Source organism: Capricornis sumatraensis, chromosome 1, assembly GCF_032405125.1.
Source record: "Capricornis sumatraensis isolate serow.1 chromosome 1, serow.2, whole genome shotgun sequence".
In the NCBI taxonomy this organism is placed as follows: Eukaryota; Metazoa; Chordata; class Mammalia; order Artiodactyla; family Bovidae; genus Capricornis; species Capricornis sumatraensis.
Window position 1 is genome coordinate 85,245,864 of NC_091069.1, and position 128,231 is coordinate 85,374,094.

Here is a 128,231-nt window from a genome sequence, read left to right on the forward strand (position 1 = left end):
ATGAAGGACAGTAGCAATGAATTCACTAGATGTGGCTCTGAGCAATTAATTGCTTGGAGACCTTTACAGGGGAGGGTTGTATATAGCCTAGAAGATGTTTATGTAATTTTATAGCTGGGAAGATGATGAAGGCATGGTTAAAGTAGAAAGAAATACTGGGGGCTTCGCTGGTGTTGGTGTTAATAACTTGGTTATTTTCTTTCCAGACTTAATGGGGAAAAGATGCTAGATAGAAGGGTAATTCTAGAACACAGAATGTAGTAGCCAAATAACTTCAGCCCTCAAGGCCAGTTGCCAAAGCTAATGGCTTTTCCCATTTGCCACAGGCTGTTAGCCCAATCTATTTTCCATTTCATTTCACTTTTTGATTTGGTGTATATAGCAAGAAAGGCTCTACCCCTGACTCTGAGCCACCCAGTTAGATCCCCAAAAGCAACCATTGTTGTCATTTGTACATAGATACTTTTTTCTTTTTTTGGCTGCACTGTGTGGCTTGTGGAGTCTTTTTTGCCCAATCACGGATTGAACCTGGTACCTGGCCATGAAAGCTCTGAGTCCTAACCACTGGACCGCCAGGGAAGTCCCACTCTCCTTTTTTCTTTTCTTTTTTTTTTTAAATTTTAAAATCTTTAATTCTTACATGCGTTCCCAAACATGAATAAAAAAGATTATTTATTTATGGCTGTGCTAGATCTTGGTTGCTGCAGTCCGGCCTTCTCTGGTTGCAGGAAGTCGGGGCTCCTCTAGTTGCGGTACGTGAACTTCTCATTGTGGTGCCTCAAGAGTGCAGGCTTAATAGTTGTAGCAATGGGCTTAGTTGCCCCGCTACATTTGGGATCTTTCTGGACCAGGGATCAAACCCATGTTCCCTGCATTGGCAGGCGGGTTCTTTACTAATGAGCCATCAAGGAGACCCTCCTTTTTTCTCTTAACACAAATACATAAGCCTTGTTTTTCTCATTAAATATCTTAGAGATCTTTTACATAAGTTAAAATGGCACTTTTTAAAAGTTGCTTACTATTAAGTTGCTTGGATGTTGCATAATTTATGCATTAAACTTGTGCTCCTTCAGTGTGCCAGGTACTGTTAGCTTTGGAATATAGAAGTGAACAGTCTTTGGCTTCATTGAGTAGAAGTTCTGGAAGGGAAAGGAGCAAACACCAGGTGGGTAATAAATGATACAGAGAATAATGATACGGAGGGATAGGGGATTGGTTGTTTTTGTGTAAGGACTGGTCCAAGGAGGCCTCTGGTGGTGATACTGGAGCAAGTGAGAGCCACACCAACTTCTGAGGCACAGTACAGCAAAGGCCTAAAGTAGTTTGAGTTGGAGGCTAGGAGGCCAAGAGGCAGTGAGTAGAGGGAAGAGATGGTTTAGGAAGGAGGATGTAGAATTATAGATCGTGTTGAACTTTGTATGCCTTGGAAGGGACTCCCTGTTTTCCTTGGAGAGTTTTTGAGCTACAAGTAATAGCAGTTTAATCAGTTTTCTATTCATGGATGTGAGAGTTGTTTCTAATTACTATTATAGTGCTGCAGTGAATAACCTTACTCAGTATGTCACATGTGTAACCTTGTGTATGTATCTAGGATAATTCCTAGAAGTTGAATTGCTGGGTCAGAGGGTCTGTGCATTTATATTTTTGCTAGTACTGTTTGTCCTGGTGGAAATGTATAGGAGAGCCTATTTCTCTCTAGCATTGCCCATTTGGTACACATGGTGTAGCAACATGATGGGCTGTCAATGTTGTTGATTTTTACCAATCTTGTGTTGAAACTTGGTATCTCAACATAGTTTAATTTTGTGGTAAAATACATGTTTTTCCCCCAAGGTCTGTAAATTGTCATGTATTCAAGCCTTGTTTAGGTTCCCTTGCTCTCAGCACACCGACCTCTATAGTAGAACACTGGATTTGCCTGTTTACTTCTCTGCAGGTGTGCTATTGCAAGGCACATTGTGATAGCAGGTACCTTGTTCTGTTTCTTCACTGCCTAGTGCTTATTAACACTTACATATCTGATGAATGACTTCATGGATGAGTGAATGAATTCTAATCTGTTAAACCAAACAAAATTAGAACTGTCTTTATAATTAATCACCATTTCAATTAAAAGCCCATATTTTCAGTTTAGTAGCCTATCAGACTTCTGTTTGCATCTGCTTGCAGGGGATGTAGATTCTTAGGCTGCTGTTTACAATGCCCCAGCTCTACTCTGCAATTCTAATGCAAGGTTTGTGCCTCATCTGGGTTAACACTGAGAGGCTGAGAGTTCTGCTCAGAAAGAGTAGAAAATTTCTGTGCAGAAAATTCTTTGCTAGGAAAGGTTCAAACTTACTTCCTCTCCTCTTTAAGAACTGGTGAGCCCAGGTGAGTCAGCCTAACCTACATAAGGAAGCTCAAATCATCCATTTCTTATGACAGTCAGATGCCTAAGTTTATGTCTTATCCACCTCTAGATTCCCTGGGATCCAAGTGACTGAAGCTTGAAGAAGGCTGGATGTGATCCTATTAAAAGACTTTATCTTGGTTAATAACATACCTTCAAGAAATCTGAGTTCTAGAAAATGAATCCTTTTCACTGCCAAGGATCAAAAAGTCTAGCTCTAAAGAAATATAGTCAGTGTGGCAGGGGTAAAGGGAGATAGGTCTGTTTGTCTTGGTCATTGTCCGGAGGACCATCACCAGAGTACCTGGGCCCCTGTAACAAGTTATGAATTCTTTGCCTAAGAATGGGTACCCTGTGACATTTTGTGTTACAATGGCTGAGCTGAGTAATTGCAACAGATTAAGTGCCACAAAGCTTAAAACATTTCATCTCTTGCCCTTTACAGAAAATGTTTGCAAATCCCTGATTTACACTTACCTCTTTTTTTTTTTTTTGCCATGATGCAAGGCCTGCGAGATCTTCCCTGACATTTCTCTAACTATTTAGTCTTCAACATAATGGTGCCAGGATTGTCAGTCTGGTTGCTGGGGTCTTAACAAGACATACTTTTGGTCTGGGAAGATTGTTTCTCTGACTCGGTCTTGAAGTGCTTCCTGAAACTAGAGAGTAAATTCTAGCTAAACACACTAATGCATTTAAAATACTAGTGAATGTGGAGACTCATTACTATGAGGAAAGCTTTTACTTTATGCCAGGGCCAGTGGTTCTCATCCCTAGTTACAAATCAGGATCACCCAGGGAGCTTTAAAAACAATGTAATGAAATCAAAATAGCTGAGGGTAGCTTGAGTATTAATATTCTAAAAAATCTCCCTTGTATGCCACAATTGAAAACTACTGCTGAAGGGGTTAGTTCTAGCCAGCTCCTACTTCACTATAACATTATTAGACAGACTGGCCTGGCTTACTGCTATTATCATAAGAGAGTTAGCAGCACTCACGTGATTCTGAGGAGGATTCTACAATACATCCTCTAGGATCCTTTAACCAACTGACCCTATGGAATGGAACCTTTCAATGAAAAAGGAGTTTATATTAGTACCACTAGAGGTCACTGTGCTCAAGAGAAATACTTATTTTTTAAAAAGGTAACATTCTGTTCCAAGAAATTTGAAGGGCTATTTATCAGAACTGTTTGGGTTTTGTCCAACACTTAAGTGAACTCCAAACATGGCCCCTGGTCACAATAATTGCTTCAAAGCATCTAAGGCTCTAATGCAAATACATTTATAATTGTTATAGCTTCACGATGTGTTAATTGTTTTATTGTCAAATATCTCTAGTATTACTGCTTGTTTAAAAGTCAGATTTTCTGATATTAATGTAGCCACTCTACCTATTTTATGGTTACTGTTTTTATGGTATATCTTTTCATCTATTTACTTTCAGCTTATCGGTGCATATACAGTTGACCCTTAAATAGCACAGGTTTGACCAGCATGGTCTTCCCTGGTGGCTCAGCCGGTAAAGAGTCTGCCTGCAGTGTGGGAGGCCCAGGTTCAATCCCCGGGTCAGGAAGATCCCGGAGACGGAAATGGCAACCCACTCCAGTATTTTTGCCTGGAGAATTCCATGGACGGAGGAGCCTGATGGGCCTACAGTGCATGGAGTCACAAAGAGTCGGACACGACTGAGTGACTAACACTTGACCAGCATGGCCTACTTACACACAGATCTGAGTGACTAACACTTGACCAGCATGGCCTACTTACAGACAGATGTTTTTCAGTAGATGCTGTATACCTACATGATTGGCAGAGGTAGAACCACCGGTGCAGATGGCTGTAGTTGCATGTGGGTTTCTGACTGGGTGGTCATCGTGGTGGGGTACTTCCAAGACAACTGGAATTAGTTGCTAGATCTTGACTTTTAATTCAGTCTTACAGACTGCCTTTTGGTTTGTTTAAGCCATCTACATATAGAATTATTAGTATGGTTGGGTTTATGTTCGAGGTTTATTGTTTTCTGTATGTCTCCTGTCTTTTTACCATTTTGTATTAAATATTTTTTTAGTGTACTATTCAAATTCCTCTTTATTTTTTAAAAACTGTATTTTTTAGTTATCTCCTGAGTGGTTGTATCTAGTTACTGTTCAGTCACAGTTGTGTCCGACTCTTTGTGACCCCATGAACTGCAGCACACCAGGCTTTCCTGTCCTTCACCATCTCCAGGATCTTGCTCAAACTCAGGTACATCGAGTTAATGATGCCATCAACCATCTCATCCTCTGTTGTTCCCTTTTCATTCAAATCAGGTGGTCAAAGTATTGGAGTTTCAGCTTCAGCATCAGTCCTTCCAAGGAATATTCAAGACTCATTTCCTTTAGGATTGACTGGTTGGATCTCCCTGCAGTCCAAGGGACTCTCAAGAGTCTTCTCCAACACCATAGTTCAAAAGCATCAATTCTTCGACGCTCAGCTTTCTTTATGGTCCAACTCACATCCATACATGATTACTGGAAAAACCATAGCTTTGACTATACAGCTGGACTTTAATTTATTACAGTCTCCTTCAGATTAATAGTCTGGTAAAATCCAGAAATTTTGCTCCAGTATATTTTCCCAAACTTCCCTCCCTGTGCTATATTACGTGTTACAAACTCGATGACATGGTGTTTAATTATTGCCTCATACAACCTTCTGTCTTTCAAAGAAAAGATGAGAAAATTTACCATTTCTGGTATTTTTCCTTTTTTTCCATGGGTTTGAGTTACTGTCTTAATTTCCCTTGCAGCATTAAAGGAAGACTTCTCTAGTATTTCTTGTAAGTAATTCTGCTAGCAGTGAGTTTTCTGATTCTTTATCTGAAAATGTTGTTATCCCACTTTTGCATTTGAAGGGTAATTTGGGGGTTTAAGCACATTGATTGTGCCTTTTACTGCCTCCTGCCCTCTGTTGAAGGCAAAAAGTCAGATGTTAATTGTGTTGGTGGTCTCCTGTAGTGATGAGACTTTTTTCCTCTTGCTTTCAAATTTTTTCTGTCTTCAGGTTCATTTATTTCTTTTCCCTGCCATTTTAAATCTGCTTCTGAGCCTCTGTAGTTGGAACTGTCATTGGTTATTGTACCTTTCAACCTCAGAATTTTGCTTGGTTCTTTTTTTTAATAATCTCTGTTCAGTATTTTGGCTGTTTCTAAAAGAACATTCTTGTGTTTATTTTGAAGCTCAGGTTTGTAGGGGTTGCCCTGCATCTGCATAGCTGGCTCAGTGGTCAGCAACTGGGTAGTAGTGCTCACACATTTCAACCCAGATTACTGTCCTCTGCTGATGGATCTGTGTGAAGGTAGGGAGTGGATTCAGTGTTCAGACATTTTCTCAAATCTGTTTTCGTTTTTGCTTTTTGCTAAGTCCTTTTAATTTCCTTTGCGTGTGCCTGCTGCATCAGAGTTGGCCAGGAGTGTGTGTGTGAATAGCTTGACCCCCTCTGGTCTTTGCTGTGCATGTGTAGTCTCTGATCACCCAGAAGTGTGCTTGTTCTAACCACACACAGTTGCAACCTCAGGCTAGTAGAGCCATCAGCCTCCCTGCTTATAGCGCACCAAGATCACTATTTTTATTAACAAAGCAGTTGGGTATGGATATCACCTACTACTCCAAACTGAGAGAACCCTCCCATACCCGCAACCACAGCAGTAGCGGTCTCCTGGTCTTCATGCTCTGTTTCGCCCTGGCAGAAGCTCCACTGCAAGTGAGCTAGGGAAGTAAAGGGAATGGGTGCAGCCCCAGGCAAGGATGCCACAATCTTACAGTTTCTACTCAAAATTCAGCAGTTTTTCAAACAAACATGTCTTGTATGTTTTGGGTTAGTTGCTAGAGTGACAAACCTGTTTTGTCTCAGTTTTTTTCTACATTATAGTTGCTTTTTTGAGGAGAGAGTTTGCTGACCTCACTTAGCCACAGCTGGCAGTGCTACCCAGATCATCTGAGACATTCATTATGATTTGAGTAATTGAATTCGAGAAGCTGGAACTTAAAAAGGAGAAGATAAAAATTCCTTGATTGGAAAAGGATTGCAGTCCTGTCCAAACTCTCCGAATAGCCCAGGGAACTAGATCCCACATGCCACAACTAGGAGTTCACATGCCACAACAAAGATCAAAGATCCCACATGCTGCATGCAACTAAGACCTGGAGCAGCCAAATAAACATTAAAAAAAAAAGCCCATTGCAAACTTCTGATTCCGTTGTTTCGTTTTAAACAGCTATCGGTTATAACTGGTGATGGGACTGGCTAGGGAGCAGGGTATATGCTGTGCTTTCTGTTTTCTGCTGGTAGTTTTTCATGTTCTACTTTTTGCAAATGATCCATTTATTCATTGATGCTAGCTAGTTTCCTTTAGTCTTCAGAGATTGAACTTGTCATTCCTCACCTAACATTCACAACAGTTCAACGCCCGTAGCATGCATCTTAGACTTCATAGCAATGATTGTGCAGATTATTTAATGTTAAATCTTACCTTGTTAGGCAAAATGGGTGGGAACTGGAAAAACGAAAATCTCAGTCAGCAATAAGAACTTGTGTCATGAATTTGAAACAAAGGAATCCATAGATCATTGAACTGAAGTCAACAATATGCTCACCTGTGAAAGACCAGAACTCAGAATAATACAGCACTAGTTTGGTCGTGGGTGGGGGATGTATGGTAAAGAAGGCGTGGACTTCTGGGGACCTGGAGACTTACTCTTGGTGGGGGTTGCATTTGAGTAGATATTTACAACAAGTCTTTAATAATTCTATAATATATGGTGTTTTCCATACCAAATAATACCATGGTTGGTTTTCACGACATTAGTTGTACTCTTGGCCGCTTTAGCTTCTGCCTGCAGACTTATACTCATCCTCCACATAATTAGAGTCTATTCCCTTTGCCTCAGAGGTGAGAAAACAGGCCAAGTGAAACTAGACTGTTTGCACATGTAGTAAAAGCCAGGCGCAAAGTCAGGGGTCAGGGCTCCCAGCTCTGTCATGATGCAGTTCGACATCATCTAGTTGTTCCTGTTGGCCTTGTTTTCCCCAAAGAGATTTGTGATGTTCCTAAGGAACATACTACATCTTGGACATCACCTCTTGAACTGCTTAAAAGACCCTGGAGAGCACGGTTAAGTGCTTAGAAAATTCATGTCAAAGTGAATTAAAAAATAAACAGTATCTTCAAGGGGTGGCAGAGGATGAGATGATTAGATAGCATCACCGACTCAATGGACATGAATCTGAGCAAACTCCAGGAGATAATGGAGGATGCTGTACTCTTATAGAGGATACTGTACCCTGGTGTGCTACAGTCCATGGAACCAGAGAGCCAAACTCGGCTTAGCAACTGAACAACAACAAAGAGAAAGGGAAGTGTATAGCAAGCTCCACAGGCTGGTAGTTAGATAGTATTCCCAGCTAGGGCTGGGACTGCAGAGCATAGTAGAATCCAGAACACACGGTTTATATTTGATCCATTTCCCAAAGGTTCACGCCTGACAGAATGAAGAAACTGGGAATTTTTTTGAAGGTGCAGATTTTGATTTTATTTAAACTGATTATTAGTGTATAATAGTATAAAATACATTTCTTTAAAAGCCACCAACCCAAACCCATCACTAGATGATTCAATTAGGAAAGGTGGGAAGCCCAGGCTGATCTATATAACACGACATGTGCTCTCCAGTGCAATTTGTAGTTCTCTCAGTTAAGGCCCTCTCCTCACACTAACACAGCTCCTGTCTCCAGTGACTTCCTTCCTATGCCTTGGCTGAACTGGCCTTCTCAGTTAACTGTGAAGGCAGAGAATCAAATTTACAGATTCTTTCTGGACATTTTGATCTTGCATCTCAAATCACATCATCTATAAAGCTCAATCAGACTCACACTTCTTTTTATAAAAGTGAATTTGGGAAGAAAGCCTGGCTAACAGGATTAGACTCCTCTAGGGATGCTCCTGAAGACTGGAGTGGAGGCAAAGAAGGGGACTTGAATTTGCACATTTTTCATGCAAATAACCCGACTTAGAGTCTTGGTTAAAATTTTCCCTAGTTCAGTGTCTTTAGGTGAGTCATTTATCCCCTCTAAGCCTTAGCTGACTCTCGTCTCCATCATCTGTTGCCTTATTGAGGCAGACAGGGTCCCTCTGCCACCAGGCTGAATGAGCTTAAGTGACCTGAAAATGCCATAGGATGCACAGGGCAAGGTGATGTGAGCTAGAGAAAGAGGGGGAAAAAAAGGATTGAGTAGGATCAAAGAAAGAAAGGGTGGAAAGTAGAAAAGAAAGAGGCAGAATGGACAGATGGAGCCAATGCATGGAGCCCAGGTGCCACTTCTGGGCTAGGATCAAGGCTGAATGATAGGTGACATGGGTGGTTGGATACCCTTCACTTCACAGAGAGGAGAGCTGGTCATTAGACCTGGCCTGGAGCCAGTCTTGGGGAAGGAAATCAATATTCAGACCTGACTACCCTGACTGCTACCATTTGTATGATTTTAAATCACAGGATCACTTTGAAAGCCTCTAAATCTTCAACTCATTTCTTCATAGGAGAGTCAGGCTGCTAAAGGGGCTCTCAGCCTGGCCTTGGAGCAGGACATATCTTTACATTTCCTTAAGCCACAGAAAACTTGAACCAAGTGGTATGGTCATACTCCTCACCAGGCTTCAGCAACACAGGAGGAAAGTGGGGCTGTGAAGAGGAAAACAATACAGGTTACACCTTGCCAACCCAGGTTGCACCCTTAATCATTCGGGATGGCTTCTGGACTGGTCTCTACACCAGTTCTAATGTGAACCAGTTGCCAGGGTAAGAACTATTTATTATTGGTTTGCAATGAGATAAACTTGAACCAGGATGAAAATCAACCACATCACTAAACACACTTTGTCACAGCAAGACTTTCTTAATGAAAGAAGAGGGGCTGATTTACATTCTGGTGCAGGCTGCAAGTGTCTTATTATGGGCTTGAACTTTGAGGAGCATTACTCTAGGCAATAGCTGGGAAAGAAAGGAGAAAGTGAAAAGATGAAAAGATTTGGAGGATCATCTTAACAGTGTAGTTGTATAAAATAAGTAAATATTCATAAGGAGAAATAAAGGCTTTGAAGGTACAAAATAAAGGTTTTTTTTTATATGTAAATGCCATGTTAGTAACATGGCTAAGAATTTCCTATGTTTATCTTGACTTGGAGAAGAGAACACACATAGACTTTTGAATCATACAGATCTGACTTGAGTGTTGTGATCTCCGTCATCTGGTATGACCTTGGACATACCACCACTCTAACAAGCTGGCTTGTGGACTTACCTGATTGACTGCATCAGGCCAGCTCTGAGTCTCAAGGCAGAATCCGGAGTGCTTGGGGTAGACTGCTCCACTTTTGCCCTTCAGCGTGCCATCCAGGAAGTTGCCCGTGTAGAACTGGACCCCAGGTTGGGTGGTGTACACTTCCAGTACCCGCCCGCTTCCAGCATGATGGACCCTAGAGATAAAGCCAGACCACATATACGTAGATCCAGGGTGAAAAAGCAGACAGGGAGAAGCTGGGAAGCAGCTTTGAGATAGGAGTCAGACCCAGCCACGCAGCGAGACAGGATATGGAAGAGACAAAGATGAGAAGAGCATGGCAGGAGATTCTCGCAGCCTCTCAGGGAGGTGTAAGTAGATGATGCTTTCTTTTTTTTTCTTTTTTTAAGTAGGGGGTTTTGAGGATTCGCAGTAGCACCTTCCCAATCTGAGCTCAGCTTCCCTGGGGAAGGCAAAAGCGACTCACCCTAGTCAGATTTGTTTGTGTGTGTCAGGGGAGCCAGGTTGGACAGAGGCAGTTTTAGGGCTCTGGTGGGAGACTGGAATAATTTCTCATAAGGAGTTGGAGCTCTCTGCTTGGTCTGACAAGACCACGAGTTATGTCGTTTGAAAGAGAAGCAATGCTTTTCTAAGTTAAACTACCTGCCGCCCTGGGGCTAGAGCAGGCAGGGGGCTCCTTAGTCAGCTATCCCCCCAGAATAGGCTGCTAGACTGTTCCCTTTTTCTAAAAAAAGAAAAGCCTCTACAGAGGAGAGAGTACCCACTTGGTCTTATATTTGGGGTCAAAGGGATATACATAAGGCTAGGTCTCTCACAGCCTTATCAAGGTAAAACATCCCACAGTGAGGTTCAGGGAAAGATGTTTAGAAAGAGAAAGGCCAGGGATTGAACAGCCAGAGAAGGCAGGAGTGGCAAGAGGTCTCCTCAGGTGGAGGTCGTCTGGAGAGGGATGTGAATCGGAGGCACAGAGGAGAGCGGGCAGGAGCTAGAGGAACACACCTGGGGTTGGTGCTGGGGCTGTGAGGGAGAGAAGGCTTCTGAAGTTCTTTCTGTTTCTATTAGTGCTTCAGTCATTTTCTCTGCTTTATTTAAGGTCCTTCCATTCTACAAACACGTATTGATTATGTGCTAGTGCCAAGCATGGTGTTAGGTGTCAAGGGATTCACAAAGATGAGATGATGTGAAGTACTCAGACTTTAGTGAGGAGAGTGTGGACACAGATGCTTATCAGACAGGCTGGAGGTGGGGAGCACTATAGGGGAAACGTAACCTCCAGCTTTCCCTGCAAAGAAGCAGAGCATACATCATGAGTCAGGAAAGGACGAAGGACTCCGGAAGTTCGAGGAAAGCAGAGGTGACTTTAGTCAGGAGGAACTGGCACTTCTAGTGGAAGAAAAACAGGCCTGAGAGGTGGGGCAGAGATGGGGAGAGAGGAGACAAAGAGACAGAGTGCCAGGCAGGGATAAAGGCAGATGGGGGGCAGGGATGAAGTCACCCGTGGAACAGGAGCTTTGAAAAGACACTTGAGTTGTGGGAGACAGTCCCCTGCAGCATAGTAACTGGCATTAATAGGGCCAGAGGAAAAGCTCCTCGAATAGGAGTTGGGATCTCTTCCCAACAGAGACAGCAAATGAAAAGTACCTACCGTGCACAGAAATGCTTTTCTTTAGATCCCTTCAGACAGAAATTGTGGTCAAAGCCATTCACGTGGAACTCCTGCAGGTGTTTTCCAAGCTCCACTGGCTTCCTCAGGTCAAATGCCGTTCCTTGCACTGAAGCAATTTCTCCTGGTGGGAAGAAGCAGAAAAAAAGAGTGATAAATGCCTGAATAAAATCTTTATACCCTAAAGACCCTACTGGTTCTACCCTCCCAGCCTTAATTTCAATTTGTAAAGGAGGTAATTTCAATTTGTCAGATCTTAAGAAGAATAAATTATTAGATTTCCTTAATTGTAAGGTGTTACTGACAGCAAGATGATAAAGTTCAGAATCATTCAAGTGTGGAAAAAAGTACAAAAATCAAGGAAGCACTTAATTTTCATTAAAGGATAAGGTGGATAAGGGTTGTCCTAACTGTTGAGTCAGTTACCTTGCTGACATTTCTTGCATTAATTCTGAGATACCCCAGGGCTCATATCCAAGCATCAGCACCTGGTACTGGCTAACTAGATGCTAACAGTGGCCCTGAGATTAGTGATTTTCAAACCATTCGGTGCCATTATTAGCCAAAGTGACACTGGTAACCACTCTTCCTCAGTCACTTCCCTGAGTGGTCTTTATACTTGAACTGTAGGGGGAACTGTTAATAACAACCCTGGGACAAATGAGTTAACCAGGACAGTCTGGGGCAAACCAGGATGTATGGTCGCTCCACTATTAGCCAGTTTTAGAGTCAAAGCTTTGTGTCTCTAGGAGTGATTCTTGAAGGTGTTATAGTTGGCAAGCACTGCTCCCTTCCAAAGTGTAAGCCAGATTCTTCAACCTCTAATAGGTACATTTGTTCTTATCAAGGTGAGACATTCTGAAGCCTCTTTACGATGATGTGGATGGGAGGGACCAGTTCTAGGGAGGACACTGCAGTATGAAGACCCTCAACCTTTCAAGAGAAAAGTACAGAAGGAATCTGGATGGAAGCCCCATCTTGGTGGTTATTACACAACAAATGATGCCCAGTCAAGAACATCCCTTCGTGACATCACAGAAGTCAAGGATGTTGGGACCAGAAGGGTTTTCAGAGCTCGTCGTTTCCAAACTACTCATGTAACAGATGAGACTAAGATCCACAAAACTTTTGATATTGTCAAAAAAACAACCTGTGATGTTAATATACACATTTCATCAATTTATTATAAGATACTCATAATTTAAAATCTCTGAAATCACATCATATCATGTTTTAACTGGCAGAGATTTTGTTTGTTTATTTCATGGTATGTAAAATAAGGGCTTCCCCAGTGGTTCAACAGTAAAGAATCCACCCACAATGATCCCCTGGAGACAGAAACAGCAACCCACTCCAGTATTCTTGTCTGGGAAATCCCATGGACAGGGGAGCCTGGCTACAGTCCATGGGGTTGCAAAAGAGTCGGACACAACTGAGGAACTAAATAACAACAATCATGTAAAATAATGGTGAAGTTTACAATCAGTGGCATTTTAGAGTCGATAAAATATGTGAAAATAGTTTACCGCATCTTCTGCTCTGCTAAAACCACTAAGGAGAAGTCTGGCCTTCAAGGGTAGAAAAGAGGCATCAGAATTATCTTGTGAGTGAATTTTCTAGAGATACAAGGGAAAGAGTGAATTTCTCAATAGACAATCCTCTAGACAGGGTTTGCCAAAAGACTGTAACATGGATTTTACGTTCTTCTGAATATTGTGCCGTTTTGCTTTATTACCTTTCATTCTTTTCCCAACCTTCAGGTCTGTTCTTTAGATGTTAGGCCGAGCCATCAAACAAGGTACACAAATATTTTGAATTGAGCTCCATTAAGAAAGCTCAAGGAATGTGGGGGAAGCTCTCCCCCATAGGCATGTTCCTGGAATGTGTAAAAGCCAAAGCGATGGACTCGGTGCCATTCACTCAGTCACTCTTTTGATTGATCAACACTTATTCAACACCTACTGTATGCCAGGCACTCTGATGGGCAGAGATGCCACATAGATGAGACATGGAACATATCTTTTTAAGCTGCTTGCAGCCTTAAGGAGGAAATGGACATATAAGCAATTCATAACCACAGTGTGTAGAGTGCTCCAGCAGAGACAGCTATAGGAGGAAGACAAGCAGTGTGAATGGGCTGGCTTAGATGTGGCAGACTGGGGAGATTTCATGGATAAAAGTTTAGCAGTTGAGCTGAGACTTGAGGTGAGGTCATAGTAGGCTGAATGGGTGAAGAAGTTTGAAGAATAACTGAGATGGAGAAAAATGGCTTAAGTACAAGGTGATTTGTGTGTTTATCATATCAGTAATAGCAGCAAAGGCAGTAGTAGTAGTAGTGATAGTAGTAGGGTAGAACCTGCCTCAGATAAGGAAAGAGGTTAAGCTAAATTAGATGACATCACTTCTCTGGGCCTGGGGTTTTTCATCAGTGCAATGAATAAATTGGACTAAATCACTGACTTTCAACCCCTACCCCATTCCTGCAGAATTTATTGGTAATGTTCAGAGGGGAGCTCAATAAACACACACACACATAAAATAAATATACATATATAGTTGACCCCTGAAAAACATGGGTTTGAAATGTGTGGTCCACTTATGTGTGGAATTTTTTCAATAATATTACAGTACCACACTGTCCTTGACTGGTCGAATACTTGGATTTGGAGGGCCAACTGTCAAGTTATAGGTGGATTTTCGACTGCATGGAGGGTTAGTGCCCCTACCCTCTGCATTGTTCAAAGGTCAACTGTACACAACATAAAATACATACATATATATATATATATATATGGACTTCCCTGGTGGTCCAGTGGTTAAGAATCTACCTGCCAATGCAGGGCCACAACTAGAGAAAGCCTGTGTGCAGCAATGAAGACCCAGCACAACCAAAAATATGGAAATAAAAACTTACAAATACAAATATATATAAGCTAGAGTGAAGCCAGTACAGGCTCTGAGCAGCTCAGCTAGAAAACCCCAGGAACAGATAATAGCAGAGGTCTTTGCCATCTTACCCTAGAAGTATGACTCAGCAGTGAGAAGCCCCTGGTCCTAGGCTCTTTCCCCAAATACAAGGAATCCTAGGTTCCTCTGCAGCAGGCCCACCAATCTGGCCAATCTTGAGAGGGAAAGCGGAAAGGGATAGAGCCTCACACACGATACAGTTTAGTCCTTTTAAAAGTTTTGTATTGTCCCAGAACTTTATATTTTAGAGGCAAGTACAGACATTAGATCTTTAACATATTCTTTCAGGATGTGAGTCATTTTTCCTTTCATGTGGTCAGATGGAGATGTTTTAGGAACTTGGTTTCATCTGTTTTTTGAGAAACAGTGGAGCTAGAATCTTAGAGGCTAAGAAAAATTAGGAACTTGTATCTTACCATTAAAAAAAATTAAATAGGTAAAAAGAGAACTGACTTTTAGCCATTTAAAGCATTTGGTTCTGCTTCTGTGAGTTCCTAAATTCTATGTAACAGGGATGTCCTGCCTTTGGGTGAAAAGAGGGTATTCTTTTTTTAACTCAGAGCTTCTGCTCAGAAATGTATTCTTCCTGATGTATGAGGAATGGGGTCTTTGAGTTCACATAGAGCTGCAAGGGGGCCTGGAGTCCAAAGCACCTGAGAGAGACAGGGAGACCTGGCCAAGACCATTCCAGAGTCTCGTGTCCATGTTCAACCAAGAGAATCTTTCTCTTACCAGAGTCAGCTTTAGGAAAAGTTAAGTAGTATTCTTGAAAACATCCTTTAAAAGCATTTATTTCCTTTGTCTTGGTTCTACTTTTCCAAAAAAAATTGTTGAGTAGGTAATATTTACACATGTAAACAGTTTAAAAGGTGACAAATGTGAAATGTACAAAGTAATGCTCTGTAGTGTAAAGAAGTTCTCTCTTTTCCGTTCCCCACAGACCCAGCTTCTTTCAACAGAAGTAACCACTGCCACTTGTTTCTCACGCAACTTCCAGAGATGTTAGGAGAATACCCAAGCATCTAGGTGCATATCCACGAAACACAGCCTGTTTCCACCTTGACCTTTTCACTCAATTTATCTCGGAGATTGTTGCTAAATGTATGCCCGTATTTCATTGGACAACTCCACTGCACTCGTATTTTTCTCTGATAATCTATTTAAAATTTCTTTTGGGGCTCACAATTGAAAATTTATATATTTTCCTAGAAAATTATCCATTTCATCTATATTACTCTCACGTTTATTTGCAGAGAGTTGAGGAAAGAAATAATTTATGATCCTTTCAGTTCCATCTGTCTGTGGTTATTTGCCTCTGCTCATATCTAATTCTGTGGACTGAATAGGTTATCTACTGTTATATTTATTTTATTGGGTTATTTTCCTCCTCAGTGAAGTGGCTCTTGGATTTATGCACTACCTTTTCTGATTCTTTTCAAAATTATAGTTTCTTTTATTTTTGTTAATTTTTCTTTTGTTCTCTTGGATTTATTTTTTAATTCTTTTTCAAATATCTTGTATTAGATGCCTAATTCATTTAATTTCACAAGTTGTAATTAACATATAAGTAGTGCTAAAATTTTCTGAGTATTACTTTAATTATAGCACATGTAGGCAGTTTCATTACAGATAATTATAATATTATATTATTTATTTACTATATAGTCCTATATATTATGTATACATTTCCATTATACATAATTATTTTTCTGATATCCCTAATTCTGGGGTTTGGCTTCCTTTAAAAAAAGTTTGTTTTGTTTTTGCTTCCTTTTTTTTTTTTTGGCCATACCACTCAGCATGTGGGCCAAGAGTGAAGTCCCTTGACTTCTCTTTTGATCCAAGAATTATTAAGAGTTCAAACATTTCTAAGTCAATATTGGCTGCATTGTATTTTGTGAAAGTGCTAGAGGTTTTCTTCATGGTCTTAGATACAGTCATTTTGGGGTGAACTTTCATTGTGAACTGCACCCTTTATCATTTCCAAGTGTCTTCCTTTGTGTAACCGAATGCTTTCTGTCCTGAAATCAGTCTTTTCTGATATTCAGATTGAGACCCTCTGCTCCTTGGGCTTTCACTTGCTTGGTTTGCTTTCGAGTGCTCATATTTTGAACCTTTCAAACCAAGTTAATCACTTGGTTTGTACATGGCATTCTGTTGGGTTTTTTTGTGTGAGACTGTTTAATAGCGGCTATTAAGATGACATGGACTTCCTGGATGGCACTGGTGGTAGAGAACCTGTCTGACAATGCAGGAGACGTAAGAGACATAAGCGACTTGGATTGGACATAAGATCCCCTGGAGGAGGGCATGGCAACTCACTCCAATATCCTTGCCTGGAGAAATCTGTGGACTGAGGAGCCTGGTAGGGCTATAGTCCATAGAGTCACAAAGAGTTGGACATGACTGAAGCAACTTAGCACGCATGCATTAAGAAGACATACGTATATTCTAAGTGTTCTTTGTTTGTCACTGTGTTTATGAACTCTAGTTGCTTTAAAAAAAAAACAAAACTTTTACAATATGGTCTGTGTTTGTGAGATTAAAAGACGCTTACTCCTTGGAAGAAAAGTTAGGAGCAACCTAGATAGCATATTCAAAAGCAGATACATTACTTTGCCGTCTAAGGTCCGTCTAGTCAAGGCTATGGTTTTTCCAGTAGTCATGTATGGATGTGAGAGTTGGACTGTGAAGAAGGCTGAGCGCCAAAGAATTGATGCTTTTGAACTGTGGTGTTGGAGAAGACTCTTGAGAGTCCCTTGGACTGCAAGGAGATCCAACCAGTCCATTCTGAAGGAGATTAACCCTGGGATTTCTTTGGAAGGAATGATGCTAAAGCTGAAACTCCAGTACTTTGGCCACCTCATGCGAAGAGTTGACTCATTGGAAAAGACTGATGCTGGGAGGGATTGGGGGCAGGAGAAGAAGGGGGCGACTGAGGATGAGATGGCTGGATGGCATCACTGACTCGATGGATACGAATCTGAGTGAACTCCGGGAGTTGGTGATGGACAGGGAGGCCTGGCGTGCTGCAATTCATGGGGTCGCAAAGAGTAGGACACGACTGAGCGACTGAACTGAACTGAACTGAATAATTTAGAAACTTTTATTTTTGTTTTAGTGGTTACATCTATACACAAGAAACTTCAATATAATATACTCAAATCTCTGTTTCTTAGAATCTTCTGAACTCCTCCCTCCCCTTTTCTCTGCTTCCTGAGTTGGGTTTCTGACACTTTCTAATGTAAATCTAATAATGGCACTTCTTTTCCCAGTAGATGGTGCTAGAGATACAATATAAAGAGCTTACTTTACAAATATCCACACAGTTCAGTCAAGTCCTCTAAACCCTGAGCAGTTCTAAGGGCTGAACTTATCGGATCTCTAATGTCAAATCCTGGGTGGTAGTGACCCCAACGGGGTGTAACTACTGTCCTCTGAAGTCTGGGTGACCAACCACCTCCTGTACCAATTTTAAAAAAGACAACCGTTAGAATGGGAAAAAGCAGCTGTTTTCATGGGTTCAACAAGATTTCAATCTTACCAACACATATTCCAAGTGATCATTTATGTTTTGCTTTCTTTCCTAACTTTAAATGGTGCTCACAATATTTAGTGCTTTCTTAAAGCCATATTTGACTCAAAATCTAACCCTTTTAAGATAGTCCTAATGTGATTGCCTGGGTCAACCAAGATTATTTACTTTTCTTGAGTTTAAAGAAAAAAGAAAGTCATGGAATTTTCATGAAGGAAGCACCCCAGGTCACCTTTCATGTCTATTAACCTGATATTGTGCAATCTACAAATCAGTGTTTACTTTAGCTTTTCTCTCTGTAAAACAAAGCTGCTGTTATTTGCTGCCCTCCACGTTACATGGAAATATTTGATAAATGATATCCCTGAACATTTTCAGAAAGATGGCATAAATAAATGGGCCAAATTTCAGGAAATATATATATATTAAGGGTAAGAAATCAAGAACAGCAGAGAAGTCCTGACTCAAAAATTAGACAATGGGGATAATCCTAAAATGAGATTTTTGCTAAATGGGAAGAAAAAGGGAAGGTTCCAATGGAATCTTTCCCAGCCTTATGCCCTGACACACTCCCTCATGTGCTTAGTGGTAAGGCATATGAAAACTTTTAGTATTTGTCTCCCAGATTCACTGTGTCTTTGGACTCTTTCTTATAACTGGAATGAGCTTTCTGGCCCCCCACACCATCCTGGCAAAGTCCACTAGGGTATTTAAGCATGCTTATTCTCCAGTGCTCTTTCCTCTGTGAGGGCGTATATCATCCGCAGCTAGAACTAACCCGCTTTTTTACTTTGTTCATCCTATGTTGAACATACTTTCCCCCAAACATTCATCACATTAAGGCATAACTCTAGGATTATATCAAGCTATATATCTCTAGGGAATGTGAGCCCCTAAAGAGCAGGGACTGTATGTGTCCTACTGATTTTTGTGTTTCTGAGCATTAAGCAGAGCCTTTACTTGATTGAAAACCTGATGAATGGATCAAGTAAACAGACAAAAAAACAGGGGCAACTGTGAATGTTGTAGCATCCTGTGACAAAGTCAGAATGAAAGGTTTAGAAAGAACCTTAGGAATTACCTCATCTAGTCCCCTCGCTTTGCAGATGAGGTTGGGACCCAGACAGCTAAAGGGACTTGCCCAAGGTGACACGTCTCCATTGTGTCAGAGTCTCCAGGCCCCCTATACAGGCACTTTTCACCTCCCCTTGGATGGACTTGGCTGCAGCACCCCCCACCCTTAACCCTAAATACTCTTGCTTTTTCTAAGAATTTGGAAAATGAATGTGCAGTTCTTTTAATTTGTGTTTATCCACATATGTGAGTTCCTGCTCTGGTGCTAAGAGTAGAAGGAGATGTCAAAATAGCTCTCTCAGCAACGCTGAGTGTACAGAAAATGAAGCGGAAATGAAAAGGGTGCCTTCAGAGAGGATGTCACATCACCAGACTTCGGTTTTGAAGCCACCAGAAAGCTATGGTGTCAGCAGAGAGAAGCTGTTTTCTTTTTCTTTGGGCCACACGCCAAAGGCATGTGGGATCTTAGTGCCCCAACCAGGGATTGAACCTGCATCCCCTGCATTTGAAGCATGAAATCTTAACCACTGGACCACCAGGAAAGTCCCCAAGAAGCTGTTTTCTGATGAGGATTTCTTACTATCCTGAATAAGGTTGGATGTGTGCTAAGGTCTGAGCAGCAATGCCTGGCAGCTGCTGGGCCCTGACCCAAAGATATGGCATTATAGCTCTGGGACAGGGGAGTGGCCTGAGGCAGTACTTCTGTTTCCCCATTTCAGGGAAAGTCTGATTGCAAGCCCAACTAAGGACCCACTTGAGGTTGCTGTCATGAATTCTGAGTGAGACAACAGCTTTATGGTGGCAGCTACAGAGAGTATGGAGGGGTAGGACTAGTCAGGGCTGGGCTTTGTTAGGAGGACACAAGTGCACAAAGAGAGGGGATGGGCGTTGAGAGCATAGGAAAAGGGCTGACCCTAATAATGGACTTTTGATCTCAGTAGGGAAGGAGGTGAGGAACAGTGAAAGGGTGGTAGGCTCAAGTGACTACAGGCTCTTGTAGCACTGAAGAATTATTGAAGCTGAAACAGACATCTCACATTATGATAATAGAAGGCAGCGATAAGAGGTGGTGACAAAGTCGGGGGTATGACCCACAGACCATAGGAGTGAGTAGCTGCAAAGCTTGGAGGACAAGATCATTGCAAGAGGATGTCAAGAAGCTGAAAGGTCATGGTATCATCAATACGGATAATAAAATAATTAAGAATTATGACAAGAGTGTTGTTGGAGTGACAGTGAGCCAGGAATAAGGTCGAGTCTATAGAGCAGCTCAACAAAGAGAGCTCATGGGGGTGTCACTGTAGCAGCTACAGCTGCCTCATTCTTGCAAGAAGAGAATGTGGACCTGAGCAGTGGAAACAGGACTCTCTAACATTCCAGATCTCTGTCACAAGGTCTGAAATCTTCTTCTATCTGCATTCCTGATAGAGTTATAACTGCCTGCTCTCTGGAAGTAAAGGAAAAAGTCACCCTTTATGAAACTCATCTGTCTTGATTCATACCTCTTCTCTCAAATGAGGGATTCTTATAGGAACTTGGCCTTTTCCCCATGACTGCTTGTGGCATACTGCATTTTTCAAAGATGGCCACTCCAGGATAGAGCCATCCCACAGGCTCTACTTACAGTGTGATGCTGACACTCCTTCACCGAGAGGTGGAGTCTTGTTTCCTCCCTTAAGCCTGGATGGACCTTTGTAACTGCCTTAACCAATAGAACGTGGCACAAGTGATGCTGTGTGATTTCTGAGGCCAGGGAACAAATACAGAGTGGCTTTGGCTTGGTCCTCTCTGCCTCAGAACATCTGCTCTTGAGCCTGGCTGCCAAGTTTTAAGGAAACTCAAGTTGCATCAAAAAGCCATGTCAAAAGGGGTATTTTGGCTGACAGCCTCCAACCAACAGTCAGTATCAACTGCTAGACAGGCCAGTGAATGAGCTTTCTGATGATCCCCATCCTGGCTCTCTCATTTTCCAACAGAGGTCCTAGACATCAATATGCAGAGACAAGATATGCCCTGTCTAAATTCCTGACCACAGTAGAGATAATAAAGTGTTATATAGCAATAGATAACTAGTATACTGCCTCAGGATGTTTTCACCTCTTGGCACTTGACAAGTCCTGACAGGAGGTGAATTTATCCCTCCCTGCCATTTTTACATAGTCAGAAGTCCCTTTAGATGATTCTGCCTTAAGAACACTAACCCTTGCAATTACTTTTGGATAGGGAAGAAACAAATATGAATTTGTTAGCTCACTCTTTTTTGAGTATCTTTTATGTACCAGGCATTAATCTGACCTCAGGGGGTCTTCCCTGGTGGTCCAGTGGTTAAGAATCTACCTCGTAATGTGTGGGTTCAATCCCTGGTCAGGGAGCTAAGGTCCCAGATGCTGCGGAGCAACTAAGCCTGGACGCTGAAACCACTGAGCCCACGTGCCACAGCTAGAGAGTCTGAGAACCACAAGAGAAGATCTTGCATGAGCCACTGAAGATCTCGAGTGCTTCAACTAAGACCCAAGGCAGCCAAATTAATGGATTAATTAAACTAAAACAAAACCACAACTGACCTCATGGGACTTAGACTCTGATGAAAGAGACAGACGAAAAAATGAAAACTTACAGGAGAGTCTGACAGAGGCAGTGAGTATGGTGTTCAGAGGACCCTGATGGAGCAGGGAGCGGCGCACCTAGTGCAGCCAGTGAGGTCGGGAAAGGTTTTCCAAAGGTGTGTCACAGGGCTAATCTTGAAAGGCAAGTCAGAACTGGCTAACTTGACAAAGGTGCAGGACTACCGTCACCTGTGAATGACAAGAGTGGTCACATGAGTGTCACTCTGGCAACTACAGCTCCTCATTCTTGCGAAGATGATGTATATCTGATTGCTGAAAACAAGATTCTTTACCATTGCAGCTCTCTGTCACAAGGCATTAAATCTGTCACAGGAATGGACTCTTGTCCATATTTGGGGTGAAGGCAAGACAGTTATGTTACACATATCCTATGGGCTCCTAGCTCTGACAATTTTTTGGGCAAAAGACTTAAGAAAAAGAGCAGAAGGTAAATTAGTCCTTATGAACTCCTGACTAAACACTGACTACTGAAATGATGTTCTGTGTAACATCTGGACATGAACACTGTTCTCAGTAACTGACTGAGAAAATTCACCTGGGGTGAATTTTAATTCAATGCTTTTAATTTCCCATCATCTGAAATAACTCTTTTTGCTACCTGCTGGCCCTAGTGCCTGACTCTGAGAAGATAAACAGATGGTCCCTGCAGGAGTCACTGGCTCTTCATGTTTATTCATTTTTTAGCCCTCTCCTTTTTGGCAGGTCCCCTTTCTAGCTCATCTCACACAACCCAGTAACGTAAGTGCAGAAAGAAAACCAGAATCCCTCCAGACAGTCCTCAGCACAAGTAACTCCTGTTTATGATAACAATTAAAAACCATTTTGAGAAAACAGAAAAGAAAAGAAAATCTGGCATAGACATTCTAGAAAAATTTTGTGGGGGAGGGTAGGTGGGAAGAAATTTTCTCTAATAATTTTTTTCTCCTTTGAAAAATAAATAGTAAAAAATAATTAAGTATGTTATTCAAAAATTATTTTCTATGATTTATCCTATACATTGACTTATGAATCTATGTAAGATATCTTAGGATTTAGACAGACTTACCAACTGACCTTCATAAATTTCTTTGCCTCTGTAAAATTCAATTTTCCCACTTATAAAATGGAGCTAATAGTGTTATCTACCAAATACAGATACTATGATTTTTTTGTTCTTTTTTTGTCTGTTTGTTTTTGTCTGAACCATGCAGATTGCAGGATCTTAGCTCCCCAATCAGGGATCAAACCCACGGCCTCGGCAATGAGCGCACAGAGACCTAGCACTGGACTGGCCGGGAAGTCCCCAGGCACTGTGATGTTTAGGTGAGAGAATGCTATGAAGGGGGTTGTATCTCTCGGCTAGCACCTGGCATATAGTTAGTGCTCTCTCTGTCTGTCACACACACACACTCCAGAAACTCAGAGAACAGAACAATTATTCATTATGATCTTTAAGTTATTAATACTAAAGGAAAGTACACTACTTCCTCCAGAGAGCACTGACATTTTCATTTAAAAAGATTTCTCTTTTTTGAAACTTTCTCTCTTAGTGATTTTTTAATCTAAAACAATGGTTTTTTAAGTGTCTCTGAATCATGGGCTCCTTTGAGAATATTCTAAAAGTTACAGGCTCTCTCTGCAAGAAAATGCACGCACACACACACACACACACAATGTTCTTAGAACCTCCAAAGTCCAGTGATAGTCCAGTGATACATGCCTGGTTAAGAATTTCTGATCTATATAGCCTGGTGAGTATTTTCTGCCTATCCTACTTCTGGTCACAAACAAGCTGCCCTCTGACGCTAAAATGCACCTTTGGAATGTTGCACTCCCATAACCTGAGGTGTTTAGTCAAGAAACGCAGACTGAGCGTCTCCTGGCAGATTCCTCCTGTAGCAATGTCGTAAAGGCCTTGTGCAATACATCAGGGCCTCCTTCCAGACTGTTTATGACTCCTCCATATTCTTGCAGCATGGACAACTAGTATGTGAAAGGACACAGAAGCTAGTCTTAATCTTAGCGAGTTAACAGCCCAAAGAAACTGCAGGAAAATAATGTATCTGAGAAAGTGGAAATTGCCCCCATGACAGCTGATTAAGCAAATTGTCCTCATGGTCACAGGATATATCAGAAGTCTTCATCACCAATTATTATTACCGGCTTCAGGAGGATCCTGTTCACTTGTTGGGAAAACTCAATAGATGTTAGAATGGATTTTAGAGTCAGAAAGGCCTGGATTTAAATCCCGGCTTTCTTTGCTATAAAAAATGGTGGAGTAGTAATATAGTTGCTATTAGGGACCGTAGCCAAGGGTAATAACAGCATAGACTTTGGAGTTAGGGAAACTTGGCTAGAAATGTTGACTCCACCAATGACTTACCCATTTAACTTTGTGCAGGTTACCTGACCTCTCCAAACACCCATTTTTTCCAAACGAGGCTTAATTGAAGCATAACGCCTATTTCAAAGGGTAACTCAATGAGCTAAGGCATGTATATATGCTTATCTCAGTGTCTGGTACGTATTAAACACACAGTAAATGGTGGCAATGATGATGATGGTGATGGTCATGCTGCTGCTCCTGCTAAGTCATGTCAGTCGTGTTCGACTCTGTGCAACCCCATGGACGGCAGCCCACCAGGCTCCTCCATCCCTGGGATTCTCCAGGCAAGAATACTGGAGTGGGTTGCCATTTCCTTCTCCAGGGCATGAAAGTGAAAAGTGAAAGGGAAAAGTGAAAGTGAAGTCGCTCAGTCATGTCCAACTCTTCACGACCCCATGGATTGCAGCCTACCAGGCTCCTCTGTCCATGGGATTTCCCAGGCAAGAGTACTGGAGTGGGGTGCCATTGCCTTCTCTGGATGGTGGTCATAATAATAGCTAATACTTAATAAGCTCTTAACTAAATTTCAGGAACTGTTCTATGCACTTTATACATATTACCTCATTAAATCTTCACAACCAGTGAGGTAGGTCCAGTTATTACCTCCCCTTTACACATAAGGCCCGCAGAGGTAAAATACATTGTTCAGCATCACAGAGCTGGTGAGAACTGAAGCCTAAGCAGTTGAGGTCTGAGTTTGTGTTAACTACTAGTCAAGGTTTGAGTCTGTGTTAACTACTGTGTTTTTCTGATTGTGATGAGTCAAAATCAGCCCTCTTAAATAGCCATTCATGGTCGTACCAAGAACTCAATTCACTAAGGCCAGTGAATTGAGTCCATTTCTCTGGCTGGGGCTCCCTTGCCTGCCCCGTAAGTTTCAGCCCCATGGTGGGGGACCTACTGCCCAGGAGCAGATGCATTTCCAGGGTCAGAAGACATTGATCCAGGAGGGTTTGGGAAGGTGGTCTTGAAAGGAAAGTCAAGACTACCTTCCCAAGCCCTCCTGCATCCACTGGACTTCAGCCCTTAACTGCTCTGGCGTGAGAGGGACAGCCCTTCTACCTGACCACACAGAGATAGAGTGTTTGGGGTTTGCTTGAGGATTTCAAAAGGTGAACACACTGGGTCAGAAGCATTTTCCCACATGCTTGTTTTGCTGCTTCAGAGGCTCCAACTACAAAGTGGGACCAGGAAGCCCAGGCTCACAGGAAAACCCTGGCCTTCTGCTCTCCCCCAAGAGTCACAAGGCTTCCACGGTCATGGTCACAGGAAGCCACAAAGAGCGGCAGGGAGAGGTGGGCTGACGTCCTTACACCATGGAAAACACAGTCACTGAATACAGAGAGCCAACTTATGTTAACAGCCTAGGTCAGAGAATGGAACCTGTAAAGGAGAGGGGAGGAACCAGTCCAGTCTTTCTGGTCAGGTGACCCAGTGGCTGTGACAGGAAATGGCTTTATGTGGGGGATTTAGCCCCTCTGATCTCCATCAGTGCTTCACCTTCTCACAAATCACCCCACACAAACATACCAGCTAAGCCTCAAGGCACACGCCTATCTCCCTCATCCTGAATCTGCTGCCCCAAGCTCCTCTGACAGAAATGCTGGTTCCATTATAGCTGCGCCGCCTCCTTTGGCTTAGTCTGAACACAGAAGTTCTGTGTTTGTACTAGTGGAGTTGGAGGCAGGCAGCCTTGAAACACAGGGCCAGCCGCTCCGGTCTCACTACCTGTAAGAGGTGGTCATTATCTTCTCTGTGACAGTGTGCTCTACATACCCGGAGTTCTATTTTGTCTTTGCACCTGTCCCTGCCCACAAGGATAACCTCACAGGCTACAAATCTGGGAGCTTCTCTGTCCTGGGAAGAATTCTGGAATGGAGACAAAAAGCAAAGAGGAAGCACACTCCCCGGGAACCAAACGCAGTTGCATTCAAACGTAAACCACTGGCTTCTCAGATTGGGTCACATGGCCTGTGGCTCAGGGAGCTTGGAGGGATGAAGCATCCGGGCTTCAGTGAGCAGAGTCTGCAGGGAGTCGTCAAACGGCCTCTGATCTGTGGCTAATCTAGATGAAGATACAGGACGTATTTTTCTCAAATGATGACAGAGAGCATGAAGCTGGAAGGCAGATATGCTTGGGATAACAGAACCAGGAATCCAAAAGAAAGTATAAAGTGGGGTGGGGGGGCGGTAAAGCACTGATGACAAGATGGAATGTATGGACAACAAGAACAGATAGAGTCCTGCACGTGTCTGAAAAATAAAAACCCAAACCAAAGGATACCACCTAGGTTTAGATTATAACTCTTAATCCTAGGTACAAAACAATCTGAAGTTCTATTTCCTCAGTAGTGAAAATGGGACACTGTAGCCCCTCCCTCATGAAGTTGTCATGAGGATTAAGACCAGTTAATACAGGGAAAGTGCTCAGCACAGTGATGTGATGATGGTTGTGATGGTGACAGGTAACATGTGGACGGTTCTTTGTACAGTGCTTCATACCCAGGCAGTATGGTTTCAGAGCAGGTGGTTCTTAACCATCATATTATACTAACTCTCATAAAGGTTAAATCTAGTTAGTACAATTATTACCAATTAAGGGAGAGATGTGGGCTTCCCTGCTGGCTCAGCAGTAAAGAATCTGCTTGTGATGCAGGAGACATGGGTTTGATCCCTGGGTCAGGAAGATCCCCTAGAGAAGGAAACAGCAACCCACTCCATTATTCTTGCCTGGGGAATCCCATGGACAGCAGAGCCTGGCGGGCTACAGTCCATGGGGTTGCACAGTCGGACACGACTTGGCGACTGAACCACTAACCAAGAAGAGATATAGCTAAGCCACAGTAGGTGTGAAAACGACTTTAAGGATGTGGTTGGCAGTCAGTTCGATGGAAGTTATGTAAAGACTGTAATGGGGTGTTGACAGTTCTTGTTACTGTTTGCAGCAGAGGCATCACAGGATGACCTGAGGATGTTCCACCTCAAGAAGAAATGACTTTGAGGTGACAGGACAGCTGCTTGCTAAAGTTATGAGCCTGCTCTTTAGGGTCCCAAGGCCCAGAACTAAGCCAGGTGGGGGTCAGCGCTAGGTAGACAGATTTCAGCTCAATATCAGGAAGGCCTTTCTGACATGCTGGCCCAAGCTGGGCAGTGAGCATCCTGTCCAGTGTCAGCAAAGCCTATGGTTCTGAGATTCAAATACTCAACAGGTCAGCAGTGGTTGGAGAAGACAGGGTCCTGTCCAGCTGGGACATTCCAGGGCTATAGGTACAATGGCCCATGTGACAAACACAGTGCAGAAAGTTGTTCCCTTCGGGGGCACCCTGTGATATCTGGTTAACTATTTCCTCTTTTTTAAATAAAAATCTCAGCTTGTCTTACCTAAGGAAGCCATTGACAGAGAGCAGTTCTTTCCAGAATGAGCTACAAAGAAAAGATTTTTGTAAGAGAGGCCCAGGGTCTTCCGGGGTGGTCCAGTGGCTGAGAATTCACCCTGCAATGCAGGATCCCTGGTCCAGGGAGACTGCACATGCTGCAGGGCGGCAAAGCCCATACACCGCAACTACTGAAGCCTGAGTGCTCTAGAGCCCATGCCCCACAACAGAAGAAGGCACCGCGCATCGCAACTAGACAGTAGCCCCCACTCACCACAACTGGAGAGAGCCTGCAGGCAGCAATGAAGACCCAGCGCAGCCAAAAATAGATTAAAAAAAAAAAAAAGCATTGACGTGTGAAGTGCTAGAGCAGAGTGGAGTACAAGAGGTAGCTAAGGTGTAGCAGGAGGACTCAGGATTCTTAAGGAGAGGAGTCAATGGGCAGAAATAGGTGCCCAAAGTGGGGAAAGCAATAAAAGTTACAGGAGGTTACACAGAGTGATGTAGAGCCTTTTCAACAGCTACTCAAACCAGGGAGCATCAGTGCAGGCATCACCTGGTGCTAGTTAGAAACAGGCTCCACCCACACCAAGTCAGAGTCATTGACAAGTCCACCAGGTGACTCGTGTGCACTTTAAAGGTGAAAGACAGTGATGTGGAAACATCTAAGACAGACCCGGCCTCACGTGCGCTGTGCTTTCGTCTCCAAAAGAAAAAGAAAAACAAGGTGGGGCCGGAGGAAGACCTGGAGTCTGGTCTCCATGGGGATGGCCCAGCTGTGCCTTCCAGCCCAAGCTGCTCCAGTGATGTCTGCGTCTTCAGTCGGATTCAGAACAGTCAGCCAAATCTGCATAAGGAAGCCAGCGGTAATGGGGCCTGTGGGCACAGCTACTCATCTGACACCTAATTAAGCCATCTTGACAAATCATCTCTAGAATGCCCGTTATTATTTTAGGAAATGACATAAAGAGAATGATAATTAAAAGTAACTGCCTCAGAGTGAATTTGGACTTCATTCCAGTGGTTGGCAAGTCAAGCACCTTGGGATTTTTTTTTTAAGGTAACATTTCTATAAATTTTCATAGATCACACAACCTCAAAGCTTGTCTCTGCTGCAGGTTTTTTTCTCTTTCCTTTGCCATTGCTTTGAGTTTGCAGCTTTATTCGACTGCTGTTTTTTGTCTTTTTTCCCCACTGAGAACTTTTTGATCTTGACTTACAGTGGGGGAGGGCACTGCTTCTGGATATTCCATGCCATCTGAAGCAGAAAACGCCGAACACCATCACATGACGTTTTTCAGGTGAGAAGGCACTTTTACACTTCACAGATGGGCCCGTGTGAGGCCTGTTCATGCAGAGGATTTTTCCACCCCGGACTTCCATCCGGATGGTATCGGGGATTTGAGCTGAAGTTCACCCACTGCGTTCCTGCTAGACCCGCTCTCCTCCTGAGCATCGCCGTGTTCCCCTGGTCTTCGAGGTGTCCGTCAGGGCACTCACATCCTTTGCCACCTGCCCGGGCCCACTTGGTCAGTAACACCCTCGCCGTCCGGCCTTACGTCCTGTCCCCTCCTGCTGCTCCTCCTTCCTGACAAAATGCAACGAGGGATCATCCCACAATCCACCTTCTCTGCTTCTGACTCCAGCTACTGAGAGAAATGGAGAGAACCCCGAACCAACTGCGGCCACCACCATTTCACAGTCTCTGTCCTCCCCTGGATTCTCAGCAGCACTTGCAAACATTTCACTCCTCTTCAGGCAGCTCTGCTCCTCTCCCACCAAAACCTTCCTCTTCCTTGATCCTGCATTCCCATCTTAGGGAGGCACCCGCTTCCCTCTTCTCAAGTTGTTTGAATGCAGATTCAACAGCAGGGGCTTCCTGAGCTCACTTAGGCAGCTTTTACAAGTTCAGATTCCCTGGCTCTACATTCGAGCAAATGAATGAGAATCGCTAGGGCAGTGCCGAGATGCCGCATCTAGACATCGCCTTAGCTGGGAACCACTCGTTGGGCTACATTCCCTGACCCTCTCGCCTCACTTCCAGTTACTCACCAGTTGTCAGTCTGGCTTCTCTCCTCACACGCTGAGAAAGGGGCAGCAGTGACAGCCACTATGGCCCAGGCATGCTGCCCAGGCTTCCCAGGACCTCTCTGGGAACTGACGTGGCTGGCCACTCCAAGACAGCTGGATACCTTTGCTCTTTTTCGCCTTCTTCCTCTGACCGTCTTCCTCAGTGTCATTAGTGTGAGTCTTTCTTGCACTTGAAATAAGTTTGGTGGTGGCCGCCAGTTCCCCTGGGTTCAGCCCTCAGACCCCTTGACCATCTCAGTCTATGGTTCCTCCCTGGGAAATCGATATGGCTTAATCTACAAAACACATGCTGAATTGCACTCCTGCTCCCACTTCTCTCCTAACGTAGCCATTCATCCAGTTCCTTGCTGGACATCCCCACCTGGTTGCCCCCCAGGCATCTTAACCTCAAATATCCCTGAGACCAAATCCACACTTCCCCCAGCCTCTCCCCTTCTTCATTCCAGCCCTGTGCCAGCTCCTCCTCCTCTATCCTGCACTACTTAATATCTCTTAATATCTCCACTTCTGCTGCCCGGGAGCTGTCCTAGAAACCCAGACACCATCCTATAGCCTTCCTGCTTCCTCATTTACTACATGTCATTCAGGCTTCCTAACTTTTACCTCTTAAATATTCTAAGACTACACTTCTTCCATCTGACTTCTTGTTCTGGTCAACCTTATTTCTTGCTTGGTCTACTGAAGTAGACTCTTCATCAGACTCTGTCTCTAGTCAAGCCCCACCCCCGACAGTGGCTGGGGTGATATTTGTAAAATGCCAGTCTTGCTAGCTCCATCCCCTGACTTAAACGCTTCAAAGTCTTCCAGGATTGAAAGATAAAATCCTAGCTCCTCAGGACGGCACAGAACACCCATGGTGACTATATTCAACTACCAGGCTGCAACCAAGGTGAGGCAATCAAGGACCCAGGGTTCAAAATTTAAGGAGACACTCATTCTTAGGTTCTGACCCTGCACCTTCATGGCCCTGCGAATGAGTGCTGCCTTACATTTTGCACCATAACATTGCCTCACCCTAGCCTCCACCCTGCCCAAGTGTCTCTGTAGCTTTTGACTTAACAGTCCACCCCCTACTCCCACCTTTTGTGCTTAGTACTCTTACTCGCCTTGTTGCTAGACCCTCACAGACACACTTCTCAAAGCTCAGAGTGATATCAAGAACGCCTCTTCCAATCCTACCTCTACGATCCCTTAGTTCCACGGGCATCACCGCTACCACTGCCCTGACTACATCAGTCTCCACTCCCTGTGAGCTTCTCAAGAGCACAGATAGTGTTTCTCTGGCTAGCACCCCAGGCAGCACGTAGCAATCAGCAGGTGTTCTACCAGTGTTAGCTGAACTGAATACAAGCCTGCTCTGAGAACTCACGTGAGTTAGCCTCAGACTCACAGCTACCTCTCATCCCCTTCAGAATGATCTCTAAGGACTGCTATGCGCCAGGTATAAACTTGAGCCAGACCTCCAAGGGCAGAGGGGTGGCTGTTAAACCATCAGCTTAACCATCAGCTTAAAGGGTGGTAGTCAGAGTTCTAGCAAACAACTCCCCTTCTGACAAATTAACTTGATGTTGGTCTGAACTTTCCAGAGGAGTTATATAATGTCTGGCCAAGCGCTATTTCTGAGCTTTCTTCCTGCCAAATTTTCACCATGCTGGCTCATGCTTGACAATCTTGTAGCAGTGATATTTTCTAGCAGGGAACACGAGTAACTTTGGGAGTTATTCTGGATCTCATAAAGTTGTTCCCGAGGCCATTTTATAGAGTGGGTTTCAGTAATGCATCCCCCTGGGGGGTATTGTTGCTGCCAGGAGAGGTCCTTGGAGTTTCTGTTGTTGAACTTCCTTGAGTACCATCTAGGAGGGATCTGTCATAGACAAAACAGCTCTAGGGTAAATAAAACTGTAGCCTTATTTAGGGGCTTCCCTGGTGACTCTGACAGTAAAGCGTCTGCCTGAAATGCGGGAGACCCGGGTTCGATCCCTGGGTCGGGAAGATACCCTGGAGGAAGAAATGGCAACCCACTCCAGTACTCTTGCCTGGAAAATTCCATGGACAGAGGAGCCTGGTGGGCTACAGTCCATGGGGTCACAAAGAACTGACCATGACTGAGCGACTTCACTTTCACTTTATTTCTGTGGGGATGCGCCCTGTGCTATGCGCTGTGTTCTCCATACAGCCTGGGTATACCTAATTTGCTCAGCCTTTTACCTTCCCCAGGGCTGTATTGTACCTGGCACCTAGTACGTGATATCATCTAGTGACAGGGCATGGGAGGAGAAACTCGGGGGCCAGACTTGGACCTGGAGGGGCTAGTCTCCAGAATTACATAGCTGGGGGTAACAAACAGAACACCATGCTCTGGCTTTCTGCTAACAGGGAGGTCCAAGAATAATGGGGTGGATAGTCTATCCCTTCTCCAGGCGATCTTTCTGACCCAGGGATCGAACCCAGCTCTACCGCATTGCAGGCAGATTCTTTACCATCTGAGCCACAGGGATGGGGAAAGGAAGGAGTAATTGATAGCATGTGCAGGGAGGCTACTTCTTGGTTTCACTTTTCTGTTTAGCATAGATAAGTTTTCTAGCTTCAAGCCAAAGAAACCCAGCCTGAAACTCCCTTCTAGCTCCCTACTTTGGATCTATAACTACTAAAGAGCATCTGAGGTAGACGTAGGCTTAATGGAGAGGAAGATAAGGGAGCCTGGGCACATAAACTCTGAAACAGATTATGTCATTACAAACCCCCCAGAGCAACAAAGAAGCCACTGTTTCCAGGAAGGAGGGGAAATATTTCTAAGGAGGAAGTGTGGGGCTTGGAGAGAGCGGGGGTCTGTGCAGCCAGGAAGGGTTATAAGGTGGCCCCTGTGGTTGGGAGGGAGGTTCTCCAACAGGGTGAGGCGTGAGTGAGGCACAGTGGGTGATGCCCCGGGGAAGCAGCTGGTGTCTGGCCTGGGAGCCACGTAAAACTTTTTTTTTTTTAACTGAAAAGTATTAGAAAGTAAGATTTGCATTTTGGTTAGGTAACTTTAGCAACTAGATGGAGGACAAATCTAGAGAGATTTTTCACCCCCGGTTAGAGAACTGTTGCCCGCATTCATCTGCTCTTTTGCTGATCCCAATTTATGAAGTTTGTAATACAAGCCAGGCACTGATCTAGAGAAGAAAAGAGAGCCTACACCAGGACTCAATAATACATATTGAGGAGATGGATTCAAGAAATACTTTGTTGTTGAAAATCATCAAGACCTTGGAGCTTCCCTGGCAGGCCAATGCAGGAGAAACGGGTTCGATCCCTGGTCCAGGAAGACCCCACATGCAGCAAGGTGACTAAGCCCGTGTCCTGCAAATACTGAGCCCATGAACCACAGCTACCGCAGCCCTCATGCCCGAGAGCTCATGCTCCACAGCAAGAGGAGCCACTGTAACAAGAAGGCTGCGCACTGCGACGGGAGAGCAGCCCCCTCTCGGCAGCTAGAGAAAGCCTGTGTGGAGCAATGAAGACTCAGGACAGCCATAAATGAATAACATTTTTAAAAAATCATCAGGACCTAGTGACTAACAATATGGGGATAGGTGGGAGGAGGGACTGAAAAGGAAAGAGGAAGCATACTGATGGATGGTTGGAACTAATACTATGTCCAGAGGATTTTTAGAGAATACTCTGTATGACACCATCATGATGGATACATGTCATTATACCTTTGTCCAAACCCACTGAATACACCACATGAATAGTGAACCTTAGGGAATTCCCTGGTGGTTCAGTGGTTAGGACTCTGCTTCCACTGCAGGAACTAAGGTCCTGCAAGACGCATGGCACAGCCGAAAAAAAAAAGCAAACCGTAAAAAAAAGCAAACTGTAAATTGTGACCGTTGGGTGATAAAGATGTGTCAGTGTAGGTTTGTCAGTTATAATAAATGCACCGTCCTGGTGGAGGGTGTTGATAACGGGGAGGCTATGCCTATGTGGGGCTTCTCTGGTGGCTCAGGGGTAAAGAATCCACCTGCCAATGCAGGAGACACAGGTTTGATCCCTGGGTCAGGAAGACTCCCTGGAGAAGGAAATGGCAACCCGCTCTAGTATTCTTGCCTGGGAAATCCCATGGACAGGGGAACCCGGCAGATTACAGTCCATGGGGTCGCAAGAGAGTTTTACATAGTTCAGTTGCTCAGTCGTGTCTGACTCTTTGTGACCCCACGGACTGCAGCATTCCAGGCTTCCCTGTCCATCACCAACTCCCAGAGCTTGCTCAAACTCATGTCCATCGAGTCAGTGATGCCATCCAACCATCTCATCCTCCGTCATCCCCTTCTCCTCCTGCCTTCAATCTTTCCCAGCATCAGGGTCTTTTCCAAGGAGTCAGTTCTTCGCATCAGGTGGCCAAAGTATTGGAGTTTCTGCTTCAGCATCAATCCTTCCAGTGAATATTTAGGACTGAATAAGTTGGACACAACTTAGCAACTAAACAACAGCAACATGCATATGTGGGAGTAGAGGGTATGGAAAATATCTGTACTTTCTGTTCAATTTTGCTGTGAACATAAAACTTCTTTAAAAAAGATTAAGCCTTATAAAAAAAAAATCAGTAGGACCTGATGATGATATTGAGTGGGGTGGGGAGGTGGGATGAAAAGGTAAGAGGCAACCTATTGATGGAGGGATGAAACTAATACTATACCCATTACTTTAGAATTAAATAAAGTCCAAAGGAGTTTTCTGTAAGAAGCTGTGCAAAGATTAAAACACGTAGATCAAAACAGTCTTCATTTGCACTATCTTTGAACCAGGAGACTACTTTGGGATTTGTTATTTCTCCAGGTCAGAGACTTAGACCTGCCCTAGGGAAGTAATTATAAAATCAACTGAATCGTAGGTTGAACCCAGAGAGGTTGAAATAAAATACAAACGTCTTGCTGAGCTTCTCTCCGCAGCCTCGTGGTAAGCCTTTCCTACCAGTTCTAATTTTGTCAAAATGGGGTTGCTTTCATGTAATTTTAGAAGGAGCTTTCAAAAATGGAGAGCAGCGAGAACTGCAAGTGAACACAGATGGGCTGGGGGACAGGGTGGATTTCATTTTATAAAAATGAAAAGTATCCATCTCAAGGAAGAGAATAAGATGAGACTTTACTAATGTTACTTTAAGAGGCAAATCAAATCATTCACTTTGTTAACTTAATTCCTTATCTACAACTAGGAGTAAAGAATAGCAAAACTAGAAGAAGAAAAAAAAAAAGTTGTGTGCTCTAAATGCCTATAAAGACACATGCTTAGTTCTGCACTGTGCTGTGTGCATCATAAAGTCTTGCTGGGCAGGCGGCCCAGATCGCCTCCAAGTCTCACAGTTCTGTAAGGCAAAAGGATGAAATATAATATTTACAACCCTGGGAATGAATTAATCCCTGGAGAAAAGAAGGGCTGAATTTTCTCACCTGCTCACATTCAGCTGGCTCAGAACCTAAGCAGGGCACCAAGGATCGGTTTCTTCCTGTTGCCACAGGACAGGATACCAGATTCAAGCCTTGAAGCTAAATATCTGACCTGTCAGAGCTGGGTCTTTGGAGACTTCCACCTGTTCTTCCTGGTAAATAGCTTCTAGGAGTTTCACCTCTGGGAAACTGCAGGGACAGCCCTGACAACAACATCAAAAACATTCTCAAGAAGAGCTGAAGATGCCTCAGGTAACAGAGTATGCGCCCATCCTAAGCAGTAGCAAATGCTATATGGGCTGCACATTTTTTTTTTTAAGTGGAGAAAAACAGCTGCTCAGAAGAAGCTAAGCTCCACTAACTGCTGACATGCAAACCCAGCTTTGACAGCTGAGCTGCTGCTCTGCTCCTGGTCTACAGGTGAAATGAGCTCTCAGCCTTGCAGAGACCTATTGGTGCAGGAGAGAGGTGCCTGTGAGCAAGGACCAGGCCTCACACTTGCTGGGGCATTTCTGGTGGGCTTTGAGGAAAAGGACAGCCTTCTACCAGAGCAGAGAAAGGGGAAGAATGAAGAGGCCACATAGTGCAGGCTCTTGTCTTCCACGCTTTATTGACAGAAAGGGCTGAAGACATTTTATATGTCCTCCCAAAACTGTCAACAGGAAGAAAGGCAGGAGGAAAACAGGTGCCCAAGGCTGCTGGAGGTCCTTGCGCCCTGCCTGTAGAAGAGGTCTAAAGGCAGCTATAGGACTTCCCTGGTGGTCCAGTGGTTAAGAATCCGCCTGCCAATGCAAGCGACACGGGTTTGATCTCTGGTCTAGGAAGAGTCCACATGCCGTGGGGCAACTAAGCCTGTGCACCACAGCTACTGAAACCCTCGTGCCCTAGAGCTCTTGCTCTGCAACAAGAGAAGCCATTGCAAGGAGAAGCACACACGCTGCAGCGGGAATAAAGCCCTCACGCAGCAATGAAAGCCCAGTGGAGCCAAAAATAAAATTAGAAAAAAACAATAAACGTGGCTGTAAGTTTAAGATGAGGGGATCTCATCATATTATGCTTGCTTTGGTTCCCTGAAACTCTCTGTCAGGGTATTCCTTTCCTCTCTCTGAAATAACACCCAATTAGTAAGACTGAGAAGAACAAAATGGAGGACAGGACTTTACTTCTACCCCAAACATACTTGAGGGGAAGGTTCCTTTTTACTGAGTAGCTCAGCCATAGTATTACAACTACTGTACAGTAAGAGGTGTTACTTTCTCATACAATGGGTTTTCCTATTACCTGAAAAGTTACTTACTGAGGGTCTATAACCAAGGTCAAACACCTCCAAAGTTTAAATCTGCATAAGCATGTCCCTTAAGAGCTCAGCTTACAGCTTTTATGAAGGAGTTGAAAAACAAATATAAATTAACAGCCACAAAAGATGGAGACTTGGCCTCTACCTTTCTCTCTCTCTTTTTTTTCTTTGTAAATATTTTGAACAAACTTGTCATCTCTTTTCTTTGCAGAAAAGCAGATATAGAGTGACAAAAAGGAGAAACGGGAAGGAAAATGGTGAGAGAAGTGGGGAGGCCACCTGTATAAAAGGTGGCAGAAGAATGAGAACTGACAACTATCCAAAGCTTTATTTATTTAATTCCTAGCTTTCTGTTTCTTGGTTATATGGTGATCCTGGCTATCTATATAGTCAAGAAACTAATTGACTTTTCTTTTTTTCCCTCTCTTTTCTTCCTTTCCCGTCTCCCAGAACGTTCTTTGACATCTAACCATTCGTAGGCTACAGGTCGAGTTAAGAGCCTCAGGTTTAATACCAGACTGCCTGGGTTCGAGCCCCAGCTTTCCACTGCTCTTTAACTGAGTGCTCCTCAGTACATGACTCAGATTCCTTGTTACAGTTCCCACTTCCATTAAATAAGAACAATGAGCAGAACCTGGTTATAGGGTTGTGGTATGGATTCTTTATTTATAAAGTGCTCTCTGAAATGCCAGCCATGATTATTATAAACCCTCACTTCATCTCTCAGGGAAACAGTATCTTCCTTTGCTTCAACACGACTGCAGTCTCTGCTGCTGCTGCTAAGTCGCTTCAGTCGTGTCCGACTCTGTGTGACCCCATAGACGGCAGCCCACCAGGCTCCCCTGTCTCTGGGATTCTCCAGGCAAGAACACTGGAGTGGGTTGCCATTTCCTTCTCCAACGCATGAAAGTGAAAAGTGAAAGTGAAAAGTGAAAGTGAAGTCGCTCAGTCATGTCCGACTTTTCAAGACCCCATGGACTGCAGCCTACCAGGCTCCTCCATCCATGGGATTTTCCAGGCAAGAGTACTGGAGTGGGGTGCCATTTACTGTATATCAGTTCCCAGAGCTCTTAATGAGTGCAGCTGGTCTAACAGGTTTCTTGTAGCATGTCTCAAGGAAGTGGGCTTGGGGTTCAGTGCAGCCCAGTTCTGGCTGAATACCTGGTACACCTGTGACTCTGTCCTAGGTGAATTGCCCTTGAACCCCAGGCAAGCTTAGGGTCATCCATGGTCAACCCAGGATTGCAGCCATACCAGAGCCTGGTGCAGATGTGACCTGGCCCCCACAAACCTCTACTGATCCATCCACAATTTTCTGCCACCAAAAGCATGCCCTGAATGCTTCAGAAGCTCAGCACTTCCCTGGGGACAGCCTTGCTGTTTCCTGCACTGCCCATTCTTGTCCATCTCCATCCAAAACATCTTTCTCCTTCTCATTACCTGGCAAAATTCTACTTGCCCTTCCAAGATTTATTTCATTCTCATCTCTTCTTTCTAGGAATTACATCTATCTTGACATTATTTTCCAGGTTAGTGGATAATATTCTGGCTTGACTCCTCCACCAGTCAATTTCTGGTGAGCCCAGCTACACCGGGGAGGCTTTTTTCTTTTTTTCTCATGTTGCAATAAAAGCACATATTGGGCAAGAAAAATTTATTTCTAAGAAGAAGCATATTTCAGTGAATATTTAAACCATATAACACTCCCAGAACAGAAACAAAAACTATCATGAAATTTTTAATCTTCATCCCTAGAAGTCCATCATCTTCAGAGCCAGGTAAACAGAGCCTCAAAACCCACCATCATTACCAAAATTGGGGCGGCATTTCGGAATGACCAAATGACTTTGGACTGGCCTCAGTTAAGCCACTTGCCTGTGGGCTTTTGGTCAATGTTAAGAGTCAGATGAGGGAGAATGGATACATTTATATGTATTCCAAGGTACTTTGCTGTCCACCTGAAACTATCACAACATTGTTAATTGGCTCTACTCTAATATAAAATAAAAAGTTTGAAAAAGAAATGTAATCTGAGCTCCTACAGATTTCTTCTTGGCTGAAAGTGGGCCAGACATGTAAAATCTTATATCACTGAAGGGGAGAATAGAAGTTACCGCCCTTTTTGGAGGAAGTTCCAAAGTAACAATAGTTGTTTCTTAAGCATTTCTGAGAAAGAAGGAAGAAAATATCCCTTAATTTCAGTTTAAGTGCCACTGGGCAAACAGATATAATCTATGAGGGACCGGCTGAAAGTATGATTATGCAAAAGAAAATTATAAATTTTTCATGAGCTCTGAAGTTGCAACTTATTTACATAACAGAGTTCTAATGAATTTGAAGGATGGTGAAGATGGTAGTAAAATGATATACTAAGAGCCTTATAGAATTACAGACTGTAAGAGTTCTAAGTGACTTTATAGACTAATTGTTCGTTCTTAATCACGAGTATGGGGCTTCCTTGGTGGCTCAGCGGTAAAGAATCTGCCTGCCAATGCAGGAGATACATGTTTGATCCCTGGGTAGGGAAGATCCCCTGGAGGAAGGCATGGCAACCCTCTCCAGTATTCTTGCTAGGGAATTCCCATGGACAGAGGAGTCTGGTGGGCTACAGTCCATGGGGTCACAAAGAATTAGACACACTGAAGCAACTGAGTACACAGTGGCTTCACAAATACATCACAATCACAAATACATCACAAATACATGATAGAATTTTCACTGGTCCCCAGAAAACTTAGATAGATTTGGATAATCAGTTATCACATTCTTTCACAAAGTAAGACAAATTCAATTTAAAAGGTCCTTCTTTATTCCAAGATTAAATTTTTCCCATTTTTGTGGTGTTAATATATTCTTTGTTTTATGAAAAATGGTGACTATGAATGGTAGTTTTTTTAAAAAAAAAAGTAGCCTATTTAACTCTGCTTCTTCTTATTATCCCAATCAGTTAAAAATTTTAAATCAAAATATAACATGCATATATTCCCAATTAATTTTCATAGCTCTGTATTTGTAATAGCTTTCTAGCTTGGCAAAATGAAAAATTTCCCTAATTTTTTAAAATAAAATTTATGGGTATGATTTATAAAAATTTATGAACCCTGATTGAGTTCAACATCCTATTTGCAAAAAAAAAAAAATGGAGTCTAGAGAGGTTAAACATTAAAGCATTATACATGCACTGAAGGTCCCATAGCCAGTCAATAGCCAAGCCAAGACTGGAACCTGGGCTCTCGCCTCCTGAAAGTTCAGAGCTCTTACAGCCTACTCAGCTTCACAGGTGTCCAGGATTAGTACAGAGGGGAGAATTTGACCTAAAGCTACTTGCAGTGCAGAACTGTGATGAACATGAGTTTTACGTGGTCGATTAGATTACATGTTAAGTTGTATTGTGCTTTGCCACAATTATCTCTTACAATCATGACAAATAATCTTCACCTGGCATGAATTATGCATTTTTGTGTGTGATTTTCATCTGATCAAAACTCAGTAGGATAACATAAAATTTTATAAATATACAGAAAGAAATATGCCTTTATTTCATCACCTCGCTCGTAAGCTACTTAGCTCATTTTCTTACTTATCAGTCACGAAACAGTAGCTGCCACTATTTTTCCCTTGCAGCTCACAATATAAGAGTTCCAATGCAATAATTCTGCATCTAGGACAAGATGAGCCAGCTTACTCAAGCCTACCTATTGAGCCATGTCCTTATCAGATAACACATGTTATCAGACCAAGGTAAATATGAAAAAAACCTGGAGCCAGGAAAACATTCAACTCTGTGATGCCAAAAATCGTAATCAGGGGAGCTGATGAAGAAAGCATTTGTCTTTCTAGACTTCTGCTCTGCCTTCCCTTCATCCTCTATTTTTGTTTATTTTAGCTTTCTTTGATGATGCTTTTAACATTCAGCTTATCTCTGATTTTAACAAAATCGCAATAAGAATATGTACCTATTGCTTTGGGGGTAATTACTCCAAGTTAATTTCTATAACCTGCCACAAATAATAGTACCCCTGCAGGTCATCTTGTTGCCATCCATCTGTCCCCTGGAGCCAGATGGGGGTACACATATGATCTAGTACAAAATTACACTCATCAATCCTGGAGGTAACACATGAACCAAGGTTTCTTCTTTCTTTTTTTAAACAGAGATAACTCACATACCATTTCAAAGTGCACAATTCAGCAATGATTAGTGTATTTACAAGGTTGTGCAACCATCACCACTATCCAATTCCAGAATCTTTCATCTCCAAAGAAATCTCATACTCATTATCGCTCCCCATTCTCCTCTGTCCCCAGCCCCTGGGAAACCACTAATCGACTCTCTATCTCTATGGATTTCCTATTGAACGAAGGTACTTTTGATCCCAAATAATAATAATAACCAAAGTGACCTCAATTCAGTTAACCCAGGAGACACACAAACACACAGATACACACACACACACCCCCCCCCCGCCATGAAATTCCTCTCTGGCAACACCTCACCTTCCCTTCTAATATGCAGGACTCCTTCTTCCAGGCCATTCCCCTGTATTTCCGAGGTGATATACCTGCATTTATCCTACTCAAGATGCAAGCCATCCCAGCCTTTTCCTCTTCTGTCAAAAAAACCATGACATGTTCTATCAGGGTCCTGCATTTGTAGGGTAATGCTTAGGTAAGTTCCCCTCTGCTAAGGTGCTAAGAAATAACAGATTAACAGTTTAGTGGAGACTTTCTGAAGTCTAAGGCTCAGCTGGGATGACCATCTGACCCAGTTTGTTTGGGACTATCTCAGCGTATGCCTGTTGCTTGGCTTAATTATTAACAGCATTCCCTTTCCCTCTTAAAATTGTCACGGTTTGAGCGTCTAACTACATGGTCTCCCAACCTTACCCAAAATAAATGACTAATCATGGTAACTATGAGCATTGTGTCAGGCCAACAGGGGAAATATATTTAGGGAAATGAAGTTTTAATGTTTCTCACATTGCACCCTAGCTCTGCATTCCTATAAAAGGTTTAAATTTACCAACCTGTAGGAATCAGGACTTCATCCACAGGCAAAAAAGCATCAGCTTCTATAGTGACTTCATGGTCATATATATTTGGGGAACCCTGGGAAAGAAAAAGTAGAGAAAGAAATGAAGATTTAATGCTCAGTCTTATATATTTGCTTTACAACTTCTCTTGCACAAATGATTTCAAGTATTGATGAAAACTTCAGAAATCTCATTTGACCGATGAGAATGACTAATATGTTCATTTAAGTTAGGTAGGCAGGGGCTCAGAATAGTAGCCGATACATCTGAAAGAAGATTCCAAGAGTGATCCCAGCATGACTTTTCTGAATGGAATGATGAAAGTGAAAAGTCAGAGAGACAATGGTGGTGTGAAGGCCTTTAGGGTTTTCACTTATTAGCAGAGGGGTTTCTTCTACTCTCTTCACATGCCAGGCAAAGAGAAGAGCAAGGGTCAGTGACCTGTAACACTCAGGTGCTGGGTGTTCAAAGCACCGCCTGTAGGCTCACTTGAGGTGGGCCATGTCTCCACTTCTCTGGCCTAGTTCCCACCCAGAAGTCCCCCACTCCCTGCCACAGAGCAGAAGACTGAGAGTCAGAAGTGGGGTCCCAGCTCCTCCATAAAGACAGCCTGCCCTCCTGGCAGAGTCCAAGGCTGGTACATTAAGTGTTAGTTGGTGGTCAGAAAAGCCTGGGGTCTAATCCTGGCTCCCAGTGAGTGGCCCAGGGAAGTCACTAAACCTCCTGGAATCTCACTTCCTTCAGCATAAGACTGGGCTGATGCACCCATTCTGTCCAGGGTTCTCATGGGGAACAGTTTGGTCAAATGGGCTTGCAAACGAAAATACACATATATGCTTCCAACAAGAAGGATCATATTTTAACAGCAGTATTTTTTAGTTAATTTTTTAAATTTTTATTTATTTATTTATGGCAGTGCTGGGTCTTTACTGCTGCACGAGCTTTTCTCTAGTTTCAGAGAGTTGGGGTGCGAGGGCTTCTCACTGCTGTGGCTTCTCTTGTCGCAGAGTGCAGGCTCTAGGGTGCACGGGCTTCAGCATCTGTGGCGCACCAAGCTCAGTACTGTGGTTCCGAGGCTCTAAAGTACAAGCTCGATAGCTGCAGTGCACAGGCTGTTCCTCTGCACCATGTGGGATCTCCCCGGATCAGGGATCTAACCTGTGTCTGATGCACTGGCAGGTGGATTCTTGACCACTGAGCACCAGGGAAACCCTAATAGCAGTGTTTTAGAGCTTCCCAGTGAAAGATGTGGGATGGAAAGCAGCTGAGGGCTTTGCTGGGTGAATGCTCAAAAATAAACTACACCGGTAGTTTCCAACTGGGGATGATTTTGCCCCACAGCTGTCCTGAGACATGTTCGATTGTCATGACCAGGGACAGTCATGCTCCTGGAGAATCAGTTCTTGGAAGAGGCCATGGATTCTGTCAAACAGCCGACCATGCCCAGGACAGCCTCCCCACCCCCACAATGAGGAATTATCTGGCCCAAAATGTCAACAGTGTTGAGGCTGAGAAATCCTGAGCTGAGGTAAATTGAAGGCTCTGCAGTTTCCTGAGAAGTAGGCAGAAAGAGGCAGTGCGCTCTGGGTATAAACTGGAAACAGACTCTATGGTGAGATGGCCTCAGACGCACAATCAAATGGAATCATCCTGAGGAGAAAGGCCAAGATTTTAGAGGCCCTGAGAATCGACGTCTAATCATGACAGAGACTAGTTTATTTACACCACCAAGAGGCTGTTTCTGAGGAACTAGGATCCTCTCAGATTGTCCCAGTGGTCAGGGGTAGGAGTGGGTGGGAAACAAGGCTGGAGCAGAGGCCTCTGCCCACACCTTCTTAGCCACTTCTTTCGACCCTGATCTGACCTGGGAAGGCAGGTCCAAGACGGTAGTGGCCTGCGTCGCTGCCTATAGCTGTAACAGCCTAGAAGGGTCTCTCTCCTGTGACTTCCCTGTGTCACCATCTCATGCCTCGGCTACTGAGAGCACCGAAGAGGTGCCTGGGACTGAGGAGAATTTGGGACTCTTTCTTTGGCTCTAATTATTTGTTCAATGCTCACCTCAAGGTTGAGTAGCATTCCACTGTATGAATATATCACTTGTTTATCTGTTCTCCTATTAACAGACTTTTGGGTTGCTTCGAAATTTTTTTTTTTTACTATTATGAATAGAGTGTCAGGAATTTCCTTTCACTTTTTTTTTTTAACAATAGGGCAGGAAGAAAATGATTCCATATGAAAGTCACAGACCAATAAACTGAGTCCAAGATGTTGAGAAGAAGTCTGGGAGGAGAAAGAAAGGAACACTAACTAGGCACCCACTCTCTTAATTGTTGAGTCACTAAACAGCAGTAACATTCCTTCAGTAAAGAAAGCATGCTTTTCAGTTTATGCCTCTCTTACTTGGAATAATGCAATGTCTCCTCCAGTGGAATATTACTGTTGGATTATTTTCTTTTCCAGGCTGATGAAAACTTGGCAAGGAATGCTGATTCACAAACAGAACTGAGGCCCATCTCTGAGTTCAGTGTTTGCTTTCATTAACTTTGGTTGCTACTGTTTGTATTAATAATGTTAACCATTTAGAGATGACTATGGCTAGGATGGGGCATTAAAGACCTTTTTGTGCATTGCCATGACCACCACCTTAATTCAGCTCTAATCACCTCTAGCAAGATAGACACTGTTGGTTCCTACCCAAAAGCCATCTCCATTATTAGCAAACACCCTCCTTTTCCCTTGGCAGAACACTGACTAGTTGATTCATCCTATATGAGGATATATTCAGGCATAGGACCCCCACCTGGGCCCCAGAGAGCAAACTTTGTCTAATTCCCTCGCTGGTGATTGGGTTAAGCAGAGCGTAGGACACACTCTGGCCAACAAAATGTGAGGAAAGTCTGTTGAGGAGCTTCTGGAAAAAGTTTTGTTTCTTCTTAAAAATGGAACATTAGAGATATGAAAAAAAAAGAGTAGGTCCTTTTTTTAAAATCTCTGGATGTGACTATATGAAAAGGTGACTCACGGACCTGTGGCAACCATTTTGTAATTATGAGGGGATAAGCCTGAAGACAAAAACACTGAAAAAGCAGAATGGAATGATGGAAGAATTTGAGTCCTTGATAACATACCTACACAGACATACCAGAACCATAACTATTGCTTTTCATCTCAAATTGCTCCAGGCCTGCTTTCATAGCTCTTAAGACAAAGTTTCAGTTGTGTTTTTTTTTAAGTTCACTTACTTTTACATTAGATAAGAAAGGAAAAAAAAAACCTCAACTAATCTACAATCTACATACCTTTTCCATTCTTTGAAAAACACCATGCTTTCCTGTCTCTAGGCCTTCAACATTGAAACTTAGAAGTGATGAGTCAAAGCTTGACCCCCCAAGTAGGACGAAAGTTTGCTTATTAAATTTAAAAGACAAACAAAAAGAAAATATATATGATGAGTTGATTACTTTAAATATTAAGTTTTGAGCTATTTTTCCTGGGGAAGGTTAAGAACACACAATAATGCTTTTCCGGTGGCACAAGAGATGTTCTGAAAATTCAGACAGACCCCTTGACCCCAGGCTGATTAACTGCCCATCAACTCTTACGTGTCTGCTCCAAAGGCTGGTGGCCCTCACCCACCCCCACCCCTGAGGCTAATGGCTGTGGATCTGAGCTGTACTTACTAAGACAGCACATACAAGGGAGTTCGCCCTGACCACTTTTCTGTGTGGGGTCTGTGATCTGGGAAACTATCCAGCCTCTGGGGAAAAAAATTTAGAAATACCTGTCCCTCCAAGTCCTTGTAGGATTGGAAGGGTGGAAAATTCTGGTCAGGAGGGTCCTCCTCTCGGGTAAACAGAAAGAGCTTTAGTGAACCTTACTTCCCCATTTTGGGTCCTTCATTGGAACACAGAGGCAGAGGTAATACTTCACACCTAATTTCTCTTTCTATTTCTGAATCTATTCCTTTAGACCAGCCCCTTGGTTACAAAAATGTGGAAAATAGTGAAACATCACCATTATCTGCTACCCACATAATACCATTAATATTCCGTGTTATTTCTGTGAGTTTCTCTCTGAACTTATTTTTTAAAGTGGGGTTTTATGCTTATGACTGCAGCCTCTTATGGCTTGTGCATATTTGTCTTTTTTTTTTTTTTGGTTTGCCTTTAAGATCTCAAGAATGATGGTTCTTGAACATAAGGAATGAGCAAGTGAAGAACCATCTTTCTTATCTTCAAAGGAAGAGCTTTGGAAATTCTGTAAGGACAAATTAGCTCATGCTATTTGAAAAGACTCTAGAAAAAAATCAGCAGATCATCAGCAAACTCCTAAAAAGCATAAAAATGCAAGGTATTACTAGCTGCCTGTGAACATCATCTTGTGGTAGGAAATCATGCCAAAGTGATTCAAGTATAGTGAACAATGATGAGCTTCTCAGGTGAAGAGAAAGTCATAGACAGAATCTAGAGTTTAGCTAAGCCTTTTATTCTGTGTCATGTAATAGCTTCCTCAATAAGCTAAAATATTGCCATTAGCGGGGAATGAGGTAGTTTAGAAGGAATTACCTAAGAGGGGCTTTCAGTGTCTTCACACCACTCTTTAGGTGGGTTTGTACGGTGGGAGCACCCCAATACTGGCAGTATTTCCTAAAAGGGGCTGGGCTAAGTACGTTTCCAAGGATCCAATGTGGAAAATGCCTTACTTAGAAGTAATTTTTAGGGGAGGGGGAGGAGTGGAATAGGGGAAGAAAATGTAAGCCCTTGTCACAGTTAGAGGAGAGGGAGTTCTTTTTTTTTTCCTTTTAATATTTTAGTTTATTTATTTGGCATGCAAACTCTTAGTCACAGCATGTGAACTCTTAGTTTTGGCATGTGGGATCTAGTTCCCTGACCAGGGATCGAACCTGGGACCCCTGCTTTGGGAGCTCAGAGTTTTAGCCACCGGACCCCCTGGGAAGTCCCAGATGAGAGGGAGTTCTTGAAATAGCTAGTTTTACCTGTCTGAGCATGTGGGCAGCACAAGCTACACAATGTATTCCCTTCCCTATAATTTCCATTTGTTGAGCAGCTACTGTGAGTCAGATGCTTTGCTGGGTGCTCTTCCTCACTCAAAGGGTGACCCCATCTCCAGAGTAATTCCCTAGTGGGTTTGTCTCTTCAGTCACAGCCCCACCACCCCCAGGTCATTCCACAAAGCTCACTGCAAGAGAGAAGAGGCAAGTGACACTCCACACTACAGCAGGTGAGCAGAGGCAAGTTCACTTACCTGGCCTGCCAGGTTGAAGTAAGAATGATTGGTCAGATTGACCGGGGTGGTCTGACTGGCCTGTGCTCGATAGTTGACCACAAGCTCGCCACCATCCAGCGTGTACGTCACCCAGACTTTTAACTCTCCAGGGTAGCCCTCCTCACCGTCTGGACTGACCCGTGAGAACTCGACACCATTTGACAGCACCCGAGGGGTCCAGAGGACCTGGAAGAAAGTGTTTTCAAAGCTATTTAAGTCACTCCAGTGCCGAGCTAAATGCCACACTGCAATATTTAAGGACAGCTTGGAACCTAAAAAATAAAACTAGTGAGGATAACAAAACAGAAGCAGACTCACAAATAGAACAAACCAGTGTTACCAACGGGGTTACCATAAGGATAGAGGATTGAACGTACAAACGTCTACGTATAAAATAAATAACCTACAAGGATATATTGAACAGCATGGGGAATATAGCCGATAGCTTCCCTTGTGGCTCAGCTGGTAAAGAATCCACCTGCAATGTGGGAGACTTGGGTTTGATCCCTGGCTTGGGAAGATCCCCTGAAGAAGGGAAAGGCTATCCACTCCAGAATTCTGGCCTGGAGAATTCCATGGACTGTATAGTCCATGGGGTCACAAAGAGTTGGACATGACTGAGAGACTTTCACTTTCACTTATAGTAACTTTATTTATTTAGAGAAGAGGTTAATTTTTTCTTTTTTTTGCTGCACTGGGTCTTTGCTGTTTCACGGGCTTTTCTATATTTGCAGCAAGCAGGGGCTATTCTCTAGTTGCAATGTGCAGGCATCTCATTGCAGTGGCTTCTCTTGTGGCAGAGCATGGGCTCTAGGCATGCAAACTTCAGTAGCTGTGGTTCCCAGGCTCTAGGGCACAAGCTCAGTAGTTGTGGCACACGGGCTTAGTAGCTCTGCAGCATGTGGGATATTTCAGCACCAGGGATTGAACCTGGGTCTCCTTTACTACTGAACCATCAGGGAAGACCCTATAATAACTTTAAATTGAATATAATCTTTGAAAATCATGAATCACAATGTTATACACCTGAAATTTGTACATAATCTTCTATGCCTTATCGAGTACCCATTATGAGCCCAGGGACTTGCTAGAAACGTCACACACATTATCTTTTCTGTCTCAGGACTGACTTAAAGTGGGTACCATTTTCCTCATTTAAAGATGAGAGAGCAGAGGCTCAGAAAGGATAAACCGCTTGTTCCAGGCCACACAGCTAGTAAAATGCTGGATTTGAATCAAGTGGTCTAATCCTAGAGCCAGAGGACGAGGTAGCCAGAGACCTCCAGTCCCTTTGGGGAGCCTGGGATCACTAGTAAAGGGGACCTTTGCTGACATGAGACCTTGATTTGTTGGGTGCTCATTAGCCACTGACCTGGTGCTTTACATAAACCATTTGATAAGGATTTGGCTGAACCCACTAAAATTACCATTTTTGTAGGTCAAAACAGTTGTGCACTGGCAGTTTCATATGGGTACAACTAATATTATTACCTGCATTTTACAGATAAACAAACTGAGTTCAGTGGTGTTAACTTGCCCTTAATGTGGGAGGTGTTAACGCTACCTCCCACATTCTAGAGGATGGAGTAGAACCCTTTCACACTTCATGCAGTTATTTAAAGGGAAAAAAAATCTTGTTTAAAGTCACACATGTAATGAGTGACAGAGCTAGGGTTCAAACTTAACCTGACAGTCTACACTATTCCACAGCCTTACTTTCAGTGAATGTTTAATCCAATCTTCATTTTCAGCAGTGGAGTTGAGACCAGGCACTGTCATTCGAAATAGACTTGGAAGACAGTAACTTGTGTGGGCCATAAGAGTGGCGCATGAGCCCAGGCTCTGCCTACCCACTCCTGACATGGCCTGCGTCTCTCACTGACACTACATCTGCCAGGAAGTGGAGCCCGGTAGGAAGAGAGGGCTCTGCCTTCACCTACAGTGAAAGCAGCTGGTATCTGAAACAAATTCAGTGACCTCGGGAAAAAATTAATTTTACACCCTAGTTATCTTCTGGAAATGGTGAACTTTTGAGACACTTAAAATATAAAACCTGGTATATGTGTGATTAAAGAAAAAGGTCAATTGAAGTCAATCCTAAAGGAACTCAGTCCTGAATATTCATTGGAAGGACTGATGCTGAAACTGAAACTCCAATACCTTGGGCACCTGATGCGAAGAACTGACACATTGGAAAAGACCTTGATGCTGGGAAAGATTGAAGGCAGGAGAAGGGGATAATAGAGGATGAGATGGTTGGATGGCATCACCAACTCAATGGACATGAGTTTGAGCAAGCTCTGGGAGTTGGTGATGACAGGAAAGCCTGGCGTGCTGCAGTCTATGGGGTTGCAAAGAGTCAGATACGACTGAGGGACTGAACTGAACTGAACTGAAAGAAAAGGGAATCCCCCAAATGGGAAATTTTATAAATAAAATATGTGAAATAAAATGGTCTTAACTTGCTATCTAGTTTTTCTCCTTTAGAGAAAGGACACAATGGAAAGATTTTCGTGTAAGTCAGTATCATCAGATAAAGTGGAAAGTACAATTCCTATTCACAGGAGAATTTCCCTGATTCAGTAGTTTCCAAATTTTCCTGAAAACTTCCAAATTTGTTTCTCTAGGCCTACTTACACCATTTCTAATCCTGTCAGGTTATTCAAATTTCATCTTTAAAAAAATGCGTCGGTATAAATAAGAAAACAATTACCTGCAAACCGACAATTATGCAGTAATTGTTGAGATCAAACACAACTGAAAGCAAAGTTCATGTGAGGCTGCTCATGTTGCTCCATGAAAACCTCGGGTCCCAAAACTTTCAACGGCTTCATGATTATATTCCGAGTCTTTCCCCACCCTCTGCGGGCTGTTCCACAGCCACTCTCTCAAATATCCACTTGTTAAATGACATGCTATCTTTTCTTGAAGAGTTCGACTCCAACCTCCCTAGCTGCCATTAATACAGCTCCTGTAGCACACCTCTGGCATCTATATTTTGGGGCTCGTTATTCATGTAACTGTTATTCATGTAACTTACTACATGATACTCACTATCCTAGAGGATCAGGAATCCCCATCCTATTATGCTGCCTGGTTCACAGAAGAGGCTCAGTAAACACTCGGCAGAGAAGGATATAAACACTCACTATCTTATGTGCTTGTTCCTACAGGGCGTGCCCTGTAAGTAACACCACAGAAAACTCCATGTGGAACCGAGGCAGCAGGAAGAAGCTAAAACAAGGGGCTGAGGCTCCTCTGAAGACCCCTGGCCAAACAGAGCTGAACCTAACTTCCTCTGGTTGGGGTTTGCCCACGGACCTGGCATATTCCAGAGACCCTCTGCCCCAGTATTGCCAGGACAGAAGCCACCGTCTGCCTTCAGCCGTCTCTGGCACGAGGAGTTTCATCGTGGAGGAAAGGGTAAGTGACGGGGCTATCTGGCTCTAAGCCGCAGACAGCTGATGGAGCAGGGGAAACAGAGAGTGACCCACTTCCTTTGGCAGGATAGGTGGCGATTAAGAGGTAGAAAAGAAGAAATTGTGATTCTTAACATGCCATAAATGTTCCTGTCTCCTCTGGCTTTTCTCTAGGCAGTCACCTGGGTGGTATAATTTAAAGGAAAGCTAACTTCCAAAATTACCTCTCTGAGATTAGACTAGTAAGAGAATCGCTGCGATTAACCTGCAGACTCCCACACAGCTAGGAAAGAACAGGAAGCCAGGCATTCCCACCCCAGGGAGAAGCTGTCTGATCAATTTGTTTTCCTAACCTGGTTTTCCAGGGGTTCACTTAAGGGTTGGGAGTTAATGTGGAAAAGGGGAACTGGGGAGAATCTGACATCATTTTGAGGTGTGAGACCCTTCACTGGAAGGGTAGCCTGGATGGGGCAACACAATACATGCCAGTCGGGGTCGGGGGGGAAGAGCTTATAGACCAATACTAGCGGGGTGTTGGGTTGGGGGTATGCAGGTGGCTGTGGCAGACAACTACAGTATAGAAATGAGGGCTTTGGGTCAGGCAGCCCAACTTAGGAGCTGTGTGGCCTTTCAGGGCCTCACATTTCTCATCTGATGATATAATATGGGGTTCTAATAACGGTGGGAGATAATATATGCAAATGCTTTGTGCAGGAAGTGGTGCATATTGTCTTTAATCCACTTTTCTGTTCTGCCTAAAATCAACTTTCTGATCCCAAAACTGTGAGACGGGCGTTCAGTCCCTGTCTTTTCTAAGTCAAAGGCTGTCATCTTTTCACTCAGGGGCTCCCCTGCCTACTATAGTCAGATGAGCTAGAGAAAGGTGGGCCGTGGAACACAGCCAGCAATCTCCTTCCCCTCAGGCCCAAACCATGGAGCAGCCTCTTTCCTGGATCACCTTACCACGCGTTGATTCTAGGGCCTAGGGCTGTGCCTGGCAAAGGCAAGGCATGCTTGAAGGTACTTAGTGAGGTGTGCCAGGTGAGGACACTGTGCAATGACTTCAACTCACCTTGTCAAACCCTTTGACTCCTCCATGCAGGCTGTTGGGCCCGTTGTTAACGGCCAGTTTATACTCCTTCCCATCCAACGTGAATGTTCCTTTGGCAATTCGGTTGGCCACCCTGCCAACCACAGCTCCAAAGTAGGGCTGCTTTTGGAGGTACCCTGCAAGGATATGGGATGACAGTGATTTTAAAACCTTCAAACCAAAGATGAGGCTCACACTGCTGCTCACCACTTCCTTTTAAGGGCAGCTGTAAGTATTAACAACATGGGCATACCACATGTGCATGGAAGCAGGGAAAATTGTTCTTTACACATGACCCTTCTCCTTTCCAAAAGTAATTCATATTCTTTACAAACATTTTAAAAGACTAAAGCACAAAGAAGAAACTTAAAGCATCCTGAACTTATCACTAGAGAACCACTGACTGTTAATATTCGTTTTTTTTTGGCTGCGCTGGATCTTTGTTGCTGCACATGAGCTACTCTCTAGTTGCAGTGCACCAGCTTCTCCTGTTGAGGAGCATGGGTGCTGGGCTCTAGGGCACACAGGCTTCAGCAGTTATGGTGCTCTGAGTTAGTTGTCCCACAGCATGCCGAACCTTCCCAGGTGAGGAACTGAACCCATGTCCCCTTCACTGGCAGGCAGATTCTTAACCACTGGACCACCAGGGAAGTGCACCATTTATATTCTTATGTATATCTATATTGTTTATTTCTTTTGCTTGTTGTTTTGGCCACGTAACATGGCTTGCAGGATCCCACTTGCCTGGTGGTGGTGGTGGTGGTGGTGGTGGTGGTGGTGGTTTAGTCACTAAGCTGTGTCCAACTCTTGTGAACTGTAGCCTGCCAAGCTCCTCTATCCATGGGATTCTCCAGGCAAGAATACTGGAGTGGGTTGCCATTTTCTTCTCCAGGGGATTTTTCCCAACCGAAGAATTGAACTCGGGTCTCTTGCACTGCAGGCAGATTCTTTACCAACTGAACTACAAGGGAAGCCCCACCAGTTCCCTGATCTCAGATCAACTGAGTGCCTCCTGCAGTGGAAACTCACAGCCCTAACCACTGGAATGCCAGGAAATTCCCTCCTACGTAGGTCTGCATATTCCCTTTAATATTTGAGCATACGTGTGCATATGCTTTTCAAATGGGTGTCTTTCACTTAGTAACATGCATTTAAGGCTGCTCCATATATTTTTGTGGACTGATTTCTTTCTAGCACAGCATAATACTCTGTTGTCTGGATGTGCCACAGTTTACTTATCCATTCACCTATTGAAGGGCATCTTGGTTGCTTCCAAGTTTTGGCAATTATGGATAAAGCTACTATAAATATTCATTTGCAGGTTTTTGTATGGACATATATTTTTAACTCCCTTGAGTAAAATACCAAGGAATATGACTGCTGAATCATATGATAAGAGTATGTTTAATCTTGCAAGAAACTGACAACTATCTCCCAAAGTAGCTGTACCATTTTGTATCCCCAGCAACGAATGAGAGTTCCTGTTGCTCCATGTGCTTGCCAGCATTTGGTGTTGTCAGTGTTGTGGACTTTGGCCATTCTAATAGGTCTCAATGTCGTTTTAATTTCCCTTTCCCTGATGACATATAATGTGGAACAAATTTCATTTGCTTTCCAGGAGCTCGAAAATGTGAAAAGCAGGACTTCTGTTCAAAAATCATTTAGCTACATCTCCTTTTAACTCCTACCTTGATTCATTCAACTGGTGTACACCAAGCCCCTACTCGTTGCCAGCCACATACTTGGCATCGGAAAGAAGGATAAATTCAACAGCAAACTGCGTCATGGACTTGCAAGAATTCTCTCAGAAGGGACCACTTTCTGGCAACAATTAATAAACCCATCAGTAAGAAGCACTTTTCAACCCTTGGTTTAGATGAAGAGTTTTTAAGGATTAAATGGTGAGGATAGCAGAAATGACTGCTCCTAACTGTCTCTGAGTAACTCTTTAGAACAAATGGACTTTATATATTTTCTTATGTTACTAAGTTTTTTCTTTTTTTTTTGGCTGCATTGGGTCTTTGTTGTGGCATGGCAGCTTTCTGTTGCAGCACACAGGCTTTCTCTAGTTGCGGCACAAGAGCCTCTCCTCGAGGTGCTCAGGCTTAGTTGCCCCTCGGCATGTGGGCTCTTAGCTCCCTGACCAGGTAAAGAACTCAAGTCTCATGCATTGGAAGGTGGATTCTTAACCACTGGACCACCACGTAAGTCCCTATTACTAAGCTTTTAAATCAAATCAAAATTACAAAAAGTGGCAGTCCCCCAAAGTCTGAATAGGGCTAAGAAGCTTATTTTTGAAATGCAGAAAATACTATTTTCCAAAAAATAGTAGTAGGGTAAAGAGGGTAGTTTCTAGGTCAAGCCAAGAATGCTGGTTTAATCTAGTCAGTAACTGATGTAGTTTGGCCCCAGGTAAAGAGCATGATGGTGTGATCACTCACCTAGAGCAAGACATCCTGGAATGTGAAGTCAAGTGGGCCTTAGAAAGCATCACTACGAACAAAGCTAGTGGAGATGATGGGATTCTGGTTCAGCTATTTCAAATCCTGAAAGATGATGCTGTGAAAGTACTGCACTCAATATGCCAGCAAATCTGGAAAACTCAGCAATGGCCACAGGACTGGAAAAGGTCAGTTTTCATTCCAATCTCAAAGAAAGGCAATGCCAAAGAATGCTGAAACTACCGCACAGTTGTACTCATCTCACACGCTAGTAAAGTAATGCTCAAAATTCTCCAAGCCAGGCTTCAGCAATACACGAACCGTGAACTTCCAGATGTTCAAGTTGGTTTTAGAAAAGGCAGAATACCAGAGATCAAATTGCCAACATCTGCTGGATCATGGAAAAAGCAAACAAGTTCCAGAAAAACATCTATTTCTGCTTTATTGACTATGCCAAAGCCTTTGACTGTGTTAATCACAATAAACCATGGAAAATTCTTCAAGAAAAGGGAATACCAGACCACCTGACCCACATCCTGAGAAATCTGTATGCAGGTCAGGAAGCAACAGTTAGAACTGAACATGGAACAACAGACTGGTTCCAAATAGGAAAAGGAGTACGTCAAGGCTGCATATTGTCACCCTGCTTATTTAACTTGTATGCAGAGTACATCATGAGAAACACTGGGCTGGAAGAAGCACAAGCTGGAATCAAGATTGCCGGGAGAAATATCGATAACCTTAGATATGCAGATGACACCACCCTTATGGCAGAAAGTGAAGAGGAACTAAAAAGCCTCTTGATGAAAGTGAAAGAGGGAAAAAAAAAAAAGTGAAAGAGGAGAATGAAAAAGTTGACTTAAAGCTCAACATTCAGAAAACTAAGATCGTGGCATTCAGTCCCATCACTTCATGGCAAATACATGGGGAAACAGTGGAAACAGTGTCAAATCACTGCAGATGGTGACTGCAGCCATGAAATCAAAAGACACTTACTCCTTGGAAGGAAAGTTATGACCAACCTAGATAGCATATTGAAAAGCAGAGACATTACTTTGCCAACAAAGGTCCGTCTAGTCAAGGCTATGGTTTTTCCAGTGGTCATGTATGGATGTGAGAGTTGGACTATAAAGAAAGCTGAGCACGAAGAATTGATGCTTTTGAACTGTGGTGTTGGAGAAGACACTTGAGAGTCCCTTGGACTGCAAGGAGATCCAACCAGTCCATCCTAAAGGCGATCAGTCCTGTGTGTTCATTGGAAGGACCGATGTTGAAGCTGAAACTCCAGTACTTTGGCCACCTGACGCATAGAGCTGATTTATTTGAAAAGACTCTGATGCTGGGAAAGGTTGAAGGCAGGAGGAGAAGGGGATGACAGAAGATGAGATGGTTGGATGCCATTACCCACTCAATGGGCATGAGTTTGAGTAAACTCCAGGAGTTGGTGATGGACAGGGAGCCCTGGCGTGCTACAATCCATGGGGTCACAAAGAGTTGGACACGATTGAACAACTGAACTGAACTGATGTAGGGTAAAGGGTAAAGAAAAAGTTTGTCCCTCTTTTCTGGGCAAGGGACTGGCCAGAATATGTTAATAAATGGGGTATGGTCTTCTCCACTCCTCAAACATCCCAAGGATTCCAGCTATGACATCTACCTCAGACAGCCCAAACCTTAACAAGAGTGCCCTAAAAGTCTCAAATAAAATTGCACAGGATTCTCGGACAAACCCTTCACACCCTTAATGACTTTCTTTCGGCCTTCGAGGAAAATCAACACTAGTTTAACTGACAAGCACTTTAAACATCCCAGATCTTTTATATGTTTTACAATCGCTGCTGGTTGTCCCAAATGAATCTCCATGCCATTCTGTGCAGTGTTAACAAAGTGAAATAGGACGTTTGAGGAGTGTGAAGGAAGATATTTGGGCGCAAAGGAAGTAAGGACGATTAAAATTATTAATTGTTCAATATAGTCAGACACAATCACAGCCAATAGCACGTTTAATCATTATCCCAATAGCACGTTTAATCATTATCTATTTGTTTCAGGTGAGGAAATAGTTCTAGAGAGGTTAAATAATTTGCCCAAGGTCACAGAGCTATAAGGGACAAAGCAGAGATTTTAAACTAGGAATCCTTAACGCTTCTAAAAGGACACTCTTGGGCATCTGTAATATGAAACTGTAGCCTCTAAACTGGTCCCTTTTCCCACCACCACCTCTTATAAACTCAGGTCTTCTAAAAGCATTAAGTTGATTTTTTTTCTAATCTTTTCATAATACCTCTCATGGCAGTAATAGCTGGGTGTTGGTGGCAACTGGGGTGAAGATGAAAGGAAAGGAATTGTGCTGATTATCTGGGTAGATTATTTCTACCTGTAGCTCATAAGCAAATATTCTCACCAAGGTTTTGAAAGAAGTCATAATGACAGCAAGTGGGACACGCAGATGAAAAAACATTGAAAAATATTTTCAAGGGACTTTCCTGGGGGTCCAGTGGTAAAGAATCAGCCTTCCAATCCAGGGAACATAGGTTTGATCTCTGGTCAGGGAACTAAGGTCCCATATGCCTAGGGGCAACTAAGCTTGCATGTCACAGCTAGAAAAGCCTGCACACTACAATGAAGACCCAGCAAGTCAAAGAAGAAGAAAAAAAATTTTCAATACAAAAAAATGGCAGAAAAAAACCTCACAGGAGGCATTACTGATTTTTCTAGCCTATAACTAAAAGATCATACGATTTACCTCTTTAGAATTCTACAGAACAAAGATCTCATTTCCTAGGGAGTATGTGAACTATTCTGATCTCCATTCATGGCCATCATCCACGTAGTTTATATAATCTATCTGGGAAATCAGAGAGTTCACATCTAACCTGGCAATTACAAAAGGACCATGTCTCATGGAATTATCCATGCTCAGCTCTTCCCTGTGGCTCAAAACATTTTGGGGACATAATAATGTGACGATAAGCCCTGACTCGGTCACATCTTATTGCTTTAAATTATTTGCCCCAGTTTGTTTATATAATACTTACTCAGACATTCGAAGGCTATACAGTGAAAATCCAGCCTTCTTCCTATCCCTGTACCACAGCTACCCAGAGTTCCTTCTGAAACACAACCTCTGTTGCCAATTTCTTAACACGGGTTTTAATACACTAGAATTGATCAAAATAGTAATATACTGCCATTCACACTATTATGATTGAGACAATTATGCTTCCCATAATGACGTATATGAAGCTCAACCCTGAAGATGGCTGAACATATCAGAAAGTCTTCCCATAATAAGGAAAAAAGAGAAGCTAAAGGCAAAAGAGAAAAGGAAAGATATACCCACTTGAATACAGAGTTCCAAAGAATAGCAAGGAGAGATAAGAAAGCCTTCCTCAGTGATCAGTGCAAAAAAATACAGGAAACAAAAGAATGAGAAAGACTAGAGATCTCTTCAAGAAAATTAGAGATACCAAGGGAACATTTCATGCAAAGATGAGCACAATAAAGACAGAAATAGTATGGACCTAAAAGAAGCAGAAGATATTAAGAAGAGGTGGCAAGAATACACAGAAGAACTATACAAAAAAGATCTTCATGACCCAGATAACCATGATGGTATGATCACTCACCTAGAGCCAGACATCCTGGAATTTCAAGTCAACTAGGCCTTAGGAAGCATCACTATGAAAAAAGCTAGTGGAGGTGATGGAATTCCAGTTGAGCTATTTCAAATCCTGAAAGATGATGCTGTGAAAGTGCTGCACTCAATATGCTAGCAAATCTGGAAAACTCAGCAGTGGCCACAGGACTGGAAAAGATCAGTTTTCATTCCAATCCCAAAAAAAGGTAATGCCAAAGAATGCTCAAACTACTGCACAACTGCACTCATCTGACACACTAGCAAAGTAATGCTCAAAATTCTCCAAGCCAGGCTTCAACAACACATGAACCGTGAACTTCCAGATGTTCAAGCTGGATTGAGAAAAGGCAGAGGAACCAGAGATCAAATTACCAACATCCCCTGCATCATCGAAAAAGGATGTTCCAGAAAAACACCTACTTTTGCTTTATTGACTACACCAAACCCTTTGACTGTGTGGATCACCACAAACCGTGGAAAATTCTTAAAGAGATGGGAATACCAGACCACCTGACCTGCCCTCTCAGAAATCTGTATGCTGGTCAAGAAGCAACAGTTAGAACTGGACATGGAACAACACACTTGTTCCAAATCGGGAAGGAGTACGTCAAGGCTGTATATTGTCACCCTGCTTATTTAACTTATACGCAGAGTACATCATGAGAAATGCCGGGCTGGATGAAGCATAGGCTGGAATCAAGATTGCCGGGAGAAATATCAGTAACCTCAGATATGCAGATGACACCACCCTTATGGCAGAAAGTGAAGAACTAAAGAGCCTCTTGATGAAAATTAAAGAGGAGCATGAAAAAGTTGGCTTAAAACTCAAGATTCAGGAAACTAAGATCATGGCATTCGGTCCCATCACTTCATGGAAACAGTGAGAGACTTTTTTTGGGGGGGCTCCAAAATCACTGCAGATGGTGACTGCAGCCATGAAATTAAAAGATGCTTGCTTCTTGGAAGAAAAGCTATGACCAACCTGAACAGCATATTAAAAAGCAGAGACATTACTTTTCCAACAAAAGTCCATCTTGTCAAAGCAATGATTTTTCCAGTAGTCATGTATGGATGTGAGAGTTGGACCATAAAGAAAGCTGAGCGCCGAAGAATTAATGCTTTTGAACTGTGGCATTGGGGAAGACTCTTGAGAGTCCCTTGGACAGCAAGGAGATCCAACCAGTACATCCTAAAGGAGATCAGTCCTGAATATTCATTGGAAGGACTGATGCTGGAACTGAAACTCCAATACTCTGGCCACCTGATGAAAAGAACCGACCCACTGGAAAAGACTATGATGCTGGGAAAGACTGAAGGCGAGAGAAGGGGACGACAGAGGATGAATTGATTGGATGGCATCACTGACGCGATAGACATGAATTTGAGTAGGCTCTGGGAGTTGGTGATGGACAGGGAAACCTGGTGTGCTGCAGTCCCTGGGGCCGCAAAGAGTTGGACACGACTGAGTGACTGAACTGAACTGAACTCTCATAATGACATATATGAAGTTCATCCCTGAAGATGGCTGAACATATCAGAATGTCTAACTTGATATTCTAAACACTTCTTTGTCTTTTGAAAATAGCTTGCTTTCCTTTTTAAATAAACCATTAAATTATCTAAATTATAGCATAAGGTTGAAAATGTCTCTCAATCCAGCACCTGGAATACTTCACTATTTTTTTTTGATGTGCCACACAGCTTGCAGGATCTTAGTTCCCTGACTAGGGATGGAAACTGTGCCCCTTCCAGTGGAATGGAAGCTCAGAGTCCTGACTACTGGACTACCAGGGGATTCCCAGTGTCTAGAATATACTTTAGATGCTTCGATTTGACCTGGCATTTTGTGGCACCAGTCATGGATGCTGACAAAAGAATGCCATTTAACTTTCTCAAGATATGTTAATAACATGGGGTGGGGGGCAATACCGTCGATAAAAGCTAGATCACTGTAATCCAAGGGGATCTATTTTTTTTCTCCCTTTTAAGAACATTTGGGAATAATACTTTATTTCACCTCCTGCTGCTGCTGCTGCTAAGTCGCTTCAGTCGTGTTCAACTCTGTGCGACCCCACAGATGGCAGCCCACCAGGCTCCCCCATCCTTGGGATTCTCCAGGCAAGAACACTGGAGTGGGTTGCCATTTCCTTTTCCAATGCATGAAAGTGAAAATCAAAGTGAAGTCACTCTGTCGTGTCTGACTCCTAGCGACCCCATGGACTGCAGCCTACCAGGTCCACCGTACACGGGATTTTCCAGGCAAGAGTACTGGAGTGGGTTTCTTTCACCTAGACTCCCACAAAACTCAGAGACTCACAGAGATAACGTATTCAACATTACTGCACTCACAAAATTGGCACTTCTATGCCTACTAAGAATCTGGTGCTTCTCAGGTGCCATATCATCATCATGGCACAGTTTTCATACGAATTGTGCAAAGATGCCTTTTGTTTTAAGACTCATGTGACTCATATCAGAACTAAAATTAAGAACTTTCCTGGTGGTCCAGTGGCTAAGACGCCACGGTCCCAATACAGGGGGCCCAGGTTTGATCCCTGGTCGGGAAATATACCCCACATGATGCAACTAAGAGTTTGCATGCTGCAACAGAGATCGAAGATCCTGAGTGCCACAACCAGGACCCAATAAAACAAGCAAATAAATATTATTAATAAAAAAAATAATTAAAACTAGTAAGAAATGAGTGTGTGTACAAGTGGAAGGAGGGGAGGGGAGGGTAGATACCTTCTGAATGGTGATAAGGCAGAGATGGAAATGAGGTGATAAACGCAGATACCACTTATCATCTCCAGTGCTTTATAGGCTCAGAAATTCTAGGTCATCTATCCAGTTCTTCTTGGACTCCATGGGCAATTTTGCACCAGTTAAGTAATCTCTGTGATTCTGTTTCCACGGAGCAAATGGTTATGCTAACAGAGAGATGACTCAGCAAAAGTGATTCTAAAGCATTCTCTTTTGTCACTTGTCAACTCTCTTGCCTTCTGACTCTGAAGACAGGAGATAGAAACATCCACCCCAGAAACTGAAAGGGATGTAGAGAGTTAAAAGGAAAGTGGAGCTGATTTTCCCAGCCCCTGCACCTTCCTACCACTGAGTCTCCTATAATAGGCTTGCTGAAATTACCAAAGAAATTCTGCTGAATGTTACCTACACCCTCTCCAAGCCAAGCTGTGGAGGCTCCAAGGTAGTTAAAGACAACCAACCAGAGGGCAAGGAATAGAATCCTCAGGAATATTTCCTTATTTTTGTTAAGGAAATGAAGAGCCAATTTCAGTCTGCTAAGGGAAAACCAATTCTGTTTTCTGTTGACCTCCCATCCTGGGCTATGTTGCTAAAGAAGCAAACAGACAGAAAGATACACACCTAAAGGAAAACCTCAAACCTCCTCTCTAACAGATTTTATCCACACGCTTACCACTGAGCAGAGAATTAATTCTCAAGCAGTTGCCCTTTGCTAACTTTATTTTGAGCTCTTTTTCCCTCTAGCTATTCAGTGTGCCAAGAGACAGCAAGCACTATGTACCTTTTCCTTTGCTCCAGTGAAATTGCAGTTTTAATTATTTGTTTATGCCATTATTTGGCTAAGGTCCATCTCCACATCTAAACTGCAAGCTGCGTGAGGGTGGAGACCTGTCTCCTGGAATGAGATAACTGAATCAACAATGATTGAATGCATGAATTAATACACGTTCTTAGCTATAATGTATTTCTGCAGAATAAAATCTATCCCAGTTATAAGGAGACTCATTTCTCGACAGTAAGTTGGTCTTCCATGTTCTTTCAGTACATGGTTATTGATTAGCCAGGGGGTGTGGGACACCGAACTCCACAGAACAAAGCAGATAAGCTTCTGCACCCGCTGAGCTTACCTTACGGAGCATTTCTGAAACAACCAGACCTCAAAGCGAATCTGATCAAGCAGAAAGGAAGTAGAAGACGCACGTCTTTGATTTTTTTCCCCCCTTCTTCAGAAATGGCAAGAGCTGGGAGCCACACCCCCTCCAGCCTGTACGTCTCCTCTCCCGCCCTCTGGGATCAGGCAGTTCAAAGATCGCTCCAGGGTTGCTGAAGTTTTATCTTTCCCTCAACTGACTTTTTAATTAAGGAAAAGCCTGAATGTATAACCGGAAGCTAACTCCTAGGGCAGTTTCTGTTCACTTTTGTCTTTTCCCAAACACTGGATCGCAACACACTGAGTCAGCTGGATCCAAGCGGTCACAAGCTCGGTACTTCCCCTCGGTCCCCGCATCCCTGGCTGCTGGTGTGGGGCAGTGTGCGCGGCGGGCCTGGGCCCCGTCTGCAGCCCGGGACGGAATTCAACCCACCTTCCAACTCGTCAAAGCCGAGCACCACATCTGAGGCTCTGCCCTGTCTGTCTTTGACCTCCAGGGCTGTGATGGTGCAGCCCCAGGAGATGATGTCCACTCTCAGCTGGTCTGACTGCAGCTGGAACTTCTCCACTGTCCCTGCTCCCAGAGGCAGGTCTCCAAACACGGCTCTGGTCACCGAAACCATGCTGAGCTCAGGGTGTACAGCTGCTCCAAGTCCTTCGAACTCCCGCCGCTAAACCTGGAGCCGCAGAAATTTACTGGAGAAGGGGCGGGACGCGGCTCACATTCCTCCCCTTTCTTGATTGGATTTTAGGGAGTGACCACTCCTGCAAAAAATATCCTCTGGGACTTCTCTAAATCATTCCTCTGCCTGAGGGAAGGCAAAGTTTCCAGCTAGGCTGGCAATTTCCAGTCAGTTCTTTTCTTTTGGAACCCTGATTGCATTGCATGTTGGGAATGGTAGTTTTTGGAATGTGAAATTGCATTTTGGGGCCTGTAGTCTTTCTAAACCGAAATCCTGAATCGGCTGTGTTCTACCAGCTGTGTTCGGGCACGAGGTTCTCAACGAGCAAAGATTCATCCGTTAATGGTGGCTGACTTTCAGACAGTGAAAGTGAAGTCGCTCAGTCGTGTCCGACTCGTTGTGACCCGGTGGACTGTAGCCTAGCAGGCTTCTCAGTCCATGGGATTTTCCAGGCAAGAGTACTGGAGTGGTTTGCCATTTCCTTCTCCAGGGGATCTTCCCCACCCAGGGTTCGAATCCGGGTCTCCCGCATTGTAGGCAGCCGCTTTATCCTCTGAGCCAGCGACTTTCAGATAAAACGCTGAAAAATGAAGAGATGAGAATTAGGAATAGCGAGGGGAGGAGATTTTGGGGGGAAATTTTGATTTTTAACTCTTTGACCCAGTGGGAAAGAAGTACAAAGCTAATTTACAAAAGGGGTAAATAACTGCAGGTTTCTCTGGACACTGACTGAGGATCCATTCTGTTTGTCCCACACAAACAACTCTGAAGGTGTTTCTGTTGGAGCCACTGCGGAGAGGCTCTCCAGACTACCAGTCTGGAGTAGCAGCCTGCACAGGTTCCCATGTAGAGATTAGGACATAGTTTATATAGAGGCAGTCTCTGACTTTCTTATCTTCAGGGAACTGGGAAAGGACCTTGGGTATATATACCCACTCTTATTCCTAAAATCCAAAGTTCCTTTAAAAAGGGATTAAGGATAAATATTTGTTAAGGTCCTAATAAATGTCCGATACTGTACTTTGCTTCCCAGGCGACTCAGTGGTAAAGAATCCGCCTGCCAATGTAGGAGAGTCAGGTTCCTTGGATCAGGAAGATGCCTTGGGAAAGGAAATGGCAACCTATTCCAGTACTGTTGCCTGGGAAATTCCATGAACAGAGGAGCCTGGTGGACTACAGTCCATAGGGTTGAAAAGAGTCAGACACAATTGAGTGAGTGAACATGCAGTACTTTTAGTATCTCCTTTCCATAAGCAGAAAAATGTTTTAAGTATATGCTGCTAGAAAAGACACAGAGGTCATGGATAATTGTTATGCTTTGATGTGCCTCAGAATTATCTATAAAGATTAAAAAAAATACATATCCCCAGGCCCATAGCTGGAGTTTCTGATTCTGTGAGTCTAGGGTGAAACTCAGGAATCTCCTTTTCTCACAGATTCCTCATGGTATTTTAATGCAGTTTATCTGGAACCAGACCTTGAGAAATATTGCTCCAGGTTTTGATGACTAATCTCAGATGGTTTCGGTTTTTCTTCCCCTACTAATGGCAGAGGACTAAGATAGAGATATGAAAGGCCTTATTAGGCTGTCAGATAAAATACAGGGGCCTGGTATTTCTTTCCTAAATCTGTCCAGACAGTACTGGGCCTAGGAAGGGGAAGGATTCTGGAAGCCTAACAACATGTTTTACTCGACTGTCTGTATACTCATCTCATCTTTGCTTGATACTGCTTTTGTTTTGGTTTCTAGATGCTTCAGAGGGGATCCAACTAGACAATGTGTGATCAGTTGTTCAATCGTGTCCAGTTCTTTGTGGCCCCATGGGCTGTAGCCTGCCAGGCTCCTCTGTCCATGGGATTCTTCAGGCAAGAATACTGGAGCAGGTTGCCATTTTCTTCTCTCGGGTATCTTCCCGACTCACTGATTAAAACTGGGTCTCCTGCTTGGCAGGCAGATTCTTGACTACTGAGTAACCTAGGAGGCCAGCTAGACTATGGTGAAAGCCAAAATACACCTATGTCTAGAGAATTGGGAGAATTGGGATCACGCTCTGGGAATCAAGTGCTAATAAAACAAAACTGTCTCTCAGTCATGTCTGTGTAGTTTGAAGGAATATTTAACATTCTTGTCACAAAGCGTCAATTCTCATTCATGAATCAAGGGAGTTCTGATAGAAAAGGGAAAAAGAGAACTTGTAACAAGCTTCAGTGAAGCATAACATATAATAACAAAAAGACCCAAACAAGTCAAATTATAGACTGTACTGCACTTACACAATAATGGCTAGGCACTCTTGGTGCTGCTTCATCAGAAATTCTCATAAACTCTGCCACCCTCATCTGCCCACTTAACATTTATGTCTGATTCATACATAAGCCCTCTGGCAATGCTGTATTAGCAAGGATGACTTAGAATCTCTTCTGTGAGCAGAAAGACCAAATTTTCTTTTCTCAGCCACCGGTTCTCAATGTTCTGCCAAGCTCATGTTGTCACAGAAATAAACAAATGCATTTGGATGGCCAAAGCCAAGTATCACTGTGGGTGTCTTGTAACTTGGCTTAGTAGAAAATGAAACATACCATGATGCCTCTCTAACAACCTAGATTTTCCTTTAGGTTTGAACGGTTTAACATAGTGTCCCACTTTGTGCTAAGTCAGCTGTCAGGCACAAATCTTGATTTTTCTTACCAAAATGTCTTATTTTCCTAGTCCTACAGTAATACTATATAGGGAATATCTGTGAACTTAAAAAAAAGAAGAAGCCATTTAAATCTAAAGAAATATTCTCCATCCCGAATGTTGGATTGGGTTAAAAACAAAGTAGTAATTTTGAGAGTGAAGCACTGTCATATTTTAGGGGATATTTATTTTTAGTTGGAGGGTAGAGGCTAAGGGTTTGGTTATGAGACAAAGAGTGTAAGAATTGTGATAGTTATGTCAAAGAGGGAATACCTTTTCTTTCCACCAGAGAGTGAGGTATAGGGAGAATAGGTCAAGAATAAGGTCTGTTTTTCTTCACAGATGGAGGTTAGTCCCCAAAGCTGAGTGCTAGGAAAGTCAGGAATGAGGAATCTTGGTCTCTGGGCCCCACCTCCTTCTTCTACACAGAAAGTGAGGTGGGCCCATCAGACCCTAAGCCCATGAAGATCAAGGCTCCAAAACCTTAAGCTGTTGACAGGCTGCTACTCACAGGAAACTCTCTGAGATACAATAATACTAAACTCTCTGAGACATAATAATAGCTGCTGCTGCTGCTGCTAATTCGCTTCAGTTGTGTCCAACTCTGTGCAGCCCCATAGACAGCAGCCCACCAGGCTCCTCCGTCCCTGGGATTCTCCAGGCAAGAACACTGGAGTGGGTTGCCATTTCCTTCTCCAATGCATGAAAGTGAAAAGTGAAAGTGAAGTTGCTCAGTCATGTCCAACTCTTAGCGACCCCATGGACTGCAGCCTTCCAGACTCCTCCATCTATGGCATTTTCCAGGCAAGAGTACTGGAGTGGGGTGCCATTGCCTTCTCTGATAATAGTAGCAAACTCTTCAAATTTCCTGGTGATCCAGTGGTTAAGATTCTGGACTTTGATTCACACAACCTGGGTTCGATCCCTGACAAGGAGCCACAAGTTGGGCAGCATGGCCAAAAAGGAAAAAAAAAAGATAGTGAACTCTGAGATATAGTAATAAAACCAACTCACAATACCTCACAGTTTGTCAATAAGGAGACCTAGAATAGCTTTTCAGTCAGGCTGATACACAACCACCCTCCTATTTCCTTTCTCCTTGCTCAGAATTCCAATAATGGTTTTCATTCCTTTTCATCAGACACTCAGTGTGTGCTATCTTCGATCATTCCTGATCTCTCCATGAATACATTTTGTTGTTGTTACTTTTCACTCAACTATTAGCTCCCTGAGTCAATGTTTTGGGACTTCCCTGGTGGCTCAGATGGTAAAGCGTCTGCCTACAATGCGGGAGATGCAGGTTTGATCCTCAGATCAGGAAGATTTCCTGGAGAAGGAAATAGGTCAACCTACTCCAGTGCTCTTTCCTGGAAAATCCCATGGACAGAGGAACCTGGTAGGCTACAGTCCATGGGGTTGCAAAGAGTTGGACACGACTGAGCAGCTTCACTTTCTTTCTTTTCAATTTTTGACATATATATATATTTATATATATATTTGTAACCCAACCAACACTATATTTGGTTTCAGATGAAAACTACTTGAATCTGGAAGCCACGCATACCTGGGAGAATGGCATCAAGCTCAAGAGAGGCAGGCTTCTTCACAGTTCAATTCATCTCCATTTCATCAATGATTTTGAAATAGCTACTGGGGAAGGTATTATGGAGACTGGTAAGAAGTTGTTGAGGAAGATAGGTTAAACTTTGCTGTATGACATGTTCATTTATCAAATAGTCGATGAATATATACCGGGCACTGTGCTAAGTGCTGATTGTACATTGGTAGGTAAAATATGACCCTTGCTTTCAAAATATTTACAGTCTAAAGTGAGGTAATGTTCATCTCTATCCTCCATAAAAACATAAGTAAAATCTTCAAAATTCAATTCATGAATTTAGTCAATGCCAGATGAAACAAAGTACTGAGACTGGCCTCAAGATAGCTGTAATTTCAGGCCTGCCCAAAGATGATCCACCATATTGGGAATATTTTAGAATTCCCTAGGTCCAAGCACAATGACGGGCAATTTTAGCTGCTCAATAAATAACTATTGAATGAATACGTAATACACATACTTATATGCTATGCTTTGTCACTCAGTCATGTCTGACTCTTTGCGACCACACGGACTGTAGCTTCCCAGGCTCCTCTGTCCATGGGGATTCTCCAGGCAAGAATACTGGAGTGGGTTGCCATGCCCTCCTCTAGGGGATCTTCCCAACACAGGGATCCAACCCAGGTCTCCCGCATTGCAGGTGGATTCTTTATCATTCTAGTGCCAGAAAACCTGAGTTTATGAGGCACAAGCACTTACTGTCTGGGCAGTTTATTCAGCCACTCTGGCCTCAGTTTTCTCATCTATAAAATGGGAATATCACATGATTGACCCATCCAATTGTTAATCGATCACTAGTAAATAAAGTGTTAAAAACTTACTGAGCACCACATTAAGCACCCCTATGAGTCAACACTATTATCTCACACAGAAATTGAGGCTTAGAGAGATAAAGTAACTAGTTCAAGATCATGTGATTATAAGCCAGGAAACCAAGATTTGATCCTGGGCAGCTTGACTGCAGAGATAGAGGCATTTGGCCACTTCCTTATATGTTGCTAGTATTATAGTCAACTGATAACATGGGTTCCAAAGCACTAACTAAATTCTAAAACATTACATCAATGTAAACTAGTCATCTAATTTTATGGTAATTACAAACTTAAAAAAATCAGTTTCTGAAAGTAGGTTCAAGATGGCATTGTATTCACTTACTATAGTTAAAGAAGGGCCCAAGGAGAAGAACTAGTCCTTGGCACCCAAAGACCTTGGAAACAAGACACGCATCACTTCTGGACCCTTAATATATTCATTTTTTATTTGTTATTATGTCTCCTGCCAAGAAAATGAAGCTCCAAGAGAGCAGGAAATCCCAGTACCTAGGACAGATTAGTAGATAACTAAAAAATATTTGCTGAGTGAATGTTTGAGAGCTAGAAAGGATGAGAAGCATCTCTTACATTCATACAAAGCTGGTGAAAGTCTCAATTCATATAACCACTCTGGAGGATAACTCATCAATATCTAGTAAAGTCAAATTGCATGTAACTCAGCAATGGTCCATAACCCAACAATTATATTCCTTGTAACATACCATAGATGATCTTTTGTGTATAGGTACAAGAATATTTATGGCCGTAGTATGCATAAGAGTGAAAATTTGCTAAAAAAGTGAAAATGTATTTTTGTTGGTTGTTTTTAAGATTTTTTAATTGGACAATTTATAAAGTCTTTATTGAATTTGTTACAATATTGCTTCTGTTATATGTTTTAGTTTTTTTTGGCCATTCAGTATGTGGGATCTTAGCTCCCAGACCAGGAATAGAACCTGCACCCACTGCATTGAAAGGCAAAGTCTTAACCACTATACCACCAGGGAAGTCCCAAAAGAATGAGAATTTGGAAACAACGTATGGTCTGTCAATTGAAAAAGGAATAAAAATATTGCGGTAGATCGAAAATGAAGCATAACAGGCTCTGCAGGACCTCAAGCATGTATTTCATAATTATGATACTTAAGGGAGAAAAAGATCAGTGGCAGAAGGATATGATACATCATTTATTGTTGTTATTTAGTTGCTAAATCATGTCTGACTCTTTGCAGTCCCGTAGATTGTAGCCTGCCAGGTTCCTCTGTTCATGGGATTTCCCAGGCAAGAACACTGGAGTGGGTTGCCATTTCCTTCTCTAGGGGATCTTTCTGATCCAGGGATTGAACTGGCTTCTACTGCATTGGCAGGTGAATTCTTTACCACTGAGCTACCAAGGAAACCCATATCATTTATGTCAAATGCAAAATTTTGTAAAACACATTAGATATCCCAGCATTCAAGACATTAGTCTAGGGTCATTTAGCTTGGTAAATTGTACAGCTAGGATTTGAATCCAGAGCACTCTATCAAAATGCCTCTGGTAAACACTGATATTCAGATATGGATTAAACCGTATAGTGCTCTGTAAACTTTGGTGATTGATCTTTACTTGGAAAATCCCATGGATGGAGGAGCCTGTTAAGCTACAGTCCATGGGGTGGCAAAGAGTTGGACACAACTGAGCAACTTCACTTTCACTTTAGGTTGAGTCAGTGGTGGTGCCAAGGGCCTGGCCTGGAGGGCTGGTTGGGTCTTTTCTTCCTCTCATTCTTTGATATGAATAATAGATGTTTAAGCAAATTATGTAAGGCAGCTTTAAAATGAGTCCCTCATCCATTCCCTCTGATTTAACTATAACACCTATTTATATAAATTCTGGAGCTACAGCTAGCCTGAGCACATTATTTTCTTTTATACAGACTAGGTAGCTACTTCTAGGAATCTTTTGTGATAGCAATACTCTCAAAAGTCAGAATGTTTTTTATTTCTGAAAAGTGTAAACCAACTCAAGCCTGGCTTAGGCAAAAAAGGGAATTTATTGACTAATAGCAAAAAGTCTAAAGATGTTCAGGCATGTTCAGGCATGGCTGGATCTGGACTAAAACTATGTCATTAGGACCTGGTATTTCTCTTCCTCTTGTTTCTGTTTTCCACAATGTTGGCCCTTTTCTATCTATGATTTCTAGTATCCCCAGGCTTATATCATCCTATATAGCAATCTTGCATGTGTGCAAAGTTGATTCAGTCATGTCTGACTCTTTTCGACCCTATAGGCTGTAGCCAACCAAACTCCTCTGTCTGTGGGATTCTCCAAGCAAGAATACTGGAGTGGGTTGCCATGCCCTCCCCCAGGGGATCTTCCTGACCCAGGGATCAAACCCGCATCTCTTGCATCTTCTGCATTGGCAGACGGGTTCTTTACCACTAGTGTGACCTGGGAACCCCATACAGCAATCTTAAAATAAAGCAAACTTCACATTCCCAATAATATCAACAAAAGTCCCACTATTGAATCTCACTTGGTCACATGCTCTTCTGAACAGATTAACTGGTAGCTGGTAGGTGGAGTCAGGCTCACCCAAGGATATGGACTGTGAGAGTGGGGAGGGGTAATTCTCCAAGGGAAAATCTGGATGTTATTCCTAAAGAGAAAATGGATACTGATCAGGCAAAAACAACATATTCTCATCAAAAAAAGTAATGTCATTAGAGTATTAGAAGTTGGAAATAAAAAATGGCTACACTGGGAGTCTTTGTAGAGAGTTCAAGCATTTAGAATATAAGCATTTAGAATATTTTGACACATCAGAATACATGTGTCTCATGAAGAACTTTCAACATTTTGTCAGTGGTTTCAGTAGCAGGTGTTGCCACATCCTCACATCTATTCTTGTTTTATCTTTGCCTTTTCTCTTGACTAATGTGGTATTGATGCAACCCTGCTTGAACCTTTCTCAACAGTGTCAATTACTCTGCTGCTATTCAAGGACAAGAGTTATCAACATTTTAAAGCACCAGGGACTGGTTTTCTGGAAGACAGTTTATTTCACAGACCAACGGGGTATGGTGGAAAATGGTTTACAGATTATTTGAGAGCTTTACATTTATTGTGCTCTTTATTTCTTTTATTATTATGTTGTACTATATAATGAAATCATTATACAACTCACCATATCGCAGAATCAGTGGGAGCCCTGAATTTCTTTTCCTGCAACTAGATGGTCCCATCTGGGGGCGATGGGGAGCGACTGTAAATACAGACAAAACTTAGCTTGCTACTGACCTCCTGCTATATGGCCTGGTTCATAACAGGTTGAGAATCCCTGAACATTCTAGAGAGAATGCTAGCTCAGATTCAGTCTAGCCTGATGGATATTAAACCTTACCTTGTCAGAATACAACGCAGATCAGGGAATTGCTCTCCAAGTTTATCTGAACTCCATTTCTCATGACATGGAATCTTATATCAAAACTCACAGGTGTATATAATTCTTGGCATAAAATAGCATTCAAAAAACATTTTAAGGGATTTCTCTGGTGGTCCCGTGGTTAAGACTCCACCCTCCCACTGCAGGAGGTGCAGGCTTGATTCTTGATGGCGGGGAGGGGACTAAGATACTGTGCGGCACAGCCAAAAAAAAAAAAAAATTTTTTTTAAAGATTATCTTGCTCAAAAAATGTGGAGAATCCACTCTCATGATTTTGCCAGGCTGATTCAATAAGCTTGGATTCAGTCCCTTTCATATCTGCTCATCGTGGGAAACATAGTGTCATTTTCTTAATTCCTATCTGCTATACCACTTGTTCAAGAGGTCCCAACACTTTTACAATTTCTTGCTTTTGGATAGATCATGTTTGGCTCAGCTTGAATGATAAATTTCTGATAAGATGTAACAATAGTGGCTTAAAAGAGATACAAATTGACTTCTTTCCTAAAAACAGTCCCGAGGGAGGTTAGTGAGATTCTAGGATGATTCTAGGAGATTCAAGTTAATAAATTACTGTTTCACAGATGCTGGCTGAAGAAACAAGATTCCTAGGTCTGAGACAAAAGATTTAGCTGCTCACTGCATTCAAGCAGAATGGGCATCATGTTGGTATTGGTTCCTCATGCCCTTCAAAACCCATGGAGGCATAGTGGGTTTGAGAGTCAACTGGAATCTACCACTTTTACAGTGAGGGAGAGCAAGCCTGCTTTTTGTTTGAGAGAAGATATTACCTTATCTCTTGAGCATGCTCATTGCAAACTCAACTCAGAAAATGGTTGGCTAAAGAGCGGTCAAGTCTTGCACTGCTGGCATACCCCAAAGGGGTGTTCAGGGATGCTCAAGCTCACAATTGCTTGTCTCAATAGGTCATCCAAGGTTAGGATAGCAGTTCTGCTTGATGTGGTCATCTGGGACCTAGGTTCCCTCTAGCCTGTTGCTTCATCATCTGTAGGGTGTGGCCTAACGTCCACTTGGCTAATGAGGTCTGCTGCCATGTCCCCATATAGAGGACTGGGGCAGAGAAGAGACAGGGACTGCTGGAGAAAGGGCAGCCACCTCCCTTTAAGGACACATACTGAATGTTCTGTACTTCGCTTCCCTTCGTCTCCCATTGGCCAGCATGCATTCATATAATCATATCAAACTTTAGGATATGCTGGGAAACGTATAGTCTTTATTCTAGGTATTCTATTGTGGTGTATGTGGTTTAGTCCCTAAGTTGTATCTGACTCTTTGCGACTCCATGGACTGTAGCCTGCCAGGCTCCTCTGTCTATGGAATTTCTTAGGCAAGAACACTGGAGTGAACCCAGAGATGGAACCCAGATCTCCTGCTTGGCCAATTCTTTGCCACTAAGATACCTGGGAAGTCCTCCCACTGTTTGTACATAATAATAATGTGAGCCTGTGGCTTGGGTGTGTACTGGTCACAGCCAGAAATTTATGAGTACACACCTGGGATGGAACTACAAGTCCCATACTTTGAAGGCATTGCCCAAAGTGAGAAGACAAAGGAATCATATGACTTTCAGGGGTCTGGAAGAAGATAGAGAATTTACTCTAGATGATGGTATATTTGTGATTAAGGTTCTGGAGGCTCCAAGGATAGGATCAGTGTGGCAAGGTGTGGCAAGGTGTGGCAAGGTGTGGCAAGGTCTAAAGGAGCTCTAGCTGGATAAGTTTATTATGCCCAGAGGTGGGTGGTACAGGTTAGGGAACCATTTTGATGGTGATGGGTTCATTGATTGAGGAAGAGCCCAAGCCACACAGAATTTCCCCCCAACCCTCATATAAGTGTCTCCCATAAAAGACATTGAAAACTCCAAGTCAGTTGGCCCAGACAAGGGTGATTTCTGTCATGGAAGAGGAGACAGAACCCAGTTGGAGGGAAAGATTTCCAAGAGTCAGTGTTGACCCGATACAGTTTCAGTAAGGAATTTTCCTAAGGCTGACTAGGAGTTGCCTGGCACTCTCCTTAGTAATACTCAGTTGAGGTCCCTGGGATGACCGTGCATTTGGCAGGTGTTTTTCTCTAGATAATGATGACCCTGGAGTATAGTCTTCTAGTCCCAGGGAAGCTTCTCCTTCATGGAAGACTTGAGCCTCTGCTCAAAGTAGAAGCACTTGGCCAGTTCGTACTACTTGGACTTCAGCACATTAGGCCTCAGTCATCTCCCTTACCAGATTGACTGTGTCTCTCTCCTTACAGGTGGGTAAGACAATTATTGACCAGGTTAATTTTGTCCTGAACAGGGTTATAGCAGAAGAAATCCCTCTCAAAAATTATCACATATTAAAAAAAAAAAAAAAAAACTAGGAATGAGGCCTCTTTGAATGATTTCAGATATGCCTCCAGGTGTACCAAGAGGTGTGGCATTGATTGATAAAACTATGTGAATTCTCCCGGAAGAGGAAGAGAGAAGAGAAGGCAAGGAAATGAGGGGACAGCATTCTAACATCAAACTTTGGGAGCACAGGAGGCCTTTCAGAAGTGAGGCCAAGGTAGGAAGGCTTATCAGAAAAGACTTTACCTGGTCTCCTGGGGCACATTCTAGTGGACATAGCTGAGTAAGTTTATTGCAGCAACTTTGAGGCCCAAGGAAAGGCTTGACCACTGAAAAACAGCCAGGAGGAATACAGGCAGAGAATCTAGTTAGAGGGAAGGGGTCTGGTAGACACAAATGACCAGGTTCAAAAGGTTCTGAAGCAGCTCAGGCAGGGTCCAGCCAGAGTTAAGGCAGTCAGCTAGTCCATAGATGATTCCAGTAAATGAGCTTGTACCCTGTTGTAGAGCAGGCCCTTTGCTCCCTGGCTTGTTGGAGACTGTCTTCTGGGTGTGCTACTGATTACAGTCTACGTCAGAAGCCGATAGGCTAATTCTGCCCTCCTTTCGGGTAGGCTTGAACAGAGAAACTTTTAGCCCCACTTCCTTTCCTCTTCAAAAGGTTAACACTGAATTTAGGTCAGAGAATTGCAGCGGAATTGACTGTTTCTTTTGGGCTCAACCACATTTTATAAAGAAGTATGGTTACACAAGGGCCAGGTGAAGTCAGGAGACAGAATGAATGTAGTGGTTTTTTCTGACACCCCTTTTGACACTAAGTGTATGTTGTTTTTCCACATGCCAACCAATTCTATGACACTAATTGGATCCTCAGCGATCTAATTCCCACCCTATCTACCAAGAATTAGGGTCAGATCCCATGAGCTAAGGGGTTCAGTCTAATACTTCAAACCAGCTGCAAATGGGATACCTGGGCAACCCACTCTTCTGGCTGGCTAACTACAAATTTGGGAATCCCCATGGGCTCCCCTCAGCATTGTTAATATTCTAGAATGACATAAAACTCCTGAAAAACTTATAACTGGTAGACATAAGTTATGTCTACCAGTTAAAATAAGATAAGTTATGTCTACCAGTTCCTTACAAAGAATGTAAATGAGGGACAGCCAAATGGAAGAGATACGTCAGAGAAGGAAAAAAATTTCCTTTACCCTTCTAGGTTCTTCTGATTAGTCTAAGAATTAAATTAACATGAGACAGATTAACAGAAGAAAATGAAACAAAAAGTAATAACATGTATACCTGGAAGAGACCCAGGAAAGCTAACTCACCAAAATGGCCAGAGTCCTCACCTTACACGCCATCTTCAGTTCAAGACAAAAGAGGTCATTGGGGTTAGTGGTTTGGGACTTCAGAAGGGGGGAAGATAATTGACAGGAGGTGGACAAGCAATGTTCGTTAGTAAACAAATGTTTGCTGGGCCAGGCAGAGGCAATAGGACACAGGGAGGAGTTTTGACAGACTTTGCTATGTTCCTGTCTGTCAATCATACCTAGTTTATACTATAGGTATCTATGGTGATAGTGCCCTTCCTGGAACAAGTCCTCTATGTATGTTCTTAGGCAGTTAGGGGGAAGGTCAAAAGTTCTTCCGGAGTCTCTTGGACCTTGATAGTTTTCAGTTCAATATACTCTGCATGCCAAAGAGATAATTGGGTTCCCCTACAGATGCACAGGGGAAGTTATAGGGGATAGGGATGAGGAGTGGGGGTTAGTGCAGAGCTTTCATGCTCTCTCCTGTTATGCTGTCTTCCCACCACATGAGTGTGTTCACCAACCTGGAAGCTCACGGAACTTATATTTTGGGTTTTTAATCAAGGTTATATTAGCTAGGCATGATTACTGGCCATTGGTGATTGAACTCAGTCTCCACCCCTTTTGCCTCCCTGAGGAAGTCAGGGGCTAGGGTTGAAAGTCTAGCCCTTTTAATCACTTGGTTGATTTTTCTTGTGACCAGTTTCCATCCTGAAGCTATCTAGCCTGTCCCCCACCAAACCCCTCCAAGGGTTATCTTATTAGCATAAGACTAATCACTATTAGCATAAGGCCTTTATCACTCAAGACACTCCTTACTCAAGAAACTCAGCACTCAAATTCCAAGGATTTGGGAGCTTTGTGCCAGGAACTGGAGATAAAGACCAATTTTTTTTTTTTTTTTTAATACCATGGCCCTCAACAGGACCCCAGCACCCACTCTGTCTATCAGAATAACTAGGTCAAGAAGGAGACAAGAGAAACTTCCAGACAGGGCAGTGATTCTCATACTTTGGTGCATGTTAGACTATTCTGGGAAACTTATTAAAAATGTAGATTCCTGGATCTGACTCTCAGTGATTCTCAGTCACTGAGGGAGGGACCGGAGTATCTGTATTTTTATTTATTCTCTTTTTTTTTTTGGTGCATGCAGGATCTTAGTTCTGCAATCAGGGCTCAAACTTGTGCCCCCTGAGGTGGAGGCTCAGAGTCTTAGCCACTGACCTACCAGGGAAGTCCCTGTATTTTAATAAAATCCCTAAATGATTCCCATGCTCACTGAAGTTTGAAAGCCAGAGAGTAAGCATTTCCTTTAGTCTTACCCCCAACCCCAACACTACTCCTTTCTATAAGCCTGTCCAGTCAGAGCCCCAAGTCTGACTGTAGGTTACCACCTTCCCCTGACTTCAAGACATGCAAGAATTACAACTGAGTACAAAGGACTCTCAGGTGAAGCTGATCTTTAGGACCCTGGAGATTCTGCCTCAGACTGGAATCAGAATCTCAGAAAAAGGAATCAGAATTAACATCGGTCAGTGTCTGCTGTGCCAGGTTTGTGCCCTGGTGGCTCAGTGGGTAAAGCATCTGCCTCCAATGCGGGAGACCTGGGTGCGATCCCTGGGTTGGGAAGATCCCCTGGAGAAGGAAATGGCAACCCACTCCAGTACTCTTGCCTGGAAAATCCCATGGACTGAGAAGCCTGGTAGGCTACAGTCCGTAGGGTCGCAAAGAGTCAGACACGACTGAGCGACTTCCCCTTCAGGCGTTCTCTGTGGGGGAAGTGTAATGATATAATTTCAGGGCTGAGAAAACCAAGACTTGAGAAGATGCAGCCAAGTAGGTATGGCTAGTATTCAAACTCAGCCCTGCCTGGCCCCACTATCCACCTCAGACTTTGTTGTTGTTCAGTTGCTAAGTTGTGTCTCTTTGAGACCCCATGGACTGCAGCACACCAGGCTTCCCGGTCCTTCACCATCTCCCAGAGTTTGCTCAGACTCATGTCCATTGAGTCGGTGATGCCATCCAACCATCTCATCTTCTGTCGTCCCCTTCTCCTCCTGCCTTCAACCTTTCTCAGCATCAGGGTCTTTTCCAGTGAGTCAGCTCTTTGCAACAGTCGGCCAAAGCATTGAGCTTCAGCTTCAGCATCAGTCCTTCCAATAAATATTCAGGGTTGATTTCCTTTAGGATTGATTTTACCAGCTGAGCCACCAAGGAAGTCCTACCTCAGAATGGTAAGTAATTAAAAGGGAACATGCTGAGCCGGTGTGACTTCATTGTGAGCTGGAGTTGCCACCACAGTCCCGAGTGTCAGTCACTCTGTAATCATTGCTACGGAAGTGGCAGCGCTGACATGGCAGCCCTGGATTGCCAGGTAGGAAAAGCTTTTGCCTTCAAATGTTACTAACTGAATAGCTACCTTCTCAGAACCTCTCTGGGAAATCACCAGTTCTGATGAGTGTTTCCCTGTCTTTTTGCTGAACTCAAATCCCTGAGGTAAAAGAGCCCAGCCAAGGGTTCTGGAAATTGCTGGGATTGTTACACCTCGTGCTGCATCTAGCGTGGTTGAGTCCAGGTTGTTCCAGGAGTGTGTCCTGGAGAGTTCTGTGCATCTAAGTCCTGTCAGCAAGGCCAGGGTAGGCCTGGTGGGAGAGTAGCCCTTCAATTCATGGTTGAGGTAGAGGGAGTCCCCCAAGGCTTTTCGAGTCAGCCAAGGTCAAATCCAAGGGGAGCAGTTGGGAACATAAGCAGGAAAAGGAGTTTAAATGCCAGCAGCCAGAACTTTTAAGAGTTGGTCAGAAGGAAGTAGACCAGGGATGAGAGACTGAGTGGCCAGCTTGGCCACCACTCCTGGAGTGTGTTGTGGGACAGTGCAGGGCCTTAGAGGAAATATGTACATCTGGCCAGACTCTGTTCTACTTCCATGTAGGTCCTTCTCCGTCTCAAGTGGGAGTCCCCACTGTGACATGACATTGACTGAAGGGGCAAGGCAGGGAAACAGTGGGGTGACCAGGAGAAACTGGACAAGTGATTACCAGAGTGTGGATTCACCCCTGAGTCCAAGGTCTGGTCCTCAGCCTTTCAGGCAAGAGCCTCAGTCTTTTTTTCCCTAATTAAAGTATAGTTTTTTTGGTTTGTTTGTTTGTTTTTCACTTTGCCACACTGCTTGTGGGATCTCAGTTTCCTGACCAGGGACTGAACCTGGCATTGGCAGTTGAAAGCCCTGAATCCTAACCACCAGGCCACCAGAGAACTCTCTATTGAAGGACAGTTGAATTACAATATTGTGTAAGGGAAATCCATCTCATTAGAGCCCCACACAAATCCTGAAAGATGATGCTGTGAAGTGTGGATCACAATAAACTGTGGAAAATTCTGAAGGAGATGGGAATACCAGACTACCTGACCTGCCTCTTGAGAATCCTGTATGCAGGTCAGGAAGCAGCAGTTATGGAACAACATGACTGGTTCCAAATAGGAAAAGGAGTATGTCAAGGCTGTATATTGTCACCCTGCTTATTTAACTTGGGAGAAGGCAATGGTACCCCACTCCAGTACTCTTGCCTGGAAAATCCCATGGACAGAGGAGCCTGGTAGGCTCCAGTCCGTGGGGTCGCTAAGAGTCTGATACGACTGAGCGACTTCACTTTCACTTTTCACTTTCATGCATTGGAGAAGGAAATGGCAACCCACTCCAGTGTTCTTGCCTGGAGAATCCCAGGGACGGGGGAGCCTGGTGGGCTGCCGTCTATGGGGTCGCACAGGGTCAGACATGACCGAAGCGACTTAGCAGCAGCAGCAGCAGCAGCAGCAGCAGCATAGAACATCATGAGAAATGCTGGGCTGGAGGAAGCACAAGCTGGAATCAAGATTGCTGGGAGAAATATCAATAACCTCAAATATGCAGATGACACCACCCTTATGGCAGAAAATGAAGAAGAACTAAAGAGCTTCTTGATGAAAGTGAAAAAGGAGAGTGAAAAAGTTGGCTTAAAGCTCAACATTCAGAAAACTAAGATCATGGCATTCGGTCCCATCACTTCATGGCAAATGGATGGGGAAACAGTAGCTGACTTTATTTTGGGGGGCTCCAAAATCACTGCAGATGGTGATTGTAGCCATGAAAAGACACTTACTCCTTGGAAGGAAAGTCATGACCAACCTAGAAAGCATATTAAAAAGCAGAGACATTACTTTGCCAGCAAAGGTCTGTCTAGTCAAGGCTATTGTTTTTCCAGTGGTCATGTATGGATGTGAGTGTTGGACTGTGAAGAAGGCTGAGCGCCGAATAATTGATGCTTTTGAACTGTGGTGTGGTATTGGAGAAGACTCTTGAGAGCCCCTTGGACTACAAGGAGATCCAACCAGCCCATCCTAAAGGAGATCAGTCCTGGGTGTTCACTGGAAGGACTGATATTGATGCTGAAACTCCAATACTTTGGCCACCTGATGCGAAGAGTTGACTCATTGGAAAAGACCCTGATGCTGGGAAAGATTAAGGGCAGGAGGAGAAGGGGACGACAGAGGATGAGATTGTTGGATGGCATCACCAACTCAACGGACATGGGTTTGTGCAGACTCCAGGAGTTGATGATGGACAGGGAGGCCTGGTGTGCTGTGGTTCATGGAGTCACAAAGAGTCGGACATGACTGAGCGACTGAACTGAACTGAACTGAGAGCTCCAGGATGAATCCTGCTTAGGATAGTCAGCTACAATGTTAAGAAACTGATGTGTAAAACAAAAGCCCATTCTATTTCCTCAAAAGGAGGTTATGCTTTTCCTCTTACAGTCTCTAGAATGGACTAACTTTATGATGGATTAATAATCAAGGACCATTTGATAAGCATGGATTGGAGCAGAAAGCTGGAGAGTTTGGGCCAGGGCTAGGCCTCCCAAAATGTACTTGCTTCGTAAGTGAGAGTTTCCTCTGATGACTGAATTGCTGATGTCCCACAGATTCTGGGTGGTGCAGCACGTAAACAGTGAATGTTTGTAGTTTTGACTTGACTTTTTTTGTGGGCTTCTGATTCAGAGTTGTATAATTCAACTTTGTCGTGCAGATAAAATGGATCTTTCCTACTATTTTGTCCATAACTGATTCGGTCTTCTCTAGAGCTCCCACCTACTGGTTAGTTATTGGTAGTGGTGATGATAAGTTAAATATCCCATCTCGTTTAAAGCACAACAATGCCAATAATTTAATAAACCTTTCAGGTATGTTAAAATAGAAACTGAAGCATTTAAAACTTTTTAAGAGTTTGTTAGAGCAAAAATGGATTGCCATTGGGCAGCACCAAATCAGAAATAGTCAGGAACACTCCACCAATAGGAACCCAAAGAGATACTTTTATAGAAAAAAGTGGAAGCAAAGTAAGGGAATTATTGATTGGATATATATATATACACATGCACACACATGTATTTTGGCTTTGTCATGAAGCTTTTGAGGCCTTGGTTCCTGACCTGGGATCAAACCCAAGCCCTGCAAGTGAAAGCGTAGAACCTTAACCACCAGTCCACCAGGGTCCTGATAAGCTATATCTCAAAACCTAGTTGGCTATTTGTGATTGGTTGCCTTTAGGTTTCAATTTCCTAACTTTGAGGCATTGACAGGCTTAGATTTCAGTTTGCTTACATAGGGCCCCATGGCATTAGAGCTACCTCAGTGTAATGGCCTCATTGAATTAACAGGTATGTTCAGTTTCTCTTCATTAAAAGAAACCAAACAAACAAAAAAAAAACAAAACCAGACTCTCAGATAAACTCCCTTCTCCCTACTTCCTTTCCTAACGTGTTGAGTAGGTATTGAGAAAAGAGAGAGGTATGTCTTACGAGTATTTGTCACAGAAGGAAAAGCCAGGGCGCTTGGCTGGGGGTCCCTTGCCTCCTCTGCTCCCCCATTCACTGGTTGGTTCTGGGCCTCACTGGTTTCCAAAGCTGCAGCCTGCTAGTTAAGATGTGGCTCGTAACAGACTGGGCAATGCTCCCTAGGAACGCTGACCCTCTCCCTTGCAGACCTGGCCTCCTCTCAGTTCCTCCCGACTGAGCCTCTGCTTCATCTTCCATTGGCCTCCTGCCCTGGGATCTCCTGCAGCATCTGCACAGGGTTTTTTTTTTTGTTGTTGTTGTTGTTTTTTAATCACCTTTATCATCTCTCATTTGTTATAGTTCAATAGTCTTCAACTCGCGTCTATGGCCTTCTCCAAGCTTTTTCTCTTTCTGAAATACACATATAATCACATCACTCCCTTCAAAACTTCTAAGAGCTTCCAGTTTGCTGCAGGATAAAGTTTAAACTTTAGTGTGCTTAGTCTGATACATAAAAGTGAACAATTTGACTTCAATTAGCTTTTTAGCCTCATCTTTGCTCTGGCTTCCCACGCCCATCTAACGCATCATACCCTTTCATGCCTCTGAGTTTATGTATTCTTCTGTATAGAATTTTACTTTCTCTTCTTTCTTTAAGACCTAGCTGAAATGTGTCTCTGTAAAACAACTTTTTCTTTTTCTGTGCTTTTGCATAGATCTGTAGTATGGCACGTAATAGCTTTTTAAGGAAGATAAAATATTTTAAATTAAACTTAAAAGCTTAAGGAAAATTGTGCAATTTTGTGTAATTCAATAAAGCTTATACCAATTTGTATAATTCATTCAAGTATATAAGAATTTAAACCCAGATTAACTATAAATGGACTTCTTTGTGTACATGTAGCTGCCCCTGGACATTAAAATAAACCCACTTTGAGACTGAAATATTTAGATAATTTTTAAATATGAAAAGTCTAATAATTGACTTGTTAAAAGTGATTTGGGGACTTCTCTGGTGGTACAGTGGATACGAATCCACCTGCCAATGCAGGGGACATGGATCTGATCCCTGGTCCAAGAAGATCCCACATGCCCTGGGCCAACCAAGGCTCGTGTGCCACAACTACTGAAGCTTGTGTGCCCTAGAGCCCATGCTCTGCAACAAGAGAAGCCACCTCAACAAGAAGCTCATGCACTGCAACTAGACAGTAGCTCCCACTTACGACAGCTAGAGAAGAGCCCACACAGCGACCAAGACCCAGCACAGCCAAAAATAAATAAGTAAAAACTATTTTAAAAAGTGCCTTTGGTTACAAGTAACTTAGCGACTGAACAATGACAGCAACAAACTACTTGTTTGCAACAATAAGTAATAGTAGGTGAACAAAAAGCTGTTTTGTTTTTCTTACATAATGAGAAATCCAGAGCTGGGCAGTCCAGCACTGGTACAGCTGCTGAGAAATGCTGACAAGGACCAAATGTTTCTGCTCTACCTTCCTTAGCTTATGGGTTTTTTTCTCATGCTTGTCCCCTCATGTCCTGAACTGGCTGTTGCATCTCCAGGTCTCATGTCTGCTTTCTAGGTAGGAAGAGGAAGGAAGAGACAAAAGGGCTCTGCCAGTTGTAATTATCCCTTTTCATGTGGAACTAAAACTTCCCTGGAAAACTCAAAGGAGAGAAGTTCTGCTTACATTGTATTGACCGGATCAAAGTCACATAGTTGCTTCTTGCAGCAAAAATGGAAAAAGAAATATAGTCATTGGGGGATTAGTTCCAGGACCTCTTTGGATACCAAAATCTGTGGATGCTTGAATCCCTTATACAAAACGGTGTAGTACTGGCACGTAATCTACCCACATCCTCCCTGATACTTTAAATCATCTCTAGATGACTCATAAAACCTAATACATGTAAATGCTATGTTAACAGTTGTCCATACAATGTAAATGCTATGCAAGTAGTTGCCAACATGTGCCAAATTCAAGTTTTGCTTTTTGGGACTTTCTAGAATCTTTTTCAGTTTTGAATGTTTCCAATTTGATGTTGGTTGAATCAATGGATGCTGAATCCACAGATACAGAACCCATAATACAGAAAGCCAGTTTTATTGGAAAAGGGCAGGAGAAGAGGACATTCTGACTGGCTGATGGGCTCAGTCCCCAAAGTCTATCACAGGGCTCCACTGGGTTAGACTATTGATATGATAAAGTATGAGGAAGGATCTTGCTGAAAAATGAGGAAAGAAAATGGTGAAATATTAGGATATATTGAATCAAAAACCTCAGGTCTGGCCTTTGTTTCCTGGCCTTAAAGCTTTAGCAAAAAGATTACTCACATCCAAGTGACTTCTTTTTATAGCACCCTTCTCTCTTCCAGATTCTTCCTCAAGAATAGATTAAAAAAAAACTTTATTGAGATAATTTACAAACCATAAAGTTCATCCATTTAAAGTGTACAATTCAATGGTGTTGTATATTCACAGAGTTGTGCAACCACCACCCAAATCTAAGCTCAGAATATTTTTACTATCATAGAAAATACCCCCTACCCAGCAGCATTACTCTTATTTCCATCCCCAGACCCCCAGGCCTAGGCAACCATTAATTTTCTTAGAGCAAAAAATTTTTAAAGAGTGATTTTCTGCTGGAAAGTCAGTAGGAACACTGTAAACATGAGCTTTGGGGTAGGTAATTTGATTTAAATATGTCACAGAAGGCAATTCATCTGCTATAGTAGAGTTGTGTGTGTGTGTGTGTGTGTGAACTGATGCAGTATTGCACTCAGTGAAAGCAGAACTTTTAAGTACCTCATCTCTTTTCTCATTTTGTCCTAAAGAATCATACTGTTTGCTAAATCTTGTCTTTCTTATATTTCAGCCTTTTTTTAAAAAATAAAGATGAGATTTAGAAAGATATAAATTAGATATAAAGTTACAAAACTCATAATGCAAATGCAAAATCTCATTAGTGGGAAGAGTTTAATTAGGAAAACAAAACCAAACCAAACCCTAAGGCTTTCGGGGCCAAACATTTGCTGGCTGGAAGTACTAACTGAGCCAGGTGCCTTTTCTTGGTACATGGGCATGGTACAGCCCATGTCCCTGTTTTTTGTTATTTGCAAGAGATAATATCATTTACCTACTGAAATGAAAATAAGCAAATGGGCCTAAGACTCAGAGTAACTGCTTTCATTATTGTTTGTAGCATTCCCTCTAACTGTCATATCCTGCTCTACTTAGTACCTGGTATATCTAGATGAGAGAAAAAACAGGAAATGAAGCAGGTACTGAGCAAACAACTATCACTTAAATGTTCTAGGCCAAGGCTTTCTGATCAGAGGTTTGAGGAACCGTGGAGAGAAACAGAAAATTTGTGACAGTTAGTACTGAGAAATGAAAAACTGTGCCCGAACAAAAGTGAGGAAACATTTCAATGAGACAGCTTTTGAGACTGGGTTACGTTACACTTAAAGTAGAGATCTTACCCCTGACACAATCAAACTATCAAGTTTCTTTTCCTCTTAGCTACTTTTTCCCTTTCATTACCGTCATTATAGCAGAAAGACATTTTGTACCAGTTTGCTGTTTAAAAACTTAGCTTTCTGTTTATTTTTGTCTTATTTTTTTGAGATTTAAATAAATTAACAGCTAAGTGGCTGCTTTAATAACGAATAATTTCATCTCTGAAGGAAAGATAAATCCCAATTTAAAACCCTTTTTCCAGTTTGAAAAGTTCATAGGACTTCTCTGTGGTCCACTTGTTAAGCTTCTGCACTTCCACTGCAGGGGCGAGGGTTCAGATCCCTGATGGGGGAGCTAAGCATGGGGGGGCCTGCATGCCACATGGCAAAGCCAGACAAAAAGTTCATAAGTGGGAAAGTAGTATTTCTGGTTTCTAGAACTGTACATGAAAAAGTGAAAGTGTTAGTCGTTCAGTCGTGTCCGACTCTTTGTGATCCCATATACTAAAGGCTGCCAGGCTCCTCTATCCATGGAATTTGCCAGGCAAGAATACTGAAGTGGGTAGCTGTTCCCTTCTCCAGGGGACCTTCAACCCAGTGATTGAAACTCCCACGTGGCAGGCAGATTCTTGACATCTGAGCCACTTTCTAGAATTGTACATGGGCTTCTTGATAAGCACACGCTTTAATTCTCTACTTTTTTCTTTTGTTTATTAATATTAAAATTTTGAGGCATGCCAAAAGTAGAGAAAAATATAATAAAAAAAACAAGTTTCAAATCTTGTTTAAGAAATGAAATATTACAAATATGATTGGTGCTTCTGTGTATCTTTCACCTAATGCTTTCCTCACTTTTCCCACAAAAGAACCAAATTCATACTTGAACTTGGTTTTTACTCTCAGACACCCCTTTGTAATTGTGATACATATTCATGTAATTCCTGTTAAAAACAAGACAACAGGCGCAAAGTGGAGTCACTAAGCTAAGTCCTCAGTCTCTGAAATGAGACTTGGTTCCCCTAGAAATGAAATCTCAAATCAGTCAATTAAGAATCCCCTGATCAGCACTAGTTAGGTAATCTGAGACCCCTGTCATCTCTGAAAGGAAAAGTAACCTTGCAATAACCAATCTGCCTTTTTGCCAAGTACAACTTTCTTGTTCCTGCTCCCTTCTGCCTATAAAAATGATTTTGTGGAGCATCTTGGAGCTCCTTTCTGTCTGCTAGCATGGATACTGCCTGATTTGTGAATTATTGAATACAGCCAATAATATCTTTAAAATGTATTCAGTTGAATTTTGTTCTCAAATATCCCTAAACAAAATCAGGTTTTCTGCATATTTTAAACTTTTCAAAGTGAAAGAAGCGCTACAATACTGGCATAAGCTTTGTTTTTGGGAAGGCCAAAGAATCCTGCTTCCAGATCATTCCTGGCACCCAGTTCAGGGGTCAAAGAGTGATCAATGATCATATGCTCTTGTAGCTAACTTTATAACTAATCAGTGCAGCTATTCAGGAGGAGGCAATGGCATCCCTCTCCAGTACTCTTGCCTGGAAAATCCTACGGGCGGAGGAGCCTGGTGGGCTGCAGTCCATGGGGTCGCGAAGAGTCGGACACGACTGAGCGACTTCACTTTCACTTCTCACTTTCATGCATTGAAGAAGGAAATGGCAACCCACTCCCGTGTTCTTGCCTGGAGAATCCCAGGGACGGGGGAGCCTGGTGGGCTACCATCTATGGGGTTGCACAGAGTCGGACAGGACTGAAGCGACTTAGCAGCAGCAGCAGCAGCTATTCCAATTATCTGAACAAGACATGCAATTTGGATTTATTCTTAATATCTGGAAATTCCTTTTCAAATATAATTTAGCTTTGTGGATATAAGTTGAGGTGAAAAACCTCTTTGCATGCTTTTGTACATTGGAATTTTATCAGTCTTTGAAGTAAAAATATGTATTTATTATTGCAAGAGGAATATGCCAGATAATCATGATGATTATAAAAGATATTAATGTTCCATGAAAATTATTAAGAACTTTTCAGTAGTTAAATAAATAGGGAAACAGATGGACAGTTAATACAACTATTAAGGGTGCATTTGCTAGATAGTTGTACGAAGAACAATAGTTTTTTGTTGAGTGAATAAATGTAAATCCTTATGAAAATAATAAAAGTCAGAATAAGAGAGATTATATTATAATTTTAATAATTGTGCAATTATTAAATAAATAAAACAATTAAATAAACTAATTATTAAATGGATTAAATAGAATAATCTTTAAGAACTATTTAAAATTCTGTTTATATCATGAATTATTCAAGAAAGTGCCATTTGGGAAATTTCTTTTTGTGAAGATAAATTTAAAGTGGAATGTCAATTTTGCCAACTCAAAATTTTACCAAAAGGGGAAAACTCCAAAATCATGTACAGCATCTATAATAAGTCATTTTTGGTTAAGACATAGTAAAAATATAAAGTATATGAAGAAAAGAAAAAAGCATTAGACAAAAATTAGATAATCCCCAAATACCTTGTTTTTCTACTGATCTTAGCTGAAAAGACCTTAGTATTATACAAAGGTAGATCAGTGACTACAGGAGCAAAATAGCATCTGGAAGTGGTATCAGTTCATTTCAGTTCAGTTGCTCAGTCGTGTCCGACTCTTTGCGACCCCATGGACTACACCACGTCAGGCCTCCCTGTCCATCACCAACTCCTGGAGCCTACTCAAACTCATGCCCATTGCACTGGTGATGCCATCCAACCATCTTGTCCTCTTTCGTCCCCTTCTCCTCCCACCTTCAATCTTTCCCAACATCAGGGCCTTTTCAAATGAGTCGGTTTTTCTCATCAGGTGGCCAAAGTATTGGAGTTTCAGCTTCAGCATAGTCCTTCCAATGAATATTCAGGACTGATTTCCTTTAGGATGGACTGGTTTGATCTCCTTGCAGTCCAAGGGACTCTCAAGAGTCTTCTCCAACACCACAGTTCAAAAGCATCAGTTCTTCGGCACTCAGCTTTCTTCACAGTCCAACTCTCACATCCATACATGACTACTGGAAAAACCATAGCCTTGACTAGATGGACCTTTGTTGGCAAAATAATGTCTCTTCTTTTGAATATGCTGTCTAGGTTGGTCATAACTTTGCTTCCAAGGAGTAAGCGTCTTTTAATTTCATGGCTGCATTCACCATCTGTAGTGATTTTGGAGCCCAGAAAAATAAAGTCAGCCACTGTGTCCACTGTTTCCCCATCTATTTCCCATGAAGTAATGGGACCAGATGCCATGATCTTCATTTTCTGAATGTTCAGCTTTAAGCCAACTTTTTCACTCTCCTCTTTCACTTTCATCAAGAGGCTCTTTAGTTCTTCTTCACTTTCTGCCATAAGGGTGGTGTCATCTGCATATCTGAGGTTATTGATATTTCTCCCGGCAATCTTGATTCCAGCCTGTGCTTCATCCAGCCCGGCATTTCGCATGATGTACTCTGCATATAAGTTAAATAAGCAGGGTGACAGTATACAGCCTTGACGTTCTCCTTTTCCTATTTGGAACTAGTGTGTTGTTCCATGTCCAGTTCTAACTGTTACTGCTTGACCTGCATAGATTTCTCAGGAGGCAGGTCAGATGGTCTGGTATTCCTATTTCTTTAAGACTTTTCCACAGCTTGCTGTGATCCACACAGTCAAAGGCTTTGGCATAGTCAATAAAGTAGATGTTTTTCTAGAACCCTTTTGCTTTTTCGATGATCCAGTGGATGCTGGCAATTTGATCTCTGGTTCCTCTGCTTTTTCTCAACCCAACCTGAACGTCTGGAAGTTCACAGTTCACATACTGTTGAAGCCTGGCTTGGAGAATTTTGAGCATTACTTTGCTAGCACGAGATGAGTGCAATTGTGCGGTAGTTTGAAGTGGTATAGCCTGGATTTAAAACCAGGCAATTTGGCTCCAGAGTCCATTCTCTTACTCCTTTATTCTTATCTTGCCCTAATAAGAATAAAAGAGCCAGGGTCTGCTCTAATATCCAGGTTATTTTAGTGCTGCACTGTATATCTTTATTCTGATATCTTTGTCCATACATCAAATTATTTCCTTAAGAATATGTATATTTTCATTTACAATATGAAATCAAATTTGGAAGAAGCCATGTGGTTATGGAAGGGGCTTCAAGAATTTAACGTTTTTAGTAATCCAATGAGAGGAGGGACCTATTATTACCGTTCCATGGACTGTATAGTCTACAGGGTCGCAGAGAGTCGGACACGACTGAGCGACTTTCACTCACTCACTCAAAGACCTACTATTTCACAATTGAATAGTCAGGGAGTCCTTTCTGAAATGTCAGAAAGGAGATCAAGATAATTAAACTGATTGCACCATCGTAAGCACATCTACAAAATGGTATATATGAGGTGTTGTTTCCAAAAAGGAACGCATGGTGCACAAATAATATGCTTGTATTATCAGGTTACTGTAGGCTACCTGCCTCTAAACTGAACAAACAGGTCTAGTAGGCAAATTTTTTCCTGCTTCTTTTTTTATTGTGTACAGCTCAGGACTATTTAAGAACAATCTGATGCCGTGGTTGCCATGGTAAATACTTTCCGTAAGAACTAAGTAATTGTTGGAAGCTGCTACAATTTACCATTACTTAGTTTCAGAGTGATTTAAATATTCTCACGTTCCCTCTTCATGTAAACATTTAGTCTGCATCAGAATCTCTTTTTTAATTTTCTCTGCAAAAGACATATCTCATTAAGGACTAAGACACAGTAATTATAGTGAAAATATGCGCATTTTCCCACCCCACCCCCAGCCAAAGAATATGGTCAGCTTGATTTTATGCTTTTTGATCTGCAGAACTTAGAGCATTTGACTCTGACCTCACATTAAGGTTGTTTTAAACCAGGTAACAGATCTCAGTCCTCAACAGTTCAGAGGGGGAAAGCGGCCATCTTATCACAGAGGGAGTGTTTGGGAATGCTTACCTTATAGATTTGCTTTTTACCATCATAATGGAATCATAGTTCATTCAAACTTGAAAAGACAAAATTCTAAATGCAATTTTATAGCAGAGATGAGTTCTGCAGCTGTGGTAACAGAATTTATTGCCAGATGTCTGTGTCATGCTGCTAATCGATAACATGGTTCCCAAAGACATCAAGATAACAAAGTATCCTTAAAAAGCAAAGGACTCAACACAAAAATGACATCAAGAACTTGAGCTGATACAAACGAGATTAAGGAACATGATGGGGAGAACTTTTGTTATAACTGTTGCTTATTCACTAAGTTGTGTACCAACTCTTTGAGACCCTTTGGCCTGATCGCAGCCCACCATGTTCCTCTGTCCATGGGATTTTCCAGGCACAAATATGAGAGTGGGTTGCCATTTCCCTCTCTAGGATCTTGGGTCTTCCTGACCCAAGGATTGAACCTCCCTGTCCTGTGTCTCCTGCATTGCAGGCAGATTCTTTACCCACTGAGCCACTGAGGGGGCCCCTTTGTTGTAACTGCAGCTGCTGCTGCTAAGTCGCTTCCGTCGTGTCCGACTCTGTGCGGCCCCACAGATGGCAGCCCACCAGGCTCCCCCGTCCCTGGGACTCTCCAGGCAAGAACACTGGAGTGGGCTGCCATTTCCTTCTCCAAGGCATGAAAGTGAAAAGTGAAAGTGAAGTCGCTCAGTCGTTTCCGACTCTTCGTGACCCATGGTCTGCAGCCTACCAGGCTCCTCCATCCATGGGATTCTCCAGGCAACAGTACTAGGTACTCATAAAAATAGACAACTCCAAAGAGCCAACAGTGTTTAGGTATATTTTAATCACAGGGTGAGAGACTTGCCATGTATCCTTCTAGGGCAACTGTTACGGGGCAGAAGTCTCTCAAAATACAAACCTTATTTTCAAAGATGATATTGGAAAGATGATAAGTAGAACACCTGTTGCGGACTTGTTCTTTTTTCCTTTCTGTTCTAGGATGAATAGTAATCCTGCCCAGTAGTGAGTCGCCTGGGCAGATGTTGACCTCCCTTTTCTCTGCTCCCTCTTCAGTCTGCCTCTCTCCCTTCCTCCTTCTCCTCCCCCCTCTCTTCCTTCCTTTCTTCTTTCCTCCTTCCTTCCTCTTTCCTCTCTTCTTTTCTTTCTTTCTCTTCCATCCTCCCGTCCTCCCACCTTCTTTCCTTCTTCTTGCTTTCTCTTTTATTAGTAATAAGTGATGTAACTCTAAGTCTGTGTGACTCTGTATTGGTGTCTGGGTGTTTCACACAGATAATTCTTATGCCCCTGATTGGGCTTCCCTCATAGCTCAGTTGGTAAAGAATCTGCCTGCAATGCAGGAGACCCCAGTTCAATTCCTGGGTTGGGAAGATCCCCTGGAGAAGGCATAGGCTACCCACTCCAGTATTCTTGGGCTTCCTTTGTGGCTCAGCTGGTAAAGAATCCACCCGCAATGTGGGAGACCTGGGTTCGATCTCTGGGTTGGGAAGATCCCCTGTAGAAGCGAAAGGCTACCCACTTCAGTACTCTGGCCTGGAAAATTCCATGGACTGCATAGTCCATGGGGTCCCCAAGAGTCGGACGTGACTGAGTGACTTTCACCAAAAAAAAAAAAAATCCCAAACAACTCCCTAACTAGCTTCCGAAGAACAGGAACTATTTCCAAACAGAAAGCTCCTCAGTCTGACTCTGACAATTCTCCCTTGAGGCCTTCTAGAGTCCATTTTTTACAGTTTGCCTCAAAGCATTTTATCCAAAAATTCTTTACCAATGTACCACTCTACTGCAATCTCTTCTATTAAAAAAAAAAGAAGAAAAACACAAAGCTGAGTTAAAAACACAGATAAATATAAAGTTTTCTCACCTCCCAGAATTGAGAGTGGTTGGCAATTTTTACAAATTTGTTTTTAGTCTTTAAGTGTATTTTTGTGTAAATAATAAAATATTCCCCAATACATTAAGTACCTTGGATCCTCACCCGTTATCACATTCCATCTCTGCTTCACCCTCTGTGCTTATCAACCGTAAACTTTCTATGAATCCTTTAAGTTCACTTTTCATATTTTCCACTGTCTTCTTTATTCTGTATCATAAATGTTTTCATTCTTTTTTTTTTTGTAAGGAACTCCTGGTACTGCCCTTGATCTTAGAACATCCAGTTTTCCCTGCTAGATGGGCATGAACCAGGAGGCAATTGTATCTCCCAGAGGCCAGCCCTTGCTGACTATGGTCTGTGAATCTCCTCCAGCCACCAGATTTAGTTGAGGGCATGCTCTCTCCTAGGTATGTCTTGACTTCTGCCTGCTACAATTCTACGTCTTGGTCCTTGATAACAGATGCATAGAAGAAGAGCTCAAATAAACATATAATGTTGTACCTGACCACATTTGTGCCCTGTCTTGGGCTCTGTGACTAGAATTTTAACTAGGCTTTTGGTTTTCTAATTGATCTCGTTTTCCTCTTGTTTGGCTGCCAGAAGCTCAAAACCAACATACCGTACACCCATATTAACAGGAAAGTTGGCTTTGTGGCATGGCTTTTATGTGTTAACCACATTATGGCTTTATTTTCTAACCTTCATTTATCTTCTGTCTTTTTCTAAAAATATCCTATTTACTTATTCAAGAGTTTGTTGTGGACCATTTAAAAATAATTATTTATTAAATAATTCAAATTCAATTCTTTATTATTGAATTTGTTACAATATTGTTTATGTTTCATGTTTTGATTTTTGACTACAAGACATGTGGGATCTTAGTTGCCAATCAGGAATCAAACCTGTACCTGCTGCTTTGGAAGGTGAAGTCTTAACCATGGGACTCAAGCAGGAAAGTCCCACCTTTTGTCTTAATGTTCTTTATTTGTACATTTTTTACCCTGTGGAGTTTACAAAACTGTCCAAGATGCACCTCATTGTTTTAAATCAGGAGAATAAAACTCTAACAGTCTGTTGTAGCAGGCAGGAGTTTTCATTATTTCTGATCCAGGGAAACTGAGTGATCTGACAGGTCACCTCAAAAGAAAATCTATATTTAGGAAGATTAATTATTTCTTGTACTGAGGTGTGGTAGATGTCCTTTTTTACTTTTATGAATAATTTATACATTTCCTTTAATAGTTAGATGTTGATTGTATTAAATGAAATTCTAAATGAAACATGATTTGGAGCCATGGTTTGAAAATATCGTTTTCTTTGAAGACCAAAAGTAAAACCTTCATGCTATCCACTTCAATATTTTCCTTCTCTCTCTATTTTGAGGTAGAAGTAATGAAGATTCTTTTCCTGGGGCATTTTGGGGATCTGGAACTAACAACCTTAAGTAGGTGGTATATGTGACCAATCTGCATGTATGGTCAATAACGCTATGGGCCTCTCCTGTTTCCACACCAGCCTCTTACAGTCTCTAAATCACCAGCATTAAGAGTTATGTTCCTTTTGGTCTTTAGAAAGTTTTTTGAAATGTGAATATCCCTTGGAAAAGAAAACCATCTTATGAATTTATAAGCTTCCATGTTTGAAATTTGGCTGGGAAGAACAATATGAACAAGTGTAAAACCGATAAGTTTGGGGAGGACACAGAGAGTTATAAAGCAGGAGAGAAAACTGCTTTTAATTTTCCCTAGGATGAGCCCCTAGCAAAATTGAGAATAGTCATTTCTTATTTCGGCTAAAATTTTAAGACTTCTCTTCCTTTCCTTCTTCCCCAAATATAAAGTTCAAAAGGTTCTGGTTTAAAAAAAAAAAAAAAACAGAGATCTTGTAAGAATAGACCAAAGAGGGTAAAATCATTTATACCACACAGGAAATTTCCCATAAAGGAAATTTTCAGCAAATTTTTCCTTCAGTGAGTCTCTATATTAGAATTTTTCTCTTCATAAGTTCTGTAAACTGTTCCATAGAAAATTAAAATTTACATATCTAAACTGTGGTTTCCCAAGACCATAAAGCTTCCTAAAATGAGATTATGCATCAGTAGTGATGGCACCTGCTTCAACAAATTCTTCTGTGGAATTGTCAGCACTGCTGATAGCTTTAGGGCTAAGCTTCTGCCACATTTTGTAAGATAACAACCAGGTATAGCATGACCTTGATAGATTCTGCTCTTCTTTGAGCAAAACCACATTCTGCTTTGAGAAAGGTCAAGTTCAGAGCAAGGGTATAGCTTCTTCCTTACTTATCTTTCATGAACTTGTCACCTATTTATTATATAGTAAGGACAAAGGGGAAATTTGCTTAATCTAGACACTTTACAATTTCATCTCCAAGTGCCTAATGTTCTGGGCCAATTATTCTTGGATTTATCATGGTTTTTTCTGAAGATTGATGCTAAATCTTATTGTGATGTTATTGACTACTCAGATTTTTTTAATTAAAAACATTTAAAATAACTAAAAATTTGTGTTTCCTTTTAGGCCTCTGGAAAACTATGTATCTCCTACTATGCCTCACCTTTTCTATCAAACAGTGTCTGATGTATTTATTGGTCACAAAATTGAGCCAGATTTCATCAAGCAAAAGCCCTAAAAATGATTTCTTTTGATAGTACAGATTAGATACTAATTTTAAAAATCCAAGTAGATGTTTGGGCAGTGAAGATGGAAGATAGAAGAGTGGGAGTTGGCCAGATTAAACTGCATTCAGCTTAATCTTTAGGAATATTGTGATAATGAACGGGGCTTCTTGGGAGACATTTGTCTTTGGGATGTGGTGACCGCCTGTTTAAAATAGTGCCTGAAGTTGTATAGAAATTCAGCACTAAGTCAGGCTTAAAAACAGTCCATAAATGGCTGAATTAAATGTATGAAACTCACTTTCCCAAGCTTGCTTGTGTTCAGTTGCTAAGTTCCAACTCTTTGGGACCCACAGTAGCCCGCCAGGCTCCTTTGCTCATGGGATTTCCCAGACAAGAATACTGGAATGGGTTGCCATTTCCTTCTCCAGGAGAAATCTTCCTGACCCAGAGATCAAATTGCTGTCTCTTGTATTGTCAGGCGGATTCTTTTACCACTGAGCCACCAGGGAAGCCCTTTCCCAAACTTTAGCAAGTAACTAAAACCTTCATTGTTGCCAAATGAAGCAGCAAGATATGGAAAGTGGGGGCAGAAAAAATCCCATACTAGGAAGCAGGATATTTGAACTTTCATTCAGCAAAGATGAATACTTTAATGTGACCCCAGACTTGTCATTTAAACTCTTTGCCTGAGTTGTCTTATCTTAGCAGACTTAAGGTCAAAAGCTGGGCCAGATGACTGTTAATAAAACTTCGATTTTAAAAGTAATCATGAGTGGACTTTCCTGGTGGTCCAGTGGTTAAGACTCTGAACTGCTAATGCAGAGGCCGGATGTTTGATCCCTGAATGGAGAATTAAGATCCAACATGCTGTGTGACTCCACCAAAAGATTAAAACAAACAAACAAAAAAAGTAAGCATGGGAATTCCCTGGTGGCCCAGTAGTTAGGACTTGGCACTTTCACTCCCAGGGTCCGGGTTTAATCCCTGGTTGTGAAACTAAGATCCCACAAGCTTCAGGGTACAGCCAGAAAAAAAAAGTCGCGCTCATTGTAACAAAACAAAATAAAGAACTGAAAAATGCAGAAAAGGATTAAGAAGAATATAGTGGTAACCCATATAAACCATAATCTCACCTGCATTGATAGGTTAATCAATGTTGACATAAGCTGCTTCTTCTTTTTTTTTTGATAACTGAAATGTATACAGTCTTGTGTATATACTGCTTCTTGAGAGGTAAAGGGTTTGAGATTTTTTGTCCTTCACAAAAGAGGCCTGGGACAAATGGAAAGGTAGACTGAGTTCTTGGGTAGAAAGACTTAAAGGCATGATGATGTTATCCCATTAGGGACTGGCAGTATCCTTCAAAATTGTAAGTGGGTATACATTTGGATCCAGCATTCTACTTTTAATAATGATCCTAGAAATAGTGTCTAAGAAATAGTATTCGATGCAACATTCTTTTCGGGCAATAGTGAAAAATTGGAAACAGCATAAGTGTCAATTAGTATAAGCCTTGTTAAATAATAGATAATTACACTTTGGAATATTACACAGTTATTAAAAAGAATGAGTACATGCTTTTTGTATTGATTTAGAAAGATCTTCAAGATACATTAAATGAAAAAATCAAGCTGCTGGGAAAATGTGTATAGTATTTTATTATTCACGTAAACAATGTAAGAGGACAAAGAATACACATTGTCTTCTACCCGAAACAATTCTTTGTAAGTCTAAACAGGAAACTTCTAAAATCAATGACTTGTGTTATGGTTAGGGCTGGGAACAAAAGATCTGGGACTGAGTGGGAGTGAGACTTTCTACTGTGTACATTTGTATACTTGTTTGATGTTTGGACAATGTGAATATATTATTATCATTAAAATAGAAATAAGAATGTGCTATTTTTGTTTGTTTATACATTATTGATTCACCATTAGTATGAATTCTATTTTTAGTTTAACAGTGATACAGGTAGCCTGAATCATAATACCACATTTCTTCCATTCTAAGATGCAGTTTTTCCATGCATGAAAATTTCTGAAATGAGTAATTCCCTTCTCCTATTGCATATAAATATACCAAACTTTACTTTGCTATTTGACTTTCATTGGATTTTTTTTTTTTGGCTATTTAATTTTCACTAGACATTTAGGTTGCTTTCAGTTTTTTCTTTCACTTTTTTCCCCATGAATAATTGTCTCACTCTGTTATTGAATCATTAAAAATATTTTGTTTTGACGATTAGAAACAATACTATAGTATAATATGGCACTTAAAAATATGGGGCCTTGTGCTCGCTTCGGCAGCACATATACTAAAATTGGAACGATACAGAGAAGATTAGCATGGCCCCTGCGCAAGGATGACACGCAAATTTGTGAAGCGTTCCATATTTTTAATCAAAAAATGGGCCAAAGAACTAAATAGACATTTCTCCAAAGAAGACATACGGATGGCTAACAAACACATGAAAAGATGCTCAACATCACTCATTATCAGAGAAATGCAAATCAAAACCACAATGAGGTACCACTTCACACCAGTCAGAATGGCTGCGATCCAAAAATCTGCAAGCAATAAATGCTGGAGAGGGTGTGGAGAAAAGGGAACCCTCCTACACTGTTGGTGGGAATGCAAACTAGTACAGCCACTATGGAGAACAGTGTGGAGATTCCTTAAAAAATTGCAAATAGAACTACCTTATGACGCAGCAATCCCACTGCTGGGCATACACACCGAGGAAACAAGAATTGAAAGAGACACATGTACCCCAATGTTCATCGCAGCACTGTTTATAATAGCCAGGACATGGAAACAACCTAGATGTCCATCAGCAGATGAATGGATAAGAAAGCTTTGGTACATGTACACAATGGAGTATTACTCAGCCGTTAAAAAGAATTCATTTGAATCAGTTCTGATGAGATGGATGAAACTGGAGCCAATTATACAGAGTGAAGTAAGCCAGAAAGAAAAACACCAATACAGTATACTAACACATATATATGGAATTTAGAAAGATGGCAATGACGACCCTGTATGCAAGACAGGAAAAAAGACACAGCGGTGTATAACGGACTTTTGGACTCAGAGAGAGAGGGAGAGGGTGGGATGATTTGGGAGAATGGCATTCTATCATGTATACTATCATGTAAGAATTGAATCGCCAGTCTATGTCTGACGCAGGATACAGCATGCTTGGGGCTGGTGCATGGGGATGACCCACAGAGATGTTATGGGGAGGGAGGTGGGAGGGGGTTTCATGTTTGGGAACACATGTAAGAATTAAAGATTTTAAAATTTTAAAAAAATTAATTAATTAATTAATTAATTAAAAAAAAAAAAAATGGGGCCTAAAAGCACACTGCCTGGGTTTGGCTCCTGGCCCATGTACCTCCAGGCTGAGTAATCTGAGTAGTGATTTAACCCAACTCAGCTGTTTGTGATGGGGATTATAACACTACCTGTTTCATATGGTTTAGCACCATACTTAGCACATGGAATAAATATTCAGTAAATACTATTCATTTTGTAATGAAGATATTTGTGGATATATAAGAATTACTTCTATAGAACAGCTTCCTGTAAATAGTATTATTTAACCAAAAAGTATAAACATTTTTAAACTTTTTAATTTGAGAGATGATAGTGTTTAAATATTCAATTTTAGGGTTTTTTTTTTACTACTTATTTGATGGAAGTTGTTTTCTTTTTTTAACTCCATGTGTTTAACTGCTATTTATATCTCTTCTTGTTTGAATTTGTCTATTCTTGACTTATCCTTTTCCAACATAATATTTATCTGATTAATTTATATGAATTTTATATAATACTGATGCTTTAACCTTATTATTTATGTATTTTCAAATTTTAACCTAATGATTTTTTAAATGAACTCAGAAAAAAAGGATCAGATGACCTTCTAAATTAAAAATATAAAGATACTCAAACAAAAGAATATATGTAGCACATTTTTACAATATAAAACTTTGTAATAAATTGAACACCTCTGTATTCCCATTCAATTTGAGAAACAATATTTTTGATAACACCTGTGTGAAATTTTCCAATCTTATCCTTCCTAAGCCCTGGGGTTGTCAAAGTTTGAATCTTGGTTCTTATATTCTAAAATTGTTTTACCAGGTAATCCCTAAATAATATACTGCCTGATTTTGTCTATTTTCAACTTCTTTTTATCAATGTAGTCATACTGTATTCATGTTTCTATAACTTGTTACAATGCCAGTTCTATTTTATATTAGATTTCCATGTGTAAATCTATTTCTGTGTTACCTAATCTATTCTTTTGGTCTATTTGTTTCTGAGTTAACATCACAAAACCTTACAATAAATCTTTTTTTCAAACTTCTACTTATCTATTTTATTTCTGGCTGTTCTGGGTCATTTCTTCCTGCAGGAGATCTTTCCAACCCAGGGACTGAACCCAGGTCTCCTGCATTGAGGGCAGACACGTTACCGTCTGAGCCACCAGGGAAGCCATGTCTCTGTTGCTGCTGGTAGGCTTTCTCTGACTATGGAGAGTGGGGGCCACCCTCTCATTATGGCGCACAGGCTTCTCACTGCAGTGGCTTCTGTTGCAGAGCACAGTCTATAGGGTTCAAGGGCTTCAGTAGTTGTGGCACATGGGCCCAGCAGTTGCGGCTCCTGGGCTCTAGAGCACAGGCTTAATAGTTGTGGCACATGGGATCCTCCTGGATCAAGGATCAAACCTGTTTCCTGCATTGGCAGGTGGATTCTTTACCAGTGAGACACAAGGGAAGCCCCTGCTATGACTTTAACAATGTAGAAATCTAGTAGATATTGTTTCCTTCTTTCAGATTAACATGGTAGTTAAGAATTCTGGCTCTGGAGTCAGAAAGACCATGGTTCTAATCTAACCTCAAGGGCTGGAGAATACACCTTTTGGGAAGTCTGCCCAGACCACAAGCCTCCTTCTCTGAGAACTTCCCCTAGGAGTGTGCCCTATACTCATGTCTGTATTATGTGACTGCCTGACTGGACATATTCGATTGGATCAGAGGAGAAGAAGACAAGGTTAATTGGATTTCCTCTTCTAATGTTTAGAATTATGATGACTTGAATTTAGAACAAGTAAACTTGCAGGCTGGGGGGCAACTATACTTGGCCATGCACACGTGGAGAAGCAGAGCAAATGCCTGGGGCATACAAAAGAATGAGACAGAGGAAGAAGATGTGCAGAGAAAGAAGCAAGAAACCGTGAGGAAGGAAGATGATACTAAGGAAGAAAGAGAGGTGCGGATGAACTAACCACAAAAGTACCCTCATATGAATTCCAGGCATTTGTACTGCCTCTAACAGATTTCCATTTCTTGATTCAAGTCCATCTTGGTGCCTGATGTTATTTCCTGACTCTTGGGTCCCTGGTAACAACCCTCTGTTCTTAAATTTCCTTTTTGTGTAGGAGGGGGAGTTTTATTTAGCTCAAATCTTACTGGTTTCCATAGTGGCTTTTTTTTTTCTTTCTTTATTTTTTGGTTTACATTCCTACCAACAGTGCACAAGGACTCTCTTCTCCATATCCTTGTCCCTACTTGTAATCTCTTGTCATTTTGATAACCATTCTAATAGGTGTGGTATCTCACTGTGGTTTTGATTTGCATTTCTCTGATGATGTTCAGCATCTTTTCATGTATCTGCTAGTTATTTGCATTTTTTTTTAATGTCTATTCAGATCTCCTGCCCATTTAAAAGAATCTTTAGATAGGCTATTGAGTTGTGTTAGTTCCTTTTATTTTTTGGATATTAACCCCTTATTAGATAGATGGTTTGCAAATATTTTCTCTATAAATTGCCTTTTCATTTTGTTGATTGCTTCTTTTGCTGTGCAAAACCTTTTTAGTTTGATGTAGTACCACTTGTTCATTTTTGCTTCTGTTGCATGGCTTTTGGTATCATACCTAAAAAATCGTTGCCAAGACCAACGTTAAAGAGCTTTGTCCTTATGTTTTCTTCTAGAAGTTTTATGGTTTCAGGTCTTTAAGTCTTTAATCTGCATAGCCATTCCTTTCTCCAGGAAGTCTTTAATTTATTTCAAGTTAATTTTGTGACTGGTGGAAGATACAAATCCAACTTCATTCTTTTTCATGAGATTATCCAGTTTTCTGGGCTTCCCAGGTAGCAGTAGTGGTAAAGAACTGGCCTGCCAAATCAGGAGAGATAGAGATGCATGTTTGATCCCTGGGTTTGGAAGATCCCCTGGAGGAGGGCATGGCAACCCACCCCAGTATTCTTGTCTGGAGAATCCCGTGGACAGGGGAGCCTGGCAGACCATAGGGTTACAGAGTCAGACACAACTGAAATTACTTAGCACACATGCATCCAGTTTTCCAATACCATTTATTGAAGAGACTATCCTTTTCCCAGAGAAGGCAATGGCACCCCACTCCAGTACTCTTGCCTGGAAAATCCCATGGATGGAGGAGCCTGGTAGGCTGCAGTCCATGGGGTCGTGAAAAGTTGGACATGACTGAGCGACTTCACTTTCACTTTTCACTTTCATGCATTGGAGAAGGAAATGGCAACCCACTCCAGTGTTCTTGCCTGGAGAATCCCAGGGGCGGGGGAGCCTGGTGGGCTGCCGTCTATGGGGTTGCACAGAGTTGGACACGACTGAAGCGACTTAGCAGCAGCAGCATCCTTTCCCCATTGAGTATTCTTGGCTCCCTTGTAAATTATTAGTTGCTGGTGGATATTGTGTGCTAAGTCATTTCAGTCATGTCTGACTCTTTGTGACCTCATTAACTGCAGCCTGCCAGGTTACTCTGTCCATGGGATCCTCCAGGCAAGAATACTGGAGTGGGTTGCCGTGTCCCCCTCCAGGGAATCTTCCCAACTCAGGGATCAAACCAGCATGTCTTATTTCTCCCCCATTGGCAGGCAGGTTCTTTACCAGTAGTGCCACATGGGAAGCCCATTAGTTGACCATATATATATGATTTTGGGGGGAAGGGGATTCTTGATTTTATTCCATTGTCCATTTTTATGGTAGTACCATACTCTTTTGATTACTATAACTTTGTGATATCATTTGAAATCAGGATGTGTGATTTTTCCACCTTTGTTCTTCTTTCCAGGATTGCTTTGGCTTTTGAAGATATTTTGTGGTTCATACAAATTTTCAAATATTTGTTCTACTTCTATGAAAAATGTCAATGAAATTTTGATGGAGATTGCATTGAAGCTATATATGGCTTTGGGTAGTATGGACATTTCAATAATATTAATTTTTTGATCCATGAACACAGGATATCTTTCCATTTAATTGTGTCTTTGAATTTCTTTCATCAAAGTCTTATAGTTTTCTGTGTACAGATCTTTCACCTCTTTGGTTAAATGTATTACTAACTATTTTATTCTTTTTAATGCTTTTAGAAATGAGATTTTTTTCATTTCTTTTTCAGATATTCTGTTGTTGGCATATAGAAAAGCAACTGATTTTTGTATAATTTTGTAACCTGAACACATCATTTTTCCAAAGGTGTAACAATCATCATTTTAAACAGTATTTCATGTTATATTCAATACATAAAACACTCTCAAATTGTTTGAAAAAAATGTTGCTATGACCATGTAAAGCTGGCAGTGTTCTGTGGGACCTTATGGAATTCTCAGATTAATTCAGAGATTAATTGACTGTGTGGATCACAGTAAACTGTGGAAAATTCTGAAAGAGATGGGCATACCAGACCACCTGACCTGCCTCTTGAGAAATCTGCATGCAGGTCAGGAAGCAACAATTAGAACTGGTCATGGAACAACAGACTGCTTCCAAATCGGGAAAGGAGTACATCAAGGCTGTATATTGTCACCCTGCTTATTTAATTTCTCTGCAGAGTACATCATGAGAAACGCTGGGCTGGAGGAAGCACAAGCTGGAATCAAGACTGCTGGGAGAAATATCAATAACCTCAGATATGCAGATGAGACCACCCTTATGGCAGAAAGTGAAGAAGAACTAAAGAGCCTCTTGATGAAAGTGAAAGAGGAGAGTGAAAAAGTTGGCTTAAAGCTCAACATTCAGAAAACGAAGATCATGGCATCTGGTCCCATTACTTCATGGCAAATAGATGGGGAAACAGTGGAAACAGTGGCTGACTTTATTTTTCTGGGCTCCAAAATCACTGCAGATGGTGATTGCAGCCATGAACTTGAAAGACGCTTACTCCTTGGAAGCAAAGTTATGACCAACCTAGACAGCATATTCAAAAGAAGAGACATTATTTTGCCAACAAAGGTCCATCTAGTCAAGGCTATGGTTTTTCCTGTGGTCATGTATGAGAGTTGGACTGTGAAGAAAGCTGAGTGCCGAAGAATTGATGCTTTTGAACTGTGGTGTTGGAGAAGACTCTTGAGAGTCCCTTGGACTGCAAGGAGATCCAACCAGTCCATTCTAAAGGAGATCAGCCCTGGGTGTTCTTTGGAAGGAATGATGCTAAAGCTGAAACTCCAATACTTTGGCCACCTCATGCGAAGAGTTGACTCATTGGAAAATACCCTGATGCTGGGAGGGACTGGGTGCAGGAGGAGAAGGGGACAACAGAGGATGAGATGGCTGGATGGCATCACCGACTCAATGGACATGAGTTTGAGTGAACTCCGGGAGTTGGTGATGGACAGGGAGGCCTGGGGTGCTGCAATTCATGGGGTCGCAAAGAATTGGACATGACTGAGCGACTGAACTGAACTGAACTGAACTGAATTCAGAGATGAACTGGGCTAACTTGGGAATCAGTCTCTGGAGCTAGGTTGTTGACAACAATTTTTAGCCTTTTTCCTTTAAACCAGGGGTTCTCAACATCCAGGCCATGGACTGATACCTCCTGTCAGATAAGCAGTGGCATTAGACTAGAAATAAAGTATGCAATAAATATAACACACTTGAATCATCCCCAAACCATCTCTTCCACCCTCCTTATGTGGAAAAATTGTCTTCCATGAAACAGGTCTCTGGTGCCAAAAAGGTTGGGGACCACTGCTTTAAACATAAAAAATTCATAAACCTCATGGTAATGCAAGTCAAAACGGTTGGGGAAAAGTCACTCATAATTTCATCATCCTAACAAATGGACTGGCAACCCACTCCAGTACTCTTGCCTGGAAAACCCCATGGATGGAGAAGCATGATAGGTTACAGTCCATGGGGTCGCAAAGAGTCAGACACGACTGAGCGACTTCACTCACTCACTCAACAAATGAACCATATTCATTTTTACATGTTTAGTCCATATGTCTTTTAATGGTTTGACACATACCCTTGAAATTACAAATTACACAAATACAGACTGCTTTTGAGCTATGCGAGATGCTTGCATAGCATTTGAGGGGTAACACCACACAAGCGGTTTCATTGTCTTTAAAAACTTTTCTGACACTTATAAAAACATTAAAAAATATAATAATCTGGAGCTTCCCTGGTGGCTGAATAGTAAAGACTCCACCTGCCAATGCAGAAAACCCAGGTTCCATCCTTGGTCCGGGAAGATTCCACATGCTGTGGGGCAAATAACCCCGTGTGCCACAATTATTGAGCCTGTGCTCTAGAGCCTGGGAGCTACAACTACTGAGCCTATATGCCTCAACTACTGAGGCCACACACCCTAGAGCCATTCTCTGCTACATGAAAAGCCACTCCAATGAGAAGTCCGTGCACGTCAACTAGAGTATAGGTCCTGTTGCCCGCAACTAGAGAAAAGCCTGAAGAGCAATGAAGACCCACCACAGCTAAAATGAATAAATAATTTTTTAAACATGCTTATTAAAAGAAAAGTAATCTGTGTACACATCTGCTGTTGGAGATTACAGTCTCAGAGAACAAATGAAGATCATGGTTTGTTCAGTACTGTATGCCCTGTACATAAAGGACAATCTCTGTTGGAAAAGTGAATGAGATTGATAAAGATGGGTGTCTGACTACTGGAGACTGAGACCAAGAGAGAAAGGAAAGTTAGCTATTCTCCAAACTTCTCTCTGACTTGACCAGTGACAGTCTTGCATGAGAAGGGGTATAAAGCAGTAGGTATTGGACACCACCATGAATTTACTCAGTGTAACTCTCTGGAGTCCTTGTCCACTTCTGGCCACCTAAGGTTCTCATCTCCACTTATCTAGAGACCAGAGGGGAAAACACTGTGAGAGTTTTGGGAAGCCCTATTCTTTCACAGTAGCCAGAGATTCAAGGTCTCTAGCAGATCAGAGTAGTCGGCAGGTCCACAAGAGGTGCCCTAGGGAGGACCCTGTGCAGTTAGGGGTCTGAGGACATGAGGTAATTTGGAGACAGCCAGTTGTTAAATATTTAGCAGCACACCACTGAATAGAGGCCTGTGCTGGGACAAAGAGCTCTGTGGAGACTTCATGACTGAAAGCAAATGGACAAAACCATCAACTCCATCAGTGGTCACAGCACAAGACCTTAAATGGCCAGAGAGGAAGGAAACATACAAGCTAAAAGTCCATCATCAAGGAATAAGCCCAAGCTAGTCCTTCCAGAACAGTGACTAAGAAGGATCCTGGATGCCCCCTAGATTTCAGGCTCTCCCCCTTACTGCCCCAGCATTCTACAATTCCTATCACTGAGCCACTGTCCTCCGAAAGTCACTGAGCATCTACCTACCCTCATTACTGAGTCATTCGAGAGACTTTAAAAGCCAAGACGGAGAGACCTTTGATCATTTAATTCAGCATTTTTCATACTATAACTAAAAAACGTAGAGCTTGACAAAATCTCCTTGGAAAGTAGGGAAATGAATTAATTTATTTATTTAGGCCTAGCTGCAGGGCATGTGGGGCAGAAAGGGGAGGGGTATCTTAATTCATCTACCAGAGATTGAACCCATGTCCCCATGTAGCAAAAGCACTGAGTCTTAACCATCAGATGGCTAGGGAAATTCCAGGAAAATTAGTTTGTTGCATTTTTGTATCAGTATTTACCGAAAAAGGAAAGTTTTTTAAAAATGGTAAGAAACACTGTTCTACACTAGAGTATAGATACTTCTGTTTTCTGTACACCTCATGATTATGCTATTCTTGATCTTGATCTGGCATATATTAGACTCTGATTGACGTGGGATTATATAAATAAACAAATTAACAAAAAATAAATAAGCAGGATGTTATTCTCAGTTCCAAAAAAGTCATCGTTAAATTTGGAAATGGTATCTTAGTAATAGTTCTGATAGGGGTGGGCCAAAGTTAACTCTGTCTATTGCATCCATACTTGGAGTTTTTTAAAATAGTGATTTCACATTTATATAGGGCAATTCTGACCTGGTTACATCAAAGTGACTTTAAAACGTAGTGCTTCAGACCTGTGTCCTAAATGACCTTCTATTTTCACCATTCTACTCCCTCCTCCTTAAAACTTCAGCATAAACAAGACAGGAGCTTTGCCAATGACAGTGGTCACTAATGTCTTCATTCATAAACAACCAATGGCCACATGCTTTATACAGGTAGTAGGAGTAGAGGTGAATAAAGTCTATGCAAATTCTTTTTCTTCATCATATTTTTGGGGGTATGGTAAAAAAATTCTACCTCTTTATGGTTGAAAATACCCTTTTGCCAGCTGCACAATGTGAAAATACTATAGCATAGAATAGGAACTAGGCAGCAGTTCTATCTTTTGCAGTCAAGTTCCTCATATGCCTGACATGTGGTGGTTTTCTTCTGCAAAAGTAGTAGGTGGCAGAGTAGGAAAGCAAGAAGAAAAGAGGGAAGTCAGAAGAGTCATTCATTCAATTAATATTTAGCCCTACTATATTCCAACTGTTGTTCTAGGCACTGTTGATAGAAACAAAAAGCCACGATCCTTGCAAAGATCCTGCTTTCAGCTTGAGTTCTAATGAGATAGAAATGAATAAAGTTTTATCACAGAGTATGTTGCACATGAGTATGGGAGCTATTGATGCACAATGACAGGCTCACATTTAAGCCTACTATATGCTTTTCACAGCCATGTTTGGAACTTACTGTAGATATTAATTACACACACCCACCAATGAGAATTCTTATAGCAATTGTGATGTTATGTGGAAAGTATTTATTTTGGGGTATGCTGGGTCTTTGTTGCTGTTCAGGCTTTTCTCTAGTTGAGGTGTGCACTCTCTGGTCGAGGTGTGCGGGTTTCTCATGGTGGTGGCTTCTCTTGTTGCAGAGTACCAGCTCAGTAGTTGTGGCTCCCAGGCCACAGCCTCAATAGTTGTAGTGAATGGGCTTAGTTGCTCTGCCGCGTGTGGGATCTTTCTGGACCAGGGATGGAACCCATGTTTCCTGCATTGGTAGGCAGATTCCTTAGGTATGTGTTTGGTTGCTGGCATTCTGGGAGCAGGAAAGGGACGTGGCTAGGGCCTCTGTAGTTCAGCAGATAGCTTCTTATACAGTACACCAGTTTTCAACTCAATGACTTGTCCTTGCCCTGTGTGTGGCTTGGTCTCCAAGTTCAGAGCCTTTTGGGTTAATTTCTCCAGAGTACGAATTTCCATTCTCCTGTGCAGTGTTAAGTAGAGAGGGGAATATCTATCTGGCTGCTTAGAGTTGGAAGGGGACCTGGGACTAGGGATCCAACCATTTTCCACACTTGTCTACCAATTCCACTAATTTTAAAGTCACATTTTCACTTCACCTTTTGTGGTACTTGCTACCTCCAAACATTGAGACTTTCCATTTTTAGCTCATTCATTGGAATTCCCCTCTGAAATGCTTAGATTTCAACTCCCTCTGCTCTATTAAGTTAGTTATTACTACATTCACTTTCCATCTTCTGTAAGTTTGTTGAATATTTTTGGTTTCTATTTCCCCTCCAACTTATTGTATTTCTTTACTGTTTTTTATTGGTGCTTGAGAGGAGGAATAGATGTGTGGTCACTCTGCCATGTCTTTCTTCCTTTATCTAGTTAACTTGATCTTTTATCCCAGGCTTTATGACAGTTAGCATCCCAATAACTGGCTGTAGGAATAAAAACTCCCAAGAAAGTTTTAACAGTTGAGCAGGTTGTTGAAGGAGCTTGAGTCATTTTTCAATTGTTTTAAATATTCATTTATTTGGCGGCTCCAACTCTAAGTTGTGGCACGTGGGATCTTCGACCTTCACTGCTGCCTGTGAGATCCTTAGTTGCAGCATGTGAACTCTCAGTTGCAGGATGTGGGATCTATTTCCCTGACCAGGGACTGAACCCAGAACTCCTGCACTGGGACCATGGAGTATAGACACTGACCACCAGGGAAGAAGTCCTTGAGTCACTTTTTTTTCTTCAGTCACTTTTTAGTGAAAGAAACCCTGTGCAAACAGGCTCAAGCAAAAGAAGAACTAATTGGCTCATGCCAGTTGGGAGATTCAGGGGGCTGAAAGAACAACTTTGGTCTAAAAGAGGAATTCAGAGAAATAATTTATTATATAGAAGGAATATAAGCTCTCTATATCAATTAGTATAAGTAAAATGAGTTAATAAATTCAAGACAGAGCGAACTTGTCAGCTAGAAGTTGTGGAAGGAGACAAACAAGAGGAGAAACAAGTAGGAACTGCAGAATGTCTATATTTTAGTGAACACAAAGCAAGGGCAGAGAAGAACACGGTGGAAATAAGTCTGCTGTGTTTCAAGCTTCACTCAAGTTGTGATATGTACGCTCTTTCCCCACAGTAGTTCTAGCAATAGAACATCCTCTTTATCATAATGACAAAGACCACTTGCACGTTAAATAACTAACTGTAGGGCAAAGTCATAGGTAGTCTAGCTAGCTGAACCTTGGGGAACTATCTAGAGAGGAGTTTTGGAAATGATTTGGAGAGAAGTTTTGGAAGTGTCTGACCACAGATACAAGAGTAGTATCATGGAGAAAATAATTTGCTTGTGAAAAGGATTATCTAGACTTGAGAGAGCTTCTAGGTACTTCCAACCTGGTATCTTTCTCCCTGACTTTGTTCAAAGTTAATGAAGACAATAAATCATGTGCTCGCATGTTCTAATTGTTTCATTTGCACAAATGAGCTTGAAGGAAATTCAAGGAATCCAGGATTGGGAAATAGTGAGACTTTTTACTCCTGGTGAGCTGGGCAAGGGCGTCCCTGGTGGCTCAGACAGTAAAGAATCTGCCTGCAATGCAGGAGACCCAGGTAAATAAGTCTGGGACTGGAGCAATTGAGCCTACTGCTTCAGAGCAGATGGTAGGAGAAAAAAGGAGTTAACATGGAGTGGGTTTTAGATATTACTGGATCCAGGGGCTCAAATGATGTCATCAAGGCTGTTTTCCTACCTCTTAGTTCTGCTTATATCTTGCAGTTTCATTCTGGGTTTCTCAAGTCCCAGATGTTTATGCTTCCAGCTTAGCAAATCCAGAAAAGAGAGAAGCCTTTCCCAATAGCTCTGACGAAAAATCACGAAGGTGATTCTGATGTCCTGCTGGGTTCCCTGTACATCGCTGAAACAAGAAATGACACTCAGGAAGTGGGGAACTCTGGTTGGCCTCATCTGGCCACGTGTGCTCCCTTGTGATGATGATCACGTGGCCCTGAAAGTTCAGCCCCAGCTAAGATACCCGGATTGAGTTCCTAACAGGAAAGAAGAGCTCCAGTCTAAAGGGAAGGAATCAGACTGTTAAAATAAACGACATCCATTACAGACTCATTCAGTACCTATGGAGTAGAATCTTATCCTGTGTGCTAGCAAGCATGGTCCCCAACAGAGATTATATCATTTGATATAAAACATTCCAAGCTTTTAGAATAAACATGGAATTGACTTGTAAAGCAATGCTTAAAATTCTCCAAGCCAGGCTTCAGCAGTACGTGAACTGTGAACTTCCAGATGTTCAAGATGGTTTTAGAAAAGGCAGAGGAACCAGAGATCAAATTGCCAACATCCGCTGGATCATCGGAAAAGCAAGAGTTCCAAGAAAGCATCTATTTTGGCTTTATTGACTATGCCAAAGCCTTTGACTGTGTGGATCACAATAAACTGTGGAAAATTCTGAAAGAGATAGGAGTACCAGACCACCTGACCTGCCTCTTGAGAAACCTGTATGCAGGTCAGGAAGCAACAGTTAGAACTGGACATGGAACAACAGACTGGTTCCAAATAGAAAAAGGAGTACGTCAAGGCTGTATATTGTCACTGTGCTTATTTAACTTCTATGCAGAGTACATCATGAGAAATGCTGGGCTGGAGGAAGCACAAGCTGGAATCAAGATTGCTGGGAGAAATATCAATAACCTCAGATATGCAGATGACACCACCCTTATAGCAGAAAGTGAAGAAGAACTAAAGAGCCTCTTGATGAAAGTGAAAGAGGAGAGTGAAAAAGTTGGCTTAAAGCTGAACATTCAGAAAACTAAGATCATGGCATCTGGTCCCATTACTTCATGGGAAAGAGGGGTAAACAGTGGAAACAGTGTCAGACTTTATTTTGGGGGGCTCCAAAATCACTGCAGATGGTGATTGCAGCCATGAACTTAAAAGACACTTACTCCTTGGAAGGAAAGTTATGACCAACCTAGATAGCATATTCAAAAGCAGAGACATTATTTTGCCAACAAAGGTCCATCTAGTCAAGGCTATGGTTTTTCCAGTAGTCATGTATGGATGTGAGAGTTGGACTATAAAGAAAGCTGAGTGCCGAAGAATTGATGTTTTGAACTGTGGTGTTGGAGAAGACTCTTGAGAGTCCCTTGGACTGCAAGGAGATTCAACCAGTCCATCCTAAAGGAAATCAGTCCTGAATATTCATTGGAAGGACTGATGCTAAAGCTGAAACTCCAATACTTTGGCCACCTGATGAGAAGAGCTGACTCATTTGAAAAGACCTTGATGCTGGGAAAGTTTGAGGGCAGGAGGAGAAGGGGACACAGAGATGAGATGGTTGGATGGCATCATCGACTTGATGGACATGGGTTTTGGTGGACTCTGGGAGTTGGATGGACGGGGAGGCCTGGCATGCTGCGGTTCATGGGGTTGCTAAGAGTCAGACACGACTGAGCAACTGAACTGAACTGAAGAAATAATTACGTAAAATTTAATTTAGTGTGATGACCATAGTACCTGTAGAAAGGTTGCTACTACAGCCTCATTTTTAGGCTTCATAAATATGAGCTTAAAAAATTGGTAGCTGTGAACATGGAGACCATGGCAGTGGTTAACAGAGGAGGAATAATTTTAGAGTAGATGATATGCCCCTATTGACTTCTCAACACCCAGACTTCTCCAACCTAGTCTTCGTCTCAGTGCTCTTCTTATCAAGTTTTTAATCCAATTTTTTCCTGCCTGAAAAAGAATATAATGGTTCCATGTATGTAAATTATACCTAAAAATGGCTACTTACAAGAAAAAAAGAATTTTACCTATGAGAAAATAGTCAACTTTTCTGAAATATTTATTTTATAAAGTGAGGAATGCCTAACAAATACAAAACTGGAACTGCAAGATATTTTTTGTTAATCAGGTATATTCTGAGTGTTCTCACACCTATTAGCCTATGGGAACCAAAAGAGTAACATCAATAATAAACGCGTACCCAAAAGACTTCAGTAACTCCCTCTCACAAAATCTTCACCAGTTAATTTGGGAGTTGTGACTGGGTACTTTGCATGCACTTAGGAACAAACCTGCTCATGTTCCTGTCTTGCTCTAATCTCCTGGTGGAAGTCCCTTGTTCAAAGTCTGTTTGAAGGAGTCACCAACCCTGTTACTGGAACTCACCAGATAAATTCTGCTTTTTGTCTGCTGAATTCCACACAGCACTTACTGTACTTGCTTTGCTCCACTCATTCAGAAATGAAGACAATATCCCCAGCCCACTCTGTTCTTTGTTACTTGGGTCTGACAGATTCTTGTTCACAATCTGCTCTCTTTTCCTTTCTTCCTCAGTTTTCAAATCACCCAAACCGCCAGTCAACACCTATGTTTGTTTACAGATTCAAATATATGCCCCAGAACCATCATTCTCTTTGCCAAAGCGGAGGTCCACTGGATCACCTGCTTTTCAGATAGAGCGCTTTTCAGAATAATGTCATTGAGACTTCCAAAATTAGCTTTTAATCATCCCATACTAATGGAGCAGGGAACAGAATGGCTATGTACATGATGACAATGGTTTTATTCTTTCCTAATCCTACAGTGGCTGAATAGCCTACGCTCTTTGTTCTGTGTTCTATACTGGCTGTGCTGCTCAGCACACATTCATAAACGGAAGCTCTGTTTCTTGTGCTCATTTCCATTAAATGATAGAAAGAATGCTGTAAGTTCGGTTCATTTCAGGTGCTCAGTCGTGTCCAACTCTTTGCAATCTCATGGACTGCATCATGGCAGGCTTCTCTGTCCATCACCAACTACCAGAACTTGCTCAAACTCATGTCCATCAAACTCATGACCATTGAGTCGGTGATGCCATCTATCATCGATGGTGAGTCAGTGATGCCACCCATCTCATCCTCTGTCGTCCCCTTCTCCTCCTGCCTTCAATCTTTCCCAGCATCAGGGTCTTTTCAAATGAGTCAGTACTTCACATCAGGTGGCCAAAGTACTGGAGTTTCAGCTTTAGCATCAGTCCTTCCAATGAATATTCAGGACTGATTTCCTTTAGGATTGAATGGTTGGATCTTCTTGCAGTCCAAGGAACTCTCAAGAGTCTTCTCCAACACCACAGTTCAAAAGCATCAATTGTTGGGCACTCAGCCTTCTTTATGGTCCAACTCTTACATCCGTATGTGACTACTTGAAAAACCATAGCTTTGACTATACAGATCTTTGGCAGCAGAGTGACGTCTCTGCTTTTTAATATGTTGTCTAGGTTTGTCATAAATTTTCTTCCAAGGAGCAAGCATCTTTTATTTTCATAACTGCAGTCACCATCTGCAATGATTTTGGAGCCCAAGAAAATAAAGTCTGTCATTATTTCCATTGTTTCCCCATTTATTCTGCAACTGTTATATGCTATAACTCCTAATACTTTTTTTTTTCAAAATTGGGCATCGTCAAAATGTTTTCAGTAACTTTCTCATTGAAGTCAAACATACATTAAGTTCTTACTCCAATCCAGTGATGGAGATTGGTGATGGAATAATTCTGAACTCACTTTTTTCTTGTATGAAGTTCCTTTCCTTTGAAATTATGGCAACTCTGAATGTGGACTAAGTCGAGAAGCATTCTGCAGAATCAGAATCACATCCAGTATTAATGAGTCATTCTGTCCTTCTTCCTCATCTGAATCACATATCAATTTGGCTTTATGAGTTTTTAAAAAATGATTTTGTAACCATCTAAATAAAGTTTCTTTTGATGATATGCTTATAGTGGGGAGATAAACATTATTTCTAATAGTGAAATGTATCAATATAATAATCTTTAATGATTTAAATTCCTTAGAAGATTTTATGAATCATAACAGTCCATAATTTTAACACTCTTAATATTTTCATTTCAAAAATATTAAAGAGAATGTTTAAAAGCTTCAAAAACTTCATCATCCTATTAAAAATGCCTTTAAAAATCTTCCAAATTTCCTTCCAGCTTTGTCTCTGTGTGCATATATTTTACATAACTGTGATCACAGAAATATATACTATATATGTAGTTCATCTAATAAGGATTCTCAACAAGAGGTGATTCCCACTCCCCCTGGGAGACAGTTGGAAATGTCTAGAGACATTTGATTGTCTTTACTAGGAACAGGAGTGCACTACTGGTATCTCATGGGTAGAAGACAGGGATGCTGGTAAACATGCTACAAAGTACAGGCCCCTCTCAAAATAATGAATGATCCAGTCCAAAATGTCAATAGTCCCAAGATTAAGAAACCCTCGTACATACACACACATTTGTATTATGCTTTTCAAAACTGTTAAATAATACATCATTTTTTGTAACAAGATTCTTAGAGTTATTCCTCATTTTATCTATTTGACAATCATAATTTATGTAAATGATTCCCCACTCTCAGATATAGATAATGTGAGCAACTTCATGGACATAGCTTTTAAATTTGTTTGGATGAAACTTACATTATTATGAGTAAAATTACTTTGATAAATGGTATTATTTTATGGCTCAAACTTGGTATAGGGACCTTATAAACATTAACTTAGCAAAACACATTCATTACTAATAGCTTATTAAAGAGAATTAAAGTTTGCCTTTAATTACAGTTTCTAATGCTCTGATTTTGTAAGTGGGATGTAATGGTGCTGGGTGAGGATTTTATCTGACAGTTTTAGCTTTTGAATAGGCAATGTGATTTCAGGAGCAGAGGATTTCTCTTTCCCCATGTTATCTTCCTCACTGTTTTATGAAATATCACTTAAGCCCATGGGAGGAAAAGATAACCATGTGCCTTAGCCTTCTCTAAAATATAAGCACTGGGACTTCTCTCATGGTTCAGTGGTTAATACTCCATGCTTCCACTGCAGGGTTTCAATCCTTGGTCAGGGAACTAAGATCCCACATGCCACATGTTGGTCAAAAAAAAGAAACACACACCTGTATATATACATGGATCCAGAGACAGCTGTGATGGGGTCTTATTCATCTTCGTATCTTTAGTGCCCATCATAACATCAGGTTGAAAACGTACATTATTATAAACATTTGTTGAACGGACAAAGAGGGGTAAGAGTAGTAACACACGAAGTAATTAACTGAATGTGTCTGACTTTATCGGGGCTGATGATAGCATAGAAAGGTTGGTGATCTCATAAAACCATTAGCATTCATGTTATGATTAGTTCTTATAGTTATCATTATACTATGATTCAAGAATTGTTGCCCTTGCTATCAGACTCTGTAGAAATATCTGCTAAGGTTGGTGGTAGAAGCCAACATATTAAAGATCTGGGAACAAATACATTCCTCTTCCTCTTGGCCAGGATGAAAAAGCACTCTCTAGCAAGATAACTGAAGGCAATGGCACCCCACTCCAGTACTCTTGCCTGGAAAATCCCATGGGCAGAGGAGCCTGGTGGGCTGCAGTCCATGGGGTTGCAAAGAGTCAGACACGACTGAGCGACTTCACTTTCACTTCTCACTTTCACGCGTTGGAGAAGGAAATGGCAACCCACTCCAGTGTTATTCCCTGGAGAATCCCAGGGACCGGGGAGCCTGGTAGGCTGCCGTCTAAGGGGTCGCACAGAGTCGGACTTGACTGAAGTGACGCAGCAGCAGCAGCAGCAGCAGCAGCAAGATAACATTGGTTTTTGTTTAGCAGGGACACAAAGGCATTAAAAATTAATTAACTGATTGATGAATTTTTAATAACTAGGGAATACATATACACAGCACAGAAGCTGAAAATTATAAAAGAATATATAAAATATTTTTTCAAACTGGGATTTCCGGCAATCCAGTTTCCCTCCCTGAGGGTCTAACATGGATACGCTAGGTTTAGTCTAGAAACTGCCATAAACAACAGGTCACCAAATAAAGGACACAAGCAAAATAGGAGTTTGCCTCTGTCCTGTAACAGTCTAAGTACATGGGGGTGGCGCTGCTCCCCCCATTCCAGGACAAGGTGCCTTTAATTTGCTATTCTGCTCTTTGTGTTGTGCATGGTTAAAGCTAGCTTGGCAGCACATCTATACTCCAGCCATATAGAAAAAAGAAAGAAAGGTCATGAAAGTCAAACAGTTTCTTTTTAAACCAATGGTGCAGAAGTTGCACCATCATTTCTACTTATATTCCACTGGTAAGAATTTTCTCATGTGGCCATGTTTAGCTACAAAAGGAGGCTGGGAAATGAAGTCTTTAGCTGGGTGGTTGTATGCCTAGCTGAAAATGCAGAAGAGAACTGAATTTGTACTTATGAGTGTCTATAAATAAGCATTCTTTCCAAATGTGGCAATGATATCAACTGGATTATGAATCACTGAATCTGTCCCACTAGTGAACTGTGAAGTCTGGCATGTCAGAACATGATCCCTCTAAAATACCAGGAGATAAACAGCAATCAATAAATACTTGATGATTCGATCCATTTCATTTGTAGATTGTTTTCTTTAACCCATTCTTCTCTTTCTTATTTGCTTTCTTTCTCTTTGCATTCTTTCTCTTTCTTAGTTGCTCAGTCAGGTCCGACTTTTTACAACTCCATGCACTGCAGCACGCCGGGCTTCCCTGTCCTTCACTATTTCCTGGAGTTTGCTCAAACTCATGTCCATTGAGTCCGTATGCCATCCAATCATCTCATCCTCTGTTGTCCCCTTCTCCTCCTGCTTTCAGTCTTTCCCAGCATCAGGGGCTTTTCCAATGAGTCAGCTCTTCACATCAGATGGCTGAAGCATTAGAGCTTCAACGGCGTGATCATCTAGAGGTCACTGGCAAGCCAACATTCCTTCTCCACTACAACACCTGGCAGAGTTAATCTTTTAAAGTTGTGAAGTAAGGGAAATTTGTCTTTGGTAGTCTTAGCTTTCTTTGCCCTTCTTCCCTGGGCATACAATACCCAAGGTGCCCTGACCATTCAGAACCCCACACCATGGTACATACAAGACAGCTTTCCATGTAAGGTTGTGATTATAAAATTCCCTTCTTTGCTCACCCAGAAATTACCCCTTTATTACTCCACATCTAGCTGGTTGATAGGTTTGAGAAACGGAGTATAAAAGGGTTGTTTAAGGAGTAGTTGAAATGTTACCGCTTGTGAAAAGAACTCAATCTGATTAGGTAGAATGGTTGCCTTACCTAGTTAAAAATGACTAGAGTTTGGCTTACCGTTTGCAGGACAAAACCAAAAACCAAAACAAAACAAAAACCTCAAACAACCTCCCCCCAAAACCACAAAAACAATATCCCCAAACATATAAACATAAAATGTCTTAATTATAGATTACACATTGGAATTTGCAGAGAAACCATTTTTGCAAATTTTCACTTCTTTTCTGCAAAAAGCATAGTACTATGGAAACAGTCAAGCGGATTGACTTTCTTCTCCCTTCCTATGGTCATTTTGGTGTCATTGGCAGAACAGCTGAGACCATCTTAAAACTGTTTTTGGACAAAGATAACTTGCTATATTAATATATTCTTTTCTCACTGTAAATGTTACAAAATGTAAATCAACTATACTTCAAAAAAAAATCTTTATTACAAGAGTTGATCTGGTGATACATAAGTTGATTATTGCTATTTTTAGTTTTATTAGTTTGTTGAAAGAATATTTAATTTTTTAAAAACTACCTGTGACTCAGGTTCCAAAATGAGCATATATATTGGTCAATACTTGACCAAGATTCAATAATGGAAATGTTTATTCAAGCATTTTTCCCACATCACAGTATCAGTTCAGTTCAGTTGCTCAATCGTATCCGACTCTTTGCGACCCCATGAACTGCAGCACCCCAGGCCTCCCAGTCCATCACCAACTCCCAGAGTTCACTCAAACTCATGTCCATCAAGTCAGTGATGCCATCCAACCATCTCATCCTCTGTCGTCCCCCTTCTCCTCCTGCACCCAATCCCTCCCAGCATCAGGTCTTTTCCAGTGGGTCAACTCTGCATCAGGTAGCCAAAGTATTGGAGTTTCAGCTTCAGTATCAGTCCTTCCAATGAACACCCAGGACTGATCTCCTTTATGGACTGGTTGGACCTCCTTGCAGTCCAAGGGACTCTCAAGAGTCTTCTCCAACACCACAGTTCAAAAGCAGCAATTCTTCAGTGCTCAGCTTTCTTCACAGTCCAACTCTCACATCCATACATGACCACTGGAAAAACCACAGCTTTGACTAGACGGATCTTTGTTGGCAAAGTAATGTCTCTGCTTTTGAATATGCTGTCTAGGTTGGTTATAACTTTCCTTCCAAGGAGTAAGCGTCTTTTAATTTCATGGCTGCAGTCACCATCTGTAGTGATTTTGGAGCCCCCCAAAATAAAGTCTGACACTGTTTCCACTGTTTCCCCATCTATTTGCCATGAAGTGATGGGACCAGATGCCATGATCTTAGTTTTCTGAATGTTGAGCTTTAAGCCAACTTTTTCACTCTCCTCTTTCACTTTCATCAAGAGGCTTTTTAGTTCCTCTTCACTTTCTGCCATAAGGGTGGTGTCATCTGCATATCTGAGGTGATTGATATTTCTCCCGGCAATCTTGATTCCACCTTGTGCTTCTTTCAGCCCAGCGTTTCTCATGATGTACTCTGCATATAAGTTAAATAAGCAGGGTGACAATATACAGCCTTGATGTACTTCTTTTCCTATTTGGAACCAGTCTGTTGTTCCATGTCCAGTTCTAACTGTTGCTTCCTGACCTGCATACAGATTTCTCAAGAGGCAGGTCAGGTGGTCTGGTATTCCCATCTCTTTCAGAATTTTTCACAGTTTATTGTGATCCACACAGCAAAGGCTTTGGCATAGTCAATAAAGCAGAAATAGATGTTTTTCTGGAACTCTCTTGCTTTTTCGATGATCCAGCGGATGTTGGCAATTTGATCTCTGGTTCCTCTGCCTTTTCTAAAACCAGCTTGAACATCTGGAATTTCACGGTTCATGTACTGCTGAAGCCTGGCTTGGAGAATTTTGAGCATTATAGGTAGAAAATATTAATATGTCTATTGCACAATGATGTAAGGTACAGCCATCTAACCTGGAGGCTCTGCCTGCACATAGCCTAACCTAACTGCCCCAGGGATTGAAGGGAATCATCTCAGCGCACTCCATTCAGTGGGCAACCTGGTTGGAGAGGGCTGATAAAATGCTATGCAAAATGTAGTCTTCACATCATCAGCAGCAGCATCACCTGGGAGCTTGTTAGAAATGCCGAATCACAGCTCTATCGCAATTTACTGAATCAGAATCTGCATTATTATAAGATTCCCAGGTGATTTATGTACATATTAAACTTTGAGAGCACTGATCTAGAAAACAGTGGATAATATTACTAGACAGCTGGGAGGCAAAATAGATAATCATTAACATGCTTTTTACCTTTCAAGAAGTTGTGCTAAAATGGCCTGACTGGGATCTGAGATTTGATCTTGTAACTTTTCTGACAGCATGGAGCTCTCTCTATATATAGAAAGTATATATAGAGAGAGTATTTTATATATATATATATATATATATATATATATTCAGTATTCTGTGAAATGTGCAGCACAAAATGCATGGTCTACTTAAACCAAACATTCATTTGAGTATGGAAGATAAACAGGCTCGCACCTAACAGTCATCTCCTTCAAGCTTCAGGTATGCTTCCTGTATGGCAGACATTCTTTAGACTCTGTTTCAGCTCTTATATTATGGAAGTATGTAGGTTTCAACAAACGCTTCTATGTAAGATTTGGAAAGCTGTTTCTCTGATAGGTACAGATGTGGAGGCAATTTTTTCTTCTGTAGCAGAGTTACCAGAGGTGTCATTGTTCAGTCATTAGTTTTGTGAACGTTAGGAAGCATGGGTGGTGCGTCCATTTTGCTAGTTCAGATTGCAGGTGGAATAGTGTGATTCTGGAGCTCGCTGAGGAAGTGGCAGCTTCTTGATTCTGGTAGCTTCCAGACAATCCCATAGTTCTGAAGATGTCAAGCTTCTCAAAAAAGAGGAGCATAGCTCTTTTGGTGTTAGCTCTGAGGTGTGGTTTTGAGAATTGCTCCCTTAATATTCTCAGTTATTCTTTTCAAGTGTATTACTAACTGGAGTGTATTCTGTTCTCTGCATCCTAACTTTGACTGATATAATCTGCTCAATTTGTTTTTAGGACCAAGCATTTTTCATTGACTTAGCAAATATTTATTGAACGCCTTCTCTGAAACAAGTGTTGAGACATATATATATATATTATATATACATATATATAATATATGGGCTTCCCTGGTGGCTCAGAGGTTAAAGCGTCTGCCTGTAATGCGGGAGACCTGTGATCGATCCCTGGGTTGGGAAGATCCCCTGGAGAAGGAAATGGCAACCCACTCCAGTATTCTTGCCTGGAGAATCCCATGGACGGAGGAGCCTGGTGGGCTACAGTCCACAGGGTTGCAAAGAGTCAGACACGACTGAGCAACTTCACTTTCACTTTCATATATAATATATATATTTTTCAGATGTGTCAAACAATAGTTTTAGATCACAGAAATTGTATGTTGTTTTAAAAATTATATTTCCAGCAAAGTAAGTCCATCTAAATAGAGCAGAAAAATTAAAAGTTCCATTTCCAATATAATCACCACAGATAGTTCATTTGTCCTCATTGGTATAATGAAAAGATTATGGGAATTTAGAGACAAAAGATTAGTCTTTCTGAACTTCATCTGACAAATGGAGGCAGTAAGGACCTGTGCTACCTCATAAGGTTTCTGTGAGAATCAAATGATGCCAAGTATGTGAAATTGCTTTATACACAGTAAAGTGCTACACAGTGCTGGTTATTTATAATTAGTTATAATAATTTTATCCTACAAAGTTTTCAACATTGGATGCTTATGATAGCAACTTTAAAGAAAACTTGTTTTGTTCGCCTAATTCTCAATTCAGTACAAATCCTGATTTTCATATAAGTATTCTGAAAGATAAATCAGAGTGACTACTCATTTTGGGAGAGGAATTTTATACTTTTGAAAAATATCCACAATAGGAAACCTTTTACTAAATATGCCTCTCTTACATTTAATAAAATTGTTGCTTTACATATTTAAATAATACACATCTTGGTACATTCAGTGCACAAAATGAGCTAATTATTTAGTTGTTTGAAAAACAATTATATCTTACAAATGATCTTATTTCAAATACGGGTAAGGAGCACATCAAATTGTAAATCAGTCTTTAAGACACCTGCATAGTCATAATTTGCAAAGTTCTCATGATTTTGTGTGATTTTTTTTCATGAGCTATGTGAAAGAGAAGCTTGATTTAGATCAAGAAATGTCTAGTTAGTGCCTCCTACATACCAGGCAATGTTTTAGGTTTTAAAGACACAAAGATGAAAAAGACACAGTCATCTTCTATGTTACACTTCAGTCCAGTACTATCCAAAGCTGCAGCCAATTGTACTTGGGGCACTGATCATTTAAGTATGGCTGGTATGACTCAGAAACTGAACTTTACATTTTATCTATTTAAATTAAATAGCCGTTCGTCACTAGTGACCACTGTATTGGACAGCACAGGTCTAGGCCAAACCCAGCAGCTGACCTGTGGTTCCTGAGGATGTAGTGCTGGGAGGATGATGTATGGGCAAGACCCCTTTCTTTTGTCTTAAAATAAAGGTGGCCTATTAATTTTCTGGTCTTATAGGTGGCGGTGGGGAAAGCGGTGCAATGGTTTGGAAAAATAAACAGCAACAAGAGAAACAGTTATACAATTCTGTTTAAAATCTGTTTTTTTTTTATTAAAATGTCCCCTAACATGTGACTGCAGCCATGAAATTAAAAGACGCTTAGTCCTTGGGAAAAAAGCTATGACAAACCTAGATGGCATATTAAAAAGCAGAAACATCACTTTGCTGACAAAGGTCTGTATAGTCAAAGCTATGGTTTTTCCAGTAGTCATGTTTGGATGTAAGAGCTGGACATTAAAGAAGGCTGAGTGCCGAAGAATTGATGCTTTCGAATTGTGGTGCTGGAGAAGACTCCTGAGAGTCCCTTGGACAGCAAGGAGATCAAACCAGTCGATTCTAAAAAGAAATCAACCCTGAATATTCACTGGAAGTGCTGATGCTGAAGCTCCAATACTTTGGCCACCTGATGTAAAGAGCTAATTCATTGGAAAAGATCCTGATGCTGGGGAAGACTGACGGCAGGAGGAGAAGGGGGCAACAGAGGATGAGATGGTTGGGTGGCATCACTGACTCAATGGACATGACTTTGAGCAAATTCCAGAAGATAGTGAAGGACAGGAAAGCCTGGCATGCTGCAGTCTATCAGGGTCACATAAGAGTCGGACACTACTTAGCGACTGAACAACGTTTAGAATGAAAGACATTGCCAGGCCAAGAAAGCTAGACAGCAAAGGTCAAAAAACTGAGGTCTAAAAAGTCTAGTTTAGGGACATCCCTGGTGGTCCCATGCTTAAGACTTCGAGCTACCATTGCAGGGTGCATGGATTCAATCCCTGGTTGGGGAGCTAAAGTCCCACATGCCACATGGTGAGGTCAAAAACAAAAACAAAAAAAACAAAAATCAAAACCTAGTTTATGTGTTATTGTTAGCATTCCTTGTCATTTTATATTGGCCATCAAAGATCAGAAAAGGATGAGGTTATTAGTACATTCCTTATGAAAAACTTCCTTGATGGGGTGGGGTGGGCCATATCCAAGATATTTGTTCACTCAAATTTAAAAAGAACTGAGAGCTCATATTTAACAAAAAGGTATTGCATGCTACGGATCACTAATTATTGGGGTGATCTGTAGCACTTAATGATCTGTAGCACTTAATACCATTTTGTTAAATGTTAACAGCTACTGGTTAAATTTTTAAAAATTCATTTAAATTGAAGAATAATTGCTTTACCATATTGTGTGGCTTTCTGCCATACATCAACATGAATCAGTCATTGGTATACATATGTCCATTCTCTCAAAAATATGGAATGCTTCATGAATTTGCATGTAATTCTTGCACAGGGCTATGTTAATCTTCTCTGTATGGTTCCAATTTTTAGTGTATGTGCTGTCGAAGTGTGGAGAAGGCAATGGCAACCCACTCCAGTACTCTTGCCTGGAGAATCCCAGAGATGGAGGAGCCTGGTGGCCTGCCGTCCATGGGGTCACACAGAGTCGGACACGACTGAAGCGACTTAGCAGCAGCAGCTGCCGAAGTGATCACGTGGTTAATTTTGCTTTACCTCTATTTTCATATGCAAGATGAATTTATTTTGATAAATTCTACTTATTCTAAACAGTGAACAGATGCTATGATTTTACTCTATTTATTACAGTTATTTTTAAAGATACCTAAACACTATCAGCTCACATGAGTCAGACAGGAAGGTAAAAATAATGTCAATATTGTTGCTAAGACTAGGGGTAAGTGGCTATAACTGATAACAAGAATATGACCTGTCACTGGTCATATACCACATATCCTTCTAGGGTCAATGTATTCATTTTGCAGATTTGTCACAAATTACTGTTTTTTTGTTTTTTTTTTTAAGAGATCAAACACAGTGGCAGCTCCAGCCCAAAGCAGATGTGCCAGGTGACAGCATCTGAAATAGAATACCATTGTGGTTACACTTGACTGCACAGTTAGGTAATAGTGCTTTGATGCACTTCCTGCAGGGTGCATACTCCTGGAACAGTGGTTTCTTTTCACCAAAACTAACCAAATGTGGACTGAATTAAAGGGGTTAATTTTGGTAATAGCACCATAGTGCTCATTCTTGGTGATCTCTTACAAGGAAAATGGTATCACAAACAGTATACTCTGGATTTGACAAACTTTCATAGGAACTATTAATAATTGAAATATCTCTGAATGGACTTTGTTTGAAGCTGGATTTCACGTTAAAGTGAAAGTCGCTCAGTTGTGTCTGACTCTTTGGAACCCCATGCACTATGCAGTCCACAGAATTCTCCAGGCCAGAATACTGGAGTGGGTAGCTGTTCCCTTCTCCAGGGGATCTTCCTGACCCAGGAATTGAACCGGGGTCCCCTGCATTGCAGGCAGATTCTTTACCAGCTGAGCTGCCAGAGAATCTCTTCATGTTAAATGTGCCTTACTTAAAACACATCTCTAGGGTTCCAATCCTTTGGAAATATTGTTCACAGGTAAGAGGAAGGCTTTGACTGTTGCAGAAGCTAAGGCAGGAAACAAAATTTTGTGTATTCAGCAAAACAGCAATTTTGGAAATTGAGTTTGGGCATAAAATCTTACCATTTGCATCTCTAGTTGTTCAAAACAGTGCATCCATCTGAAAATGGTGAGACTTTATGATTTCTGGGCCTTGTCTATAGAAATTACATTTTTAAATGAACACTAAAACAGTGTATTTGTAATTTCCTATGGAAGCTAATTGAATTTCCTTATACCAGCGAAAAAAGTGATAATCTATTTATGCCTTCCCAGAGTTACAGGTATAAGCCTGTTAGAAATTAGTGAATGAATATCATAAGTGACTCTAAATTTGATCTGTATGTCTTTGGCAGTAAATAACACTTAAATCATCATTCTTCTTGATGAAAAGTACTGGCTCTGGAATCAGATTCTTGGGTTCCAGTCCTGGCTTTCCAGTTTACTAATTGTGGCTCTAGGGCAGGTCTCTTAACTTCGCCTAGACTTTCTTTAAGTGTACCATGGCCACAGTAATAATAATGCCTCTGTTAGCGGGTTTCTGTCAGAATTTACTGACATGACCCTTGTAGTGGTTAGCACAGTATACGGCCTGTTATTTAAGTGGCTGCTGCTATTACATATATGTTAGATGTGCACTGTGGGGCTTCCCTGGTGACTCAGATGGTAAAGAATCTGCCCGCCATGCTGGAGACCCAGGTTTGATCCCTGGGTCAGGAAAATTCCCTGGAGAATCGAATGGCAACCCACCCCAGTGGGTTTTTGCCCAGAGAATTTCACAGACAGAGGAGTCTGGAGGGCTACAGGCCACGAGGCCACAAAGAGTTAGACACGATTGAGTGAGTAACGCTTTAGATGTGCCTTGGAGTCTCTCCTGGGTATGTGCCTTGTTTCCTCAACTTAACTGCAAGCTTTGAGAAGACAGAAACCAGCTCATATAGTTTTCTAGCCCCTTCATCATCCAGCAAAATATCTTATAAACTATATTATATAGGTCAGCAATGAGATTTAAAACTAAAAAAGGCAATTTGGGGCTAAAGGGCCTTGCCTATCAGTTTCCTGAGACTGTGCATGAACCTCTCTCCCGCTCTAGGATAACCCTGTAGTTCCCTGTGAGTTGTGTCAATGGGAGTTCATGGCTGCCACCTACACCAATCACCAACAGTCAATCCAATCAAGCAATTTGTCAAGGGCCTGAGGCTGTACGGGCAAAGTAGTGCAAAAGAGATTCCAGTTGAGTTAAATAACTGATTATTTGCATGAATTACAAACTGTTCCTGAGTTTTAAAGGCATTTCTGGCTAACCGGGAAGTGTGTAATTTATCTCACCTAAGTTAAATTATGCAGAATATAATTTATGCCTTCCTTCTTTAGCTCTTCTCATGTTTTAGTGACAAGCTAGTTAGCATTTTCTGTATCTAAGAACTTACTGTTGCTGAACAACTCATCTGCAATAAGCTCAAAGGTCACTCACAGTGACCTTAAAAACCTACTTCTTTTTAAACATGCTCCCTGAGTTTTACTTCTCAATTCTTTTAAAAATATTTATTTGGCTGCACCAGATCTTGGTTGTAGCACATGGGATCTTCAATCTTCGTTGTCATATGTGGGATCTTACACTTATGGCATGTGGGATCTAGTTCCCTGACCAGATAGCGAATCCAGGACCCCTACATTGGGAGCACTGAGTCTCAGTCATTGGACCACCAGGGAAATCCCTACCTCTTAAGTCATTTAAATTAACAGTTTGATTTGAGCTGTCCAAAGAAAATTAAGTTTAATACTAGTACATATTGACTCTAACCTACTATAAGTTAAGTAAACCCTGAGTATAATAGCAACGTGCAGCAAGGCTGGGTTTCCTTACCAACTGAGGGGTGTGAGAACTGCATTTTAACCTGGTATAATTCATAGGTGGACTTCCTGGTGGCTCAGATGGTAAAACGTCTACATACAATGCAGAAGACTCAGGTTCAGCCCCTGAGTTGGGAAGATCTCCTGGAGAAGGAAATGGCAACCCACTCCAGTATTCTTGCCTGGAAAATCCCATGGACAGAGGAACCTGGTAGGCTACAGTCCATGGGGTCACATCTCAGAAAACTAACCAATCTAATCATATGGACCGCAGCCTTGTCTACCTCAATGAAACTATGAGCCATGCCATGTAGGGCCACCCAAGATGGATGGGTCACGGTGGACAGTTCTGACAAAATGTGGTCCACTGGAGAAGGGAATGGCAAACCACTTCAGTATTCTTGCCTTGAGAACCCCATGAACAGTATGAAAAGGCACAAAGATAGGACACAGAAAGATGAACTCCCCAGGTCAGTAGGTGCCCAATATGCTACTGGAGATCAGTGGAGAAATAACTCCAGAAAGAATGAAGACATGGAGCCAAAGCAAAAACAACACCCAGTTGTGGATGTGATTGGTGATAGAAGCAAGGTCTGATGCTGTAAAGAGTAATATTGCATAGGAACCTGGAATGTTAGGTCCATGAATCAAGGCAAATTGAAACTGATCAAACAGAAGATGGCAAGAATGAATGTTGACATTTTAGGAATCAGCAAACTAAAATGGACTGAAATGGGTGAATGTAACTCAGATGACCATTGTATCTACTAATGTGGGCAAGAATCCCTTAGAAGAAATGGAGTAGCCATCATAGTCAACAAAAGAGTCCAAAATGCAGTATTTGGATATAATCTCAAAAATGACAGAATGATCTCTGTTTGTCTCCAAGGCAAACCATTCAATATCACAGTAACCCAAGTCTATGCCCCGACCAGTAATGCTGAAGAAGCTGAAGTTGAACGGTTCTATGAAGACCTACGAGACCTTCTAGAATTGATACCCCAAAAGATGTCCTTTTCATTATAGGGGACTGGAATGCAAAAGTAGGAAGTTAAGAAACATTTGCAGTAACAGGCAAATTTGGCCTTGGAGTACAGAATGAAGCAGGGCACAGGCTCATAGAAATCTGCCGAGAGAATGCACTGGTCATAGCAAACACCCTCTTCCAACAATACAAGAGAAGACTCTACACATGGACATCACCAGATGGTCAACACCAAAATCAGATTAATTATATTCTTTGCAGCCGAAGATGGAGAAGCTCTATACAGTCAGCAAAAACAAGACCGGGAGCTGACTGTGGCTCAGATCATGAATTCCTTATTGCCAAATTCAGACTTAAATTGAAGAAAGTAGGGAAAACCACTAGACCATTCAGGTATGACCTAAATCAAATCCCTTACAATTATACAGTGCAAGGGAGAAACAGATTTAAGGGACTAGATCTGACAGAGTGCCTGATGAACTATGGATGGAGGTTCGTGACACTGTACAGGAGACAGGGAGCAAGACCATCCCCAAGAAAAAGACATGCAAAAAAAGCAAAATGGCTGTCTGAGGAGGCCTTACAAATAGCTGTGAAAAGAAGAGAAACCCAAAGCAAAGGAGAAAAGGAAAGATATATTCATTTGAATGCAGAGTTCCGAAGAATAGCAGAGATAAGAAAGCCTTCCTCAGCGATCAATGCAAAGAAATAGAGGAAAACATTAGAATAGGGAAGACTAGAGATCTCTTCAAGAAGATTAGAGATACCAAGGGAACATTTCATGCAAAGATGGGCTTGATTAAGGACAGAAATGGTATGGACCTAACAGAAGTAGAAGATATTAAGAAGAGGTGGCAAGAATACACAGAAGAATTGTACAAAAAAGATCTTCATGACCCAGATAATCACAATGGTGTGATCACTCACCTACGGCCAGACATCCTGGAATGTGAAGTCAAGTGGGCCTTAGAAAGCATCACTACAAACAAAGCTAGATGAGGTGATGGAATTCGAGTTGAGCTATTTCAAATCCTAAAAGATGATGTTGTGAAAATGCCACACTCAATGTGCCAGGAAATTTGGAAAACTCAGCAGTGGCCACAGGATGGAAAAGGTCAGTTTTCATTCCAATCCCAAAGAAAGGCAATGCCAAAGAATGCTCAAACTACCACACGATTGCATCTCACACACTAGCAAAGTAATGCTCAAAATTCTCCAAGCTAGGCTTCAACAATACTTGAACTGTGAACTTTCAGATGTTCAAGCTGGTTTTAGAAAAGGCAGAGGAAGCAGAGATCAAATTGCCAACATCTGCTGGATCATTAAAAAAGCAAGAACGTTCCAGAAATACATCTATTTCTGCTTTAGTGACTATGCCAAAGCCTTTGATTGTGTGGATCACAATAAACTGTGGAAAATTCTGAAAGAGATGGGAATACCAGACCACCTGACCTGCCTCCCGAGAAATCTGTATGCAGGCCAGGAAGCAACAGTTAGAACTGGACATGGAACAGACTGGTTCCAAATAGGAAAAGGAGTACGTCAAGGCTGTATATTGTCACCCTGCTTATTTAACTTATATGCAGATTACATCACGAGAAACACTGGGCTGGATGAAGCACAAGCTGGAATCAAGATTTCTGGGAGAAATATCAATAACCTCAGATATGCATTGGAGAAGGCAATGGCACCACACTCCAGTACTCTTGCCTGGAAAACCCCATGGATAGCGGAGCCTGGTAGGCTGCAGTCCATAGGGTTGCTAAGAGTCAGACACGGCTGATCGACCTCATTTTCACTTTTTACTTTCATGCACTGGAGAAGGAAATGGCAACCCACTCCAGTGTTCTTGCTTCAAGAATCCCAGGGACAGGGGAGCCTGGTTGGCTTCCATCTATGGGGTTGCACAGAGTCGGACAGAACTGAAGTGACTTAGCAGCAGCAGCAGCAGCAGATATGCAGATAACACCACCCTTAGGGCAGAAAGTGAACTAAAGAGCCTCTTGATGAAAGTGAAAGAGGAGAGTGAAGAAGCTGGCTTAAAACTCAACATTTAGAAAACAAAGATCATGGCATCCAGTTCTATCATTTCATGGCAAACAGATGGAGAAACAGTAGGATCCAAAATCACTAGAGATGGTGACTGCAGCCATGAAATGAAAAGACGCTTACTCCTTGCAAGAAAAGTTATGACCAAGCAAGCAGAGACATTACTTTGCCAACAAAGATCCATCTAGTTAAGGCTATGGTTTTTCCAGTAGTCATGTATGGATATGAGAGTTGGACTGTGAAGAAAGCTGAGTGCCAAAGAACTGATGCTTTTGAACTGTGGTGTTGAAGACTTCAGAGTCCCTTGGACTGCAAAGGGATTCAACCAGTCCATCCTAAAGGAAATCAGTCCCGAATACTCATTGGAAGGACTGATGCTGAAGCTGAAACTCCAATACTTTGGCCACCTCATGTGAAGAGCTGATTACTTTGAAAAGACCCTGATGCTGGGAAAGATTGAAGGCAGGAGGAGAAGGGGACAACAGAGGATGAGATGGTTGGATGGCATTACCGACCTAATGGACATGAGTTTGAGTAAACTCCAGGAGTTGAGTCAGACAAGACTGAGCAACTGATGTCAACTGAACCCATAGGTTGGATGTAGGCTTGGAGAACTTAAATATGTTCACTATCACACAAGATATTTGGAAAGTTTGTACAAGGCCATTGGGCTCTGCTCATTGTTCTCAGTGCTTCATCAATGTTTCTTCATCTGAGATTCCTCTTTGATACGTCTATTTTCATTTTATTGTAGTAATTAAAAAAATAAATTCTAATTGTTTTTTGGTTGATCAGCGTACACCTGCAGGCGCACACGAATTTGAGTCTAGCTGTACTGTGTTGTGAAAAACTTGCAATTGGATCCTAAAATGACAGCAGTGTAAATTATAAAGTACAAAACACTGTAGGTGAAAGCACTTTCAGCAATAAATAAAAATGGCTTTCTTTGGGAGGAAATAACTGGAAAGAGAGAGAATAGGCTGGGGCAGGAAATGATCCACACCATTAGGAAAGGAAGAGCCATATTTAGGAAAGCATCTGAGGGACAAGGACATCTGAAACAAGTGAATTTTGGTCTTAGGCACTCCTCCAAGGGTTCAAGTCACAGAGGCAGTTAGGTTGGCTGAGCTTTGCCATTTCCTCTCCTGAAAGACATTGGACTTTTATTTTCCAAAGCCCGCTCATTCTGTTTTGCTGAGAGCATAACTTCTGTGCAGGGGCCTGTTCAGGAACTGGCTTTGCAAAGATGAAAAGAGCCCAGTTCCTGTCTCCAAGCGCTTCTCGGCCTTAAAACAGAACATCCTAATAGGTAGGTATAAAGGGCCCTATTACAAGATGAGAAGCTTGCGGTAGCCTCAGGTTTCCACAGAGGAAATGAGCTCTGGGTGGTCCAAAAGGCAGGCACTCTTGATAGGCTTTCTTATCTCCCCAAAAGAATAAATGATCATGTGAAATATGAAACAAATAGATCGCCCAGAAAGGAAAGGATTGGGATGAAACTTTATATGGAAGTTTGAAATAAGTCCTCAGTATCTTCAGGAAAGAAGGGTCTAGAAGACCCAGGAGTGCTAACTGATCAAACGGACAGTCTCCCCAAGTGGAGCGTCTTCCTCAGACTTGCACCTCAGGAAATGTTGACTGTTCTGGAATATCTAATTAGGGGAGGTGAGAGAGTCCACCCACTTGTATCAGATTTGAGCATAACATGGGGAGAAGGCTACTTTCACGATTCTAAGCTCTTTTCTCTCTTCACCCCCTGTAGTTTCAGTGCTGTGTGAGGTGTATCGGCAGGAATGTTCTCTTTTGAAGAGAAGTAATAAAAGCATTTAAATTAGCGGGAGGGTGGTTAACACCCGCAGCTCTGGCCCCACAGCACGCCTCCTCGTCCGCTGGGGTTCACTCCGCACCTCCCCGAGGGCTGGCGCAATAGCGCTAACGGCCGCGGAGTAGCAACGGTTCCCGCGCGGCGGGCGTTACGCGGTCA

General features: G+C 41.9%; 1 protein-coding gene and 2 non-coding genes across 3 annotated transcripts; 1 reads left to right on the forward strand and 2 right to left on the reverse strand.

Annotated features, from left to right (window-relative positions):
- Positions 1-7,963: 7,963 nt before the first annotated feature.
- Positions 7,964-61,817, reverse strand: GALM (galactose mutarotase). Its single transcript, XM_068975276.1, has 7 exons — positions 61,403-61,817; positions 50,958-51,112; positions 46,446-46,652; positions 41,175-41,256; positions 11,374-11,515; positions 9,729-9,903; positions 7,964-9,109 (listed from the first exon to the last, which is right to left on the reverse strand). The coding sequence occupies exons 1-7, from the start codon at positions 61,590-61,592 to the stop codon at positions 9,032-9,034; spliced, it is 1,029 nt and encodes a 342-aa protein (XP_068831377.1). The 5' UTR covers positions 61,593-61,817; the 3' UTR covers positions 7,964-9,031.
- A 33,098-nt stretch (positions 61,818-94,915) lies between these two features.
- Positions 94,916-95,022, forward strand: LOC138093224 (U6 spliceosomal RNA). Its single transcript, XR_011146021.1, has one exon. It is a non-coding gene; the product is annotated as a U6 spliceosomal RNA (small nuclear RNA).
- Positions 95,023-120,146: 25,124 nt separating this feature from the next.
- LOC138093613 (U6 spliceosomal RNA) lies at positions 120,147-120,256 on the reverse strand. Its single transcript, XR_011146122.1, has one exon. It is a non-coding gene; the product is annotated as a U6 spliceosomal RNA (small nuclear RNA).
- Positions 120,257-128,231: the final 7,975 nt, after the last annotated feature.

Coding starts and splice junctions, on each gene's coding strand:
- GALM (XM_068975276.1), bottom strand. CDS start 61,592: ATGGTTTCGGTGACCAGAGCCGTGTTTGGAGACCTGCCTCTGGGAGCA. Junction 51,113..61,402: donor CGGCTTTGACGAGTTGGAAG/GTGGGTTGAATT, acceptor ATATCCTTGCAG/GGTACCTCCAAAAGCAGCCC. Junction 41,257..46,445: donor ACTTCAACCTGGCAGGCCAG/GTAAGTGAACTT, acceptor TTTCTTTCCCAG/GGTTCCCCAAATATATATGA.